Source organism: Neofelis nebulosa, chromosome 8 (genome assembly GCF_028018385.1).
Source record: "Neofelis nebulosa isolate mNeoNeb1 chromosome 8, mNeoNeb1.pri, whole genome shotgun sequence".
In the NCBI taxonomy this organism is placed as follows: domain Eukaryota; kingdom Metazoa; phylum Chordata; class Mammalia; order Carnivora; family Felidae; genus Neofelis; species Neofelis nebulosa.
This window is the reverse complement of record NC_080789.1, coordinates 15,729,154-15,851,049: the sequence shown is the minus strand read 5'-3', so window position 1 is coordinate 15,851,049 and position 121,896 is coordinate 15,729,154. Positions and strand designations below refer to the sequence as shown.

General features: G+C 39.3%; 1 protein-coding gene across 9 annotated transcripts; it reads left to right on the top strand.

The window, feature by feature from the left end:
• The first annotated feature begins 4,231 nt into the window (after positions 1-4,231).
• RIC8B (RIC8 guanine nucleotide exchange factor B) lies at positions 4,232-109,133 on the top strand. Of its 9 annotated transcripts, XR_009265378.1 has the most exons (13): positions 4,237-4,809; positions 13,292-13,339; positions 46,621-47,229; positions 57,292-57,386; positions 68,380-68,608; positions 69,609-69,704; positions 74,937-75,081; positions 85,620-85,764; positions 93,085-93,204; positions 96,408-96,491; positions 100,864-101,002; positions 101,653-101,829; positions 107,716-109,133. XR_009265378.1 is itself a non-coding variant. In XM_058741525.1 (11 exons), the coding sequence occupies exons 1-10, from the start codon at positions 4,726-4,728 to the stop codon at positions 96,445-96,447; spliced, it is 1,611 nt and encodes a 536-aa protein (XP_058597508.1). In that variant the 5' UTR covers positions 4,236-4,725; the 3' UTR covers positions 96,448-96,491; positions 107,716-107,901. The 9 variants fall into 9 exon arrangements, 5 of the variants coding, with proteins under 5 accessions (XP_058597508.1, XP_058597507.1, XP_058597510.1 ...); XR_009265380.1 differs by lacking the exon at positions 93,085-93,204 and having other exon boundaries at positions 4,232-4,809; XR_009265379.1 differs by lacking the exon at positions 96,408-96,491.
• The last annotated feature ends 12,763 nt before the right edge of the window (positions 109,134-121,896 follow it).

The following is a 121,896-nucleotide window of genomic DNA, read 5'->3' as shown; positions in this document are numbered from 1 at the left end:
GCTGCCTATGGAGTCATCATTGATTATGAAATGTCCTTCATATTTAACTTTTACTTATCCCACTGACCAGTTGACCTCTAAGAAATCCCCATTGATGGCTTTCAAGTTCAACCAAGTCAATATTTCTCAATAAGTGTCTCATTAATTTTGTCCTCCTGAACTTCTTTCATGGCATTCCCCCCTACCTGCTGGCCCTCCAAACTGCCTCCACCATTCTTTCTTTATAATTTGCCTTCCCCGAGAAGGCTTTTCTGCTTCCTTGTCTTCCCATCAATGTTCATCTTGCAATTTCCACAGTACTTATGTTCAATTCCTTTCTTCCTATTAAAAAACATTCACTTATTGCCTGGGTGCTTCCTATATCCCCAAAGGACAGGATCAATTGTTTCTACTTATTTTTTTTTATGGTGCCTAAGACAATGCTGTGCTCCAAAAAACCACCAAATAGTTGTTTAAGGAACAAATCATGTTGATTGACTTTGCTACAAAAGGGAGACCTCGTTATTGGTAGAAAATGAAATTAAAATCACTTTCTTCTGCTAGGTTATTCTGAATTCTCAAAGACTAACGAGTCACATGCACATGAATTTGATAGTCTATCAAAAAACTAGGTCAGGGGCACCTGGGTGGCTCAGTAGGTTAAGTGTCTGACTCCTGATTTCAGCTCAGGTCATGATCTTGTAGTTTGTGGGATCGAGCCCTGAGGGCACAGATTCTCTCTGTGATTCTCTCTCCCTCTCTCTCTCTCTCTGCCCCTCCCCTGCTGGCATTCTCTCTCTCTCTCAAAATAAATAAACTAAAAAAAAAAAAAAAAAACCCAACTAGTTTGGTGGTTGATAGTGTATCAAAATATTAGTCCAGTGGTTCTGAACCCTGGCTGCTCATTCAAATCAACTTGGAAGCTTTTAAAATTACCACTACCCAGGCCTCACCACAGATCAACTGAATCAGAATCTTTGCAGGTATGCCCAAGCAATGATTTGCATATGCCATACTGGTATTTGATTTGCACATATTGATTTATACAACCTCACTTTTATGAATAGATTTTTCTAAAGAATGAGCATGGTCAGATATGGTTTTCTTGTTGTTCTTAGAATCACAAAATTTTAGAACTGAGAAAGAACTAAGATAATATCTGGACCAACCCCTTTATTTTACAGCTGAAGACTCTGTGGCTTAAGAGAGTTTGAGTAGCCTGATACAGTGGCGAGATGATTGCTGAGTGACCAGTCATATCCTGAATTAGTGGAATTCTCTGAACTCCACACAAAAAACATTGTGTGTATGTGCGTGCGGGTAAGATTTGGATTTTAAAAGCTGTTAGCACCAGGTACTACTTAAAGACCAATTTGGCACATTCCATCTAGCCCGTTGTCATGGCAGAGGAAATGTCACAGTGGGATATATCAAAGTCCAAAATAAATGACTAGTATATATTTGCAGGCTTTTTCATTGGCCCCAATCCATAACATTTTACGCTATCAGAGCCCAGAGCACTTCTAGCCCTGAACTATACCACTTATTAGCAGATTTACTGCTTATGAGCAAGCTAATCAACACCCTGAACTTCCCTTTTCTCTATAAAAAGGAAGACAGTGCCTGTCCTATTGACCTTGCATTTTTCAGCTATTATAAGGATTAAATCAGATGATCTACGTATGGATGTCTTGAGAATAGTAAGGCACTGTGTATATATCTGTATAGAATTACTATGTTGCTATCTTTCAGAGCAATGACTTGTGAATAAATGTGTTACTTTGATTACCCAGGCTCTAAACCCTAATTCCTTGGTACCATGCCACCCAAGAATCAACAGGAACTGGAGTTAGTGCTGGACTAGAGACTCTAGTCACTGAAAGTACCCCGTAACTAAATATTCAGGGAGGTAAAGTGATGTAGTGACCCAGGATTTAGCTAGTCTAGGCTCTAGTCCCAGAGTCTGCTTTTAACTATTGACTTTGGACAAATCACTTAATTTTTCTGGGACCAGAGTCTCGTCAGTGGTCAAAAGATGACTTGGATTAGAGTCAAAGATCCTTTTGATTTATAAAATCAGAATATTAGTGCTTAATTAAAATTACTAAAGTGCAATTTCCCAAGCCGTTAATTGATGTGGTTTCACATTTTTGAAATCTCTTTTTAGAAGTTCAGGGTTGGAGCCTAAAAACATAAGCCTATTTCTGGTAAATAGACATTTTGAACACATGTGTAAGACCCTTGTTAAAAGCAACATCTCTACTCAGATACTTTATGCTTGTTAGTGTCCTGTCCTGATGCCCTTGCTCCACAAATAAATATATGGTTACCCAAAAGGCATGTAATACACTACTGGACACAGAGTAGGTACCCAAATACTGTTACTTTACAGCTTGCAGTAGGAGTCCTAGCTCTTATTACTTAACTTGTCTGAGCCCGTTTTTGTATTTATAAATGGGAAAACAGTACCTTCTTCAATGATCCACTGAGATAGTGTATATTAAAATGCAGAAAAAAGCGGGGTGCCTAAGTGGCTCAGTTGATTCAGCATCCAGCTCTTGATTTTGGCTCAGGTCATGATCCCAGGGTCATGGGATTGAGCCCCATGTTGGGCTCTGCACTGAGCGTGGAGCCTGTTTGGGATTCTCTCTCTCCCTCTTTCCTTCTGCCCCTCTCCTCCACTCATGCTCTAAAAAATTTTTAAAAAATGTTTTATAAACTGTTAAAAACAATTGCAAGGTATTACTATTACCTAAGGAATGCAGACTGCTCTAAGTGTATTTTTTTAAGAGACAGATTAAAATCTTTCTGCATTAGTTTATCATGGACACAGCACCTACTCCAGTGCCTGGCTCAACAGATATGCTCAATGAGTGTCTGCTGCGTGAAAAGTATAATCCGCAGAAAAATCAAAAGCTCCATGAGCTTAGATTCCATATTTCTTTTTCTCTCCAAATTCCCAGAGCTAACACAGCATCTGACAGATAGAAGAAGACAATAATTATCAGATGAAAAATTGTTACCCCTCTAGTTCCTCTTCAACACAGCTCAAGAGGTAGACGTGGGCAGAAGAGGCACCAAAGACGATTTCCGATACAGGCTGCTTGGAGTGGGGCTGGAAGTTATTTGGAAAATTCACCCACTCTCTAATAGCTTGGGAAAGCAAAAAAGAAGCATAGACTCTTGAGTTCCATCAAGTTCAGTTTCCAAATTGTGCAATCTGGGTAAATTAATCTATTAACCCCACCGAGACTGTTTGCTCCTCTTAAACTGAGAATAGTACCCACCTCATAGAGTTAAGCACTAGAATGGGAGCTCCATAAGGGCAAGGACTTTGAGGCCCACTGCATCTACACTGGACAGTACTGAACTATACTGAACAGTGCCAGACACAGCAGAGGTTCTCAAATACTTGTTGCCTGACGTTGCGAGAAACTGACGGAGAGGACACAGGCACAGTATGTAACAAAATGTTTGCACGTAGTAAACACTCAGCAAACGTGAACCTCTTCCATCTTCACTATCCCCATCACTACCATTACTGGCACATCGGTATTATGTGACTGGCAGTCGGAGAACAGTCACCTTTGGAGAAAGACCCGGATTCAAATCTAATCTAATTCCCCATTTACCAGTTTTGTGACACAGGACATATCACTTAACCTATGCTGGTTCCTTTGGTTCCAGAAAAATCTCCACGTCGTGAGAATCAGAAGCTATATGGCAACGACCTAACGCTGAATCTGGAGCCCTCGCGGCACGCGATACGTGGCAGCAACTATTACTAAGGAAAAAAAAAAAATCCCCTTTTCTCCAGATAACTGCCTGCAATTTCCCACATTACTGTAGCTGAATACGTAACATGACCGCAAACAAGGGGAGGAAGGAAAGAATTTCAAAGAGACCGAAACCGCTAATCAAGAATAAGAGGGAATTAAACCGGTGTTTGACAGTTCCCACCAAGGGGTGCTAGTTTCCCCGACGGTCAACCTGTCCGACCAGCCAAGGCTCGAGCAGGACAACCAGCTCTGATAGGAACAAAAAGGAGGCAGAGCAGACGCTTACACCCTCCCCCTAACGGTCTCTTGGTCGCTAGCCGCTGGCCTCTGGCTGCCGCGGGACTCCCGTTTCCGGCCCTGACCGGACCACAGCTCCCAGCATGCCTTTGGAGGGAAGTCTTTTCCCGCTGGATGACTACTAATCCCGGCATGCCATTCGGTACTCCAGTAAATTAGATGGAAGAGTGGAATGACCCCAATGAGCGCAGGGAATTGTAGTCCATTTAGCTGCTGGCTTTTAGAGGGGCGGGGAAGAGCCGGGTCGCTCTCGTCAGCTGAGGAGAATGATTCATAGAGGAGGGTCAGGAGAGAACAGTTCTGGCTGCGAAAGCCCACTTAAAAGGCTGGACTCTTCCGCGAGGGAGGGAGAGGCAGGAGAGTAAGCGAGGCCTCGGGCCTGACCTCGCCTCAGGCCGCTCGTCAGGCCTCCATCGAGTCCTGGGCCTTGCCGGGGGCGGCCGCGAGGCGCCGGTTGCTGGGGGACCGGTGACGTCGCGGGGTGAAAGTTGAGGGGCGGTGACGTCGGCCCTGCCCGGGCGGAGGCTGGCGGGTTGGAGGCAGGAGGGAGGGAGGGAAGGAGGGAAGGAAGGAAGCTGGGAACGAGCGAGCGAGCGGGGGCGCGAGGCGTTTACCTGGAGGCAGCGGCTTGGGCGCGCTGAGCGGCCGCGGCTCCCCCGCACCTGCGGCCATGGATGAGGAGCGCGCCCTCTACATCGTCCGGGCCGGCGAGGCGGGGGCTATCGAGCGGGTCCTGAGGGATTACAGCGATAAGGTAAAGCGCCCTGGCCCCGGGCGTGCGGTAGAGCACCCCCGGGCCGCCCTCGGGGCTTGCACATCGCATCCCTCCCAACCCCCCTCATTCCGGTGATGCGCGCTGCTCCCCCCCAGAAAACGTTTCCGGCTTGGGCATGCGTGTTTGTGCCCCCAGCCTTTCCCGTGCGTGCATCCTGCATCCCCCTGCCCCCACTCTGGCGCCCACTCCTCTGATTCCGGCCCGGCCGACTGTCCCACGGTTCTCCCCCCCAAGCATGCAAGTCACACCCCCAGAATCCGTAGATGTGCGTCTGTGCCCTGTGTCCCACTCTTGGATGCATGAATGCACGCGAGGCTTCCTCACCTGTATGGCATGAAAATCTGTGTTTCCGTGCTTAAACACGGCTCTTGATTAAGCATAAAACGCATCAGCCACGGTGGCAGTTCTTTCTATACCTATAGCACTATATAGTTTTCAAAGCTTGAGGTCTCATATATGGTCTAACTTGATTCTCAGAGTGTTTACGGGGTAGAGGGTGTCATCCTCCCCATTTTATAGATGAGAAAACCGAGATGCTAAGAACTGAAATCACGCCAAGGTCATGGGCATACTATGTTGTAAGTGGGGGGAGATTCAGACTCCTAGCAATAGCTATTCTTTGTATCGCGGTAACAGCTTTCCCATCCAGTATCTCATTTAATCTTGACAGCAGTCCTGTGAGGTTTCATCTCCTTTTGCAATTGAGATTCTGTATCAGTTAAGTAACTTGCCCAAGGTCATACTTGGGAGCTGGGACTCCAGCCTGGGTCTTCAAACCATTCATTGTTCTTTCCACTTTACAGCTCTGCAGTAAAAAGGTATCTTGTAAATCCCAGCCACTTCTCTGAATGTTTCTCCAGGAACCGTTAGCTCTCCATTACTTTTTCTTGCAGGAATTTTACGTGGTCACTTCAAAAGGTAGCACAGCACACCTTTATTCTTCCATTTAGAAGACTACTTTATAGGGATGACTGACCACTCACTTCTGTGAAAACACACTCAACCCCAAGTCTTACCCGAGAGACAGCACCTTCCTTCCTTTGACTGACTTGTACTCCTAATTTCCGCTTCTGTGTTTGCTGTGTGCCCACCACTGCGCTTTATTACACTTTGTACGATTGACCTGCCAGGGTGCCAGTTCTGCTTTGGGTGGAGAAGGTCCCAAAATAAGATACCTTCATTCCCATTGAACCTTCCCCAACAACCCTGTGAGGAACTGGTGGTATTCCCCACTTCACAAATGACATTTAGGATAATGTTGCCGTTGAGAGATGGGGCTACGATTCGAATCTCGGTTTTCTAATTGCCCTTTCTACAGTACTGTGCTACTTTCTTTGGGAGGATGGATGGATGGATTCAGTTCTGTTCGTATCTTAGCTCCTTCACTTTCTTTTTTTTTTTTTATTTAAAAAAATTTTTTAATGTTTATTTTTGAGACAGAGAGAGACAGAGCATGAACAGGGGAGGGGCAGAGAGAGGGAGACACAGAATCTGAAATGGGCTCCAGGCTCTGAGCTGTCAGCACAGAGCCCGACGCGGGGGTCGAACTCACAGACCGTGAGATCATGACCTGAGCCGAAGTCGTACGCTTAACCGACTGAGCCACCCAGGTGCCCCATCTCCTTCACTTTCTAATATGCTTTATTGTTGCATATCTGCCTAATTTGGGAGAAATTCACTTGATACATGGGTGTTCATATTACGGAGATGATATTCATTTAACTTGATTTAAAAAAAGATCGGAGGCAGCTACAAACTAATGCTCAAAAGAAAGAAATAGTGTTGAATCAACTAGTATTTATTTTGCAGTTACTATATGGCAGATATCTAGCAATCAGTAGGAACTTTCTTCTTTAGGGACGGGAGGAAGAAAAACCTCTAACTGGATCTTACCACCTTCTTCAATATTTCTCCTTCCCTCCAAGACTAAACTGATTAGAACTCCAGATTTGCTTCCTTGAGTCTACCTCTTTCCCTCCTTGATCTCCCTCCAGGTTGCTTTCCGCACACCGCTCCTGGCCAACTGCTATCAGAGCTTAAGTTCTGGACATCTCCAGCTCCCCTTTCACACTGGGAATGTTTTTAGAGTTGTAATGCCCAGTGTATATTATTTAAGATGCTATTCCTGAAGTACTTTTTGGGCCAAGCCTCAGAATGCTCTGACTTGATGCGAACCGGGTCAGTCAGCTCCTTCAGAAAAGAGCTCTCCTGTTTAATGCTGATTATGGTAGGGCTAGCATACCAAGAAAATAGCTGAGGTTCATGTTGTTGGTGGGGCTTTGCTCCTCAAGGCGAGAGAGACCTTGGAGGCAGATGAATAGGAAGGGAAAGTATGATTGCGGTGGTCTGGCAGTAAGAATGGGAAGGTGGAATTAAATTGCCCAGCTCTATGGGATATGGAGTCTGAGATGCTGAAAAAGTAGCTGAACACTGTGCGCTTCATTTTTCTTACCTGGAAAAAATGGATTTGAGAAATGTTTAGAATGAGAGGTGATTGTGGGGCATCGAGGAGTCCAACCAAGAACAGAAATGAATCATGTACAGAGAAAGTGATTGGGTTATTGTTTAGGGGAGGAGGTTCTTTATGCTACTTTATTTCTCTAATAAAGCCGGAATTTGAGACAGTTCTAGAAATATGGTATACACATTTGAATAGGATATGTCAATATCTTGGACCATGTAAGAGGACTTTTTGCTTTCCACTTGGAGGTTGAGTTCTGACTTTTTGAGTTCGTTCCACAGATTTTTGCAGAGGAGCATGTTTAATGGCTCAAGATAGTGGAAAGAAGGTAGAATTTAGAGTCAGATAAATCTTGGTTCAAATCTGCCTTTTATTGGCTTTATGACTATGAATTTGTTATTTTAAGCCTGGGTCATGGCTTTCTTATCTGTAAAATAGGGATAATATTACCTAACTTATTATGCACCTTTAATTAACTGAAGTTTAATGCTGCACACTGAGCACAGGGCACCTAGGAGGCGTTTACTCAGTGAGTTATAGTTCTATTAGATCAAGGTTCTCAAGACGTCTTGTGGCCATAGCACAGGCTCTGGAGCCAGACTGCCTGACTCTGATCTTCAACTTAACCATCCATGTAGCCTCAGACAAGTTAACTTAACTTTGCTGTGCCTCAATTTCCTTACCTGTCAAACAGGGACAATAATAGTACCTACATCATAGATTTGTTGTCAGGATTAAATGAGTTATATGTCTAAAGCCCTTGAAACAGTGCCTGGCACTGAAGAAGAACCCCTAACTTTAGAACAACAAAGGCAGGAATTAAACATGTAGCACTGAGTTGATTTAGCCTGATAAAAATAATTGGGGAGTATACTCCATAACTTCTCATTTTCCTTGACCCTTACATTTTCTAATGGGTAGCAAAATACCTTGTACCATGTTTAGAGCCACAGTTACCTATCTGGCTCCAGGTAACAACATCTGATTTCTGTGTTAAAGAGACTGTAATTTTCGAGCCTTCTTGCTTCATTCACTGACTCTTGTTATCCTGAGGAGAGGGAAGATCTACTATCCCAGGAAAAATTAAACTTGTCTGTTTCTCGAGGGCATAATACAAGTTGACCCAACATAGGAAAGTATTAAAAAACAAATAGGAAGAGTGGTTGATCTTTTCCATTTGTCTCAATTCACCTGTTAACCTTTATTGAGTGCTTGCTATGTACTATGTATTATCTGTCCTAAGCACTTTCACATATCATCACATCTAATCCTCTTATATTAAAACTTACGAGGGAGATAGAAGTATTCTCTTTTGCAAGGGGAATAGGAAATTGAGGTTCATAAAGACAAGGTGACTATGAGCTCAAGGGCACATAGCTAGAAGTGGGTTCATGTTGCCTTTACCCTGTCTATTCTGTGTTTTTGAGCACAGAAGAGCAAAAGGTGTTCAGGACCAGTACATTACTTTCTTTGGTTACTGTTGGGTCCTAATCACTTCCATTCTAGTTATAGAATGAGCTGTTAATTATGGGAGGTATGTATTGTTCTAGTCTAGGCTGTCCAAGCTCCTCCTCCTCCTTCAGGGCCTGCTCTGATACAGATTTAATAGAGAGATTGGTTACCATCATTATGATTATCACAACAAACAGTGATCAAGGGCTCTGAGGTGTACAATATCTTAGTTCCTTGAATCACAAGTTATTTAGACTAGAGGGACTCTCAAAGGTAATTGGATCTATCCCCTTCAGTTAATAGGTGAAGAAACTGAGGCCTAGAGTCATCAACTATAATGATAGCCAGAGAGATGGCTTGATGGCCATAAAAGCCACCTGGGCATATAATTACCTTATAACAAGCTCCAACAGGATTTCGTTTTGGAAATGTGGCAAATTTATGGCCAAATTAAAGGGAAAAGTTATTTCAGATACAATCAGGTCTTCAAGAGTAGTCCTCATAAGAGAGGAAGATAACACTGATAGCAGTGAGGTCTTCATTTATGTGCTAGAAGAACCTGATTGATCGGGACCTAATATTGAGACAGTTCTAGAAATACAGTCTACACATTTGAATAGGGTATGTAAATATACTGGACCATGTAAGAAGACTTTTTGCTTTCCACTTTGAGGTTGAGTTCCGACTCTGAGCTCATTCCACACATTTTTGCAGAGGAGCATGTTTAGTGAGCTGTTCCTTTGTTATACCTTGTTCTTGTTTCCAGATTGAAATTCTGTAACCTCAGTTACTGGTGTTTAGTTCTAGAAGTAACCTCTATTTGTGAAATACAGCACAACATGTACACACACACCACCCCAGTTAGGCTAATTCCCTTATATCAGTACTTTTGAGTGTATCTTCTGAAATATGAAATAACTCCTAGTTCTCTAATAGGTATTTGGCCAGATGCCACATCATAGGCCATGCTATAATAACAATAGTGGCCACTTACTGAACACCTGCTATGTGCAAGGTGCCATACATAAAAGATAAGGAAACTCTGACAGGTAGTAAAGCTGAATAACTTGACCAAGGTCACACTTTTAGTAAGCAGCTGGACTGGACTCAAACCCATTGCTGTCTGCCTCCTGAGCCTGAGCTTTTTAGAGCCTACTCATAGGATATAAAAACCTATGGGGAGGAGTCCTTGTGAGTCTGGTGTGTCACTGAGCTGTTCCTAGTTTACTTGGTCTCTAAATTGAACAACGGTTTTACTCTTTAGTTTATATTTGACTTGTTGCTCCTGTTCATCTGGAAATTAAGCACATAAAGAAGGTGAGGTGGTTGACTGTTGGCTAGCAGTTCTATAAAGGTATTTATAGCCAGAAATGCTAGTTCCCCTTCCCTTCTCTTTCAGCCTTAGAAAGGAGAGAGAGTAAGGGTTAGAAGTACTGAATAGGTTAGGTATGATCTAAGTTGTATAAAAGAAACCAGCCTTAGAGAAGCCAACATCTTTGGATCCAAACAATCTTGGGGGGTTGAGCTTCTGAATAGATTGGCACATTCAAAATTCAATTTGTATTGCCTCATATGCCAGTATATTTTCTAATTAAATTAAGCCCTCATGCTAGTTAGGGCTTTTGAAAGCTTTTCTTTCTTTCTTTCTTTCATTCTTTTTTTCTTTCTTTTCTTTTTTTTTTTTTTTGGTAACGTTGTGGTTTTATGAGAGGATCAGCCTTGCATTTAAAAGCAACAGAAAATTTAGTCCTTGGTACTATTCAAAATTTTCACCATGAAAGATTAATTCTACGTAGAAACTGTTTAAAAGATATTTTTATAACTTAATGAAGATCTTTCCAAAAGATGATTTATTTCTCTATGCCTTTATCATAGATGCCAGAAAAAGTTGAGGAGAACCACTGTATTGGCGACTAGGTTCATTTATGGCAGATAATTTATGGAATTAATATTTCACATATAATGGCAAAAAAGCCATAGGTTTTTTGGTTTCTAAGTGCAATTTATTTTCATTTGTATTGGACTTTTACTAAGCTTCAGTTTACAACCTTAGCCTGATGTCTGTTGTTTCTTTGTCTTTTATCTAGAGTTAGTTTTTACTAAACCTCAGGTCTATAAATTCCCCAGTTATAGCCTTCAGATTTACAACTTGTTCTTCCTTTTTTCTTTCTTTCTTTCCTTGTTCATTCATTGGTTTATCTTTTATTTTTAATATTTCCCTTTTAATTATAAAAATACTGCACCAACAATGATTTTGTCAAAAAAAAAATCACCAGATATTCCACTGAACGGTTGCTTTTATTATTTTTTTTAAGGTTTATTTATTTTGAGAGAGAGAGCACGCATGCGTGTGCATGAGCAGGGGAGAGACAGAGAGAGAAGGAGAGAGGGAATCTGAAGCAGGCTGCGTGCTGTCAGCGAGGAGCCCAATGTAGGACTTGATCTCACTGTGAGATCATGACCTGAGCTGAAATCCAGAGTCAGACGCTTCACTGACTGAGCCGCTCAAGTGCCCCCAGTTGCTTTTATTTTTGCATTTCAACACTCAAGCCTTTAATGCATCCGTATACATATGTAGGTACTGTCATTGTAGACATCTAGCTTGGTGTTTTACTATTTTTCCACTGATGCCATTATAAGTAATTTTCCATGTTGTTAACAGAGATTTTTAGCCATCTTTTTTTTATTGCAATATAATATTTTATCAGGTGGATGCACAGCAGTTTACTTCATCAGTCTCCTGTTGTTAGATATTCAGTTGTCTCTTTCTTCCATAATATTAGATAACACTGCAGTGAATATGCTTACATATATGACTTTACTCTCCTTCTGGATGATTTCATTAAGATAAATTCCTACAAGTAGAAGTTCTGAGTGAAAGGATGTGAATATCTTCATGTTTTCTTGTATGTGTTGCCAAATTACTTTCCCTTTTAAAGTTTATGTCAATTTATACTGCTGCCAGCAATTTTGCACCTGGATTATTGGTGACCATTTCTTAGAAGGCTTTATGTCCTCAGTCTTGCTCTCTCCTTTGATCTGGCCTGAAAGCAACAGCCCAAAATATTCTCCCAGAATACTGTACTGTTCACACCTACCTCTGTCTTCCTTGGTTGCCTATCACCTATCTGCCAGTTTAGGTATAAATTTTTAAATCCAAGCCATCTAACCACCTAACATCATCTATTTTAATTGTTTTGCAAACCATATGTGAAGCAGCCTCTCTTCAGTTTCTTCAAACAACCCTTCTTTCTTACCTCAGTCTTCCCTCTGACCATTTCTTACATTCAGAACCACTTCTCTGTCAGCATTTCTCCATCTCACTTAATTTCAAAAATTGCTTCTTCTGCAAAGCTGACGACACAGAACCACCTGTGATGATGATATCTTTAGTACTTTGTGTACTTAACTCCTGATGAGTTGCTAATAAATGTCAGTGTGACCAATGAGGAAAATACAAAAACAAAAAACAGACAAAACAAAGATGTTCAGTGGAGATTGCTTTTAAAGGAAAACTCAAGATTCATAAGAGCACTAGGTTCCCCTGAATAAAACTTGAGAAAAGAATGAGAAATTTTGTGCTCAATTTTTGGGTCCTATCACTGTTTCTGTGGCTGTGGGCAAGTCAACTTACTCCATCCTCTGTTTAAGCTACAGAGTGGAAAATGTAGTGTTGCCAGTCATCTCAGGAGAGTCATGACACTTTCTTCGCTTCTGGTTATTTTTTTCCTCAATATCATTGGAGTCATAATCATTATAATCCTAATATTTACTGAGTGTTTACTATGTGCCAGGCACTGAGATGGTATATATATATATGCCTTTGCTGTTTTAACCCTAACAGCAGCTCAGAGAACTAGGTATCCCCTCTATTCACATGAGAAATCCATTGATAGAGATTTTGTTACTTGCTCTGCTAGTTAGTGGTAGAGCCATAATTTAAACCTTAATTCTTACAGAATTACTTTTCTGAAATACCAGTCTATCAAATCTCTTCCCTGTCTACAATTCCCTGATCATTTCTTAGTGCATATGAAAAAGAAAGTACAAACTCAGCAACATTGGAAGACCCTTCCAAATTTCTGTCCAGTTTACTTTTCCATTCTCTTCTTTCTCTATTCTCCCATCCCCTCACATGTCCTATATTTCACTCTGGCAGAGCTGTTTATTTCACAAATATATCATACCATTTCACACATCTGAGTCTTTGTTTCTGTCTCTAGAGTGCTTTCCATTTGCCTCCTGGAAAACTCCTATTCATCCCCCAAGGTCCAGTTCAGATGCTCTGTACTCTATGCAAAGCATTCCAGATTTTCCTGGGTAGAGTTAGTGGCTTGGTACTCTATGTTCTTTTGTCTGTTTTTCTGCTGTAGTCTTTCACACTGCTTTATAATTATTTGCTTACATGCCCATCTCTCTTGCTTCAATACGAGTGTTGAAATACGATATGGGAAGGCAAGATTTTTACAAAGATACCTTTTAAATATAGCTGCAACTAAAACTCTGTGTATTTAAAATGACATTGTTTCCCTTTTTTCCCCCCCTCAGCATAGGGCTACTTTCAAATTTGAATCAACAGATGAAGATAAAAGAAAGGTAAGCCTTGGTGTTACCGTGTGTGTGTGTGTGTGTGTGTGTGTGTGTGTGTGTGTGTGTGTGGAGAGGGTATGTGTGTGTTTCATTCATGGACTTTCTAAACAGTGAACTTGTTTTTATCTGATGATTGTTTAGTTTTTGGTTTCCTTTCAGTTTGTTTTTAGGAACTGAGAAAAAGACAAGTACCAAGGTTAGTATGGATTACACACAACTTTCTCCTGTTCCATCTCCACAGGACCATTACGCTTGCGTAAATCAGGGGAATGGGAACAGTTCAAAGGGGACTCTTTCCATATCTTCTCACCTCCAGAGCTTGACTTTATTTGGTAATAGACCTATAGATTGCCCAAAACGTGTTGTTGATGTTGTGAAACTTGGCTTTGGCTTAAGTTTTGGGAAAGCAGCTGTTGATGCTGCTGCCCCTCAACTACACGTTGTTCCTGTACTGGCAGTTATTTGTGTTGTCAGCAATTGTCTCGGTCACTGACTTAACAGGCATAGAGAAAAATGGGAGTCAAGAGACTTGCCAGTAGCTGAGTTATTACAAGAAAGGGTGCATCTGAGATATGGTCATATAATGTTATGTTTGCCGGTTGGGGTTGCCTGTGGTTGCTTTACTTAGCTGATTAGAGCATGATGCTAAAGGAGAAGGCTACCAATTCCCCACGAGCATTTTGCTCAGCCCCATACATCTATCCCTGACCTTACAAATGTCAAGACCCAAGTGAGAGGGCATGATTGAGTGTAAACCTATCACTGCTGCTGAAAAAATAGCTTAAATCCAGTACTTTGTTGGAAGTGGTTTGATAATACCTTGAAATCATCCCTTTATTTACCTCCACCCCTACCTAATGTCTGCATTTTGCACATTTTACCTCTTAAGATTCCTTTAGTACTCTCTCCCCTTAATCCCCGCCCTAATGCAAGCCTTCGTCTGAGTTCTGTACCAGTTTCCTAATCGTTCTTTTTCCAGTTATATGCCCTTTCAGTCCATTGTCCATAATTCTAAAACAATATGATCTTGTCACTTCCATCCTTAAAACTCTTGAGTGACTTCCTTTGCCTAGAGAATAAGGTCAAGTATCTTAACATGGTATACTACATGTGCAGTGATCTGATCTCTGCCCACTTTTGCAGCCTATTGCTTACTATTCTGTTGTATTTTGTGCTTTAGCAATATGCTTCAGCTGTATATACATACACATCCCTTCTGTTTCTTACTTCCTAACTTTGTATATGTTGTTTTCTACCTAGAATGCCCTCTCTTTCTTGTATACCTCTTCCTCTTTTTACCTGGTTAATTCTTACTCAGCTCTAGGAGCACCTCCTTCAGGAAGCCTCCTCTAGCATTCTGTCAGGGCGAAGTACCTCTCCAGTGTTCCCATAAAATTCTATGTATATCTCTAACACTATACTTATATGTTGTCTCTTAATTATGTATTGACATTTCTCATTGTTACACCCTGCAAACTCTAATGATAGATACTGTTATATATCTTTATATCCTTGACATCTAGAGTGCCCAGCACATAATAGGTACTCAGAAAGTATTTATTGAATGAGTGACATGGGGTATAAACTTTGGAGGTTAAACATTTTCTTTTGGATTTGAACAATGTAAACAAGACTAGAGTACATTGTAGAATGGATTCTCAACTAGAGATACGCTGTTTGGAGAGCGTTTTCAAGATAGGCCTACTCAGGCGTGACTCCTTATCTCCTAAGTCAGAATTTGGGAGGTGGAATCCAGGCATGTATATTTTTATAAATGATCTTCAGGAAATAAGTACTCACATTTGGTGGCAGTGCAAAATGGCCACAATTCCTATGGAACAGAAACTGGCACTATCTACCAAAATTATAGATGCATTTTGCCCTTTGACCAAGCAATGTCACTTTTAGAAATCTATTTTGTGGATAGGTAGAACCAGGTAAGCAGAGCTTCACTGAAGCACTATACATAATAGCAAATGATTAGAAGCAAACAGGTCTCCAGAAATCAGGGAGTATTTGAAGAACTAGGGTGCATCTGCATAATGGAATATTATGATGTAGGAAAGAGAGGAAGAAGGGGAGGGGGAGAAGGAGAGAGACAGGTATGTGTTAATGGGACAGAGAGTTAAGTGGGAAAAAAGCAAGGTGTTAACCTATTTTTTTACACACTCATGATAGGTATTCAGGTGAGGGAGGCAGCTACTATTTTGATTTTATTTGAGAGAATCCATACTATATCTGTTGATTCATTGTGTCTTGGGGCTCTTACAGTGGAATCTTTGATAGTACTTTTACTGGTCTAAATAAGTACATTAGGTGGTGCTTGGGTGGCTCAGTCATTAAGCATCCGACTCTTGATTTCAGCTCAGGTTACGATTTCAGGGTCTGTGAGATTGAGCCCCTAGTCAGGCTCTGTGCTGACAGTGTGGAGCCTGCTTGGGATTCTCTCTCTCCCTGTCTCTCAGCCCCTCCCCTTCCTGTGCACATCAAGGGGAGGGGTGTGGGGAACTCTCTCAAAATAAATAAACTTTAAAAATAAATAAGTAAGTAAGTACATTAAGACAGGGATTCCCCCCATTTCATATAAGTTTCAGTTGAGGGAGAATAATTTCCCACTCAGTTGTTAATAAAGCATGTGTATTTTCTGTAAGATAGTAGCAAAACCTAACATTTCAAAGTATTGTCTTTTACTGCCTGCTAGGTCTTTGGAGACAGTAACTCCTATACTCCTGTTATTTGCAGTGATAGTGTGTAGATTTCTGCTTCCTGGGAGGTCTGATAATAAACAAATCCAGGGCCCCCCCCCCCCCCCCCCCCGGTGGCTCAGTCGGTTGGGCATCCGCCTTCAGTTTGGGTCATGATTTTGCAGTGGCGAGATGGATCCCCGTTTAGGCCTCTGTGCTGACAGCTCAGAGCCTGGAGCCTGCTTCAGATTCTGTGTCTCCCTCTCTCTCTCTGCCCCTCCCCCACACATGTGCTCACTCGCTCTTTCTCTCTCAAAAATAAATAAGCATTAAAAAAAAATTTTTTTAATCCAATTAGGGACCTAGCTAGCTATGGCAGAGCGTAGGTAAAGAAAATCATTTTAGTCTCTAAGCGTTAAAATCATTAGTGACTTTTTCATGTCTAAGGCCCTAAAAACTTGAAATGCTCTAAAGGATCCACATCCTAACAGCTTTTTAGGTTCTCAGTGTAGAGAGACATAGACTAGTAGGCATGCCTCCACATTAACCCTGGAGGAACTCAAGTTACTGTCCAGTTTGTTTTGCTGCCCTAGTTCTCTTTTCCTCTTTCCTAAGCATGTCTCTGGAGCCTTCTGCCAACAGCTTTTTGGTAATAGCAGCATGCCTTTCGATAAACTACAGGTGCTGTCTTCCTGAAAAACGCAATACCTTTCGTCTGAAAACTTTTATGACAACTTAGAAGTAAATGTAAGGGAACAGACAGAGCCTCTCAAAAAATAAAACTTGGTTATAGTGACCTTTTTAAGAAATGGTTATATATTAATGATCCTTAGACCTAATTGCTAACACTTATGTAGTGTTTGCATTTTTACAAAGATTTGCTTTGCAACAGTAATGCACTAATGCTGTAAGTATGGTGTGAATATCACCATCCCTATTTTATGGATAAGAAAACTGGGGCTTACATTAATGACACCTTGCTAACACTCCCATGACTAGTAAGTAGTGGATCCTCAAATAGAGAATAGATTTTCTGACTGTATATTTCAGAAGGTTTGAAATTATGACTCAATACCTTGTTTTATCTCTTATTTAATTCTTTGAGACACCATTTAGGCAACTAGACTTAAATTGGAAAGTAGCAAAGAAAATTAGCAAAAAAGGAGTGCTTAAGATTTTCCAGAGAAGTAAAGTCAGATACAACTGTTATATTTTACATATAATGTAAATAGTTCCAGGTGCATGTGGATCATTGTATATTTGGTTATAAGCATCTGTACTTATTGAAGTATTTGCATTCCTTCCTCTACCTCTAGGCTGTGGTTGTTTATTTGCACATAAACAAATATATCAATCATGCAAATAGGTAGGATGGGGGGAAGTATGATGAATAATCTGAAATTACATCAGAGGAAATGAAAGCTCTTATACTGGCTTCTAAAACACAACTGATCTCAAGTCCAATAGAGTGCTAATTACAATAAATGTTGAAAAATACATGTCATAAAATGAGTAAAAGAATTGCAGCTCTTTTACCTGAAAGATAAGAATACAGCTGTATCAAATGTGGAAAACCTCAGTTGTTGTTTGAGATAAATCTTTGTGTATATAGTGATTTTCCTTAAAAGAGTGAAGTTGAAAATAGCCAGATTTCAAGCATTTATGTCATTAGCTTTAAATTCACACAGATAAGCCCATTTTCTATAATGGCAGAGGATAATTGCTGAGTTGAGAACTCTTTGAGAACAAGAACTCTGGCTTAGTTTTGTTTATATTTTCAGCCCCCAACACTGCATGTGGCATAAAATAGGCACCTATAGTAAACACCTGTTAAATAAATGGAGGGAACTTGGAGATTGAGTAGAGGCCAGAATTCCTGTTACTTGTACAATATTGTTTGACTTTGAATTTGATATTCTCCTAATTATACAGCAGAATCTCAATGTAATGTTTAACGTGAAAAAAAATGGATATAAAAGTATTTATACAGGATGATCACAGTCATGCAAAAGTAATAAAAACTGTTCAAAGAAAAATGACTATAAAGAAATTTGCTAAATGGTGGCTATCTGATTTTTCTTTCCCTATTCTGTATTTTAAACTTTTTTCTTGTTTATTGTAGATGACATTTTTCTTTCCCTATTCTGTATTTTAAACTTTTCTATTATAGATTATAATGATTTAATAACATGATAATTATAGGAGCGCCTGAGTGGCTCAGTTGGTTAAGTGTCTGACTTCGTTTCTTGTCATGATCTTGCAGTCTGTGGGTTCAAGCCCTGTGTCAGACTCTTTGCTGACAGCTCAGAGCCTGGAGCCTGCTTCAGATTCTGTGTCTCCCTCTCTCTCTGCCCCTCACCTGCTCACACCCTGTCTCTCTCTCAAAAATAAACAAACATTTAAAAAAATAGATGTTATTAAATATAAATAAAAAATAAAATATAAAATATGTTATAATTATATAACATATGTTATATATCCTTTTATAGTAATGTGATTAGTGGCATAAGCAAAGACCAATAGATACTTTTTTTGAAATCATTTATTTTCTATAAAATTGAGCATTCTTGATTATCTTATATATTCCTTTGGAGGGGAACATAAAAAAATGTTACTGGTTTGGAAATAATATTGCTTGTGGAGCCAGTTTATGGTATGAAATAAATTTATATGAACATGAAAGTTCATTCCATCATTTGAGATTTTCTTCTTTTTACTTCACCCACCCCAGACTTGGATGTACTTGGCATATTAGTAGAGATCTCTGTAGTCTACAAATAATTTTTCAGTAATTCCTGTGTGCCAAGTCCTGTGTTAGACTTTGGTTGCTAAATTGGCTATTTGCCTATGGTGTGTGGTTTGGCACTTTCTCAGCTACAGACGCATAGATTGCCATTGTAGACTCTAGAAAATGAGCAGGTAAATTTCCATATTAGAGTCCCCTAAGGAAAATGTACCAAGATAGAACCGGCAGTTCTATACTGTGAATCCCTGCTTAGGAATAGCTCAAGGTATGGATGCTTGTTCTGAAAGCCCTTTACACTTATTTTAGTTACTTGAAATTGTTAAACTTCCCAGTTTTCACTAAAGCAGAATGAGCTTTGTATGCCCTGTAAATTTGACTCAAATTTTGATGTCTCACCTTAGGGAATACTTTGATACATGATGCAAGCACAGTTCTTATTTAGAAGACAGTAACTTTAAAGATAATCATTTTCAACATCTTGATTTCTTTAAAACTCTCTCACACACACAACCAAAAGCATCCTAAACCTTTTACTTTTCAAAGTTCCTGTCCAGCTGGAATCTGGCATAAAACTTTACTAGAAGGGCTGAATTGTATCATAGACCAGGGTGAATGCCTCATAGTAGTTCAAAATAATTTAAACTTCTTTTCAGACTCCTTTTTTAATTTTAGATGTTTGCCAAGGCATTGAAAGACTAAATGTAGGGAGAAAGAACAAAACAGCTCTTCTGACTTAGCAAGCCATAGATGTGGCAGCCCATACATGATCTTTGGATCATTTTTTGAGATTTATTTCTCAGAATAATAATAATATCTCCAATTTGGACTTAAGAGTTTCAGATTCATTTTCTCTTACCAGAAAAACTCATCCAGAAGTTCCACTTCCAGTGATGACAGTGTGAGGAGTTCTACAGACCTGTTTCCCACTAAAATGGGTGACTATTATTTTTTAAAAAAAACAACCATTTAAAGTCCCTGGAAATAGTCCACAGAGCATACAGTCATTGAAGAAATATTCAAGAAAATTTACTAAAACTTAGTAAGAAAAGTGAAAGTCTGTGGTATTTAAACTGAGACCTGCTCCCTCCCTACCTCCTATTAGCTGAGCAAGATGGAAACTGTCCTCTAAACTGATGCATTCAAGAATATAGAGCTCCCTCTTTCCTCTTTTTTCAGGTAGAAGGCTGTCTTCCCAGTAGAGATGTACGATTAACATTTCTCATCCTGCCCCTGCTACCTGTTGCTGAGACTAAATTCTAGGTGAGGGCAGCTGAGAGGTAGGGTCCCCCCTCCTTTAACCCGGCCCACACTCACGGGACAGAGTCTATACAATGGATATGGCACCACTGAAAATAGAGGCGCCCCATTTGCCCTTGGCCTTGGCTTGTGGGATGTAGATTCTACTCTGGGAGAGGCAAGCTGAGGATATCTGGGGTTGCTGCTCCCCTATCCCCTCAAATCAGCTCCCAAGGAGGTGTCACCCAGGGAAAAGCATGACATTGTCTTTGTCCCGGCATCAGAACCAGGACTCCAAAATTTTACCCAGAGGAACAAGCAGATCTTACAACAGAGATCTCTGAATCTCTCCCCAAAGGAACCAACATCATTTGCAACAGAGTGTGAAGTTCATGCCTAAGGGTGCGGGTTGTGGAGAAAGGAGGAATTGGAGGGAGATTGATAGATTCATTGGACATATAGGCTAGCCAGAAGATGGGCTAGTTTTCTAGAGAGAAAAGGAGAAAGAAACAGCTGGGAGGAACCCTCCTGTGGTTAGAACAAACCTTAAATACTGACCTCAGAGACTGTCCCTTCAAAGGAGCCCTAATAGATTGGTTCAGTTTGTGGAACAATTTATGCCCAGGGCATTGTTGAAGACAGTAGATCAATCAGCTGGTAGTTAGTGGAACTTAGCCAGCTGGGTGTGGTCAGGAAAAAGAAGGTCAAAGAGAGGCCAGCCAAAGCCACTGTCATTTTAGGATGACTGTGGCATAACCAAGGGTGAGCCCCCTGAAGAGGAACATCTGTAGAGAAGGAGGGGAAGAATATACTCAACTAAAGTAATTCATCCAGTCATGGAGTAAATAAGCAAATAGCAATAGCAAGTTTTGGAGGGTATGGGCAGTATCCAGGGTTGCTACTATATATTATATAAAATGTCATTTCCAAGAAAAATATGAGACGTGAAGAAACAGGAAAGAATGACCTACACACTGGGGAAAAAGCAGGTGACAGAAACTGTGAGAATGACCAGTTGTTGAGTTTAATAGACAAAGACTTAAAAGTAGCCATTATATTCAGAGAACTAAAGCAAGCCATGATTTAAAAATGATGCAAGGGTTGATAACAATGTCCCATCAAATGAAGAATATGAGTAGAAAGATAGAAATTGTTAAAAGGAAAAAGAAGAACCAAATGGAAATTTTGGAGTTGAAAGGTACAATAAAATACAATAACTGCAATAAAAATTCGCTAATGGGGCTCTACATTTGAGTGAGACTGTCAGAAGAAAGAATAATTTGGTGATTATATCAATAGAGAGTACACAAGGTAAAGAACAGGGAAAAAAATAGTAAGGAAAAGTAAAGCAAGATTCAGAGAAATATAGGACACCATGAATGTACCAACAGATATATGATGGAAGTACCAGGAGAGGAGAGGAGAGAAGAGAATGAAGAAAAAATGTTAAAAGAAATGATGGCTGAAAACTTCGCAAATTTATTGGAAAACAACCTACACATCCAGGAAGCTTAATAATTCTGAGCAGGATAAAGTTAAAGAGATCCACAAACAGGTACATCATACTAAAAATGCTAAAAGCCAAAGACAAGGAGAAAATCTTGCAAGCAACAAGAGAAAAAGGACTCATCATTTACAAGGGAATCTCTACAAAACCTACAGCTGACTTCTCAAAAACCTGTAGGCCAGAGGCAGTGGGATAACTTATTCAAATAGCTCAAATTAGAAACTCAACCAAGAATTCTATTACCAACAGAGCTTTCTTTTAATAATGCAAGGGAGATAAAGACATTTCCAGATAAATGAAAAACTGAAAGAATTTGTTCCAGACCTACCTTACAAGAATACCAAAAGTGCTTTAGATTGAAAACAGGTGATCCCAAACTGCAATTTGAATTTACAAAAAGCACTGGTAAAGGTAATTATGTAATTGTAAAAGACAATATAAGTGCATATATTTCTCCTTTCTTAACTGATTTTAAAAGCATTTATATAAAAAATATGTGTGTGTATGTATATATGTGTATATATACACATATGATGTATTGTTGAGCCAATAACATACAGAAATGTAACACATTTGCCAAAAAAGCACAAAGGTGGATGAGAACAAAGCTGTATTAGACTAAGGAAATGACTCTAGATAGTAATTCAGATCCTTAAGAACAAATCAAGAGAAGCAGAAATTATAAGTAATAAAGCTAATGTAACAAAAGCTATAAGTATATGCTCGTTTTCCTTTCTCCCCAGAGTGTTTAAGAGACAAGATTATATAAAGTAGTAATAGTTATCTTAACGTATTCTTGGGTTTGCAACATTCATACATATATATATAACAATAATGCCACAAAAAGGGGAAAGGAATAGCATCATATAGAAATAATGTTTCTGTATCTCATTGGAATTAAGTTAATCCGGAGCTGATTCTGATAAGATGTGTATGCTAACTAAGCCCTTGAGAACAACTAAGGAAATTCTGACTCAACTGAGTTTTTAGGAAAACCACAAAGGATTGTTTAAAGAAGTTGAATAAAATCTAAATAAATGAGAAGACATCTCATGCCCATGGATTGGAAGACTGACTTTTGCTAAAATGGCAGTACTTCCCATATTGATCTACAGATTTAATGCATTACCTTTAGAATCCCAGGTAGCTTCTTTGTAGAAATTGACAAGCCAATTCTAAAATTCATATGGAATTGAAAGGGATTCAGAATAGCCAGAATAATCTTGAACAAACTTGGCTTACAATTCCCGATTTCAAAATATACTACCAAGCAACAGTATTCAAGACACTGTAGTACTGGCATGAGGATAGATTAAATATAAATATATGTATATAGAGGTGTATTTTTGACAACGGTGCCAAGATCCTTGTCAAAAAGGGTCTAATTTTTGACAAAGGTGCCAAGACCATTCAGTGAGGAAAGAACAGTCATTTAACAAATGATGCTGTGACAGCTAGTTAGTCCCATATAAAAGAATGTAGTTAAACTTTTGCCTCACACTGTATACAAAAGTTAACTCACTAGAGGTGCCTGGGTGACTCAATTGGTTGAGCCTCCAACTCTTGATTTCTGTTCAGGTCATGATCTCATAGTTGTGAGATTGAGCTCTATGTCGGTCCCAGCACTGGGCGTGGAGCCTGCTTGGGATTCTCTCTCCTCCCCTCTCTCTGTCCCTCCCCTGCTTGCACTTTTTCTCTCTCAAAATAAATACATAAATGTTAAAAAAAGAAAAAAAAAAGAAAGTGAAAAGACAACCTACAGGATGGGAGATAATATTTTCAAATCATATTTCCGGTGCAAGACTTCTATCTAGACTATATAAAGAACTCAATAATAAAAAGACAACCCAATTCATAATGGGCAAAGGATCTAAATACACGTTTTCCCAAAGATATGCAATTGCCAGTAAACACATGAAGTAACTTGACATCATTAATCATCAGGGAAATGCAAATTAAAGCCACAGTGAGATTAAAGTTCACACTCACTGGTATGGCTAGAATAAAAACAGATAATAACAAGTATTGGCAAGGATGTGGAGAAATCAGAATGCTCATACCTTACTGGTGGGAATGTAAAATTGTGCAGCCATTTTGGAAAACAGTCTGGCAGTTCCTCAAAAGGTTGAACTCAGCAATTGTACTCCTAGGTATCTACACTAAAGAAATGAAGATATATGTCTACACAAAAACTCGTATGTGAATGTTTACGGTAGCATTATTCATAATAGCCAAAAGGTATAAACAACTCAAATATTTATCGATTTATGAATGAATAAACAAAACGTGTTAACTATACAATGAAATATTATTCTGCCGAAAATTAAAGAATAAAGAAATTGATAAGTGCTACAACATGGATAAACCTTGAACCCATTACGCTAAGTGAAAGAAGCCAGACACAAAGGCCACATAATATATGATTCCATTTATATGAAATGTCTAAAATAGATCTGAAGAAACAGTAGATTAGTTGTTACCTAGGGGCTAGTGGGAGAGGGGAATGGGGAGTTGCTACTAATGAGTATTGGATTTTTTGGGGGTGGGTAATGAGAATGTTCTAAAATTACACAGTGTGACTATACTAAAAACCAATGAGTATACGCTTTTAACAGGGTGAACTTTATGATACATGAATTATATCTCAGTAAAGCTTGTTAGTAAATACAATAGGTAACATACACTACGTGTCCGTCATCATTCCAAGCAGTGTATGAAATATTAACACGTTTAATCCTCACAACAAGTCTATATAGTAGGTACTGTGGTTTTGCTTTACAGATGAGGAAACTAAGGCATACAGGAAATAACTTTCCTAAACTAGTGAAGTCTAAGGGTATGATTCAAGCCCATGCAGTCTGGCTCCAAACTCCTGTTCACCGTACTGCCATTTATTAATAATTGAATCAACCTGTTGTACAGCTTATGAATTGATTGTATTCAGTTTATGATTTTAGGCATCTAAAGTTTGAGATTTGATGCAGAGCATAAACAAAGCTTTGACACTGAGCTAATTATCAGCATGGACAGTAAACAGAAGAGCATGCTTTGCAGTGTGACTACATAGGATAGCCAGTGAGGATATGTAGTGTCAGCTCTCCATAAGCAGTGCAGTACTTGACCATAGGAGTTAGTTAGGCATGTTGCAGATTTTTTTTTTTTTGATTCCTATGATTATTATGATTATTTATTTTTTGCCAAAAATGTACGGTTTCTTTTTCTCAGCATTTAGCTCTTCCTTACAAAATTTGATCATGTACTAAGGAAAAGGGAGAACATGTATGTATATCTTTGACTAATTAAACTCTTATCTTAGGGACATGGAAGAGTTACTGACTGTACAGACATCTCTAATGTTCCCAACTTCCCCATTTATAGATGAAAAACTGAGAAGTTGACTTGCCCAAAGTCACAATTAATGAATGGAAGAGCTAGGACTCAACCCAGGGCCTCCGTCTCTTTCTCTGCCTTCAGGGATCATATTTGCAGGAAATTCACAGGGAACTCACAGTGTAGTAAAGGGCACCAAGTATCTTCCAGTATAGTGATTCCTTCTAACATATCTTGCACAAAGGGACATCACACTCTGAAATACTTTCAGTAATGGGAAGCTCACAGCAGCCACTCTGTTGTCAGATAGCTTTAATTAGAAAGCTTTTACGTGTATGAACTCCTTTAAGTCGGCTTTGGTTGATCCTCTTACTTTACCCATATCCCTCTCTGCCTCTGCCTTTGTCCACTGTTTTGCTTGTCTTCCTACTTCCTTTCTGCCACTCCATCTCTATCATTTCCTCCCCTCCCCCCCCCCCCTTATTGCCTAACACTCATATTTATCAAAAAGCTTTCTCTGGCTGAATTCTCTGTAGTTTATTTCTTCAGTCTCTTAATATAACTTTAAATTGCTATACACTGAAATACACTTACATTCCTTATTCATTCATTTTACATGTTCAGTCTTCCTAATATTATAAATAACTTGAGTCATGTGCTTTTTAACTCCCCAACCCAAAATAGACTTCTTGTCACTTAGAATTTATTTCTCTTGAATAATTTGCATGTACTTGAATTTTAAGTTGGGAACATTTTGAGTTGTGTGCCTGTATGGGGGCTGAGCACACAAGTGCTAAGTAATGGGTACTATAGATTCCAAGTGAACATCATAGAATTGATAAAATTAATACATAATTGCAATGATATTTTTATAGCATCAGCATTTTCCTTTTTCAAGTGGCTTTGCCATTAAAACACATACAAATAAAAATTTCCTAGCCGTATTGTGCCTATGTAGAGTATGCCTGTTAATGTTTCTTGATCTGTTTGTCCATCTGGCCATCTTTATGATGTAAGATGCATTAGCCTCTACTCTATCCCAAGCTAAAGATTTTTAAATATATAATCTCACTTAATATTTATAAGCCCTAAATGTTATTCCTATTTTTAGAGATGAGGAAATGAGACACAAGTGATTTCAAGAAATTTGCCCAAGATCACATAACCACAAGGGGCAAAGCTAGTGCTTAAAGCCAGGTGCTTTTCTCACTTCAATTGTACAGTCCTCAATAAGTAACATATAAAGTGAATTACATCTTACAATATGTTTTTTTCAGATGCTCTCTATATTAAATAATTAAAATAGCCCTGTGACACAGGTATATTTCTATCTTACATATGAGGAAATTTAGCCTCAGATAGATTAAGAAAATTGCTCCAGATCCAAATTCAGAAAATAGTAGAGCTAGGGACTAGAGGGAATCTAAATAGTCTGTTCTGTGCTTTTCTTGCTGTATCACTAGTGTCTTCTTGTGCCTTTGAGGATCCCTAAAATCTCACAACTGTCTCATTGGGACAACTTAACTTCCCTCTTGTCCCTGTTCTCAGCTATATTATTCTGCTCTGGCTGCTGTTAACAGAATGCCATAGACTGGTGGCTTAATCAGCAAAATTTATTTCTCACAGTTTTAGAGGCTAAGAAGTCCAAGATCAGGATGCCAGCAGATTTCATCCTGAGGCCTTTTCTCTTGCTTGTAAATGGCTGTCATCTCACTGTGTGCTCACATGATCTCTTTGTGCAGAGAGGGGTAGAGGGAAAGTGTGAGTGAGCTAGCTCTCCAGGGTCTCTTCTTTCAAAGGCACTAATCCCATTGGACTAGCACCCCTCCCTAATGACCTCATCTAACCCTAATTACCTCCCCAAAGGCCCATTTCCAAATACCAACATATTGGTGGTTAGAGCTTCAACATCTGAATTTAATGGGGACACAAACATCATGGTAAACATCAGCTTACCATCAGAGCCCCTGACTATCTTCTGTCACCTGGGACATTAGAGCTGGGAACTATATTCAGAGATAGAGTAACTAGTACAGACTGAATAGTTGAGTGTTGTGGGGTAGATGGCATTGGAGACAAAGCAGGGAAATCCTAAAGAGACTATATAGGAAAGACTTGGATAAACTTTTAGGCAAAAAGGCAAAGGAGCTATAGAGATCTGTAGGACCTTGATCTGTATTAGCCACTAAGATACCAGGTATGTGTTGTAATAGTGTCCATCTTCCAGCCTTGTTAGTATACTGCGTGATCAAACTATAGCTTATGTTAAGAATTCACTAAAGATTAATGAGATAATGAGCCCTTCTTTGGTAAATTATAATAAACAACAAATGATACTTTTGTATTTGCTGATATATTAACTTAAAATACTAAACTATATTTTAATAGGAGAAAAAGGCTTTCTGAAAAAAAAAGACTCTTAAATAGTAAGAGAAGCAGAGTTGGCTGGTACTGTATTTGAAGAGAAATAAAAAGTTTTGACATGCCCATTTCTGCCCTTAGTTGAGAAAGGATGGGCAGCGGATATTGTGAGTTTTCATTTGCACCTAAGCAGTCTTTGCTATCCCTTAATGAACTCCTGATGATGCAACATGTCTTTCTCAGGACTGCTAATTAGCAAACAAACTTGAGCCAAACTTACATAATTGTTGTTCGTCTGCACTTTCTCTTCAATATTTTTGGCAAGATTACCATGGTATAGAACATAGCCAGAAGGATTGTCTTACTGAAAAATGTACATGTGGAGTAAGGTAAACTAGAGGTGAAATTTAGGAAGTGAGATAAACCTTATTCACAAGGACAGTATCCATTACATAAAAAGTGAGAACTACCATCACTTCCCATACTACAAGCAGGGAAAAGAAACCCACAAGTGTATAGAAATAATAGTAAGTTAAATATCATATAGACCCAGCTGCATGAGTATTCATTTAGAAAATTTAATCTTTATCTTTTTATAAAGAAATTCTAAATTTGACCTTCAGAATCCTTTCTCCAACCTTTACTAAAAACCCAGGTTAGAATTCTGGCAGTGAGTCAGTGATTGTTTAACATTTTTGTAAAATACAAATTTTTAATAGGTCTATCTTGTAGAACTGACAACATTGTTCTGTTAATTATAGTAAGCTTATTTTAGAATTTAATACCTCTCTGTCTTTCTCTGTCTTGCGTGCGCGCACGCACACACACACACACACACACACACACACATGCTGTACAGAGAGGGCAAAAGTTTAGAACTATCAGATTTAGGTGGCTGACCTTCAAGTCCAGTTATGAACTAAAATTAGATCCCTGTGGAATATATATCTAGTGACATCCATCAGAGGAGAGAGTAGGCACAACCTTGAGAGGCTAGGGAAGTATCATTCAATGGATCCTGCCTTAGCTACAATATTCCTCTTAGATCTTATTTTTTAATCTCAAAAATTCATGTGACTTTTTGTATTGTGAGTTTTAATGTATTTACTTTCATGTAGAAATTCTTCCCCACCCTGCCCCCACTAAATCTTTTAGTAACCAGTGGTTAAAGAGGATGTACTAGGGGCGCCTGGGTGGCGCAGTCGGTTAAGCGTCCGACTTCAGCCAGGTCACGATCTCGCGGTCCGTGAGTTCGAGCCCCGCGTCAGGCTCTGGGCTGATGGCTCAGAGCCTGGAGCCTGTTTCCGATTCTGTGTCTCCCTCTCTCTCTGCCCCTCCCCCGTTCATGCTCTGTCTCTGTCTGTCCCAAAAATAAATAAAAAAAAAAAAACATTAAAAAAAAAAAAAAAAAAAAATTAAAAAAAAAAGAGGATGTACTAGGATTGCCCTGTGACTTTAAGTATCCCTGGCACTGTGCCACATCTCCCAGATGAATGTGCATAGTCTATTTTAAGAGCAGGGTCCTATCCCATCACTATAGGAGCACTGGTTGGAGCAAGAGCATAAATCAAACATGTGGCTAATGTTGTGGACATAATGGACAAAAAGTATGGTGGGCAGGAGTCCATTCTTATTAAAGAGAGAGTAGTAGACTCTGAGGATAGGTATTCAGTTCCGTGAAAATAGAAGAACAGAAACATTAAATAATAATAAAAAAGTGATAATAAGTAGAACCATGTTTAAGGACTTAAGTCTGTTCATTTAAGGAGAAAAAAAAAATCAGTCCTCAGTAATTCCTTTCACAGGCCTAGCTTAACCCTGAATTGCTTTCAAAGTTGGAACACCCATTTTTGCTTTATTTCTTACACATCACCAGATGCCAGTAGAATGAAAAGATAGCACAGAATGCTAGAACGGGAAACTCAGATTCTTACCTGGTAAGAATCTGAGTTTCCCGTTCTAGCATTCTGTGCTATCTTAGGCAAATAATTTAGTCTCCCTGGGAGTCGGTTTTCATGTCTGTAAAATAAAAGAAATACTCCCAAGTCCTGAGTATATTATTAGGTTTGGGGTTTTTTAAAATTTTTTTTTAATCTGTATTTATTTTTGAGACAGAGACAGAGTGTGAGCAGGGGAGGAACAGAGAGAGAGGGAGATACAAAATCCAAAGCAGGCTCCAGGCCCTGAACTGTCAGCACAGAGCCAGATGTGGGGCTTGAACTCATGAACTGTGAGATCATGACCCAAACTGAGGTCGGACGCTTAACTGACTGAGCCACCCAGGTGCCCCTATTAGGTATTATTTTTTAAAAGGATTCTGTGGTCAAACAAATAAAGGAAATAGCAGTTTTAAAAAATTAAACAGGTTTATTTTCCATAGTACATCTGAGAATCTTTAATACTTTAATAAGCTTTATAAGTTTCTCAGACTTACTCTCCCCAATATCTACTTTTTTATAGCACCTTTTGCAACTGCTAGTACTTGTTATTATTAAATAGTCACTATAGGGGCGCCTGGGTGGTGCAGTTGGTTAAGCGTCCGACTTCGGCCAGGTCACGATCTCACGGTCCGTGAGTTTGAGCCCCGCGTCAGGCTCTGGGCTGATGGCTTGGAGCCTGGAGCCTGTTTCCGATTCTGTGTCTCCCTCTCTCTCTGCCCCTCCCCCGTTCATGCTCTGTCTCTCTCTGTCCCAAAAATAAAAATAAATAAATAGTCACTATAGCCCTTTCTAACTCTTAATATTCTGATTCTGTAAATTACACTCATTTTGTTTGGCTCTTCAGCTGTTTTCTGGCCTGTAGTTATCATTGGGTTACTGCCAAGTTGAACTCTGTGCCTGTGCTGTGTGTGTACCCTGCCCCTCTCCAGCTCAAACTGGAAAGTTACTGCATTTTCCTGTTTCTTATAAATAAAACAGACATTCGTGCATGTCTTTGGCAATGTTCACTTTCTCTGTTCACTATTGTTTCATTTTGATTTAATTATTCAATTATCACCCCATTTTTATTCTAAATTAATATATAAATCTTTACTTGAATTTCCCAAATAATAGTAAAGACTTTTAAAAGTCTCAGCTCATTACATCCTTTTGATAGACCCTGATGTTGAAGAGAAAACTAGATGTCAAGCCTACATATAGGCATATTATTTTAATCATAAAAACAAGCCTCCTTCAAGATAGTACTGTTGGCTGAGATCTTTAATTATAGGTCTTGTTCTTGGAAGTGTACAATTTTAGCTCTTACTATGTACCAACATCTTATTTACTAAAACAACACCATAATACGTATTATCCCCATTTTAAACATAATGAAACTAAAGCTCAGAAAAATCAAGTAACTTCCTAGATCTCGCAGGTAAAAAATACAGCAAAGTGAAGACTGACTCTGGAAGTCATATTCTTTATTATAGCATGTAGCCTTTTACTAAAGTATATGGTGATGCATTGTAGTTATGATGTTAAATAACATTTATTGGGTATTTATTTTATCTGAGAACAGCACATGCACACTGTCTCATTTAATTCCCCCAACAACCCTATGAGTAGGTACCATCATACCCACAGATAAGGAAATTTAAAAACATGACCAATTTATTAAAAATCACACAAATAAGTGGCACCTAGGAATTAAGCCCAGAACTTTAATGGCCTATGTGGACATAAAACTCTGTGTTTAGCATATAGTGCTTTGAAGATGTTGCACTTCGTATATATGTTTGTAAGTACATATTCAACATATTTGACAGCATCTTTGTACCTGTGGAAGAAAAAGAAATATATCAGACAAATCCTGCCCACCCAAAACTTATGAAAGAGATAAGAACTCTCCATAAATATAATTCAAGGTCAGAGGTGTTAAGTGCTATAAAAGTGGTAGAGATAGAAGAGGTTATTTCTAAGCTTACAAAGATGACATTTGCCTTGAAGAAACAAATTATTTCGGAAGGTCAGGGTTTAAGAAGACATGCTATGTACAGGAAGTAACATGAGAAAAGGCACATATGTTCACATAGATAGTAGAGAGTAGCTTTCTCAGCCCAGATCAAGGATAATGTGACAGTAAATTGAGTGTGAGTTTTAGAAAGGTGGATATATGTTGGAGGAGGATCTGACCCCTTCCTAGATAATGGGTTTAGATGTATTTTATTTGAGGTGTCCACTGTGGGGCGATTAAAGAGAAATGTCTACCAAGCAATATCATTTTCTTTTTGCTGCCAGCTTTAGAAAATGGGTTCCCTATCTCCTGAATGATTAAGACCTCTGTCAACCAAGTTGTCCAAGTTAGAAATCTGAGACATTCCTTGTCTCTTCTTTCTTCTCCACCCTGATGACCACTCCACCAATCATCCAGTCAGTTCTACTTCCTTAAAATCTCTTAGCTTTCCTTTTTTTTTTTTTTTTTTTTAAGTCGGCTCAATGCCCAATGTGGGGCTTGAACTCATGACCCCAAGATCAGGAGTCACATGCTGTACCAACTGAGCCAGCCAGATGCCCCTCACAGTCTCTTAGCTTTCTACTTCTCTGCTTAGTTCACATAACCATCATTTCTCATCTCATTAACTTTTTCTGGTTCTGTCCCATTTCTTGTGCATTCTCCATGTTACCATCAGAATGATAATTTCTTTTTTTTAATATGAAATTTATTGTCAAATTGGTTTCCATACAACACCCAGTGCTCATCCCAAAAGGTACCCTCCTCAATACCCATCACCCACCCTCCGCTCCCTCCCACCCCCCATCAACCCTCAGTTTGTTCTCAGTTTTTAACAGTCTCTTATTAACCTCTTTTTTTTCTTCCCCTCCCCCATGGACTTCTGTTAAGTTTCTCAGGATCCACATAAGAGTGAAAACATATGGTATCTGTCTTTCTCTGTATGACTTATTTCACTTAGCATAACACTCTCCAGTTCCATCCACGTTGCTACAAAAAGCCATATTTCATTCTTTCTCATTGCCATGTAGTATTCCATTGTGTGTGTAAACCACAATTTCTTTATCCATTCATCAGTTGATGGCCATTTAGGCTCTTTCCATAATTTGGCCATTGTTGAGAGTGCTGCTATAAACATTGGGGTACAAAGCTTCTGCACAGCAAAGGAAACAATCAACAAAACTAAAAGGCAACCAATAGAATGGGAAAAGATATTTGCAAATGACATATCAGACAAAGGGCTAGTATCCAAAATCTATAAAGAGCTCACCAAACTCCACACCCGAAAAACAAATAATCCAGTGAAGAAATGGGCAGAAAACATGAATAGACACTTCTCTAAAGTAGACATCCAGATGGCCAACAGGCACATGAAAAGATGCTCAACATCACTCCTCATCAGAGAAATACAAATCAAAACCACACTCAAGATATCGCCTCACCCCAGTCAGAGTGGCTAAAATGAACAAATCAGGAGACTATAGATGCTGGAGAGGATGTAGAGAAACGGGAATCCTCTTGCACTGTTGGTGGGAATGCAAACTGGTGCAGCCACTCTGGAAAACAGTGTAGAGGTTCCTCAAAAAATTAAAACTAGACCTACCCTATGACCCAGCAATAGCACTGCTAGGAATTTACCCAAGGGATACAGGAGTGCTGATGCATAGGGGCACTTGTACCCCAATGTTTATAGCAGAATGATAATTTCAAAGCACAATCTAATGTCATCCGCCTGCTTAATACCTTGTAATAAGTTCCCCATTTCCTTCTGGATTAATTCCAACTCTTTATTCTCTTCATCATACAGACATGGACTAGTATATCCTCTCTTTAAAAAAAAAAAAAGGAAAAGAAAAATAAACGACCTCTCTTTATCTTATAGTTGCTCTTATTACCATTCAATTTCTGTTTCTTTTTTTTTTTTTAATATATGAAATTTATTGTCAAATTGGTTTCCATACAACACCCAGTGCTCATCCCAAAAGGTGCCCTCCTCAATACCCATCATCCACCCTCCCCTCCCTCCCACCCCCCATCAACCCTCAGTTTGTTCTCAGTTTTTAACAGTCTCTTATGCTTTGGCTCCCTCCCACTCTAACCTCTTTTTTTTTTTTTCCTTCCCCTCCCCCATGGGTTTCTGTTAAGTTTCTCAGGATCCACATAAGAGTGAAACCATATGGTATCGGTCTTTCTCTGTATGGCTTATTTCACTTAGCATCACACTCTCCAGTTCCATCCACATTGCTACAAAAGGCCATATTTCATTCTTTCTCATTGCCACGTAGTATTCCATTGTGTATATAAACCACAATTTCTTTATCCATTCATCAGTTGATGGCCATTTAGGCTCTTTCCATAATTTGGCCATTGTTGAGAGTGCTGCTATAAACATTGGGGTACAAGTGCCCCTATGCATCAGTTCCTGTATCCCTTGGGTAAATTCCTAGCAGTACTACTGCTGGGTCATAGGGTAGGTCTATTTTTAATTTTTTGAGGAACCTCCACACTGCTTTCCAGAGCGGCTGCACCAGTTTGCATTCCCACCAACAGTGCAAGAGGGTTCCCGTTTCTCTACATCCTCTCCAGCATCTATAGTCGCCTGATTTCTTCATTTTGGCCACTCTGAGTGGCGTGAGGTGATATCTGAGTGTGGTTTTGATTTGTATTTCCCTGATATCTCTGTTTCTTTATAGTCACATCTTGAAAGGTATGTACGTCTGTCTGCACATTCTCATTTCCCAAATACTATGTAGAAACTGCTTTTATCAAGGTCACTGGTGATCTAGCATTGCCAAATCCTTATACTACTTGATCTTTCATCAGCATTGGAAACAGTTGACTACTCCCTCTATAAAATATTTTCTTTCCTGTATTGTCTTCCAGAGCACCACACTCCTAAATTTCCTCTTGCTTGCGGCTGTAACTCTTAATCTCTTTTATCAAGTTCTCCTCCTCCCAGCCTCTAAGTGGTGGCATTTTTCATGGCTCTATCATCTTCCTTCTATTTTCTATGGATTTTACTGTAGGCAATCTATTCCTATAGCTCCAAGCACCTTTACTCATAGAGAAGATGTAGCCCTGATGGCTGCTTAGGGCTTCAGCCACATATTCAGCTTTGTACTTGACATCTCTGTGGGCAGTGCAAACTTAATGTGTCTATACATAATTTTCCCGAAAACCTGTTTGTCAAAAATACATATCAAATCCATCTACCTTTCTCTCTCTCTGCTGCTTCCATTCTAGTTGAAGCTGTATTTGTTCCCTTCCAATCCATTTTCCACACAGCAGCCAGTATGGTTTTCTTTTCTTTTTTCTTCTTATGTTTATTTTTGAAAGAGAGAACGAGCTGGGGAGGGGCAGGGAGAGAGGGGGACAGAGGATCCCAAGCAGGCTCGGCGCTGACAGCAGAGAGACCTGATGTGGGGCTCGAACCCTCGACCGGTGAGATCATGACCGGAGCCAAAGTCTGACACCTAACTGACTGAGCCCCCCAGATGCCCCAGGCAGTGTGATTTTCTAAAAAGTTTTAATTGGGTTGTATGTCTCCTTTGCTTAAACTCCTTTAGTGACTTTTCATAGCATTTAAAGTCTAATCTCCTTATCATGGACTGTAAACCTCCACGTGGTCTGGTGCCAGGTTATTCTCCAGTTACATCTCAGAGCACTCTGCCACTAACATCACCCACCCTGGCTTTCAAGACCTTAAACACACCAGACTCTGCCAGCAGTGCTCTTTCTTTGCACATTTAGCACCTTCTCACCATCAGAACTTGGCTTAAATACCACTTTAAAATGGATCCTTTCTCCAGTGATTTTCTATCATACCATCCTGTTCATTTCTCTTATAACACTTTAATTTTTTGTTTGTGTTCCCCATTAGACTGTCATCCCCATAACACATAACAGAATAATGTTTGTTTTGTTCACCACTGTACACCTCTCACATTACACAGTGCCTTGAATATAGTGGGCATTCAAGTACTGTTAAATGATTGAATGGAAATTGAATGTGTACATTTCACATCTCGCCTTAGATGTCACTTCCTTAAGAAATCTTTCCGAAACTGAGCCTGGGTGGCTCAGTCGGTTGAGCGGCCGACTTCGGCTCAGGTCACGATCTCGCGGTCCGTGAGTTCGAGCCCCGCGTCGGGCTCTGTGCTGACAGCTCAGAGCCTGGAGCCTGTTTCAGATTCTGTGTCTCGCTCTCTCTGACCCTCCCCTGTTCATGCTCTGTCTCTGTCTCAAAAATAAATAAACGTTAACAAAAAATAAAAAAGAAAAAAGAAATCTTTCCCTGAGTTGGTCTGTATCCCTCCCATAAGTTGGATTAGGTGCCTTAGATTTGTATTACCATAGTTTTTTACACTTAAATCAGTGATTCTCACTGGGAAGTGATTTTATTCCCCAAGAGACATTTGGCAGTTTCTGGAGACACTTTATATATGTATATATATATGTGTGTGTGTGTATGTGTGTGTGTATATATACATATATATATACATATGTGTGTGTGTGTAGATATATATATATATATATATATATATACATATATATATATATATAATTGTCAAATTGGCTTCCATACAACACCCAATGCTCATCCCAACAAGTGTCCTCCTCATTGCCCATCACCCACTTTCCCCTCTCCCCTATTCCCCATCAACCCTCAGTTTGTTCTCTGTATTTAAGAGTCTTTTATGGTTTGCCTCCCTCCCTCTCTGTTTATAACTTTTCTTTTTCTCCCTTCCCTTCCCCCATGGTCTTCTGTTAAGTTTCTCAAGATCCACATATGAGTGAAAACATATGGTATCTGTCTTTCTCTGCCTGACTTATTTCACTCAGCATAATACCCTCCAGTTCCGTCCACGTTGCTGCAAATGGCAGGATTTCATTCTTTCTCATTGCCAAGTAGTATTCCATTGTATATATAAACCACATCTTCTTTTTTTTTTTTTTAATTTATTTTTGAGACAGAGAGAGACAGAGCATGAACGGGGGAGGGTCAGAGAGAGGGAGACACAGAATCCAAAACAGGCTCCAGGCTGTGAGCTGTCAGCACAGAGCCCAACGTGGGGCTCGAACTCATGGACCGCGAGATCATGACCTGAGCCGAAGTCGGCCGCTTAATCGACTGAGCCACCCAGGTGCCCCAAACCACATCTTCTTTATCCATTCATCAGTTGATGGACATTTAGGCTCTTTCCATATTTTGGCTATTGTTGAAAGCACCGCTATAAACATTGGGGTACAAGTACCCCTATGCATCAGCACTCCTGTATTCCTTGGGTAAATTTCTAGCAGTGCTATTGCTGGGTCATAGGGTAGATCTATTTTTAATTTTTTGAGGAACCTCCACACTGTTTTTCAGAGTGGCTGCACCAGTTTGCATTCCCACCAACAGTGCAAGAGGGTTCCTGTTTCTCCACATCCTTGCCAGCATCTGTAGTCATAGAGACACTTTTGATTGCTGTATTAGGTAGTGGTAGTGAGGGGGTGTTACTGGTATCTAGTGGGTGGGGACCAATGATGCTATTAAATTTCTTATACATATCCTGAGAGAATTATGTAGTCCAAAAGGTCAGTAGTGCTAAGGCTGAAAACTTCTGGCTTAGACCTATCAGAGCACTTATCACACTAATCCATGGCTTGTATTTCTTTGTAAATGCTCCCCCATTCGATTTTATTTTGCTTAGAAGCTTGCTATTGGCTACCCAGTACCAAGGATTTTACCTTGGATTTATTAGATACTTGGTGTCTTCTTGAATGAATGAATGCATGAATGAATGAATAGGTAAACAAATGAATATATAAACCAGCCATAGCACAACTAGGCTAACTTGGACTAACTTTTAGTATTAGTTATAGAGAGTAGTTGCTTCGTCATTTAGGTGAAATATAACTTTTGTTACTTATGGAATGCTGGCATAAGAGGTTCTGTATGAGATATTGATGAGACATTGTATTTCAAAGGTGCATTTTATTTAAATTTAAAGCTAACCTGATGCAACAAAGGGACCCCAAGATAGAAGTGGTTTGAGGAATATTGGTGTTTTATTACCTTTTCAAGTGATAGTTCTGAGGTGATCCGATCTGGTTAGGTAGGTGAATAACTCTGCTCTGTAAATTTATTCAGTTGCCCTGTTTTCCTTCTGAGTTTCCAAGTCATGCTTCACTATCTCAGCATTGTCCTAGCATATACTGGGCTGCCACTTCCAAGTTCTGGGCTACAGAATAGGACAAGAAAGTAGAGAAAGAATGCTCACTGTCTTAAAGACCCAAACCCAGAAATGGCTTGCAACGTGTTCACATACATTCCATTGGCAAGAGCTGAGTCATATGGTCATATGGCCTCAGAGCAGGTGAGGAATGTGTCATAGGTAGGCATTCGTGGGTCTTGCCACACTTCTGTTACTATATCTGAAGGGGAGAATGGATTTTGGTGGACACTGATAATAGTTTTTCAATATAGTGTTCAGCAATTAAACTAAATCTTAGATAAGCATGTTTATGAGACAGTCCCTCATTACCATGGGATCTGAGTTTTACTACTTTCGTTATATAGTTCAAGAAAATTTATACAGTATAAAATGCATTCTCTAGAACAGTGCTCCTTAAATTCCTTATGGTGAAGGGCCAAGGTTTTTGTTTGTTAATTTTTCCCTAATTTGCAGTAGACCAGTGCTTCCATAAAATACAATAAAAATGAAACATTAAAAGAGATAACCACATCCTTTAATAGTCACAGCAAAGTCGGATTACTATAAATGTTTCTAAATGCAAACTCAATTTTTTTATACCTATTTTCAGTTTGTGTACCTATCTTAATGCAGTCCAGTTACAGTTTGTGAACTGGCATCAATCTGTAGACACGTTTGAGTAGCACTTATATGTCGGGTTGCCAGAGTATAGGAAACTATTATGTCTGTATTTTTTTTTTTAATTTTTTAAATGTTTATTTATTCTTGAGAGAGAGAGAGACAGAGTGTGAGTTGGGGAGGGGCAAAGAGAGGAGACAATCCAAAGTGGGCTCCGGGCTCTGAGCTGTCAGCACAGAGCCCAATGTGGGGCTCAAACTCACAAACTGTGAGATCATGACCTGAGCTGAAGTTGGATGCTTAACTGACTGAGCCACTCAGGTACCCCCTATTTTGTCTGTATGTTAAGCAAAGACTCTTTTTTATGTATAAAATTTGACTTTTAATTTCTTAATATTTTTAGAAATCACCTTTTAAAACAGTATATAAATCATGATAGATCATTTGAATGTTCATCTATGCTTTATAGCATGTTCTGCTTACTTCATAGCAAAAGCCAAAGCTGATCTTAGTTTTACAGATTCATAGTGAAGAGTTTATCATCCTGGAGCTGGAAGAAGGTTGCCTTAGGAACTCTTAATGCATGATATAGATGAAGAAAGAGGCCAAATAGAGTGACATACTCAAGATCGTATTTTTAATAAATGAGAGAACGCTGTGGTACAATCATTGACATGAAGTGGAAATCACATTGGAGTCAGATAATCTGGATTAAGTCCTGGCCTTCTACTTCTTAGTTAAGTGTCCTTAGACAATAGTTTAGGTAAGTGTCTAGTGAGCATTTCTTACATTGAAGAACATATATAAGAAGTTTTTTGTACACTTACAAAACCACCCATTATGAAACCACTCCTTTTGATGCTAATAAGTCCACTGCTCTTTCTGGATTCTGCTATATTTCATGGTAGAGGCTTACTGAGAACAGAAGTCATTTAATATAACTGCATCTATTTAAAATTATTTATATAAGGATTCTGTAGCAATGTGGAAAAATGCTAATAATTAAAAATTAAAAAGTCAGGAAACAAAATATATACACGTTATGATTGTAATCTGTGTTAAAGTAATATGCATATGTTACTGATAATCAAGTAGATTGACTAAGAATAAATACTTCTGTCTCCTGCATTATAAAATATACCCGCTAGGGGTGCCTGGGTGGCTCAGTCAGTTAAATGTCCAAGTCTTAATTTCAGCTCAGATCATCATCACACAGTTGTGAGTCCTGCATCGGGCTCCATGCTGGGCATGGCCCCTACCCAGCTTGTGCTCGCTCACTTTCTCAAAAAGAAATTAAAAAATTATACACACACACATTAGCTGGTGTAATTATGACTGTTTTTCTATTTTCTTTAATAGTTTGGTGTGTTTTACATTTTATTTTTCCCCCCCCCTTTTTTTTTTTTAACATTTATTTATTTTTGAGAGACAGAGCATGACCAGGGGAGGAGCAGAGAGAGAGGGAGACACAGAATCCAAAGCAGGCTCCAGGCTCTGAGCTGTCAGCACAGAGCCCGATGTGGGGTTTGAACCCACGAACCATGAGATCATAATCTGAGCTGAAGTTAGACACTTAACCAACTGAGCCATCCAGGCTCCCTGGTGCATTTTACATTTTAAAGAACATATATATTTAAGTTATTTAACCTCTTCAGAAAAAAAGAACTTCATATGAAGACATCTAAGTTCTGCTCATATAAAGAGACATTTTTACCCAATGAGACAAACCATCTTACTAGTCCAATCCACGAATAGCCTTTACTACTTCTCTTTCCTTCTTAGAAAGGAGAAGTGTCCAGATAACATTAATAGACTTCTACTAATCCTTTAGATTTGAAGAACTTAATCTAATCAGTTTATATTTTGGGTCTAACTTGTGTGCTAGTTGCTCTACTGAGGGCTACAAGGATTATGAAGAATATGAATAATAATAATCACCATTTACAGAGTACTTATTATGTCCCAGAGTCTATTTCACAATAGCCCTATGAGATATAGATGATACTATTCCCTTTTTACACATGGGACAGTGAGGCTCAAAGAAGTTAAATAGCATGTCTGAATTACACAGCAGCAAAGCCTAGTAATATACCCAACTCTAATTCAGAAACCACTACAATTTATATTTTCTTCTGTCTTGGAAAAAAAAAAGTGTCCTTTCTGCCATCAGAGAGCTTTTAGTAGTAACAGGAAGAATGTACAGAGCACCAAATGATTGCTATAAGATATGGTTTGGGTATTCCTTGGAGAGAAAGAATGTTGGGAGCTGAAGTGGTTAGGAGAAATTTTATATCAAAAGTGAATATTAGGGGCACCTGGGTGGCTCTGTCAGTTAAGCGTGAATTCTTTATTTCTGCTTCGGTCATGATCTGACAGTTCGGTTCGTGAGATCAAGCCCCAGGGTGGGCTCTGTGCTGACAGTGTGGAGCCTGCTGCTCCGTATTCTTTCCCTCTCTCTCTCTGCCCCTCTCCCTGCTCATGTGTGTGCATGCTCTCTCTCTCTCTCTCTCACTTTCTCTCTCTCTCTCACTCAAAATAAATATTTTTCTTAAAAGTGAATTCTGAGGTTAGCTTTGAAGAATGGTTAAAACTTGAATAGTCAAAGAGGAAGAAGAACTGATGCATGTAGAGGGGAAGCAGTAAGAAAGCAGAAGAGCTCAGTGTGAGATAATTTGGATAGGAATATAGCTAAAGAGGAGGGTTTGATAGAAGCACAGTATGAAAGAGAAGCCTGAAAAAGTAGGTTGGAGATCTTAAATGCTAAACTGAGGACTCTGAGATTTTATTTTATAATAATATATAAACCTATACTGAATACTTACACATTCTAGGCACTATTCTAAGAGCTATACATGTGGGATATCATTTAACTCTTACAGTAAATGAGGCCCAGAGAGGCCAAGTAAGTTGCCACAGTCACACTGTTAGAAGATGGTAGAAGAGCCAAGGTTTGAATACAAGGAGTTTAAATCCAGAACCTTTGCCTTCATCACAGTACTGCTGTGGTTCTAGAGTCCATGGTAAGTTGAACAAGTTTCAAGCCCAGGACCATTGACCTTAAACAAGTAATATATTTCACAAGTGGAGTAGTTTGTTGTTTTTTTTTTTTTTTTATTTTTTTTATTTTTTCAATATATGAAGTTTATTGTCAAATTGGTTTCCATACAACATCCAGTGCTCATCCCAAAAGGTGCCCTCCTCAGTACCCATCACCCATCCTCCCCTCCCTCCCACCCCCCATCAACCCTCAGTTTGTTCTCAGTTTTTTAAGAGTAGTTTTTAATATTTAAGGTAAGAAAGGTAATGTGACCAGACAGGGACACCCTATTCATCTTGAGGATAATCAAAGAGAAGTTAAGGTATTTGTATTAATGGCTTTCAACTCAGCCTACTTTTCTATGCTTATCTGGTCCATTGCTCTCACTTAACCCCAGTCCTGTAACATCCAAGTTGTGTCAGTCCATTGTTAACCATAGTTCAGTGGTTCACAGAGTGTAGCTTCTGAATTGGCAGCAGCAACTAGGAACTTGTTAAAAGTCCCAATTTTGGAACCTCACTCAAGACCAACTGAATCAGAACCTCTGAGGGTGCAGTATAACAATGTATTTTAACAATCCCTTTAGCTGATTATGATCCATGATGAAGTTTGACAACCATTGCTGTAGTAGACTTTGGGATTTCAGTTCAGGAGCAAATTACTAAAATTTTTTGGCGGTACTGATAGTAACATTGGGGAACTATTTGGGATCTTACTCTTGAGTGTCTGCTCCTGCGTCCACAGTGTAACTTTATAGAAATAGCCATGGCTTGCTAAGCTAGTAAGCATTTTAAAAGGGCTTTTTCTCAGACTCTTTGATTCTTAGTAATTATATTTTGTAAGCATACCTCAACTTTGCTTTCTGACTTTCATTCGTTACCGAGAACCCAAACTCTAAGTGAAAGTTGTTAAATCAGAAAATATTGGGGCGCCTGGGTGGCGCAGTCGGTTAGGCGTCCGACTTCAGCCAGGTCACGATCTCGCGGTCCGTGAGTTCGAGCCCCGCGTCGGGCTCTGGGCTGATGGCTCGGAGCCTGCAGCCTGTTTCCGATTCTGTGTCTCCCTCTCTCTCTCTGCCCCTCCCCTGTTCATGCTCTGTCTCTCTCTGTCCCAAAAATAAATAAAAAACGTTGAAAAAAAAAAAATCAGAAAATATTTCCATTAATTTTGATAGAAAAAAAAATGTGTTTTGTAATTATCTAAGGTACCAAAATAATTTGAGATTGAAAAATATATATCAGTTGAACAATGAAAACAATTTTGAAAGTAAATAAAATAGTAAATAAAAATAGTCTATACCTAACCTCTAATATAATGACAGTTTATTGTACCTGCAAAAAGAGGAAGAGAAGACTTAATAGTAAGTGGTGGCTGGTGGAGGAGGAATACAAAGGAGTCATTCTTTGGAAGATGCTGGAGAGTCAGGTAGTAGTAGTTTTAAGGTTAGATATTTGTGGTTATCTTGCACTTAAAAATAGGTATAGCACACCTGATCCAGCCACAGGGCTACAGAAAACATGGCCTATTCTCTAGGAGCCTGGAGAAGGAGTGAGATGCTCCAATAACTTACTCTATACAAAAGCAAAAACTAAGATCTTGTTGGAAGCACAAATATCAAAAGAAGGAGTGACTAGGGAAGCTTATAGACCCCTCAGTCTTCAAACTAAAGCTGAGAAAAAGAGGGGGCTCCTGACTAGAGAGCATGGTAGCATGTCCTTTCATGCCACAGAAGGAACAGCAGGGAAGGAGCTCAAGACAGATGTCAAGGGACTGGGAGTCATTTTGGAGCACTTGAGAAAAAGCGGGGAGTGTCTGTGACAGAGCAGTAGGAAAAGGATCACTAGGCTCATTCCAGATATGTCCTGTGGGCATCAAGGGGCTATAGAAAGTGTTTGAAGAGAGCAGAGCATGTTTTAGGAAGCATAAAATCAACTGAAAAAAAATAGTCACAGCATAGAAAAATACTGTTCGGGCAAAATAAAGGTGAAATACAAGAGCATCTTTGAAACACAGAAGGAGTGCATGCACTCAACAGATGGAGAAAGTGTAAAGAATGCTCCCTCTTCAATTCTCTAGCTTGGTGTACATATGCAAAGAAAATTTTTTTTTCTTTTTTTTTAATGTTTATTTATTTTGAGAGAGAGAGAGAGAGAGCGCGCGCACATGAGTGGGGAAGGGTGGAGAGAGAGAGGGAGACACAAAATCAGAAGCAGGCTTCAGGCTCTGAGCTGTCAGCACAGAGCCCGACGTGGTCTAACTCACAGGCTGAGAGATCATGACCTGAGCCAAAGTCAGATGCTTAACCAACTGAGCCATCCATGTGCCCCCAAAGCAAAATTTTTCTGATTCATCCAAATATACCTGATTTATTAATTTGGTCTTCATAATATTCTCTGAATAGAAATGATTATATTGAGTACAGCAATAGGTGTGTTTATAAAATATCACTTTTGTTGTATTTTGGGTAGGTCTTTGATTTTATTTTTTGAATTATAGTAAAAAAAAGGCAGAGAAGAAAGAGTCATGATCCAAAAAGTGGCTTGATTTTCAAGATACATTATGATTATAATAAAAAGCCACCTAACAGTCATTACGTGAGGCATGTCTATAATGAGAAATGGCATATTTAAGAACAAATATAACCAAAAACTGTGCTTTAAAATTAGAACTCTTGTCTTTGGTTGCCGGTTGATCTCCAGGAAACCTGTAAATGAAGTCTTTTTTTTTTTTTTTTTTTTTTTTTAATGTTTGTTTATTTTTGAAAGAGCATGAACAGGAGAGGAGCAAGGAGAGAGGGTGACAGAGGATTCGAAGAGGGCTCTGCTGACTGCAGAGAGCCTGATGCAGGGCTCAGATTCACAAACCATGAGATCATGAGCTGAGCTGAAGTCAGACTGACTCAGTCAGACTGACTGAGCTACTCAGGTGCCCCAGAAGTAGTTTTTAACTATAAATTTTGTAGGCTTTCTAATTTCTTTCATGTAGCCTTTTTATGTCCCAGTGTTTTAGTCCATTTGATCTATAGCCTTGTCTCTTCCTATTTGTATTCATACTTTGTTCTTTTTCTTTCTTGAGTCTGAGGTAGAGCAAGAAAGGAATCATATTGTCTATAGATTTGGGGGGGATTTTTTTGTTGCTGTTGTTATTTTTGGTTTAGAAGGTTAGGAGGTAAAGATGTCTATTTTACTAGATATGTAGAACTCCAAATTCACATATATAATTTTTTATAATACTTTATTATGTGTTTCTTAAACAGGAATGTAGATGAGTTCTCTCTTGAATAAAGTTATGTGGGTGCAAAGATTATCTGACTTCACCCCCAGAAATATACCACATAGGAAACAGTATGTTGAATTGGTTTTGTTTTGTTTTTTTTGTTTTGTTTTTTATCTTGGATATGAAAGATCAGAAATTAGAGAAAGATTGCCTTGTTTTTTGTATTTTTATAATGGGCACATTACACTTATCCCCACTGCCCAAACTTACGTTCATTTTAAAACAAAATGCTTGGGGGCGCCTGGATGTCTCAGTCCATTGGCTAAGCATCTGACTCTTGGTTTCGGCTCAGATCATGATCTCATGGTTCATAAATTTGAGCCCTACATCAGGCTCTGTGCTGACAGCACAGAGCCTGCTTGGGATTCTTTCTCTCCCTCTCTCTCTGCCCCTCCCCTGCTCGCTCACTCTCTCAAAATAAATAAATAAACTTCAAAAAAAATTTTTAAGTGCTTTAATGATGATAGTAAGACATTAAATGAAAGTCCTTTCTAGTCATCAGGGATGGCAGGTAGAATTGACATTATTATCAAATTTTTTTCAGCTTGTCAAGTTAATTTCCTTCCCACCTCCATCTAGAGAAAATAGTACAGTTGACCCTTGAACAACGTGGGGGTTATGGGTGCCAACCCCCTGCACAGTCAAAAAAAATTGTGTGTATATGGGGCACCTGGGTGGCTCGGTTGGTGAAGCGTCCGAGCTCAGTTCGGGGTCATGATCTCACGGCTTGTGGGTTTGAGCCCCACGTCGGACTTTGTGCTGACAGCTCAGAGCCTAGAGCCTGCTTTGGATTCTGTGTCTCCCTCTCTCTCTGCCCCTCCCTGCTTGTGTTCTGTCTCCCAAAAATAAATAAATGTTAAAAAAAAAAACCTTTTTTTTTTAATTCTGTGTATAATTTCTGACTCTCCAGAAATTTAACTTACTAAGAGCCTACTGTTGACCAGAAGCCTTACAAATAACCTCAACAGTCAATTAACACATATTTTGTATGTTATATATTATTGGATTTATACTTTTACAGTAAAGTAAGCCAGAGAAAAGTGTTAAAATCACAAGGAAGAGAAAATACATTTATAGTACTATACTGTATGTATTGAAAAAGATCCATGTATAAGTGGACCTGTGCAGTTCAGATCCATGTTGTTCAAGGGTCAACTGTACATTTAAAGTTGACATTGCCATAGCTGTACTACTAGGATGTACCTGAGAAGGTACACACAGCTTGGGATTCCTGCCAAGATCATAATGCTTGACCCATGAATAGCCTCTTTTTAAAGAGTTAAAGTCTGATGCTAGGTTGATACAAACTTTGTAAAATCTTACATTAGTCCTAGTTGGTGCTGTTGTTTTTATAAAATGCAACAGGTACAGAAATGGTCAGTAGTAAAATAGTTATACCTACTTGTTCCACATATAAGACATGAGCTTGAGAGACCCAGACCTGCAGTTTATGGAGAAGAAAGCTAGACATTGAATTTTGAGAGATGAACAGTGGTTCTTAAATTTAGCAATGACAGGAATAATTATTTTTCAAAAAATGCAAGATAGATAATATGTACTCTGGGTCCATCAGCTATGATTCAGACTAATTGCCTTCTATCCTGGTATTATATGTAGTCTGATGTTAAAAATCTGTTGAGAACAAAGCTATATAAAACTTGACCGATTCGCTCTGGCCCTGTACAACTAATTCAGTCTCTCTAGCCTTCAATTTCCATATCTGTAAGTGAAAGAAGTGCAACAAATATAAGGTCTCTTTTTTTTTTTTAATTTTTTTTTTTGAATGTTTATTTTTGAGAGAGGGAGAGAGAGACAGAGACAGAGGACAAGTGGGGGAGGGACAGAGAGAGAAGGAGACACAGAATCCGAAGCAGGCTCCAGGCTCTGAGCCATCAGCACAGAGCCCGACGCGGGGCTCGAACTCACCAGCCGTTGAGATCATGACCTGAGCCGAAGCCACCCAGGCGCCCCTAAGGTCTCTTTCACTTCTAACATTCTGTGACTTAAAAAATTAAAAATCGAGGCGCCTGGTGGCTCAGTCAGTTGAGCGTCCGACTTCGGCTCAGGTCATGATCTCAACAGCTGGTGAGTTCGAGCCCCGCGTCGGGCTCTGTGCTGACGGCTCAGAGCCTGGAGCCTGCTTCGGATTCTGTGTCTCCTTCTCTCTCTGCCCCTCCCCCACTTGTGCTCTGTCTCTCTGTCTCTCAAAAATAAATAAATGTAAAAAAAAAAAAATGTTTTTTAAAGTAAAAATCTTTTCTAGCCAGAACCTGACTGCTATTACATACATTGGTAGAGAAGTATTCTGTTTTAAATCATTTAAGCCAAATAATGACTTTTCATACTCATTCCTGTTTTTCAGAAACTCTGTGAAGGTATATTTAAAGTCCTTGTAAAGGACATCCCAACAACATGTCAAGTGTCTTGCCTGGAAGTTCTCCGCATTCTCTCCAGAGACAAAAAAGTTTTAGTTCCTGTAACAACCAAGGAAAATATGCAGATACTGCTGCGACTAGCCAAGCTAAATGAGTCGGATGATTCTTTGGAGAAGGTGTCCGAGTTCCCAGTTATTGTGGAGTCATTAAAATGTCTGTGTAACATAGTGTTCAACAGTCAAATGGCACAGCAGCTCAGCCTGGAACTTAACCTTGCTGCAAAGCTCTGTAACCTCCTGAGAAAGTGCAAGGACCGAAAGTTTATCAGTGACATTAAATGCTTTGACTTGCGCTTGCTCTTCCTCCTGTCACTTTTGCACACCGACATCAGGTCACAATTGCGCTATGAGCTTCAGGGACTAGCGCTGCTAACCCAGATCTTGGAAAGTGCCTTTAGCATCAAGTGGACCGATGAGTATGAATCGGCCATAGACCGTAATGGACCTCCTCTCTCACCTCAGGAGACAGACTGTGCCATCGAGGCCCTCAAAGCTCTCTTCAATGTGACAGTAGACAGTTGGAAGGCACATAAAGAGGTAAGGTTGAGAAGAATATTCTTATCTACCTATTATTTAATTGGTCCGGGGCATCCCTAGAGCTGCCTGTAGGGTTTTAGTTGACATTTGTGTAACACTTACTAGAAAAATAGGATGAAGATGAAAAAACAAATATTTTATTTTACTTGTTTTTTATAGATTTAAAAAAATTTAATTCCAATATAGTTAATATGGATTATTATTTTGTAAGATGCCAAATATAGTTCCTTTTCTGAGTTGTACCATCACATGTCTTTTTTTTAATGCCTTTTTGAGGAATAAGGTTTAAATGATAATATTTGAAGGGAAATAAAACAATGTATTTCATGAAGTTACAGGCATTTATGATGACTGCCATCTTGAAGAAAAGATAATCAGGCCAGTTAAAACTGATCAATCAGAATTGATGTCTGCTCAGTAGAGTAAAAGATGCTGTATCACCTATCATCCCAATCTCCTAGAGTGTTATAGTATTAGAAAGCTATCAGAAATGTAGGACTACAACTAGATATCCAGGCTTGTACACAGTCCTAGAAAACAAATGTAATTACACTAATGTGTGAGAAAGGTTTTTTTCTAGACTAAGATCCTTCTCTGTGGCTTGGACCATACAGCAGCCCAAAAGTGAGGCAGATTTGATAGTTTATATCTAAGTACCCACAAGAACAATATGCTAAACAAGAAAGTTAATTTAAGGAAGAAGACAATTGTAAATGAAGTAGACAAACTTTTTTCCTTGCTTCTAGACTCTCAACATTTCACGTTTACCCTATTTAACCTTAAATAATGAGTGAAATTGAGCACCTGCTTTAAAAAGAAAGAAAAGAAAAGAAGAAAGAAATGCAGTATGTTGGTGCCAGAGCAAATTATCTTTTCTGACGATTGACTTTAGGACCTAGGGCTAACATTTTGCTGTGTCCATTTGAAACAGTTCTCACCATGAATACAGATCTGTTTTTGCCAGCAACCTACTTTGAGAAGATTATCTCAGTGCAGTGCTATAGTGGGAGAATGCAGGCATCTGAGTTTTCAAGTGCAAATAGGTCTATATTTTGAAACCAAATATTTGAAGATCAGTCCTAACAGCTGTTTTAGATGACTGTAGTATGGTCAGTTTTTCCTGAGACTTGGCAGGAAAACATGTGGAAAGCCCACATGCTCCATTTATGCTTTGAAACCAAATATTTGGAAGTATTTAAAATATTATGTCTCTATGCTTATTTGGTACCTTCTATGGTTATTTTTCTTACACTGTTTGTTTTGGTGTTTTTAAGTTCTCCATTTAGTTGCAAGAGCTCTTCTGAGACTGTTGGTTTTTCATTGTTGGGAGGCCCTGTTATTTAAATTGTGCCCGAAATAGTAGTTCACACTGTTGAGATTCCCAACAAAAGGGTGTACAAGTCAATGACTGCTTATCAGTATATGTATGGAATGACATGTGACATGTATCAGTAAATTGAGATTCGCCCTCATGAGTGTGCTTCAGTTAGAAGCAATAGTGGGGCTGGAAGAAGCCTTAGAAGATTTAAAGCAGCAAATACTCATTCTGTAGCATAGAAAGTTTATTTTCCGAAAGATAAATGAGAAAGGATCAGTAGTCCTGAAGCAGGCTTCTCAGCAGCTGAAGGGCTTCTTGTGAGTTGTGGTTCAGTAGATGAAGCCGTTATAAAATGTGCCCAGTTAATGTTAGTCTGGGCTATTACTGAAGTTATCAGAAATTTAAACAGTAGTGAAAGTAGGATCTTGCCAACCCATTTAGGCAGGAGTGTGGGAAAGGTTATTTTCAAACCAGTTGAATCTCTGTGGGTCTCCAAATTCAAATTTTAGCAAACATTTAGTCAATCATTCAGTTAGTCAATAAATATTTGTGGCCAATTACAGGGTATCATGCTGGCATGTGTAATATGTTGGCAAATAATAGACCTAGTCTCTGCCTTCAGTTTTGTTGGTGAGACAGGTAGTAAGTAAACAAATATATAATTCAAATTGTGTTAAGTGCTAGGAGAGAAACAGTGCATTCATGATTGAAAATACTTAGCACAGAGAAGACCATGAAGGTGTCTCCTGAAATAGGAAGACTGAGAATGATAAAGCTGTTTGAAGATTGGGGAGATGGATGTTTCCCTGAAATCAGAACATAGAGCACCTTTTAGGGAGGTACCCACAACTTAGCATAAAAAAAGTCTATAATAAAGTTGCAGAGAAACTTGCCAATAAGAGTCCACTTACTTAGATTTTTTTAAAAGTTTATTTATTTATTTTGAGAGATATGTGGGGGAGGGGCAGAGAGAGAGGAAGAGAGAATCCCAAGCAGACTCTGCACTGTCAGCACAGAGCCTGACACGAGGCTTGATCTGTGAGGTCGTGACCTGAGCCGAGATCAAGAGTTGGACACTTAACCGACTGAGCAACCCAGGTGCCCCCATTTACCTGGATTTTAATAATTACTTGATTGTCAGATGCATGGCATCTTTCTCCAATTGAGCAAGCACCTAAAGAATTGTTAGTACTTTAAATACCAACTGAAATAAAGGGATAATAAAAACTTACTTTTTACAGAAGAATCCAATTTTAAAATACAATGTTAAAAGTAACTAATATTATTTTCTTTTAATCAAAATGCATGCTCATTGCAGTAGATCTAGAGGAAAATTGCATATGAGCAATAAGTACAAATCACCTATAAGCTTACCACTCAAAGATAAGCACTGTTTGTGTTTTAACGTGTATCTTTCTAACTATTCTTCATTGTAGAATATATAAATATAAACATGTATAATTTCTTTTTACAAAAATGCAGTAATTTTATAATCTTTTTTTCCTCAGTAAATGTTCTTGAAGAGTAGTAGTTTTCAAAATGTTCCCTGAAGCCATAAAGTTCCTAGGGGTAGCCTCTGGTGATGAGTGGACAGTGTTCCAGGTTCCCCACCCTCACTTCCAAAAGAGTATCTTTGATTGTTGCTGTTGTTTTTTTCTATTTAAATTTAGGTTGAAGGGCGCCTGGGTGGCACAGTTGGTTGAGCACTCAGGTCATGATCCCAGGGTTATGAGTTCAAGCCCCACGCTCATTGTGGAGCCTGCTTAGGATTCTCTCTCTCTCTCTCTCTCTCTCTCTCTTTCTCTCTCTTTCTCTCTCTCTCTCTCTCTCCCTCCCTCTGCTCCTCTTCCCCACTCGTGCTGTCTCTCTCTCTCTCTCTCTCTCTAAATAAAATGAAAAAAATTAAAAACAATTTTTTAAAATAAATTTAGGTTATAACTAGATATCATTTGGGGATAAAAAGAGTTCTGCAACCAAAAAATAATGTACCAGTTTATTTTCCTGTTAAAGATTGATAAATCCTTATGAAGGAATACCCTTCATAAGTAATTTTATATTTAATAGGTATATTTATATTTGAGTATTCCTTCATAAGGATTTATCAACCTTTAACAAATTCCCTACGTGTAGGCATTTAGATTGTTTGCAGTTGTTTACTATTGTAAATAGTAACACAGTGAATTTTCTTATTGTAAAATTTTGTAGATACATTCCTAAAATTGTTGGGTCAAAGGATTTTTTTTTAAACCCTAACGGTTGTTAATATGTATTGTCAAATTGACCTTCAGAAGATTAGTGCTAGTTAATACCTTTCCAAACCCTGGGGATTGCACCTTTAAAGATCTTTATGACCACAGCTCAACCGTTAGAGAAAATACAGATGTTTGGTTTTGGTTTTAACTGTTTTAGTAGGTATTTCTATCACTGTTCACTTACAATTCATTAAAAACAGAAAATTAATGACTAGGTTTTTCTTGAGGTTTAGCAGATTAGTGCCATTTGTTCATTTTAGGTTCATGTGTTAAATTCCTGCCTGCCTCCCTGCCTGCCGATACCATCAGGAATCTGAAGATTCCTTTCTATTCAGTAGTTGGCCTTATTTCCACACGGTGTCCATCTGTCTTCCTCACTTCCTTCCTCTTTCCCTCCCTTTCTCATTCTCTCCCTTTCCTAAAGATAGTATGTTTAAGAGGTCAAAAGACTCCTTTAGCAGGACCTGAAGTCAGTTCTAGAAAAGTTAAATGAAATGGTCTTGTCTTCCTCCTGCTTTAACACTTTTGCTAAATCTCTTTGTTGGAGGAAAGCATGTTATTCTGGAAATCCCGTACTTAGCACACTTTCCCTCTGCACTGCTTCCCAGGTCATCAGTGCAATGTAATGAGAAAACATAAGGACCAACAAACATGTTAGAGCCAGACACCCAAGTGCAAGCAGGGAAGTAGTACCACTATCTGTGTAGTCAAAGGATGTATTAGAGTGACAGAAAACAGTGAATGTCCATAGAAGTTAATTGGGAATGTCACACTGTCATAGAAGAGGTTAGTTCCATGATTATTTTAGAGACTTTAAAGGAAATATGGGAAAAGGACATAATATTAATTTAAAAAGCTTCAAGCTATGTCATGTTTGTTTGTTTGTTTGTTTGTTTGTTTGTTTTGGGGTTGTTGTTTTTTTTTTTTTGCTGAATCATTTTTGAGTAGACATTGAGTGCCCGGTATGTGCCAAATTCTATGTTGGGTATACAAAGATGCAAGATGAAGAAATCATCACTGCCTTCAAAGAACTAAAAGATTAACAGGAAAATCAGACACATAAACACAGATAAATATACGACTGTTTGTTACATTCTATTCTTCTCTATATTTTCTATATGTTTAAAAACAGGAAAGAATCACCTCAGTAATGCAGAGATGTTTCAAATGCCATAAGTTCTAGATCTTTGAGGGTATGTCTGACCTCCCTGGGATAGTCTTTCTGCTAGCAACATACCCAGTACAGAGTAGACTTTCAGCAAATTTTTGTTTAATGAAAAATAAAATGTGATATACAGAAATACATAGGAGAAAAAGCCCAAAGTTAGCAGGGAGGGAGGAAAAATATATGGTACCTTTTAAATTTTCAAAGCTTTTAGAAAATTCTCTAGAAGTCTAAAACATTTAATAACATTATTTACAGTAGTAATTTCTAGCCTTTTTAGAGTTAACACTATCTATTTTATAACATTTATATCTCCCCTTGCAAATTAATTCAAAAAAGCATTGATTATTTTATGCCCATCACCATATTAGATGCAAAAGATGCAGAGGTAAAATACATAATCTCTACCTGTAAAGAGACAGAGATTTTTAAATATACACAGTTTAGTAGGACAAATAACCATGGTAGAGGTAAGCAAAAGGAATAGGGTAAAACATAGGATAAAATGCTACCTGAGATACAGCTGTATTTCTAGGTAAGCATGCATACATTTATATGTGTGCATGTGTGTATGTGTGTGTCTGTGTCTGAGTGTTTGTTTCGCTTTTTATAGGATTGAAATTAAATTTTCACAGGACAGGTTTCCTAAACCTTCTTGAAGAAAATTAGAACTATCCTGGGGTAACAATACCAGATCAGGACTGGTTGGTGAGCAGTATTCTCCCTTCAGACTTTCTCAGGCATTGTTTACATCAGTTGACACTTTGAATGAAAAGATGTGAGGAAACTGACACCTTTACCAAATAAAAGTGAGATCTTCCACAGTTTGCACAGAAGGAAAAAGCAACAGGACCATAGTAGAATCTGTAATTAAGAAGTGAAGCCTGTATAGAGATCCCAAAGAATTTTCTGAGTTTTTATCTACCTTTTAATTGAGTGTTGTTATCTCATTTTGATTTCCACTATCACAACAAGCCTATTTGCTTTCTCTCTGTTCCTCCTCCCTTTGTCCTTGGTGACTTTTTTCTTCTCAATCTTTGGAGATAATATGATTTCAGAGGAGAGAATATTGATGTCTTAAAGATACCAAAATTAAGATGAAGCAAGTAAATTATAGTTATATAAACTGTATTTGTATAATGTTTTATAAAGAACAGTTATATTTAATCTTTCCAGCATCCTTGTGATACAGCAGCATTAACTACATTTAACACATGGAGACACGAAAGATCAGAGTGTTTAAATTACTTACGGAAAGTCACATAGCAGACTAATAGTATAGTATCCATTCTAACCTTTGTTAAATAAGACTTCTTAATGATAACACTCATTTAACCAATATTTATTGAGACATAGACTAATGGAATAGAATAAAGAGTCTCGAAATAAACCTACACATATATAGTCAACTGATTTATGATACAGGTAACACTGAAGTGCAGTGGGGGGAAAGTGGGCTTTTTAATAAATTGCCCTGGATCAATTGAAAGGCTGTATGGAAGAAAAACGAATTTATTTTATTTTATTTTTAATGTTTATTTATTTTTGAGAGAGACAGAGCATGAGTGGGGGAGGGGCAGAGAGAGAGAGGGAGACAGAATCTGAAGCAGGCTCCAGACTCTGCGCTGTCAGCACAGAGCCTAATGCGGGGCTTGAACTCACAGACTGTGTGATCATGACCTGAGCTGAAGTCGGACGCTTAACCGACTGTGCCACCCAGGCATCCGGAAAAACAAATTTAAGTCCCTACCTTATACCATACATAGAACATTAATTTGAGATGGATAAGGACCTTAATATTAAAAAAGGTAAAATAATAAAGCTTTTAGAAGAAAACAGATTATATTCATGACTTTATCCTAAACAAGTCAAACATTTCTTAAGTAGCAAAGATTTCTAAAATAGGACAAAATAAAAACCAAATCTTAAAGCAAAAGTTGACAAATTGGTCTTCATTAAAATGAACTCATCAAGAGAAGAAAGTAAAAAAAGCAGGCCACCAAATGGGAGAAGATATTTGCAACACATCTATAAATAAAGGATTGTATCCCAAATACATTAAAATCCATACAAATCCATACAAATAAAGTCAGTCAACCCAGTAGGAAAATAGTCAAAAGGCTTGAATAGGCACTTCACAAAAGAGCTATCCAAATGACCAGTAGTTACATGAAAACTCCTTAGTTATCAGGGAAATGCATAATAAAACTATGAGACCACTGCACACCCACAAGAATGACTGAATTTTAAAAGACTGACAATACCAAGTGTTGACACAACTGTAGAACTAGTGAGAGTATAAATTGGTATAAACACTTTGCAACACTATTTGGCAGTATATTCTGAAGTCTGACATATGTATATGACCTGTGATGCAGCAAATGAAATGTAAGAAAGTACATTCACAGCAGTACTCTTCAATGTAGTCCCAAACTGGAAACAATCCAAGTGCCCATCAAGAGTAGGATGGATAAATAAATTGTGATACATTCATTGTATTTAGCAGTGCTTTCTTAACCAAATTGGTGAAGGATCAGATTTTTTGCCCTTGCTTTCAGAATGAAATTCTTGTATAGTGCAATATTACAATGTCAAACTGGAAAAGTTCCTAAATGCTCACACCTTCTGCACTCATGACACTGCAGATCAGTGGCAAACAGGGTGCGGACCAGCAGTGATCCACAGACTACATCTCAAATATTACTGCTCTCGAGTGATGAAAATGAACACACTGCACCTAAATACACATGACAACCTGAATGAATCTCACAACCATACACAAAGGGTCTATATTTTATGATATCATTCAAGTAAAATTCAGTGAAAACAAAAAATCACTAACCTGCAATGTTAGACATTCAGATTACCCTTGAGGATCGGGAGATTGTCATTTGAAGAGGCCAATTCTGGAGTTCTTAATCTTAGTGTTGGATCATTTTTGTGCTGGTTATATGGATGTGCTCATTTTATGAAAATTTATCTGGCTGCCCACTTATGACTGGGACTTTTTTTTTTTGTTTTACTTACCATTTACATTAAAAATTATTGAACATCTATTAAACACATGCACTCTAAACTTGTAAAGGTAATAGAGTACTGGAGAAAACAGTGGATATTGCCAGTATGTAAAGAAATGTGGCATTACAAATTAATGATTTTATGAAAGGAATCATAACAAGATACAGCGATAGAAAATAATGAAAGAAGAAACCTACTTAGATATGGTCTAAGTAGGTCTTTTCTAATGAAATGGTCTTTCTAATGGTCTTTTCTAATGAAATATTTTAGCTGAGACCTGGAATATGAAAAGGAATCAGTGATGCTGAGATTGGAAACAACAATCCAGGGATTTGACAGTTGTTTTGAGTAGAGAAAGGGAATTTAGTGGATTTACAGTAAAAGAGGGCATTGAGGATATAGGTACAACTTGGGAATTGGCGTTATAAAAGTTGGGACAGGAGGAAATGGGATGGAAAGAAGTAGGATTTTGGTTTACAGTTGCAAATAGAAAGACCACAATGGATAGTTTTGCAAGAGGCTTGTCAACATCAGCATGAGAAGAAATGATTGTGATATCTAGAATAAAGGAAAATCTTGTTTGAAAGGAAGTGCATTCCTAGTTAATTTTCAAAACCGAGGAAAATATGATCTTATTAAGAATTAACAAATGGAAGAATTTTACAGGTGTTTCCTGTGCTTCATGTAATTTGGGGTAAGCAAAAGTGTATTTACATATTAGAGAATTTTGATCCAGGCATTTGAAAATGGACAGTGAATGGGACAGCATTCATTTCAACCCTACCAGTCCTAGTGTCTCTGGCATTCTACTGACCCCCCTCCCCTTTTCTCTATTCCTTCCCCAACACATGATTATTTTACTATCACTCATTTCAGCCCTATCAGTCTTACTTACCTTTTGTTTCCTTCTTCCCTCATCCTTTCCACTCACCTTCAAATGTTTCATTCCAAGTACTAAGCACTTCCATGTGTATCATCCTCTTTAATCCTTTTATAACCCTACCAGTCTCATATTTGTGGAGATGTGTGTGGGGAAACTTTGGCTCAGAGAATCTGTAGGACTTGTCTAAGGTCACAGCCTAGACTCCAGACTCCAAGTGAAGTGCTTTTTTACCATCATGCTACTGAGGCCTTCATCTCTTCCAAATGAACATATGATGGTGTTAGGCTTAAAATACTGTCATCTGCATTACGAGTAATGCAATTGTGCTCTATTGTTTGTTAGATCTTATAGGAGACATCATCTCAGAGGGCTGAGTTATATATATGAATATATGTATAATATTTGAGTATATTTCACTTTATATAGACTTGAGATTATATGTAAAACTGAAGTTTTTAGATTTAAAACATTTTTAATAAAGTTTTTAAAATTTTAAATAGTTTTTGAGGTAATCGGAGACTTCCTGAAGTATAGCATATGCAGGATCTCTATTATAATTATCATTTATTTTACATGTCTTCTTAGTTACTAAAAATCTGGAAGCAGAGAGATATGGCCTTGATGCAGGTAATTAAAGAAATTATAATGGCCCAAAATCTCAAGAAGAGGCCCAAAATCTCTAAAAGAAGAGGAGGTAAACTAAGTGATTATTCAAAACTTAGCTTATTTCCTACTGCTTGCCTTCTTCCCTCTGACTCTCTCTGTGTCTTTAATAACAATGAGTAAACATTGGAAAAATAGGAGATTAAACTCAGATCACTTGTTTTTCATCACTTGCTGGTAATTCTGGGGGAACTAGCAAGATTTGGGGGAACTAGGAGATTAAGAAGACTCATTAATGAAGTTGGCAGATTATACCTTTTAATTTATTGCTTTTGAAATAAGAAATGAGGCAGTTAAGTATGTACAGCCCACTGTTAAAATATCTGATAGCATTACATCTGTTTGAACTTTTATAACCACTAGTAAACTCTAACAGTATACTATCAAAAGAATCTATAGACTTTCTGAAAATGGAAAAGATCCTCAGGTGAATTGAGTCTTAAGGTAAAAGAGAGTAGGAAATGCATGACTGTTGATCATGTCTCTCTTTGCCTGACATGCCATAAAGGGAGTGGTTAGATCAGCATCTTCTGGTTTTCAGCCACTTCTGGAGATGGCTGTTCATATAAGACAGTAACTATTAACTTAGTATTGAGAATTTTGTCTACAGTGTCCTGACTTCTATTATTTATGGTATAAGAATGACTGTTTAGGGGGACAAATGGTCCATAAGATGGCTCCCAGGGATGTAGGAATACACCAGACTCCTTCACTAAGGCATTCAATCCCCAATTTTTCCTCTTGTCTTTTTTATTTGCTGTAGAGTGATTCTCATCAGTTCCGTGTCATGGCAGCTGTCCTTCGCCATTGTTTACTAATCGTAGGTCCAACTGAAGACAAAACAGAAGAGCTGCACAGGTAGGTAACTTCTGTGTTGATATCTCAGTAAAGGACATCATCAATTCTCGATGTTTTTATGCTTCTAATTTTAGTTGTTATGAGTACAGGAAAGTGAAAATATTCTGGTAAATCAACTAACCGGTAAGTCAGAAATCACTACCATGCCCTGATGACAAATTTTCATTCTGTCCCCTGTGGAGACAGTTTGGCATTTGTTGCATTCAACAATAAAACCCAAAACAACAGTAATAATAGCACAGTTCAATAGTTATTGAATAATGGGGCGCCTGTGTGGTTCAGTCGGTTAAGTGCCCGTCTTCAGCTCAGGTCATGATCTCATGGTTCATGAGTTCAAGCCCCATGTTGGGCTCTGTGCTGACAGCTTGGAGCCTGCTTCAGATTCTGTGTCTCCCTCCTACCTCTGCCCCTTCCTTGTTCATGCTCTGTCTCTCTCTCTCTCTCTCTCTCTCTCTCTCTCAAAAAAAAAAATAAACATTAAAAAAAATTTTTTAAGTTATTGAATACTATATGTGACATTATGCTAAGTGCTTTGTAAAGATTAACTTCTTTTAATCAGCACACCGGCCTTATCAAGTGGGTACTATTTTTCCCTTTCAATAGATGATGAAATTGGGGCATAGAAAGATTAAGCAATTTCTCTGCGATCACACAGCTCTATTAAGTGACAGAGCTTGTATTTGAACCCTGCTTTTAATTACTACACTCAAACTAATGTTTCCACTAATTTCATTGTAAGAGTATTTACCAAAAAGTGTATCTTAAGCAATATGGATTAATTAAATTTTAAAAACCTATTATAAGAATTGGGTCATAGTCTCAAGTATTAATATATAAAAACTAGTTCAAGTTTTGTGTCTTGCCTGTTGGAGCTATTAATGGACAGCTACTAAAATGTATCATTCTGAGAACTGAGTTAATACATTTTTCTCCTTCTTTTACTTTCTATTCTAGATCAGATTTGTATTAACAACACTTATAATTTTAACATAAGACTGCTTAGGGTGCTTTATTCTTTAAGAATATAAATGGCATTTTAAACAACTCAAATAAATTCAAATCTGCAAACAAATAACTTTGGCGTTAACTCTCTTTTACAAATAAACTTAAAATTGGGTTCTTCATAGCTTTTGAGCATTTACAGTATTCTTTTTTCCAAAATATGGCTTAAGTAAAACTTAATAGAAACACAACCAGAGTGTAAAAATGAAACGTAACCTTGTTATTTTTTAATCAAATTCATATTATTTTAGTTATGATCAGCAATTTATTATTTGATATTATGCTGAGTTTGTTGGTAGGTTATCTTTATGTACCCCACCCTGCAAACCTCAAAAGATTATTTTCTTCACAGTTAAAAAGTGTGATTTTTTTCCTTCAGTTAGAGATCAAAAGTTACTTTAATTTTTTTGAGTCAGTGCCTTTAAAAAATAATCAGATTAGGGCACCTGGGTGGCTCAGTCGGTTGAGCGTCCAACTTCAGCTTAGGTCATGATCTCACGGTTTGTGGGTTCAAGTCCCGCGTCAGGCTGTGTGCTGACAGCTTGGAGCCTGGAGCCTGCTTTGGATTCTGTGTCTCCCTCTCTTTCTGCCCCTCCCCCACTCACACTTTCTCTCTCTCTCTCTCTCTCTCTCTCTCTCTCTCTCTCAAAAATAAAATAAAAACATTTAAAAAAATAATCAGATTAAGTGCAAAAATCATAACCACTAAAAAGATTTTATTAAGCGTTTTTGACTTACTATAATTTTTTTCATAATCAAGAGACACTGTAGATACTAAAAATTAAAAAAAAAAATGGATTTATAGAAAGCCCAGGAGTAAACTGGTGGCTTTTTTTTTTTTTGAAATCAGATATTATAAGTTAAATGGTATTCATACAAGAATGTGAAGAGAGGGGTGCCTGGGTGGCACAGTCAGTTTAGTGGCTGACTCTGATTTCAGCTGAGATCATGATCTCACATTTCATAAGAATGAGCCCTGCTTAGGGCTCTGTGGTGACAGCAAGGGGCCTGCTTAGGATTCTCTCTCTCCCTCTCTCTCTCTGCCCCTTCCTCTCTGTCTCACTCTCAAAATAAATAAACTTAAAGGGAAAAGAATGTGAGGAGAAAGTGGGGAATTGTGACACTAGTTACAAAAACATTGCCAAAGATTTCTCTGATAAATTTAATATATTTTTTTAAATGTTTATTTATTTGTTTTTAGATGTGAGAGCACACATGTGCGTAAGTGGGGGAGGGGCAGAGAAAGAGGAGGAGAGAGAGAATCCCAAGCAGGCTCCACGCTGGCGACACAGAGACTAACTCGGTGCTCCATCCCATGACCATGTGATCAAGAGTTGGACGTTTAACTGACTGAGCCACCCAACTGCCCCTGATAAATTTAATATTTTAACACAGCACCCAGTATTTGTCAAAAGAGAGCAAGAAGAGAAGTTTTAAAAATCAGATTTTTTAAAAAGTAATTAGATTTCTTTATTTTCCTAATGATATTATTTGCTTTAAATATTTATTCTTAAATAAATTTTAAAGATACTTTTCTTTAAATTTGATTTTATCTTAAAAGTTGCTTTGATAAATTTCTATTAGGTACACTGTAAATAAGAAGGGATATCCCTAGAGCCACAAACAGGATATAGGAGTTTCTCAGAGGCTTTCCCAGGAGATTGAGGTTGTGGCTGACTTGACAGTTTATCTGGAAAGGCCCTGCATGTCCCTTTAATCAGAATTAAAGTGATTAGTATCATTGGAGAATAATGACTCTAGGCTAAGCCATTTAAATACAGAGAAAATTGCTTTAACCTCAAAGAGCTATTTTAGGAAACTTACTAGAATTGTAATACCTACTAAATTCTGCTTATTTGTAGTGGCCATGAAAATCGTGTGTGTGTTTAAGGCAAAGTTAAAACAAAAAAATCAGGGGCGCCTGGGTGGCGCAGTCGGTTAAGCGTCCGACTTCAACCAGGTCACTATCTCGCGGTCCGTGAGTTCGAGCCCCGCGTCAGGCTCTGGGCTGATGGCTCGGAGCCTGGAACCTGTTTCCGATTCTGTGTCTCCCTCTCTCTCTGCCCCTCCCCCGTTCATGCTCTGTCTCTCTCTGTCAAAAAAAAAAAAAAAAAAATCAGAATGTTTTTCAAAGTAATATTTTGTTTCAGTTTTTAAGTTATTTTCTAAGTTTGTTTTTTCCTTTTTCTTTTTGACACTTCGATTTAAGGACAAATATGATGAAATAGGTAAATCTGAATAGTATGTGATTATGCATTATCATCAAACTCAAAGAGTTGTAGTAATGATTCAATAAGAAATTAATAAAGAGCTATTGTCCCTGGCACTGAGGAAGCACTTGGCAGGTGGGAAGGCTGCCACTGCCACTTCTGTAACTATTATTGTAATAAGCATACTGGCTTTTAGAACCAATATTTAGTTCCAGATCTCTTCCAACTTTTAAAAGTTGGTTTTTGATTTTGATATTTTGTTTAGGAACTTATTTCTGTGTATATCCTGTGATCATGTAGAGAAATCTATTTTCCAATCATCTAAGCTTTTCTGTCTATCATACATACGTGTCATGAGCCTAGTAGTAGGCTCCTCCAGGAAACGAGTGAGTAAAAAAATACCTTGGCAACAGCTTTTTCTGATGTGCTGTCTCTGTAAGACAGTGCCCTTTTTTTCCCCACCCCCAGAGCAATGAAGAGGACAGGGACATTGAGATAAAATGAGTTAGCTCACACGGACAGCTGACCTTAACCTTTATTTCCACTAATAAGCGTGTGAGATAGCTTTAAAAATCTATTTATTCTATTTCATTTCCTCTTGTCTATACTTAAAGTAACAAGTAAATTGTTGGTTTGAGCCATCTTTTTTGCTACTTTAAAGAACACATCCTAATTCTGTTCTTCTCTGCTATCTTCCTGAACGTATTTTCAGCCCTCTTGTCCATAATCAGCAAGCTTATACTTAAACAGCCAAAAACAGTTGCATGTGGATGTGGTTGTGGTTTCATTTTATTTTAGAAGGGGGAAGATGGGGCTGGCCTAAATGCTGGATAGTTGAGGAGAGGGGAGGGAAGGACCAGATCTGATTTAATTTCTTTTAACCTCTCCATCTAATTTCTTTCAGTTAGCACGCTGGCATCTACAAAATGCTTTCTCTCTCTCTCTTTTTTTTTTTTAACCCAAAGAGCTGGCGTGTTTTTTATTTTCATTTTTTTCAATTTATTGTTATTTTATTGGTGTGAAATATACTATCAGTTCTACCTGTACATTTCAAACAAGCAATTAAACTTTGATCTGTTATTTGTTTTGGTTTTTTTTATAAATATGAAATTTATTGTCAAACTGGTTTCCATACAACACCCAGTGCTCATCCCAAAAGGTGCCCTCCTCAATACCCATCACCCACCACCCCTCCCTCCCACCCCCCATCAACCCTTAGTTTGTTATCAGTTTTTAAGAGTCTCTTATGCTTTGGCTCCCTCCCTCTCTAATCTTTTTTTTTTTTTTTCTTCCCCTCCCCCATGAACTTCTGTTAAGTTTCTCAGGATCCACATAAGAGTGAAAACATATGGTATCTGTCTTTCTCTGTATGACTTATTTCACTTAGCATAACAGTCTCCAGTTCCATCCACGTTGCTACAAAAGGCCATATTCCATTCTTTCTCATTGCCATGTAGTATTCCATGGTGTGTCTTTTAAAAGTAGTGATTACCTCCCTGCTTTTTTTGTTTCTTTGTTTATTTTAAAGTTTATTTATTTATTATGAGAGAGAATGAGCATGAGTGAGGGAGGGGCGGAGAGAGGGAGAGAGAGAATCTCAAGCAGGCTGCACACTGTCAGCACAGAGCCCAACGTGGGACTTGATCTCATGAACAATGAGATGATGACCTGAGTTGAAATCAAGTTGGACGCTTAACTGACTGAGCCACCCAGGTGCCCCATGTTGTTGTTTCTTTGTTTAGACCAATTTATTTTATCTCACATATTGAAGTACCTAATGATATCTTATTACAATGCTAAGCATATGCCTTTTTTTTCCAGCTTTATTGAGCTATAATTGACATATAACATTGTTGAAGGTGCACAGTGGTGTTGCTTTGATACACTTATATTACAAAATGATTACCACCACAGCATTAGCTAGGCATAATGCCTTACCCGTGGCTGACTTTCAATAAATGTTTGAAAACTGAGGGGAGAGAAGATGGGGGAATGGGTAAAATAGGTGAAGGAGATTAAGAGCTACAGACTTCCGGTTATAAAATAAATAAGTCACAGTGATGAAAAGTACAACATAGGGAATATAGTCAATAATATTGTAATAATGTTGTTTAGTGACAGGTGCTAACTACACTTATCCTGGTGAGCACTGAGTAACAGAATTGTTGACTCACTGTTGTATACCTGAAACTAATGTAACATTGTGTTTCAATTATACTTCAATAAAGATTGTTTTTAGAAGTTTGAAAATTGGATTTCATTTTGGCTTATATTTTTTAACTGAGCTCTTACTATATGATAGGCACTATGTTGAACTCCTGGACAACAAAGATGAATACAGTACAATCTGTGTTCTCCAGGGCTTAACCAACTAGGGGTAAAACAGACATGTAAGTAAATAAGTGCAGTTATTTTGATGAGTGCTGCATCAGACACGAGCAAGCTTATGTAGGAATGCAGAAAACAAGAGAGTTTACTTTGGAGAGATCAGGGAAAGGGGGTCTTATTTTATTTTATTTTTTGTTATTAAACCACCTAGCTCTTTAACTTCTTACTGTGAATAACACTTATGTAGGTGAACAGATATTTTCTGAACTATCACTGAGCACCATGCTAGGTGCTTGAAGGTCTCCATAGTGCATACTCTGGAGGAACATAGAGTCTAAATGAGGTGACAAGACATAAATATTAGGAAAAGTTAAATAACAATTCAAGACCATAATAGAAGAGCAATCACAAGATTTTGAGTAGTATTCCAGTGAATTAATTATCCAAATAATAACTGCTAATAGAGTTTAAAGACAAGCTCACTGTGGTCTAGCATGATGAAGAAAGTCTTTCTTACTTATACTGTACCTATTCTCCATCCTCATCCAGACCTCTGGTCTCCTGCTTATTCCTTTTTCTTCTACCTATAAGCCCCCAGAGGCTTACTTTCTTCTCTCTCTATTCTGAAGCATTGGTTCATCATTTCAACCTGTCTGTACACCTTCATTTTCATGTCCTGCCAGTCTTGAAGCACCCAACCCCAGATCTGTCAGACCACCCACCTTCTCCACTTCTAAACTCAGGCTGCTCAGTCTTGTGGAACAGTTTTACTAACCCAGCAGATTGGTCCGTCCTGTCTACTGCATGCAAGAGTTGTTTCTTGAAAAGCAAATCTCTGTTTAGAATCCCCTCAGGGTTCCCCTCTGTCTTTATGTTTCAGAGCAAACTTCTATTATTTTGCATTTATTAATGATCTGTAGCCTTATCAGGGAAATCTGTTTCCCTGGCTTCTGCACCTTCCTCTTTGCCAGAATAACTCCGGTTTAAGGTCACCAGTAACCCATCTGGCCATAACATGCATCTCATGGCAATCCCCTTTATGACACTCCTACCCCACTCCATGCACACATACATGTACTTTTCTGGTTTCATTGCCTATTAAGGCCCCTCCTTTAGAGGCATTATCCTTTGCTTTATACTGTATACTTAGCACCTAGCATAGTAGGCATAGTAAATATTTGTTGAGAATGAAGGGAAGTTTGAGCTAGTCTTAAAGAATGAGAACATTCTAGGCAAGAGAAAACATGGTCAAATACAGAAATGAGTATGTCTCTATGGCACATTTAGAGAACAATGACTAGGTTGCTGTGTGTTAAAAAGATATGCTTTGCAGAGAGCAGCATACAGGGGGGTCTTTCCATCCATATCTTATCCAATGTTTTCTTGATACTTCTCACCCGCTGCTACTCCAGTCTTCTCTTGCTCTTTACAGCAAAACTCCTCCAGTCGTGGACTCTCTGGTTCCTCTACTGTTCTTTCTTGAATTTGGTCAACTCATGCTTTAGTTCCACTGCTCAACTGGAATGGCTCTTAGTGACTTCTGTGGTGCTAATCCAGTGGACGTTTGTCATTTGTCATCTTGCTTGTTTGTCCACATCATTTGACAGGGCGGTTGCTCCATTCTTGCTTATATACTTTCTTCCAGGACACCAAACTATCTTGGTTTTCCTCCTACCTCACTAATTGTAATTTCCTCAACTCAGCCTCAGACAACAGAGTGGCCCAGGTTCAGCCCTCAAAGTCTTTCAGTCCACACTCATTCCCTCACTGATCTGATCCCATCTTTTATCTTTAAACATCCACATGCTAAAACTCCTCACTTTCTATCTCTAATCCAGATCTCCCTCCATGGACTCCAGACTCTTATAGCTAACTTCCTATCAACATCTCCACTTGGAAGTCTAATAGATAAACCAAACTTAACATATCCAAAATTAAACTCTTAATGTTCCCCTAAAAAGCTGCTTCTCCTGCAGCACTTCCCATTTCAGTTTATGGCAACTCTAGCTTTCCACTTGCTAAGGCTAGAACCTTGAATTCTTACCGTTCACAATTCACAAGAAATGCCCTTTAAAATGTATCCAGATGTAGCCACTTCATTGTTATCATCATGTTCAGTCATCTAAATTATTATAGTAACATCCTGATTCTTCTCACCTTTGATGTCCTACCATCTGTTCTCAATGCAATAGTCAGAGTGACCCTTTTAAGGTAAATTAGAGTATATCACCATGCAAAACCCTATAGTGGTTCCTTTTTCACTCCAGAATAAAATTAAGTTATAATAGCCTGCAAGACCTATCTGGCCTCCTATACCTATCTGATCTCCTGTCCTACTCCTTTTCCTTTATACAGTAGTTCAGCGAAACCATCCTTCTTACAGTTCTTCAGTCATGCTGCTGCATGACTTGGGCCTTTGCTCTTGCTTTTCTTTCTGAAATGCTCTTTCCCCACATAGTTACATGGCTCACTTCCTCACTTCCTTTAAGTCTTTGCTTAAATGACACCATTTTAGTGAGGACTACCCTAACCACTCTATTCAAAATTATAACCTACATTTGTCTATCTTACCCTCCTGGTCCCCCACCCCCACCCAGGCCACTTATGAGCTTCTATGTGCCTTCTATTCGTTCATGTTATTTGTTTTGTTTACTTTTTACTGACAGTTTTCTCCATGCTGGAAAATAAGCTCCATTAAGACATGGATTTGTCTTTTTCTTCATAAAACAATGCCTGACACAAGTAATTAATAATTACTGAATTGAACTAGAGTAAAGGTAGGAATTTACATCTGAAAGTCTTTTGGAGATCTTAAGTTTCATTTAAGTAAATTCTGTAGCCATGAAGAAAAGATATGCGAGCCCCAAGTATAAAGAAGATACGTTTGAACCAGGAAAGATTTGTTAATGGTTGTAGGTCTGCATGTACCGTTATCATGCTTCTTGTTGTCATTTTAGTCCAGTGATTGATACAGGACTGGATTTTAGATTGCCTTCCCACTCTCACAGCTAACAAGGCTTTAATCAGGGCATTAAGGAGCTCTAAATAGGCTTTGCTTTTGAATCTGCATATCAGGAGGGGGCTGGGAGCATGAGTGGGAGGATGTCATGTCCCAGTGATTAATGATCTCTAGGAAGCTGAAAAGGGGAGAGTAATATACACAGTATTTCTACCCCCTGGAGTAGGAATGCAAACACCATTGTGCAGATCTGTGCATAGTCACTGACTTCCTGGTAGCTGGAGAATTTCATACACTCTTCTACCACAAATAAAACTGTCAGAGAAGTGACAGAGCTCAAAAAGCTAGCCTTCCTTACTTAAAAAGAATAGCTCAAACACAGTGAGCCAGAAAATTAATTTTGTAGTTGTTTGGAAACCCAGTTGTTTAATAAGAAATGAGAAAATGAGAACTTTTCTTGAAAAGCCTAAAAGCTCCAAATATTTGTTGAATCAAACTCAGCATTTGGTTTCTTAAATTTACTGGATTCCTGGAAACTACTTATTTTAAATGAATTTAAAGGAAAACATTCCTTTGTAATGAAATGCACTGTCTTAAACTTTTCAGTGTGTTCTCTATGGTAGATTTAGAAAATCATCCTATCAATGGACTCCTGTGCCTGTTGCCCTATGTGTCGAAAAAAAATCCTAACATTTCACAATACTTACATGGTTTTAAGAAAGGAATTCTATGGTAGAGTTCTTTTGTTTACTTTCATCCCCAGTGAATCTATGATATTTAATAACAGTTTCCAAATGCTTAAGTCAGAAGGGAAACATTTTTAACTCAAGATAAGGAACTACAGATGTTTGCAAAAATTTTTAAATGAAAGTTTGTGGGAAAGCATTGTATTTCAACCAATTGTGATCATTTACAAATAATCAAAATGAGGGCCTTTATTTAACAGTAGCAGTAGTAATCACAGAAGCAGTGACAGATTTTTAGTGGGGGCTTCCAAGTAACTTGTATTTTACCAAGAACCATTCATTGGTAGGACTTGTTATTTTTGTTCTTGGTTCAGATTTTTTTGATACCGTTTACATCACTACTCATTGTTCTGCATTGTCTAACTTTTAAACTTTGATTTTTTAAATATTTTTTCCGTAATATAAAAAAAAAAAGGAAGGAAATACTCATTCTTGGGGAAATGAGAGCCACACTTCAGAGTAAGGAAAGAAAAAATTTTATATTTCATTTCTGTTTTGTTGGTGTTTACTTTGTTTATTTTTGAGGGTGTCACTATAATCTGAATTAAAATGAACTACTGTGGTCTAAATTAAGGCAGCATCAGATAGAATCAGCCCTGAGTTTGGTTTCCAAGTGGTTAGACTTTTCAATTGCATTTGCAAGAGTTTATTTTTAGTCAGGATGTGGTTATTTTTAGATCTGCTTCTCTGTCACTAGGAAATGTAATGCCTGTCTTTCCATTGTTGTTTATCAGGAAGTTCTAAGGCACAGGCTTATAATATCCAGTTAGCAGAGAACACCGCCTCTCCTTTTAGATGAAAGAATATGAAATAATCCTTGAAGAAAAATCTGTTAATTGAGAACATGTCTAATTTTTTAAATTATTAGTGTCACTTTAATCTCTTACACGCTCAGCAACAGAACAAGATTTTTAGGGAACATCAAAAACACAAGGTTTGGGTTCCCCCTACTGGTATGCATCCCAGGTGCATGTGTTCCTTAGTGAAAAGGCCTAGGGGATTAGAGATTTGAAACGGCTATGTGGACCTCTTTTAAAGAGATCTGGTGATGAGAAAAGGAGAAAAAAAACACCGTTACCTATTTTCTGATAATGTCTTTTAAAAAAATTAGATGATATATATGCTAACTAAGTTGGATGTAAATTAAAAAAAAATAAAATAAATAAACTGAAAAAAATTACAAATAAAAAATAAATAAATAATGAAAACCTCTAAAACTATTTTAAAAATTAGATGATCCAAAAATTGTATTTTTTACATCTAGAAAGAACAAAACTTAATGCCATAATATTTGGTTTTTTAATGTTGTTGCCTCTGTGATAAGCTGCTTATATACAGCTTCTCAAATGCTTTATGTTGTAATCTAAGGAATAATAAAACACCAGTGGCTCCACAAAAGGATTTAAAACCCCAAGGAAAAAAAAAGCTAGCATTGTGTCATAATAAAATTAAAGAGATGGTGTTAAAGCTCACTAATTCCTATTTTAGCATTTCAGAAAGTGACAGGACATCATGTGATTGTGTGTGTCCATTTAACATCTGTTCTTTCTAATTTCTCATATGTGTATTTAAAACTGTTCTCTTTATTTTCTGTCTCTTAGTAAATGCCAAGTAATATTAAAGGCTTGTTTTGAAATAGAAAAATTTTAATTGACTCCTAAAAGTCATTTCTGAACTTCTTATTATGTTTGCATCTTAAAGGACTATTCAATGAAATTAAAATATTGTATTTTTAAATTGCTTTTCAGCAATGCAGTCAACCTTTTAAGCAATGTTCCGGTCTCTTGTTTGGATGTTCTCATTTGTCCATTAACCCATGAAGAAACAGCCCAAGAGGCAACGACTCTAGATGAACTGCCCAATGATAAAACAGCTGAGAAAGAAACTGTTTTGAAAAACAATACCATGGTATACAATGGTATGAATATGGAAGCCATTCATGTTTTACTCAATTTTATGGAGAAGAGAATAGACAAGGTAAGGCTGATAAAATGGAGGCCTTGGGAAGATGTTTCTAAAGAATGTAAATGTGCCATATATACAGACATCACAGGACATGATTTTTAAATTTAATCTTTTTTTTTTATAGCTGACATACTGCATAATTATGCTCTGGAAATCATTTTATTACAATATACGATTAATTGCTAAAACAAGTCAATTTATTTGTTTAAAGACAAAAAGTTTGTTAATGCAACACCAAAACTGTGACTAGTGCCTGCAAGTGAAGGAAAAATTAATGACTTTTCCATGTAGGTATTTTTAAGACCTAGAAGTAAAAATTATCTGCCCACAAAACCATTATGGAAAGTATGGAAATACTTTCCATAATACCTAAAAGCTATCTTTAAAAAAAATCAAGTTTTTTGGGGCGCCTGGGTGGCGCAGTCGGTTGAGCGTCCGACTTCAGCCAGGTCACGATCTCGCGGTCCTTGAGTTCGAGCCCCGCATCAGGCTCTGGGCTGATGGCCCGGAGCCTGGAGCCTGTTTCCAATTCTGTGTCTCCCTCTCTCTCTCTGCCCCTCCCCCGTTCATGCTCTGTCTCTCTCTGTCCCAAAAATAAATAAAAAACGTTGAAAAAAAAAAAAATTAAAAAAAAAAATCAAGTTTTCATTAGTTGTGAGCTGCTTATTTTCTCTTGTCTGTCATTTGCTTTGTCTGGCAGCTATATTAAAAGGCAGCAGGGTAGTATGGGTAGGTTTTCAAAACCTTTGCCTTATTTAAGCCCATTGGTTGAGCCAGTGAGGACCCCACAAAATGTAGGAAAATCCAGGGAGCATAAAAATGGGCATTAATAAAAATGAAGATAACTGGTAGAATGAAAACATGGTTAGGAAAATAATTTCTTAAATAGTTTGTAAAGCTTTGGTAACATAAAATGTCTCCCCCACCAAAAAAGGAGTATTAATATACTCAGTTATATAGAGGAAAGTAACACTGTTAGAAACTAATGTAGTATGTCTGGTTTTCTTTATAGGGAAGCAGCTATAGAGAAGGTCTAACTCCGGTTCTCAGCTTATTAACAGAATGTTCCCGAGCCCATCGAAACATCAGAAAATTTCTCAAAGATCAGGTAACTGCTTAATGCATATTACATCTCATGGTTAATCTTCTTATATGCAGTTTCTAAAAATAGAATTAATGAGTTGCATTCTTTCATAATGGTTTACTTTCATAAAATCAGAAACTCAGAAAAGTTAGTTTTAATCTTTGAAATCTTCCTAAGCCGGGAAAAAATTGATCGTGTGTATTTTTCTGAGTCATTGATTCATTTATTCAACTAATAGTGGAGATCTACTTTGTGCTGTGTTCTAAGCATTGTTCTAACCACCGAAAAACAGATGAAGTCTTTGCCTTGTGGAGTTTACCTTATAGTCGGAGAACAAAAAGTAAATGAATATGTTATAATGGCAAGTTGTGATGTGTTCTAAAGAAAGACAGCAGGGGAAGGGGAGATTTAGGAGAATCAGCAGGGCCTCTCTGAGAAAATAACATTTGAGCGGAAACTTGGATAAATAAGAAAAGGATCTCGGAGAACATCTGGAAGAGGACTATAGAGAGAACATGTTCAGAGTTCCTCAGGTGAGAGGATGCCTTGGTGTGCTTATGGCAGAGCAAGGAGGTTAGACCAAGTTGACAAGGAGAGTGGTAGATGAAGTAAAAAAAGGTAAGCAAGAACCACATAGCCTGAGGTTGTATAGGACTTTTGGTTCTCTTTTAAGTGAGATGGGCAAGCATTGGACCATTTTGAGAAGGGGAGTTGAATGAAGGGTACTTGTTTATATTTTGAAATACTCTGGCTACTATATGTAGGATAGACTAGGGGAATGTGAGTAGATGCAAGGAGGCCAGCTGGAAAGAGAGCTGATGGTGAATGTTTGGAGTAGGATGATAGTAGAGTTGATGATAAGGATTCTTTCTACCACTGTGTTTTCTGTTCATCTGCTTGTGTCATATAACCTTTGTCTCCCCTTCTATCATGAGTGAATTGTCCCTGCTTTCTTCTGTGGCCAGCCTCTTCGCTTGTGTCCTAGATCCCTTTCCTTCTCACCTTCTCAAGAACTTTGCTTTTGCATTTATTTCCTCTCTTATGTTAATCCTTTTTTTTTTTTTTAATGTACTGGGTCATTTCTATCTTCACCCAAACACATCTTTCATCTTAAAAATAAAAAAACCTTCTCTTAATTCCACTTCTCAAGCTGCCTCCCCATTACTCTGTTCTTAATGCAGTTTTCCTCAAAACACTTTTCTGTACTCACCTTCTCTATTCTTTTTACTCTTTAATTCTCTCCTGCACCCGCTGTAATTAGGCTTTCCACCCCACTGCAGAGGCACTCATCAAAAATCTTCAACCCAGTAATGCCAAATCTAATAGTTCTCAAACCTTTTTTCTTTAATTCCCCAGTGCATTTTGATGTGATGGGGTATTCTCTCCTTCTTGAAATACTTTCTTCACTTGGTTTCTAGGACACAATAGGGAACCTTTTTGCAATGTTTGAGTGCCCCGAGGCAATATTGCCTTGGTCTCCATTTCCACTCCCTTGGTGATCTCATTCAGCAGTCATGGTTTTGAAAATCATCTGTACGCTGATGACTCCCAAATTTATGTCTCTGGCCCTGACTTGTCCCCTCCGCTCCAGATTGATATAACAGGCTGCCTACTCATCTCCTCCCCTTAGATGTATAGTAGCTATCTTAAGTTTTAACACATACCCGACTAAGCTCTTGATTCCCATCCCTTCACCCTGTTTCTTTCCTTCTTTCCACATTTCGGTGCATGGTACAACCATTCACTCCACTGCTCATTTTTTGCCATACAGAATTTCCCTTATTAAATGAACCAGCTTCATTTCCCCCCCTTTATGTTTATGATCAAGATTTAGTAAGCACCTTACCATACGTGAAGTACATTAATAGATACTGCTGCTAAGGAGAAATTAGAAAGTAGAGACTATCTTTGAGGAATTTACAGTCTATTGGAAGAAGAGAGTAGTACCCTGAAAGCATGAATAATCATTTTAGCCAAGTAAACTAGTTGATTAATGAATTGAAGTCATTTTCCAAGTTGATTATTTTAAGACATTCTACTGTGACTAGGAGGAGTTGGTGAATAATAAATGAAAAATATTTTAAGTTTTCTATATTTTAGCTTTTTCACATAGGAGATCCAGGTTCAACTGAACTATTTAGAGTTTAGATCTCTGGCCAGAAGAGCCAAAAAAAACCTGTTTGTTAAACAACTTCTCTATGTGAAGCTCTTGAGCCACATATTATGTAGAAACAAAGATTATGAGACCCTCTTTTTGTCCTTAAAGAGGTACTACAGTATAAAGAGATGAGACATGACAAGTAAAGATAACTAAAGATAAAAGACACACACAAAAATCCACTTTCTTCCTGAGAAAGATGCACTCTCCACTATGATGATTAAGAAAGGCAGAACATAAAGTAACAGGTGGTTAGTTTTGGTAATAGTGTAAATGGAATGATGGCTAATTAATTATTATGCCCTATTTCATTATTACCTGATTGAACCCAACACAAGCCTACCCAAAGGAAATTGGTCTTAAGTATTGAGGCAGGTAGAAAGAGAACAGATGGTAGAAAGTACCAACCCAGGTTGGGTTAGTCTGTGGAGAGGTTTACAGAAGAGATGAGGAATCTGTGGATTTGAGAGAAGAGATGGACAAGATTTGTCAAAATAAAAAATTTGTTGGAGGGTAGTATTTGGGAGGAAATAGAATGAGTCTATACAAATGCAGTTTGGGAGTGGTATGTAACAATGAAAGCAATAAACTTATGTTTAAAAAATTTTGTTTTAAGAAACCCAAAACATTGGTAACAAAATTTTGGGGTGATAACCTTTGTTAATAGATTCTTTACTCTGGAACAGTAGGCACATACTACATGAAATCACTTGTTAGATGTCTCATTCTTCTCTACATTCAGTGTATAGAGACCATATAGAACTCAATATGGTTAGCTGAATCAAATAAGGATTTATTGTGCAGTGACTTTGTGCCTATAGAGCACAGAAATCATGGTGCTCTACCCTATCAGAAATACTGAATATGGGTTCTGTAAACACTTTGGTAGATTATTCAGTTTTCTGGGATTTAGTTTCTGTTTGTGTTCACAGCTGTATCTCCAGTGTCTCCAATACCTCCTGATTCAGGATAGGAATTCAGTGTAGAAGGAGAGAAAAGAAGAAAGTCAGTTGAATGGATTAAATAAAATAATATACACATGAAGGGTCCAGCACAGTAAATTATTATTTGACTTTGTTTTTATTGTCATTTACTACCTTAGTGCCTAGCTTATGGAAGGCACTTTTAAAAAGATATTTGAGGAGTGTCTGGCTCAGTCAGTAGAACATGCAACTCTTTTGTAAATTCGAGCCCCATGTTGGGTGTAGAGATTATTTAAAAATAAAATCTTTAAAAAGAAGATCTTTGAATTCATTCATTCTTCCTTCAGTCAGCAAATACTTACGGAACATTGTAATATGCCATGCGCTGAGAGCAGTAAACAAAACAGAAAGAAGTCCCTGCCCCCATGGCACTGACTCTTGTGGAAGAAAGCCAACAGTAAAGAAAAATATACACTGTATCAGGTGGTGATGAGTGCTGTGAGGAAGATTAAAGTGGGGGCGGGGGTGGGGGTGCACAGAAAAGAATGCTCAAGGTTAGTCATATAGGGTGGTCAGGAAATGCCTTCCTGTAAGCAACATTTTAACATAGACCTAAAGTGAAGGGAATGAGCCACACAATTTTCTAGAGAAAGTGTTTCTGGGCAGAGGGAGCAGCAAATGCAAAGACCATGGTGTGTTTTAAGAAGTTCCATGGAGGCCTGTGCAGCTGTAGCAGCATAGGTCAGAAGTGTAGTCAAATTGGAGTTAGAAAAATAGCAGGAAGCTGGATTATGTGAAACCTAAGGGAGTTGTAAGGACATTGTTTTCGCTAGGAGTAAGATGAGAAGCCCTGGAAGCTGGAGGACTGAGACCAGGAATGACATGATCTGACTTTCAAAGGATCCCTAGCTGCTTTGTAGAGAATAAATCATAGAAGGGCAAGGTTTGAAGCAGAGACCACTAGGAGGTTGTGGTAATAACCAGTTCAGGCGAGACATATCAGTAACTTGGATTTGGTAATACTAGAGGGAGTAGTGAGAATTGGTTGAATTATGGATATATTTCAGAGGTAGAAACAATATAATTTGCTGGTGGATTGGATGAGAAGAGGCTGTTTCTAAGGTGTTTGTACTAAACAGTTGGAAGAATAGATTTACCATTTAATGAGATGGAAAACTAAGAAGGAACAGCTTTGGTGGGAGCATCAAGACTTCTGTTTAGGACATGCTAAATTTGAGAAAGCTTTAAAAGTCTGGAAGTCAGTAAAGAAATTAAGATGGAAATATAATTCAAGGAGTTATCACTATGTAGAGACTATATAAAGCCATAAAAACTGGTTGAGATCACCAATAGATTAAGTGAAGAATGTCACCCAAGAACACAACCCTTGAATTTTCCAACACTTAGAAAACAAGAGGAGAAAAGAGAATTGGCAGAAGAGGCTGAGATGAAGCAGCCAGTGAGATAGGAGAACCTGAAGAGGGAGGGGGCTGGGTGGATGGATGGGTGAAGTGAGTGAGCAAGCAAACAAACCAAGCAGGCCATCTGCAGGTCAATTGATAAAATAGGGTGATGGTGATGTTACTGCCTCCTTTGCGAGGTTACTGTAGAGATCAAGTATAGAGAATATATATGTATATCCTCTCTTATAGGAACTAGCATCTTTAAAATATTCAATAATTAGTAGCCATTTTTATTATAAAACAACAAGAAAACATAAGTACAGATTTTTTTAGTAAATACGAAAATGCTGCAGGAATTACAAAAAGGGAAAAATCAATAGGAATGAGAGTATTAAGAAAGGCCCCATGGACGATAGAGAAGATAGATTGACCCTCGCTTTAAAATGGATTTTGATGGAAGCAGGCAAAGGCATTCCAGATGCTAAAATAAATAAAAACCCAGCAATGAATTTGAGTATATCATGGTGGTACAATGAAGAGATGTTTCTCTTCAAATGAAATTTAATTACAAACTTGAAATCATTTGAGGTGGGATTTTTGTTGTTGTTGTTGTTTAGTTTTATTTGAAAGCAAACCTATTTATTTTTAAAAATCTTTTTCCACTCATAGAAAACTGAGCTCATAGACATTCTAAGACTGACCAGTTGCATGGTACCGTCCTCGCTTACTCTAGTACCCACAACTGATGATGGTTTTGCATTTCTGCCATTAGGTTTTACCACCATTGAGGGATGTGACAAATCGTCCTGAAGTTGGCTCAACTGTGAGAAATAAGCTGGTGCGCCTCATGACACATGTTGACCTTGGAGTCAAGCAGATTGCTGCTGAATTCCTTTTTGTCCTTTGCAAAGAGAGAGGTAGGTTAAACTCTCTTTGCTCTCTACATTTTTATTTTTCCGAGGGAACTTAAGAAATCTTTCTGTTAGTAGTGGCCGTCTCATTCCACTCTTTCAGAGCTTACTCCTGTCTGTTCTATTAGAGGGCCTGAGGAGATATTAAAAATTAATAATTTAAAAAATTTTCTGTATGCTTCTGAAGTCATTAAGATGTACAAACACACTCACATTAAACTTTGCCTTCTGTATTCTTAACCCAGACTTCTTAATCTTGATGAGTGAGGACCTGGAGCCATTATGGAAAATCTGCTTAAGTAATTCAGGTGCTACTATTTTGGGGTTTTTTTTTTAGATTTTATTTTTTTAAGTAATATCCTCACCCAACATGGGGCTTGAACTCACAACCCTGAGAGACCAAGAGTCGCATGCTCTACCAACTGAGCCAGGGTGCTACTGTTTGGATAACCAGGCAAAGCCCTGGGTTAGTTCCCTTTTGTAATTCCTCTTGGAATTAAAACTGTTGGAGTCTTGGTTTCTTCCCTAGGTTATTTAATAAATAATTATTCAATGTGAGCTACATATACTATGGAAATATAAAATGGAAGATGGAAAGTACAAAAATGCCTAAGATATACCCCTTACCCTTGAGATAAGGATAAGATAGAGGTAGAGAGAAATTTTAATTTTTTTAATTTTAATTTTTTTATTTTTTAAGTGAGCGAGCAGGAGGAAGGGGGAGAGGAATGGAGAGAATCCCAAGCAGGCTCCAAGCTTAGCACGTAGCCCAACGCAGGGCTTGATCCCACGACACAGGGATCATGACCTGAGCCGAAATCAAGAGTCACTCAACGGACTGAGCCAGCCAGGTGCCCCAGTAGAGAGAAACTTGAAAGGAACTATACTACAATGTAATAAACACCATTTTATAAGCATATATAAAGTGATTGTCTTCTAAGATACATCTAACAATTTTAAATATTTCCTAAAATTATATGGGTTATTTGCCCTGCAAAATCAAGTTCTTCAAACAAGGAACTTTAAGTTATCCAGATATTTTTACCTATTTCTTTCTTCAGCTCCTAGTTTTATATGTATATTGGGGCACCTGGCTGGCTCAGTAGGTATAGCATGAGACTCTTGATCTTAGGATCATGAGTTCAGGCCCCACATTGGGTGTGGAGCCTACTTAAAATAAGAATTTCAAAAAAAATTTTTTTTAATTAAAATTTAAAAATGTAGTAGTATAAAAATTCTATCTAAGCAGATTTTATATTCCAGTTTTTTAAAGTACCTCAGTTTTGTGAAACATAATTTGGAGGTAGAAAACTTCACTCACTTCTCCCAAAATATTAAGTTCAATTCTCTTTTGTTTTTTTCCCAGCTATATTGAGGTATAATTAACAAGTGAAATTGTATATATTTGAAGTATATTATACACCATGATTTGGGGTGTGTGTGTGTGTGTGTGTGTGTGTGTGTGTGTGTGTATTGTGATGTGATTAACACAATTAATTACTTATGTATGTCTGCTGCCTGCATGGTTCCTTTGTGTGTGTGTGGTGAGAATGTTTAAGACTTATTCTTTTAGCAAATTTCAAGTGTACAACACAATACTATTAACTATAGTTAATTTCATTTCCCCTGTCCCTAACCACCATTCTACTCCTTCTAGGAGTTTTATTTTTTTTTCTTTTTTTAAGATTCTACATGTAAGTGAAATCATACGGTATTTGTCTTTCTCTGGCTTATTCACTTAGCATAATGTTCTCTAGGTTCATCCTTGTTGTCACAAATAGCAGGATTTTATTCTTTGTCATGGCGGAAATATATATATTTACATATTTACATGTGTGTGTGTGTGTGTATGTGTGTATACCACCTCTCCCTTATCCATTCATCTGTCATTGGACATTTGGCTTGTTTTTGTATCTTGGCTATTGTGAATAATGCTGCAGTGAACATGGGAGTGTAGACAGCTCTTGGGGATAGTAATTTTGTTTGCTTCTGATATATACCGAAGAGTCAGACTGCTGGATCATAAAAACTGCTGTTTTTAATTTTTTGAGTAAACTCCATACTGTTTTCCTTAGTAGCTGCACCAATTTATATTCCCACCAATGGTGTGCAAGGGTTCCCTTTTTGCCACATCCTTGCCAACATTTATCATCTCTTTTTTTTTTTTTCATCTCTTATCCTTTTGATAAAAGTCATCCTAATAGGTGTGCGGTGATCTCTCGTGGTTTTAATTTGCATCTTCCTAATGATTAGTTAAGTTGAGCATCTTTTCACAAAAAGACCTGTTGGCCATTCATATGACATTTTTCAGGTTTTTTGCCCATTTTTGTTTAAGCAGGATTTATTTTTTAAGTTTATTTTTATTATGAAAGAGATAGAGACAGGGTGCAAGTGGGAGAAGGACAGAGCAAGGGAGAGAGAGAATGCCAAGCAGGCTCCATGCTGTTGGCACAGAGCCCAATACAGGGCTTGATCCCACAGACCATGAGATCATGACCTGAGCCAAAACCAAGAATCAGATGCTTAACTGACTGAGCCACCCAGGGCCCCTTTGCCCATTTTTTAAATAAAATTATTTAGAGATTTTGCTACTGAGTTGTACCCACTGAATTCTTAAACTTTATTTCTAACTGATTCAGCCACTTCAGTTCCTTTTAAGATGGCATATTAGCAACATAATTTTATCAATGTAACAATAATAATAAACAGCTATTATATATTGGGGTATCATGTTCCAAACATCCTAGGCCATAATCTCATTTAATTCTCATAAGGACCCTATAATTTAAATATTATTATTCCAGTATCATAAATGAATTAACCTGGAACTTGAGAGTGTTTCAGTAATTTACTCAAGGTTGTACAGTTGCTAAGGGCTAAAGCCCAAATTTGAGTCCTCTCTTGCCATTCTGCCACATTTCTTTACTTAGAGTAATCATCTTCAGCTGTTATCACAAATGCTCTTTTAAATAATTCAGTTCTTTCATGACTTTGAGAAAAGATTGATACAGCATTTTAGGATTAAGTGACTCGTATAGTGCCTTGCACATGTAAGCTGAATTGAATCAATTTTTCCAAGATAAGAAATGAGCTGTTTTTGTAAAGTATAATTATGTATGTATACATAAATCTAAATCATACCTATGTATCTATCCATCAAAAGAGGTTTATCAAAATACGTACTAACATCTTATCCATTGTTACCTTTGAGTAGTAGGATGGCTGGTGACTTTTTTTAGTTCTGTGTATTTTGTAATTTTTCTACAGTGAGCATGCATTTCTTGTATTTTTTAAAAAAATTTAGGGTGCCTGGGTGGCTCAGTCAGTTAGGCCTCTGACTTCAGCTCAGGTCATGATCTCGCCGTCCATGAGTTCAGGCCCCACGTCAGGCTCTGTGCTGACAGCTTGGAGCCTGGAGCCTATTTCAGATTTTGTGTCTCCCTCTCTCTCTGCCGCTCCCCATCTCATGCTCGCTCTCTCTCTCTCTCTCTCTCTCTCTGAAAAATGAATAAACCTTAAAAAATTTTTTTTTAATTTTAAAGAGGAAAACTAAAGCTTATTTCTTCTGTAATTACAGATCTTCATAAATTATATTACATATCTAAATATAATCACCTTACTAAGAGTTAGTGTCATAGCAAATATGGCATATGCATTTATATATGAATTTGTTCAGTGTTTTTCATTTGAAAGTATTAGCTTTGTTCCCTCTTGAACCCTACATTTGAGGTTTTATAGTCCTAACTTTGAGCCCAAAGCCAACCCATATTAGCAAAAGTATATCAGTTTCACTTGACCTTTAGCAATTCTATGTATGCTCATCTGCTTTTCCTTCCAATCTGATTTTAAGTTTAGTAGATACATTCTTTTGGAATACAACTTTACCCATTTAACCATTTACTCATAATTTTTGAGCTATAGCCAGGGAATGCAGAAGTATAAAGATAAACAAGGTTTCTGTTCTCATATCACTTACTTTCTTATCAAGGGTTACAAACTCACATGCCTTCAAGTGCCAGGCTGGTAATAAAAATGGACTGGACATAAGAAGGTGAATGAAAACTGACACTTAACTCATTGGTGGGAAGATGGTGGGTTGGGAGTAGGGGAACAAGAAGATTGTGTGAGATTGGAGAGAAGATATTGCTGCTACTTAGCTCCAACTGGTTGTTATCATGAAGGAACATATGGCAATGTTACCCAGTCTTCTAGATTTTTCAGGAGAAGCCAGGATTCTGGATTTTTACATAAAATCTCCCAGTTTTTAAATGCTATCAACTAATTATAATTTAAAACCATCTAGGGGCTCCTGGGTGGCTCAGTCGGTTAAGCGTCTGACTTCAGCTCAGGTCATGATCTCACAGTTCATGAGTTTGAGCCCCACATCGGGCTCTATGCTGACAGCTCGGAGCCTGGACCCTGCTTTGGATTCTGTGTCTCCCTCTCTCTCTGCCCTTCCCCCACTCATGCTCTGTCTCTATCTCAAAAATAATTACTATAAATGTTTAAAAAAAATTTTTTTAAACTATCTAGCCAAAAGAAAAAGTTTGTAGTCCACATCCAACTTGTAAGTCATCAGATTTTGGAGTTTGGATTGGGTTTGGATGCAAACTATACTAAAATGAGATAAATTTCAGATAATTCATCAATGTTGAACTTTCCTCTGAAGGACATTCAGCTAAGTTTGAAGTGAAGGTATCATGATGAAGTCTTAAAAGTCAGACCACTAAGTGGAAACAGCAGGCAGCAAATTGGGTTAGGAACACAGAAACTAAATTAAGAAGGAAGATTGAAATGGGACAAGATACAAAGGGCAAAATTTCATGGCAGCCTTGGCACAGAAAGAGTCATCCAAGGGTCATCAATACCCATCTGTGCCAGGCTAAACTATATCCCCAACTGACAGTAGCCCACAGGTTAACTTGTGCTCGTGCCCACCAACTTGTTGAGCCAAATCTAAACTTACGTTACCAGCTCTGGCAATTGTGTACTTTGTCCAGGGGGCCTAAAGAGAGGCCTTATGTGTTTTAATTAAAGAAAACAATTTGTAATACAATCCTCCCCCTGTTAACACATTCATTAATTACCAGTGTGTGCTAGGCACTGTGGTAGGAGCTGAATTACAAAGATAAATAAGGCTTAAACACCCTCAGCACATAGCCTCACAACTGGAAACTTTCGTCTCGTTTGAGTCTCTGAGGAATAGGTAGGTGTCTGTTTAGCTGGTAGCTGAAGTCTCCCTTTTCTGATCTTTTCTCTTCCTGTCTTGTTGCTGTTGTTGTTGTTGTTGTTGTTGTTGTTGTTGTTGTTTTTAACTGTATGTGTTTTCCTCAACCTGTACACATCTCGACATCACGGTCCTTTATATCTTAGCCTCTTGAATGACTAATCTGTTTTTCCTCTTAGTATCCTAACTACCACTCAGGCTTCAACTTGCTGCAAATTAGGCTTTCCACTGCCTTTCCCTACCTTCCAGATTCCTCTGAAAGTGCTCTTAGTAAGCTCACAAGGTAACTAATTTTCAAAAGTAGTGGATATTTCTTAGCCTTCATTTTACTGCATCTATCATTGTAATTGACACTATTGGCCACTCTATCTCTGTGCTACCATACATTCCTAGATTTCCTCTGACCTTTATTTTCAATCACAGTTAACAACTGTCTTTGCCCACATTGAACTGCCAGTGTTCCCTAGAGTTCTCTCCTGAGCCTGTTCTCATTTTACATTGTCCCCTGAGTGATCTTATCCTCTACTTGGCTTCTGCTTCAGCCAATTTGCTGGGGATTCCCAATTCAGTGTATCTCTTAATATAAACTATTAATAAGTCATATCCCTCCTTTCTGGTCAGGTTTTCTTCAGTCTGTCTTCCATGTAGTTAGCAAAAAGATTCTTCTAAAATACAAATATAATCTCATCACTACCACCTTGTAAAACTTTCAGTGACTCCCTGTCACCTGGTAAAATCCAAATTTTCTTAGATGCCTCCATGGCCTGCCTTTTGTGCTTCTAAGTTCTAAATTTACTACTAATTATAAATTTACTACTACTTTATACTTTTTGCTTACTCATGCTATATTTTTTGTTCTCGCCTGATCATACTGTACCATTTCTTGGCATTATCTCCATGACTTGGCAAATGCTGTTCCTTTTACATGCAATGTCTTCATTTGCATGGCAAGCTTTATTTATCCTTGAAGATCAGCTTAAGTATCATCTCTGTGAAGACTTGTCTGATCATGGAGGCAGAGTTAATCATTGTCTTCCTTGTACCATTTTTACTTACACTCATTTTTAGTACTTTTGACATCTGCTATATTCTAACTCTTAATTTGTTGAACTTGCATTCTAGCCATTGAGTTTCTTTAGGTCAGAGATCATTTGTCTTCATTTTTGGATCTCCAATTTTAACAAAGTACCTTAGAGATAATAATAAAAGAGCAAACATTTCTGCTATCTGAATGTAGTGTAGTGAATATACAATCTTATGGATTTCTTCATGTAAAGGAATAATTTCAGTATACTATAAGAGAGGAATGTGCCCGGTACTGTGGCAGCCTGAAAAAGGGAATGATTGGTTATGTGAAGATGGTCAGAGAAAGTCTTTGCAGAGAAATGGGAAACAGCCTTGGTATGTATAGGAAAGAGACTAGTTCAAGATGTGAAGAATCCATGATGTGCAGGAATAATAGATGAGTTTGGGAAAAGAAGGCAGGGGCCAGAAAATGAAGCAGATCTTAGAGGTTTTATACAGGAAGGTGATAACAAATTTTTGTTTTACACAGATCTATGAGGCAGCTGTATGGAACAAGGAATTAGAGGGACATGAGATTGAAAATAGGGAGACTAGTTAGAGGAAGCTATTAGTATAAGATTTCTAAAAGTTGCAGAATTTGGAAGGAAAAGGATTATAAAGCCTTCTCTGTATAACAGAGAAAGGGGATTGGTCTCTAGGTAGAATCTGGCTCTGCCATTCTTTCTCCTTGGTAAAGAGCAAAACCTTTTTGTTTTCATGACAGAGTGTGATAAAACCCACGTTTGCGTAAGCTGCAATACCATTACCACCAGTGCAGTTCTGACTGCAGTATGCTACTGTGGTTGCTTTCCTCTGTTCATAGTACCTCTAGCATCTTGATAAAATAGTGGTGAAATATTTTTTGCAACTTTCTGACTGTTGATTTGTCCCATTTCTGCAGCAGTTTTACCCAACTGCATGGTTGATTACTAGGACAAAAAAAACAAGTATTTTTTTTTTAATGTTTATTTTTTTTTAATTTTTTTTTTTTTTTTTTAACATTTATTGATCTTTGAGAGACAGAGCATGAGCGGAGAAGGGGTAGAGAGAGGGAGACACAGAATCCAAAGCAGGCTCCAGGCTCTGAGCTGTCAGCACAGAGCCCAACGCAGGGCTTGAACTCACGAACTGCGAGATCATGACCTAAGCCGAAGTCAGACGCTCAACCGACTGAGCCACCCAGGTGCACCGTTTGTTTGTTTATTTTGAGAGAGAGACAGACAGACAAGGTACGAGTGGGGCAGGGGCAGAGAGAGAGGCAGAGAGAGAATCCCAAGCAGGCTCCACACTGTCAGCACAGAGCCCAACTCAGGGATTAAATTTATGAACCATGAGATCATGACCTGAGCTGAAATCAAGAGTCAGACGCTCAACCGACAAAGCCACCCAGATACCCCTAAATAAATTTTTATGTTGTTTCTTTCTTTTTTTTTTTTTTTATTTAAGGCCCACCCAGAAAACCTTTTCTTTGCCTTAGCAGCTCACTTTATTTTTTAAAATGTTTATTTTTGAGAGCCAGAGTGCAAGCAGGGAAGGGACAGAGAGAGAGGGAGACATAGGACGTGAAGCTGGCTCTGCTCTGATAGCAGAGAGTCCAATGCAGGGCTCGAACTCATGAACTGAACTGTGAAATCAGATTGACCTGAGCCAAAGTCAAGAACCAGTTGCTTAACCAACTGAGCCACCCAGGTGCTCCACAGCTCACTTTAACATCCAAGTTCAGTGTGTTTTCTTTTTACTACTTTCCCAGTATTGAATAGGATATTTTACAGTGTTATTTGAAAATAGCTAAAAAGTAGTTATAAAACATTCCATGAAATGATGTCAATCAGAACTTCACAAAGAAAATATTTCTCACTGTGAAAATTTTGTAGTCCATTTGTCATCTCCCTTCCCCAACCCCTATTTTTTAAATATTTTATCCTATTAACAAAAGTTCATTTGATTCTGAAACTATTGGCTATAGCCTTATCTGTTTTAAAGGCAAAGCAAGTCTTTAAATAGCCTTTGTAACCCAAACTGTCACAGAGTTGATACATGTTTGTTCCAGTGAATGAATAGTAAGCATTATTTTCATAAAAGTGCTAGGGATTTCTTACTATTAACTAACTTCCAGGAAGATTTTCTGCTTAAGATAGCAGATTATTTAGTGTTCAGGTTACTTTTTAACCTATTTTGGCTTTTCATAAACTCTGCATTCTTAAACTATTTTAATGTTTAGCCATTGTAGGTGGTTACCTACATTTTATGTCTTTTTTATTGTTATTTTTTTAAATTATATTCATTTCTCAATTTAGACTTCCACAATTTCAGTCAGTATTTTTTCTGGAACTACCAAACACCTTTATTGGTTAAAAAGTAAGGCTTATCAAAAACACAATGAGAGTATCAGTGCCATGTGGATTCAGATATATGATTCTTCGCCTCTCTGACTTTGTGTCTGACCCTGTCATTAATGTCTGACCTCTGTGAATATTAAGAACACCTGTATACATCCCTAAAAGTCCATTAAGAATTCATTAATTTATCCAAACCATTCCAGTCTTGCAGAGGCCCTGTCAGCAAAGGGAGCATATTCAGATTTATTCCAAGGGCTTTCATATTAAACCACCGTGATCCCTCACTGAATTCCAATATGATTCTATCTAGCACCCATTGAGAATTATTACCAAGGAGACAATAGTTACCAATAGGTTTTAAGGTAGAAAATGGTTGAAAGAGAATCATGCAAACTTTAATCTACTTATATTATTAATCCATGTCTCCTTTCACACAAATTTCACCAGTTTGCTGTATCCTTTGAATGTAGGACTTCCTTTTATTTGTCCCCAGACTGCCTATTTTCAGTGTCAAGAAAGGTACCCTCTAGTTCAAGTATTTGAAAAGTTAATGAACAACTCTACCCTGGATTATTCATCCTATCCATGCCTTTAATGATTTCATCTCTGATCATATATGTCCCCTTTCCTTACCCACCTTTTTGCCTATCCACTGCCCCTTTCAGGTCCCAAAGTCATTTTAATTGCCCTCTGAATCTTCTCAGCTTTATTTTGTCTTTTTTGAGTAAGTGGTCTGAATTATAATAGTATTTTAGATGTAGGTTTCACTAAAGCCTTATACATGAATAAGATAGTGTTTGGTTTGTTTCCTACAGTTGTCTTTAGAATGACATTTTATTGAGAGCCTTAAATAAAATTTTTATTTTTAGACTGATAGATTGAATATTTTGGTGCTTACCTTGAAACTATACCTGATGAAAGGAAAGTACTCTTCAATAAAGCTGCTAATGATTGCTTAGTTTCCAAGAAAAAAAAAAAAAATCCTACAGTTCAGGGTTCCCCTGCAAAAGTTTTATGTGTCTGCTTGTCTTAGAGATATCACCTTGCACTGATAACAGGGTAATACTGCCCTGCATCAGATGGTTCACTGAGCTGTTGCTGCTGTTGTTGTTGTTGACTAAGATAAGTCTAAAATTCTCGTTTTACCTAATATTCCCACGGAAAAAGAAAGAGCATTTACTTTGTGCCAGATACTTTTCTAAGCACTTTGCATGTATTAACCTGAAGTAGATATTATTCCAATTCTTGAGATTAGAAGAAGTGGGATACAGAGCTGTAAAATAACTTACCCAAGTCAACCAACTAGTAAGTGGTAGAGCCATTACTAAAATCCAGCCAGTCTAACTCCTAGGCCTACCTTCTTGGTGGGTCTCATGTGCTTATGTATTATTGCTGACTTTTTTGAAAAAGCAGTAACTTAGCCTATCCTATTTGCAAATATCCCTAAGTTTCATTATTGCCGACGATTCCTATAAAGGGTATAAGAAAGATTTTAGATAATGACCGAATTGGTAAAATTCCAATCTGGGTTTCATTAACTCCAGTTTCTAGTCATCGTTTCTCCAAAACCGGATTAAAAAAAAAAAAAGATGTAAGATTTGTGACCAGAAAATTAAAACACCACTCTTGCCAATGGCCCTGTGGTCACAGAGGCCCCACTCCTGCCACAAAGTATACTCCAAACAGCTCCACTTGAATTTCTGATACCTGAAAAAAGACTTTTGGTCCTCAGAGCATGCAAGAGAATTTATGGGTAGTTTAGTATAACCACTAACACACTTTGAAAATCTCTCAATTTTAAGATTTACTGCCATATAGATCTCCAACTTCCTTGTACTGGTAAATAGTCAGTAATGACAGTGAGCACCCAAGACCCAAGGATTCCTGTCTAAAAACCTGTTCTGTTTTTGCAGTGGATAGCCTGCTGAAATACACTGGCTATGGGAATGCTGCAGGACTGTTGGCGGCCAGGGGCCTCTTGGCTGGAGGAAGAGGAGATAATTGGTACTCAGAGGACGAGGACACAGACACTGAAGAATACAAAAATGCAAAACCAAAGTATAGTATCAAGTTTCTTTTCACCTATGCCTGTGCCTTTGATTTGGTTATTTACCTTTCACTTCCTTTGTCTTTCATTTTCCAAGTGTTTCCTTTCTTTTGTGGATTTGGAAGCTTTCCATTTAATAGTGTTTTTAGGGACAATTTCATAGCTAGTAGCTTAGAGAGTGACTTCAAATGATTAAGGAAAGATAATATTGCAAGAAATGTTCTGCTGCATGCTCATTGTCCTCTCCTAAGAATTTGGAGAGATGGCATTTTTAGACATTTACCATCATATACTTAAAAAGTATTATTGGCTACTTTTTGCTTTCCTTTCCGTAGGTTGAGATTGTATAAGGTACAACCAAGACCAAGGATTTAAGCTGGTTATTTGATGGTTCAGTCTTTCTCAGAAATCTAAACATAGGTTTCATAAATTCTGATCTTCCCTCTTGCAAAAAAGCCATTATGAATCAATAAAATGGTACATTACTAACAAAAGGAAGGAAGTATAGCTCCACAGTAAAGTTTTATCAAACATTTAATCATCTTTTAACAGATGTATTATTGCTTTGAACAGGCAAACCAGAGACTATCATGTCTTTCCTGAATCAGTGCTTAGAAATCAAAGACACTAATTCTCTTATCCCAAAACAAACCACCTCTACTTCCTTCTGTTTCCTCCGCATCCTTTTTTTCCCCCATTTAACCCCATCCCAGGTAAATTTCTTAGTTCCACTTATTAGGACTTACTTGAGCTCAATTTTCTGGTTTCCATTAATGAATATTAAAAGGGTATATCCATCCCTTTTGGCATTATCGATGATGTTGACATGTTAGGTTTCCTACTGATGGTTTCTAGAGTGTAATGGGGATCATGTGGTAGTTGATAAAGGATAGAAAATCATTACCTGCAAAATTAGGCTTTTTTTTTTTTTTAAAGGATAGACTGTGCCCTGTTAACATGAAAGTAGCAGGTTATCAGAAGGTAACGGCAAAGATCATTTCCTAATCAGACAAGACATATATGGCCTATATTCCTTGGCAAATCAGGCCTGAGTAGGAAGCATTATTACTTTTAATATTTCTAGTGCTTTCAGTCTCAGCAGCAGGATCTTGTAGAGTATATCCTAGAAAGAAAAGGCTTCAGGGAAAATAAAACTAGCAGTGACTCTAACCAATACATTCTTAAGACTGCTACAATTTAGATGCTATAAATTGGGCACCTCTATCAAGTAACTGAAGCTTAGATAGAGGAATTCTACTTTAATCTTTTCCTAATCACAGAAGTCATCATTCTAAATTAGTCTTGCTAGCTAGCTCTTGATTTTTCCATTCCATAAACTATACTTCCATATCAGTTTTTTTCTCTCTCTTCATTTGAGACATTAAATATACCACTTAAGTCTCATATTTTTAAACAAAGGTAGAAATTACATTAGGCATTCATTGTGTCCCAAGTTATGCAGACAAGTCAACTAAGATAGAAACTCTTGGAATACTCATGGATGAATGATGTCATTATATCAATGTGTATTGTTGATTTTGTTTGGTGAATGACTCTATTATAGTAATGATCACATATCTCACAAGCACCAGAACACTACTATAACAAGAAATTGGAAGAAACACAAGAACACTGGGTCTAATAGCATGGGAAATAGAAATGTGTTAGATTGTGAAAGTGATGTTAGATTTCAGGAGAGCACCTTTTCTTTAAATCAAAGACCATGATGTTTGGTATTGTTACTGTTTTGGCTTGGAAGAGTCCATACTTAGGCCTGCATACTTAGTTAGAATCTTCTTCAGCCTTTGGACCTGGCCTGTAGGGTGCATAGGAATGGTGTGTTATTGTGGTCAGAATAGTCACCATTGTGAAATCTTGTTGTGTTTCTTAAACATTGGTCATTACAAGTATATATTTCTAGCAAGCATTACATCTTTCCCCTTCAGATAGATTTGCATCTGTTTTTTTCTTACATCTTCCCTCTTTCAGATAAAACACTATAGTGGGATGTTTGTTAGTTAATTTAAAATATTTATTCAAATGGTCCTTGTGGAAGCGGTGGTGAACAAAATACTTTGCAAGCAAGACAACTCCTTGTGCTCTGGGGAGTGATCTACAGAACTGAAAGAACTTTTTCCCAAAAAATCATGAAAACTTTTTACCAATCTAGTCAGGCTTATGAAGTCTGCACCTGAAAGGATTGCTTTCCCTGCTACCATCTGATTACCCTTCACCAAGATCACAGTATGCTTTTCTTATGATGCATTTATTCACAACAGTTGCTAGTTTGGGCAGAAGCAGAGAAATTACCCTTTATCCACTTGGCCCTAGTCCCGTTGTCAAAAATGTAAGTGGATTCTGATTGATGCACCAAGGTAACCTGTAATCCTTTAGTGGAATCTGAAACCAATAATTGTGTGGAGCTTACATTTAGGCTATAGGAGACAGTTAATTTCACAACAGTCTTTTTTGTGTCAAAATAAGTGTATTTAATGGACTGGAAATGGCTTTCTGCAATTAGCAGAAATATAGTCAGAGAATCAAGTTACATGCCACACACACTGTGTTGTAAGTCTAGCCATGTTTGTTAAAAGTTTTCAGATAAACTTTGGTCCTGAATCAAAGAGAAAAATTTCCAAATTCTAACTTATATACCTACCTGTTTCTTTTATGCCTCAGAGCATGGAGGCCCCTTGACCATACAGGTGGTATAAGTGACTAATGTGGTTTGTACATCATTCCAGACATCAATTGAAAGATGTGTACCTGATGACATTTGGCTCACTTTAGACCAGCGGCCTTCAAGATGGTTATATAAGAGCCTAGGGGTCCAAAGAGGTATCTTTAAAGGGCTGCTAGATGGAGGGCAAAAGGAGGGGGTGACCAAAGTGGGCAGAACTCTAGGATAACTCCTTATACTCTTAATACCCTACACTAGTTCATAATCACACCCAGAAGCTTAAAATCATTGTACTAAGCAACTCAGGGGTGTTTCCTTCTTGACTATATTTCTCTCAGCAGTAGCTGTGGCAGCAGCTGTGTAATTTCTTCAGAATGAGACAAGAGACTTTTATTCTTTGTCAAGATTTTGTTTTGTTGCTTTAAGTCCCATTGTAATTGTCACCATATATTGAGACTATACAGAAGACTATTGTTTTGCGGGGGCAGGTACTCTGGGGAGTTTTTCCTGGAAAGATATTTCTAGCCTTATTTGCACTTAACCTCTTCTTTCCTGCTCTGAGCTCACAAAAGCCTTTTCCTATTAACCCTTATCCCTTTCCTGGAGGTTGCAAATTGTCCACTCATAGACTAGATTCAGCCCACAAGTAAGTTCTGCTTGGCTTACCTGATGTTGCATTCATTGGTTTAGTTTTGTGGTTTCATTTTCTGTTTTACATAATATTTTGCCGACATTTAGAATTCAGATATTTCAGATGGAAATTTGGATTTTGAACTTTTTTTTAATAAGTTCTAATAACATTAAGCCTGCATTTTCACGTGGCAACTGGCTGATGGAGTGGAGGGTCTGTGGTGCCCACCATACCAGGCATGAGCTCCTCTGGTTTAACAATATATCCTTGTAGGGGCGCCTGGGTGGCGCAGTCGGTTAAGCGTCCGACTTCAGCCAGGTCACGATCTCGCGGTCCGTGAGTTCGAGCCCCGCGTCAGGCTCTGGGCTGATGGCTCGGAGCCTGGAGCCTGTTTCTGATTCTGTGTCTCCCTCTCTCTCTGCCCCTCCCCCGTTCATGCTCTGTCTCTCTCTGTCCCAAAAATAAATAAAAAACGTTGAAAAAAAAATTTAAAAAAAAAAAAAACAATATATCCTTGTCATTTACCTTACCTGCCTAGCCCCTGTAGGAATTTGCCTTTATAGCCCCTTCTTTAACCAGAATGCTTTGAGTGAAATTTAATCTACACTTCTTAGGAGATTGAAGTTAATTTTCATATAGCTCATGGAAATTTTAATGGCTCTTTTTTGTAAAGTGACCTAGTACTGTTGATGTTGACCAAATGTAGCAACAACTCGAAAAGCAAAAGTTCTGAAATATATTTCAGCTTTTATGTATATATTCATTTGCTCATACCTTTTTATGTCTTAATCCCTTCATCTCCAGGCCCATAACTGCAGTCAGTTCATAGATGGTAGCCTTATATAATACGAAATGCTCGATGATGCTTTATATAGGTATTTAAATAATTCTTGTCACCTAACTGAAAGACATATACAATCATAGAATTGGAGGGCTGGGAAGATGGGGAAGGGGAACGAAGGCAAGGTGGGACAACATCGTACCATAAAATTACCCAATACAATATCTACCACAATTAGTGTACTTAAAGCATCTTAAGATTCAGTCTTAGAACAAGAGAAAACTACCCTCAGAATTTCACTGTTAAGATCCTAAAACCTAGAAAGTTAAGTCTTAGACTATACTATTTGAGGTTGTAGTGATTGTTCAACTGAAAATAATCCACTTTATGAAATCTCACATCATTGTTGTTATGGTGACTGTTTTCCTCTCTTGGTAAGGAAACCACAGGAGGCTGGTTTGATGTGGGGAGCAGGAGGGGCGGCAGTGTCCCCAGCACATTGGCATTTTTCCCGTAAAACAGTGGCACAGTTCAGTGCCCCGACTTGTGTTTGCTGTGGCACCGGGTACATTCTTCTACATATTGGGGGTGGGGTATTACATGAGTAAAAGATGATAAATCCTTACTCTGTAAGTGAATCTCTGGCTACTGCTTTTATACTCAGTGAGCAAAGATTTTGTGACGTTAGTAGCTAATTTCAGAGCAAGCTATTAAATCATTTTAGCAGCAAAGGGCTTGAGGTCAGCTTATTAAAAGCGGACATCACTTGTACTAAAACCTTAAAAGAACCAAGAAAAGAATCAAATGTACCCTGATTCAGGAATTCATGTTCTGGCCTTATAGTGTGGCTACCACAGAGCTTACCAGTGTATCCTCTTGACACATTTTCCCCTGAGGCACGTGATGGCTTATCTTAATGTCATTATATTCCAAAACAGTCTGTGGTTGTCATTTCTTATTCACCCCTCCATTGAACTTGAGGAGAAGAGCCTTCTTTCAAGAGACAAATCGAACATATTCCACATAGTTAGTACATCTACCTTTCCTTGTACTTTTTTCTAAGGCCTGATTTCCTTTGTCTGCTTGGGAAGTGGTATACACCTCTAATAAGTACCTTTACTAATTTATTTATAAGACTAGTTGTTTTTCTAATTTAGCAGGTGGCAGAAAAGGAACTGTGAAAACATGTGCTGTTGCTATATGCCCAGGGAAATAATTGATGGATGGTAGAATTACATTTTTGTATGCATCTGGATTCATCTTTAAAATGCTATAGTTCTTAGAAGCCTTGTCTGGGCTCCCCTTGTTCTTGACTTTTGGGAACTATGATGACCGCATTCAATGTTTTTCTTAATGGCCACTAACTAGAGGCCTTTTTCTCTCCTATTATAGCACCTGGCGGAATAAAAAAAAAAAAAAAAAGGGAGGGAATAGTAGCACACAATGAGTGTCTGAAGTAGGCGCTCTAGCCCTGTGGTTCTTTAACCTCATTGTGTATCAGAACCACCAGGAAAATAAAATATATAGATTTAGTTGGTCTCAGGTGAGGCCTAAGCCTTTTCTTTAAAGTTTACCGAGTGATTCTAATGCGCAGCCAAAGCTAAGAATCACTGACAAGCCTATGAGTTTTCAGGCTGTTTCCTTCGAGTTCCTAAAAGTGCCTCAGGGGCTACCTTAAAAGGAAGCAAGTAAGTACAGACCAACAGAAGGGGCTTTAGGCCTCCACTCTGCTTGGTCACCCATCCCCTCTTCTGCCAGAGAGGTTCCACTTTGTCTGTTTTATATGTGGGCTTTCTGTGTAGATTTCATTTGTTTAAAAAAAGGCAGGGGGAGGTTGGTGGTCCGTCCACCGCTTTGAATGAAAAAAAGTTTTTTAATCATGGCTACAGCCTTCGGTCTTATGCAAGAATGACAAAACAGAGGTTTTAGATATGTTTGTTGAGAATGCTGAGCACTGAGTCCTTCCACAAGAATCTGAATATCATGTAGCCTCCAAGGAATGTAGAAAAAGAGAAGGAGATCTTTTAGTAATGAATAGTAGTACCTAGTGACTAGCCCTTTTACTACTCCAAATGAGAAATCCCTGATTGGTACAGAAAGTTAAACTGCCCAAGTCAAAGTCTAAAGCACAGCTTGCAAGCTAGCCCCCAGAGGACCCAATTGATCACAGTCTTCGTTTTGGCCCATAGGATTCTACCTCCTGCCACCTTTAGACAGGTACTGTTCTCAAGTTTACCCCAGTCCCCAACACTCCACATTATTTATACTTGACCAGTTCACTCATTTGCTTATCCTGAAGGCCTGGCCACTGAAAGTATTTGTGTTTATAGACCCTAGAAAACAATTAACAGTTTGCTATGTTTTTAATGATCAAATGAAATATCCCTGCAAACTATCTATATACTTGGCTCAAACAAAATGCCATAACCTCTTGTCTGCTTTTCCAGAAACATGTTTAGGTTATAGATATTTAGCAGCCATTGAAAGAATTTTCTTTCATCTCAAAAAAAAAAAAAAAAATAGTGTGGCTTTCAGTTAAGAGGATAGCTTGTGTGGTATTACAACTTTGTACAAACTTTATGGAACATATTCATTTTAAGTACTTTATTAAATTATTTCCAGAAAGCCAGATGGTATACCTGTCTCTTGGTAGGCTAGATTTCTTTTTTTAATCCAGGTCAGATCAAATCTAATTTCAATTGTTCTTCTGCTTTATCTTTTATTATTTAAACACTCATTGCCTTCTGTGGTCTCACTAATGGACTAATTTCCTGAGATTATAAATCGGCATGCTTTCATTTTCAGATTTCAGCCTCTCTGTCATCATTTTTCCAGTTTTTTTGACATATATTTGTTTTATGCTGTATCACAAAATGGATTCTCCTACTCAGAAATCATTTTTTCTTTAAATTAATAAACTATGCATCCAAGGATATTTATCCTAACGGCACCAATCAAATTTCATATTTTTAAAAAGCAGCCAGGCGTTAAAAAAACAAAGTTGGCAAGTTAGCTATTGTTTTTTTAAAAGAGTAAAACTCTCACCCATTTCCCAAAGCAAATTAGTAGAAAAAGTAAATTTTTTTTAATTCCTATAGCAGTTCCATACTATAAAATTGCTATTATTGCCCATTTTTGGCTATTATACTCTTTCTTATTATAACTTACAACTTGGACCAGAGAGTATAGAAAGAGCATAATTTTAAAACATACAGCATAACTTCTTTTTCTTTTTGTAGCATTAATCTTATCACTGGTCATTTAGAGGAACCAATGCCAAACCCCATAGATGAAATGACAGAAGAACAAAAAGAATATGAAGCCATGAAACTTGTCAACATGCTTGATAAACTCTCCAGGTATTGTATTCCCATCCATTTTCTGCTTGGTTTCTAAAAATGTTCTATTTCTTTGTCTCTCTTACTGAGAGTTACCATGGAACAGCAACTCTGGAAATCCATGTGAATTGGAACAGGGTGGCCCGGGCAGCAGTAGTTCAGACCTCTCTCGGCTACCATGGTTTTTCTACGTGTGCCGCTTCTGGATGTGCATTCTAAACATTTAAACTCTCAAAGCTAGGGTAGGAACTACTAGATCACTGTGGTATTTAACCAACTAACCTCCCTGTCTTCAAAAAGATGCTGTGAGTTAGGTTCAATGATTTTGCTGCTTCTTGTATTTTTGTTTTAGTCTGTTTTGGTTCTTGTTCCAAATCATTATGCTTTTTTTTTTTTTTTTTCCATTTTTGATGTGCAAGCTGGCAATTTCTGTCTTTTTGGGTTGCTCCTGAAACCAAGAATTCTAAAATGCCATGCACCCAACAGGAAAAAGTGAAAAGGAATAGCTCAAATTAAGGGTTTTCTGAAAGCAAGTGCTTGTATTAATTAGGGATTCTAAAGACAATCTCCCCTTCCCTTCTTGCTTCATACCACCTTCCCTTCCAAAAATAGCCAGTTTTGAAAATAATTAAGTCAAATATGTACTAATCAGCAACTAGTCATCTTGGAGGAGTTATTAGAAAATATTAATTCCTTTCACACTTGCCTGAATTGCTCTATTTTCTAGTCATACATTGAGTCACTGTCTCCTTTAAGCCATCTTGAATGAGTGCTTCTGTGTGTTGGTGGCAGCTACCACTTAAAGGTGTATTTCTTCTGATCATTTTCATTTTCACAGCAACTATGTAAAAAAGGCTAGTATCCCTCAGTCAGGAGAAGTAGCAACTGGAATGGGAAAGCCGGAAAGCCAGCCACTGTAGGAAAAGGTGTAACAGAGAAACAAGTAGAGGCTAAAAGCATAGCAGGAGGCTGTCGGACTTCAGACTTAGGGAGTGTGACAAGTATGGGTAGACACTGCAGAGTCTGAGCTTTTTGCAAATGATGCTGGCGATGTGGTAGAAGCTATACAAAAATAGCTTCATCATCTGCAAAACTAATAGGACTAGAACTTAGTAACTTCCAGATAGTCCTTTTAAGTTTTCATCCTTTCCTAAAGAGGGTAGAATCTACAGCTAACTAACTATGCACACAATCTTCAAATGACCTTTGTTTGCAAATGACATTCTCCATACCTTTATATAGAATTGACATGTTCCTTTACTGAAAGAATTATAATCAAAGAGAAGACACTTATAGGCAAACCTATAGGAAACAGAATAACAAGGTGTGAATGAAATCAGAAACATAAGATTTGTGCTTGGCTACTTCCAAAAGGATCGAACGTAGCTAATGAAACTGTGGTTTAAGTACAGAAGTTAGGATGAGAACTAACAGAGTCCATCTAGTAGAAGCTGGAGAGGAAAATGTTAATAAGGACCTATGTGGAGCATATCCGTGTGTTAGAGCAATAAACAAATTTCATAAATTTTGCTGAATATGAATTCTTAAAATATAACACAGATGCTGTTCAACTGGCCTATATACCCTAGATGAGTAAACTCCAAGCTAGGAAAGTGGGAGATGGGGAAAGGACTGCCTAAAATACTCCAGTATAATCCAGGTATTTGACTTACTGAAAGAGATAAGACCATTCCATAAGGCATCCCTATGCAAGGGACAGAAAATGGTGCTAGGTCCTTCTCCTTTTAATCCCAGGGGAATCCACATTTCTAGAAGCTGCCAACAAATAAATAGCCTGAAGCTATGTCAAGTCTGAAATTGCCAAGCTTCTTCCACTTGATTTAAACTATGCCTCAAAGAAGATGCATACTCACCCAGAATCACCCAGCAGATACCCAACTCAATCTGAAGGTGATACTCCTTTTTGCATGTATAAAGCAAAGCAAATATGTCTTGTGTTGGTTTTGATGGTACCGATTCTGCCATTAAAATTGAAGTTAAAGGCAACTTTAAAAACAGTTCTAAACCACAGACTTTTTGCATGACGTGTGGTGGGTTTTTTACATTGTCTGCCTTTGTGTGTGTGCTTCCTAACATTTGCTCTTACTAATGATCAGTGAGAAAATTGTATGGAGATCAGCAGTGGGCATTCCTAAGCAGGAATGCAAAGAATGAAGCCATTCTTTATGCATCTTACATGTTTGTCTTAAGTTTCTGCTCTCTTTTCACTGTTGATTTTGGGGTTTTGGTTTTTTTGAGGTAGAAGAGATGGCATAAAGCCAAAGTAGACTAAGTTCAGTACAATTCAGGGAACATTTATTAAGCAGCTACTCTGTGCAAGGCACTGTGCTAGGAAGATGAGGGAGATTCAGAGAACATGACAGACTCTGGAAAACGCACATTCTAGTGAAGGAAATGGCTATGATATTCTAAAATACAAGGCAGATGGACATAATGACAAAATAAGGTCTATATTGAACTGTAAATACCCAGGAAAAGGAGCAGTTCATTCTGTTTGGATGAATCAGGGACTGTTTCACAGGGAACATCTAGCATTTTTGCTGATTCTTGAGATTTAAAAGGTATTTATTTAATAGATAAGTGGAGAAATGACCATTCATTCCAGGTAGAGGGACATTTACTCTTGTCAATAAGATAAACCTTTGGTATTCACATACTACATCTTTCTTCCAAAAGACTCAGGGTGTTTTATCATTATTTAATTATCAGAAATCTATTATCAGATTTATAATTGGGGAGGAAGTGAGGCTCAAAGAAATTACCCCTGAATATATCTAAGCTAATGACAGGATGATACATTTCCTTTAACAGTTTACAAAACACTTTCACATACCTTCTCTTTGTAGCTTCATAACAAAGTGAGATTAGGAACTTCGTTTTCCAGAACTCAAGACCTTTGCTCTGTCCACTGTGCTACTGTGTCTGTCTGTTAGAGTTGGTGTTTGCCCGAACACTTCCTAATCATCCTCTTCAGCATTGCGCTGCTGGTCAGTTCCCTCAACCGTCACTCTGAGGATGTTCTGCATCCCACCAAGTCTTCATTGTGCTAAGAGTGTACTGTAGCTTTGTCTAATTAACTTTCCTTCTCAAAAATGAATCATTTTCTCCTGGGCCTGAAGTAAAAGGCATGTGAGTAAAGGATAGGGTTGGAGGTGACGTGGCCAAGGAATGGACACTAGACACTTCCTTTTTTCCGTCCATAGGAGAGCAGATGTGAAGGACCCGCACCAGGATGGTGGTTAGCAACAGTGGCCCGTGCCAAAGCACTTACCAAAGTGATGATTAAGGTTGGTCATGCCAAGTACTGTTACTGAGCCTGGTGTAGGGTGTAGATGTCATCTAGTACTACCAAAACTGTAAAACCACCGATTCAAAAATTAAAGTCACATTTCCATTTTGCCTCCATGCTGGACATAGTGACTGCCACAAGGAGCTCACCACCTTGGCAGCTTTATCACAGCTACATTTCCAAGGACACTGGAGAGATTCGTGTTCCAACACTTTCTTCCCGTTGAATACCAGCTGACTTAGTAATATTTCTAGTGATTTTGTGTGTGTGTGTGAGGATTGTATTTGTGACAGATGTAGGTAAGGGGATTGGCAGTGGACCTGGAGGTCTTAAGAGTTTGAAAATAATCTGAACCCTGTAAATCCCATCATGTCTAGCTAGTACAGTGCCTTGTACCCTGTGGTTTCCCTAGTGTGTGATGAGGAAATAATGAACACAGCCGATCCCCAAATCTGTTGGGCAGCTTTTGGCTCTATAAAATACCCTATATGGTTTAAGACTTTAAACTTTACCTTTGTCCGTTCCATTTCTTGGCCAGATATAATGACTAATTTGAATCTTGGGGTACATAATTTCTTTAAAATAATCATTGTAATATGTAGCAAACAAACATAAGCATTAAGGCCTGAGGCAGGAGATTAAAAATGTCAAATGAAGCTTTCTATAATGTGAGAGCAGAGCTGAAAAAGGGAATGAAATTTGCCTTCCTCTCCACCTGCTCTTTCCTTCTTTGAATTGGAAAAAAAAATAAGCCCCCACAACTTAAGTGGGGGATTAGAATGGGGACTGTGTGTGTATACGCAAGTCCACTGTGGCTAATACAATTGCGTCCACCTTAGCTACAGCACACAGCTCGTGTGTAATAATGACGCCTCCTCCAGAAGAAGGGAGAGAGGATTGACTGGCTTAAGCGTAAACTAACCAAAGGAAATAATATTTCAAGTTTCAGTTTTGTTTTGATTTTCTAATCCCCTTTAGTTTCTTAATTGGAATCAGGCACTGATTAGTCTTCTACCCCACCCTTACCCGGTCACATTTAACAACATTTAACAATGTACATTGATTGCTTTTTTGCTTATATATTTTATCCAAATCTAAAATTTACATTTAAATAATTTTCCCATTTCTTATCTATTCCATATCATATATATATATTTTTTACAGCCATTGTGTAGTATTTGAGACATGGCTTTCTTAATTAATGCAGGTTCCAAATATGGGATTCTGTTTAGACTTACTAAAGCTGGGACGAGCAATCAATGACTGAAAAGCAATACGTAACTTTATTCCTTATGAATAAGTTACTCTACTCACATAAAAAAAAAACCTGTGATCACATCCACCTTTATGATAAGTTAGTCAAGGACGTGCTTTTCAGGTATGGTTCAGAAACATGTTGCAGTTTTTAAAGTGTTTTGAGATCTACTGTAGGTTCAAAAGTGTAAAGATTGTAATTGTTTATTTCGGAAAATCTTTTAGATCTGTGCTGTCCAATACGGTAACCACCAGCCATATACTACTGAGAGCTTGAAGTGTGGTTAATCTGAATTGGGATGTCCTATAAGGGTTAAATACTCAGACTTGCAAAAACTCAGTATAAAAAGAGAAATGTAAAATATCTCAATTGTTTAATATGGATTTTATGTTGAAATATTTTTTATATACTGGGTTAACAAAATATATTAAAGTCAAAGTCAGTTTTACTTATCTTTTTCAGTGTGGTTACTAGAATATTTTAAGATTCCATATATGGCTTATGTTATATTCACATATGGCAACACTATTCTGATATCATTAAAATACACTGTAAGGTTGCCTGGAAGTTCAATTAAGGGAACTTGGATCAAGTTAATATGCCCTTAAAGTGGCAAGGGAGGATTAATTTGAGAAAGTTAGTATTGTGTATCTTTAGGTTATAGAGGGCCTTCACTGGCTAGACACCTCTGAGTAGGATGTCATGCTCCCTTTGTATTGCCTGTTGGTAGTCACTGTCCTTTAAGCTCTGTAGAAGGAATGATTACTTAGAGCTCTTAATTTAAGCACTAGCTGAAATGGCTTCTAATAGAGAAACCTCAAATAAGAATAATGTCCCCTGGCTGTTTGTGCTGTTAACTACCCTCCTTCAACTTTTAAGTCTTTCTGATTGGGGACAGCATGTAAGAATTTCAATTTCTGCTGCTATATTCAACAGTGTCAGTTGGCACGCTGACCTCTTATTTATTTTACTAATTTGGACAACAGGATAGAAAACTCCTGTGGAGAAATTACCAAGAAATAAGAATGCCTTCACTTAAGGATAAAACTGAATTTGATTCTTGGGGCGCCTGGGTGGCGCAGTCGGTTAAGCGTCCGACTTCAGCCAGGTCACGATCTCGCGGTCCGTGAGTTCGAGCCCCGCGTCAGGCTCTGGGCTGATGGCTCGGAGCCTGGAGCCTGTTTCTGATTCTGTGTCTCCCTCTCTCTCTGCCCCTCCCCCGTTCATGCTCTGTCTCTCTCTGTCCCAAAAATAAATAAAAAACGTTGAAAAAAAAATTTTAAAAAAAAACAAAAAACTGAATTTGATTCTTTAGCACTGTCCCTAACCTCTTTCTCCATAATTTTTTTAACCATGCTGTTTAATGTGAGGTAGGTAACAAATTTTTAGAAGCTTTGTATGATTTTCTAACAGAAATGAGAATAGTAAAAGACTAATATTTATATAGTCTTTAAAGTTTAAAGAGTGTTTCCATTTATATTATCTCCACTGATCATTAAAGCATCCCTGTGAATTATTAGGGCAAGTAGTGTTTGACTGAAGAACAAACAGAACCAATGATTAGGAGACTGACCCAAGATCAGGCATCTGGTTGATGACATAGCCAGGACTCGATTCTCAGTCTTAACACTCCAGATCTTATGTCATTTTGAAAAATGACCAACAGCTCTCAAAAATGTGTCCATCTGATTTTAAATAAGATGTCCTAAATTTTAAAAAAATGCAAAGTGCAAAGATTGTAAGCATATTTACCTGAGAATTAAGATTTGGAAGACCCACATTCCTGCTCTTTCATTCTGTAGTTGAGATCTTCTCGAAGATCAAGTGAGGTGCTAAAGTAAATAGTTTATATCAAACACACACACACACACACACACACACACCTTTATAAGAAGGAAACCAGTGAAACTGCTATGACTCTTTGTTAATAGAAGTTTTTTTATTTTAAAAAGAGAATGATTATAGGTATTCTAACAAATTCTTATATTTAATGCAACCACATTAAGAAAATCTAACTTTTGAAAGGCTTCCCAATGGGACTGTTTAGGCAACTCCCAATTACCTTTACAAACAGAAAGAAATCCAAAATAGATGATATGCTGTGTCCATTTGTCATGGAAATGATATTTTTTATGCTACATATTCACCTTCCTAATTGTACCCAGTCCCAAAGCACAATGGTGAGGTCTCAGGGAAGATCCCAGAATTGTTTTAAAAGATACAGCCTGAAGACTTTGAGTTTGCTGTGGAAAAGCCACCATACCCCTCCAAAAATCCTGGGGTAGCAGCTTAGTGAAAAATCAGTGTACCCAGTCAGGACTAGGAAATCATTAGATGAAAGACCATGAAAGATGAAGGATCAGGGTCCAAGCCCAAAGGACATTTTTTCCCAGTATGTAACTGAACATGTTAAGCAATGGCCAAGGTTATAATATTATTCCTATGAGAAAAAGGGGTTATAAACACTTGTAAGCATATCAACAAGTTACTAGGCAGTCCGTTGAACTTTGGTGGAGTATGGACCATTGCAGTGATGCTGAAATCTTGAAATAAGATGCACTCTCAGACTTGGGATTAGAGCACAGATCACAGAGCTGCTTTCTCCCAGCTAGCACAGGCTCCACACTAGCAGGCATCTCTTGAAAAGCTCTGTGTTCATTAAAAATGTTTTATGTATTTACCAGTTTCTCACCCTTTCAAATGTGAAAAGGAATTAAATATGAAATGGCTAATTTAAAAAGTCAGCGTTCTTTTTTTCCAAGCAAACCTTACATTAAGAGCAGGAATCCCTGTGCCAAAGAAATGGTTCCCAATTATCCCGTCTTGGGTTTTGTTATACATTGTACAGAAGTCAACAAAACGAGTATGTAACAGAACCTGCCTAAATAGCAGCCACCCTCATTAGAAACAGGGAATTAATCAGAGGGCGATTGAAGGAAGCAGTGCCTCACAGGTTTCCCCCTTTTCTTCTTTTCTAATCATAGAACAAAATATATGACATAAAAGGATCGGAACTATTATGCAGTACTCAATTAGAGGGAGGTGAATAGGTCTCTAACATGCTGTTTTATCAAAAGAGCAGACTGGTGTTTGCATGACTGTTGTTTCATTACAGACCCTGTCATTAATTCCATGTGTCAATACTGCCCTGTAGTACACAGAGCAGACAAGAAAGAAGAGCCCTTGAAAACAAGGGAATGATTTTTGAGTCGTTATCAAGCTAAGTGGCAAGCGGGAAGCTGAAACTCGTATAGGTAAATTCGAAGGGACTCTTGGGAGATCTGCAAGTGGGAAACAAGAATGCATTTTACCAACTGCTTAATTATGTCCTGTTTTTCAACAAGTACACTTGAATTGAATGCTTTGTTTGTATTGCACAAAAACATGTGCTGTGGGCAAGAGTATTCTCTTGCTTCCAGGTCAAGTAAGGTGTTTTATACACATATACATCTGGCCTATTCTATAATGTGCGATTGGGTATGTTAGTGTCTGAGCCCCAATTTTGCACTGTCATTTCTGGGGGAAAGTCTTACATAGGAACCAGAAGCCCTAAAAAGTAGAACCTTGTCTAAGGTTCTGAGAAGTTACAGAAACCCAGGCATCCCAGAGGACCATCCTTACAGGGAAATGGTGGCTCAGGAAAATGTTAAAATATATCTGGGGGAAAAAAAAAACAGACCAGAAATTTTTAAATATGGTATAAATCCCATAATCTCCCACCCCTAAATCTTTAAGAAAGTATTTTTTGGTTTCCATTAGCAGTTCCAAGGGTTAGGCTGGGGCAAAGTAGGGTTTCTTTTCTTGGACCTGCTTTATCTATGTCCTTGTGCCTGGCCAAGCCCTTATAGATTATGGTTCCTTATCGTTTAGTAAGATCAAATTTCTAAATGATGTTTCGTTCCAGTTGAACATTCTTGGAGGCTTATCTCTTCCCTGGCCAGATGCCTGATCAGATGAGAAGCCCGCCATGATACTGTCACAGTGCCTAGAATGGGCTCTTTATCCAGTAGACATCACTGTACTTTTTGATGATAACGAGGGCAGTCTTAACTTATGTTAAGGCCTGTGTATAGCATTGAAGGTAAGTATGAAGGAGTTGTTGCTATGTGAATATCTTAATCCTGATGCACATTTCAATATACAGTATCTCCGTTTAACCATAATGTACATATATCTGACACCTAGCCATTCCTTTTAGATGTGACCTTCATATTTAGTGCCAGTAACTCTTCATGGCCTGTTTATTGAGGGCCATGACTGAATTTAGATCCTCCCTTGTTAACATTTGCCATTGCTGTGATTTACTTTTGTAATCATTCTAATCATCTGCCAGTGGTTTCGCAGGAAGGATTTCTGTTCTTGATGTAGGTCAATTATAGGTAGGATGCCGTGTTTGACTCTCAGGCTTAGAATATCTTGATTAGAAACAAAGGTTTAACAGCATTGAGTTTTAGTGTCTTAAAAACCTTGCAGCTTTTTAAATAGATCAAGATTATTTAGTAGCCTAATATTGAGACTCTTAGAATAGAATCTTGGGGATCATCTTGTCCAACCCCTTCATTTTATAGATGGGGAGACTCAAGCCCAGAGAAGGAAATGACTTGCCCAAGGACACCCAGCAAGTTAGAGGAATATCTGAGACTAGAATGTAGACCTCTCACTGCCCCATATATAAGAAGCTGCGTCTACACCAATCAGTAGTTCAGTTTCCAGGCTGTACGATACAAAGAGGGCCTGACTTTTGCACGGTCAGAATGTCTAGTGACATTGATGCAAGAAAATAATAAAAATAGTTAAAATAATGAGAAGGATTCTTAATAAATGGTTCTCTACTGTTCTTCATTTATGCCATGACCCATGCATTATACCCTTTTAATAAGCATTTACTGAGCACTTACTGTGTGCCCCCAGCCTATACTAGATACTACAAATCGCAGCTAGATAAGACATGGACTCTGCCCTCAAGTTGCTCACCGTCTAGCAGAAAACAAGAAATCCCTGGAAAGCATTTTGCAGAATTTCCTGTAGAATTCTAATGCCTTTCCTAACTCTGTAAATGATGATGAAAATGAGTCTTCTGTGCAGAGATCTAGCTTTTCTCTTGATCATGATTCTTTTATTAGGAGTCCCATAAGACACTATACCTTTTCTTTCTGTGAAAGTGCAAGATAATATCAATTACAACTAAATTTAGTGCATAAACACTTACTGAGGACCTGCTGTTGGCAAGGCACTGTGCTAGACACATAGGGATATGAAAATTGAATAATTAGAGCATAGAACATTTTCCTTTTAAATGTCAGGGCAATACCGTTTCATAGCTCTCAAACTTTGTAACGAGAATTATTTTTTTTTAATATTCTTAGATGTAGGGCCCTTGACATCGAAGACAAAAATACCTTTGTACCATCATCCAGACTTGTCAACCTAGGATTCCAGTCTCCATTCAGATCCTCCTTTGTATCCCATATCTGTTTTGAGCTTTCTTTTTCCTTTACCTCAGCCAAACCAGCCTGCTTGCCAATCTCTGCACACAACTAACTCTTGCTTCTGTGCCTTTGCTTGACTAATTCTTCTGCTCCTAGGATGGCTTTATCCCCATCAATCTATGTCCATCGCTGCCATCACAGCCTGGCCCTGAGTCCATCTCCTGCGAGGCGCCTGTGATCAGGCCCCATCTCCTTCTGTGTCCTTCCCACACATACATAGCCCAGTTGACGGTGGAACAACATTTCTGTGGCATTCATTAATGCTTCCCATTCTCCATCCACATCTTGCTGATCTAGATATAACATCTTACAAAATGAAACAGTCTAGTATATAACCAGATCATTCATCAGACCTTTTAGGAGTGAGTCTCTATATCAAAGATTTCATCTGGGTATTTGTGGGCTGTTAGTTGTAGGACAGAGATCAGAAACGTTGAGATGGGAGTTTGATAAGTAAGCTTGGAGTCCAGCAGAAAAAAAAGTCCCATATCTGTGAGAGATCCTCTCTCCTTTCACTCCCAGGTAGGACAAGAAATTTCCTTTAAACACATTTCAGTTACAATAGGGGGGGAATTGATGAACTGTCAAGCTAGGGAAAGCAGGGCTCTGCCTGTTAATCATCTCAAGCTTGTTGATCTGCTGTTCTGTAATTCTTTTAATATTGTTTAATGTGTGTGTGTTTTATCTTCTGAACTGACTAAAAGCTTCTTGAGGACAGGGACCATGTCTTTTATTTGCTTCTGCATATTCAGCCCCCACTTATTCCCAGAGCCCCCTAACAAGCTTGGGGAAGTCTCCAATAAGCACAGAAAGACAGGAAAATCAACTTGCAGTTCCAACCACATTCCAAGCCATCACACTACAGTTTATACATACAGTGACCTTTTGCCTTCAGAACAACTCAGTGAGGTGGGTATTTCTATCCCAGTTCTACAGATAAGGAAATTGAAGAGAGTTCAAGGTCTTATTGCTAGTGACTGGTGGACTCAGGATTAGAACCTAGGTCTGTCCACCGTCAAAACCCGTATGTACCTTTCACTCTACCACAGTCATAACAACTAATATGTAGGACATCTTTGCAGCTCACAGAACTCTTTGATCTACACCCTTGTTATTGCTCCCCCTACTAGTTCTGTTACGGTTACTTCTTACATCATTGCTGGCAAGGAGGTAGAACTAGTATTATCATTATCCCCATTTCACAGATGGGGAAACTGAGACTCAGACTTACCCAAGATCACACAACTGGTAAGTGGAAGAGCCAGGCCTTCAAACAGAATTCCAGACCCCAGATGTTTTTGTTTTTTCACACTGTATCACATTGCTGCCTTAATTCATTTGCACAAATGCATGACTGTGTGGCCAGTTAATCACAGACACCTCTCCTACAGAGGTGTCTAGAAGTCCAAGCATCAAACGGAACCCTCAGAGGAGTTTTCATGTTATTGGAGGGGTGATACAAAGGACCCAAAAAATAAATGTTTGAGAAGAATAGTTCATAAGTGAGAATTAAAATATGAGGCCCTTTATCCCACAGACAAGTTCCTATAATTTGGCCATGAGACATTTGGATTGTTCTTTATTACTTCCATCGTAAAATTGGAATAGGGATGAAACAGATGAAAATATTCCTCCTAGGTTTGGACAAGCTGGTAGCTAGCCCAGCATCATCCTGCTGTCACAGAAGTGGAGTCGTGTTGGTAGTGGTTTAGGGGCGGGGGTGTATCCACCCAGCGTCCCATTGCGATCTCTCCAGAATTCCTCTAGGCCCATCCAGGGTCCTGCTTCCGCCTACCCCAGCCCTTCACTCCCTACCCCTTACTGTACCCTCTTCCACAAGCCCCTTTAGACCTTTGAACTTTATCTCTCAGTGTTTTATTCCCAGCAGGCTGTCCCCTTGTCCTTTTACGTCATTAGTAAATAGTGTCCAATATCACAAAATCCTTTAGCACAATCACTTAGAACTAGGGAGCTATGTTGTAAAAATGTAGATATGTGTGTGGTGTATATTAGTGCCAGAGAGAAGTTTTCACGGAAACAGGTTGTTTTTCTAGCTTTCCAGTAAACATTTCTACCTGGTTGTCACGCAAGGGCCTCAAGCTCTTCATGTCCTAGAAGAGGTCAGCATCTCCCCACCAAAATCTACTTCATCTGTGGTGTTCTTGCTCCAGTGGATTGTATCCCCATCCTCTCGGTCATCTGAGCTGGAAGCCACAGGGATACTCCACTTCCTAGTCTTTCTTCACCAGCCTTCAGCCCTTCCAGTGGGTCACAGCCCGAGTCCAGTGTCCTGTGTCCTGTCACATACACTGGACAGTGACATCCTAATGACTGGTCTCTCTGCCACCAGGTTCCCCCTGGTCCGGTGTGCCTTTCACACTGCTGCCAGAAACACTGCCCTATAAAACAGAGGTGACATCCCTTACAGACAAACCTGAGCCTCTTGGCATTGAAGACACTTAACCACTAGACCCCAGACTGCCCTTGCAGCCTTACCTCCGGCCACCTCTTCATCAAACCTCACCACTTTCCAAACACTGGGCCCTTCTGCAGCTTCATGAGAGCACATAGAGAAGAAATTGACACAATCCAAAAAGGTACACAAAACACACAAGTAGACGGGACCCTACCGAGCCCTGTACACCGTCTCCTTTGCCTCTAAGGCCCTGTGACTTCTTTGCCCAGCATTGGATACCTGTACCTGATTTGTACTGCCGTCCCTCCCTTTCCCGGGCAGTGTGGTCTCCGCTTCATCTCAGGAGCTGCCAGTTCTTTGTTCGTGATCCTCTGACAGCATTTACCCCATTACCTTCTAAGTTATTTTTCATACATGTTTCACCCACTCCTCAAGGACTGTTGTGCCCAGTCTTCCTTTCCCTGCCTGGTGTATGACCTAGCTCCTGGCGTGTAGGTATTGAACGGACATTGAGCAGCTGAACTCAGTGTGCTCCTGTAATGCAGTTAGAGCAGTTAATCCAGATGTGGTGCCCTGCAAAGAGCACAGGAGCCCTAGGTCCCAGGTCCAACTTGGCCCTAGATGTGTGACCTTGGGTAAGTCACTCAGTCTCATTTAGCAAACAAGGGTGTTGGACTAAATGATCTCTGAGGCCCCTTCAACTTTAAGTTCTATGATTCTGACCCCATTTCTTGAACCAGGAACTGCATTTCCTCCCTTTTAACTCAGGAGCCTCAACATAGCCAGGCAGCCATCCCCATTACTCAAGTGGATTTTCAGACTCTCAGAAGTAGTCTGTGGTACTAGCCAGAGCTGCTTGCTCCGGCTCCTGTTGGCTTATCCAGGGACCACTGGGCTGTTCTCCCCCCTCTCCTGGAGTTTCACTGCACCTCCAACACCTCACACTGCTGTGTGGCTGACCTTCCCCAGGCGGGAACCCTTCTCTGTGCCGGCCTAAGGGCCAACAGCAAGGAGGCAGAGGGAAAGCAGGTTTTACTGTTTCCCTTTACTCCAGATCCCACCAACATTAAGCTGCTGCCATGTGGGTTCTTGGTTGTTATATATATGTTTTCAGGGGGTGATGCCCATTTCCTTGAGAAATAAATTTGAAGCAGCTCATGTGCCTCTTCAAGGCTACTTGTAAAGTCTGACATTTTGGGGGCAGGAGGAGGGCTAGAGTTAGCAACTCAACAGGTACATTTGCCATAATCTCCATGTAATAAATAAGAGCCTATGAAGAGATTAAATAAATCTTTCCTAATGCTTTTTGATTGACTTAATCAATAATTAATCATCTTTAGATGAGGCTGTAACTCGTGGAGTAGATATAATTGGATTAGCTGAAAAGAGGCAGTTGGGGAGCTTTGAAGAGATTAAAATGGCTGTCAATCCCATAATTAAACTGCCACAAACAAAAGCAATGGTGTTTAAAAAAAAAAAAAAAAAAAAAAAGGAGGAGGAGGAAAGAGAGAGAGAAGAAAATAAGAGGGAGGGAGAAGGGTGGGGAAGGCCAGCTGACTTGGATTGGATTGAGAAGTACTTATGTATTGCTGTAGATTGGAGAGGCAGAATCAAATCTGACCGATTTATTCCACTGAATGAAATCCATACATATCAAGTCAGCCACTTGATCGTATGCCTGGCCCACTGGGACCCATGAAATTTTGGCAGCTTCAACTTCACTAAAACAACGAATCCACAAAAGGAAAAAAAAAAAAAAAAAGTTAATTATTAAAAACAGAAGAGACCTGCTCCTTGTCCTGAGCCCATTTAGACCTTGACTTTTCATACTTTTAATTGGCTTAGTAGGTTTGGCCTGTGTGAATGAAGTCTTTGATCTCCCTCTTTTTCTTTCCATGCCCCTTTCATCTTTCCTGTTACAAACACACAGAGAGCTTGAGGAAAAATACTTTGGTTTTTAAAGACTTTTCTTTTTAAAAGGATGTGGATTTGGGCGGGGGGAGGGGTGTGTGTGTGATGCTGGTGAATACTTTTTTTTTCTCTCTTTTATCTCTTTTTCCAGAGAGGAGTTGCTTAAACCAATGGGACTAAAACCTGATGGGACAATAACGCCTTTGGAGGAAGCACTCAACCAGTACTCTGTCATCGAAGAGACCAGCTCTGACACAGACTAAAAGCGTCACCTGCCCAACTCTCAATATTGCTTTTATCAGCATCTTTTCTCTGTAGCTCCAGGGGAGTCTTTTCTCTAAAACATTTATGCCCTTGCTTTGGCTAGAAACACATTAACTGGTTTACTCATTGAGAATCCAGCATATTTAAGAGGTGATCCTGTGTTTTTGCGATACCGAGGCATTCGTACAGAGCTGCAGTTAGATGGAGTTGCAGGGGCTAAAAACACAGAGAAAGAGTAATTCCATTTCATCGGGATGGAACTGAAAGGACTTCGTTCTGCAAAGCAGCCCTGGTTGAATCTGGCCGTTCTGTTTGCCAAGGTTCTTAGAAGATAGAGTCGCGTCCTTCCTCTCACCGGTGAAAGCTGCCCTCCTGAATCTCTCCAGCAGACAGCAGCACGTGAGAAGCAGAACGAGCTGCTAATAAACAAGGGCTGAGGCAAGCGACTTCTTAGATCAGGACTGACCACGTGGAAGCCAAGCAGCTGCTCCATAAACCTAGCCCCACTCTTCATTTCAATTTTGTATAAAGATGTGGAAGTGCACACACAAACACGCACACGCACAGCCCCAGACTTGCAAACTGATTACATTCTGAAAGTCTGTATGTCGCTTATCTAGAACTTCAGAATACATTTCTCCCCATAAAGGGTTATAAATGATGGTTTAGTTCTGAGGCAGCTACAAATGCCTATTTATTCCCTTATGTACCTTAACACTAGACCCATAGAACTGAACCCCGCCCCCCCCCCCGCCCCGTCTGTATCACTGCATGGGAGTGTGCATTCTGAGCTCTGACCCAGGGTGCCAGGAACACACATCCTCCGATCCAGCAGAGGGGATGGGGACTCCCCGAGTCCTGGGGGTTCTTGTGTGGCCTCTGCCGGGGGTAGAGGGAGTCAGCGGCACCCATCTGTACATACAGGTCATTCATATGTCACAGGTTTTTAATTGGGGACTGTGTGTGTGCCTGTGTGTGTGTTCAGCCTTTCTACCCTAGGTGATCAGTTTAATGGTAACTTTATTTATTTAAAAAAAGAGAAAGAAACACAAGTAGTTACTGTTAAACTGATTAAAGCTGTTTATTTTTACTTCTAGAATTGGTCATAGGAGGAAGTAGAAAATGGATCCTGCAGTAGACAGCGGGCCTAGTCAGTCAGTGGCTAAAGCCTAAAGGGGTCGGTTTCCTTTTATATGTGTATGTATGTAGATAACACACACATACATACATATATACACATAGATGATGTGCTTAACCACTGCCTTTTAAAACTTTAAATTAAATAAAACATTGGGGTTGATTCAATGTAGCCATCTCTGTGTGTTTCTTTATAGATACCTGGGGTAAACAATATCCCAGAATTTGTGCTTCTCTGAAGTGCTTTCACATCCATTATCTCACCTACCACAAGAGCCTTTTTAAGGATAGGTAAAGTACACAGAGTATTAGTGAAAGATGTCATTTAGCCAGAAGTGTCTTCTCTGGCAAAACAACAGTTCAAGGATGGAATTTTAAAAGGCCTTTGAGCTACCAAAAGAGGTCACTAGAGTTTCTTGCAATTTACTCATAGGAGAGATCCTCAAGAATCTTTTTATTTACTAAAATCTGCATACATTTATAACAGGTTTAGTTCTCTGGCTTTCAAGCCCATAAAAAGTGGCAAAGGAGGCCGACAGATGGAAGACAGGTCTACCGCAAGCCACCGAAGGTCAACAGAAAACTGGACAGGAAGGCGGAGAGAAGGAGGAACACCACTCCAGGCATCACCAGTCTGGGACAGTCTGTTTCCCAAAGGACAGTCTGGTTGACCCAGAAAGATCTGTACAAACAGTACAGCCCATAGACAAGTTCGCATAGAGATGACCCAGAGTTTATTTTTAAAAACTGAGTAAATCCAGAATAAAAGGCTAGGAAGAATACAACCCACTTCACGATTTTCATCCCGATGGTTAGAGAAGTGGTGGGTAACCCTCGTTTTGACAGTAAATGAAATGAAACTCGGTAATTCATAAGATTATGTGGGAAAGGTTTAGAAAAAAGTACTTTTGTTATTTCATTCTACAAATGCATTTTTAGAGTATTTTTATAATTTCTACAATCAAATAGCTTTGGCCTGAAGACGTGTCTCCTGAACTAGCATCTTGCCAGCTTATGCAGAGGGTCCCAATGGTCCTGTGTAAGTAGCTGTGCTCCTGTGCTTTCAAGGAGTTTGGGTTCTCTCTGAGGTTCCCCACGCCAGGCACTAAGCTCCGTTTTTGAAGAGAGCGTTTGCAGGGGGAGACGAGGGACCTCATTTTGCTCACAGAAAGAGAACGAACATCTGCAGAGTGCTTACTATGGGCTGGGTTTTTTGTGTCTCTTCTCACATGTAACCTCATTGCATCTCATGTGGGAGACCATCTCTGGAAGGCCTCAGTTTCCCAGTGTCACAGCAATAGGAGTCCGAGTCTGGCCAGCCCGACTCCCGGCACCTCCTGCACCTCCCCACCCTGACCACCCAAGTCCTCGCTCTGCCTCCTAGGGCTCTGGAATGCTGGACAGAGGGCATTCTCAGGCCACTTTAAGCAATAACCATTTCAGCAGAACAGTTTAAGGAACTAAGCAGGGAGGGGACCTGGAGTTGAACTGTGAGCGGGAAACTTGCTCAGGACTGGATTTCAAACAAGGGCCTGGAATCTTTTGGGTTAGAGACGTGGGCTGCCAGCTTTCCCCAGACAGATGCTCGCCACGGTGGCCCACAGTGGGGATGGTGAGAACACGCTGGCCACCCGCACTCTATGGTCTGAGTGCCCACAGCCCTCCTGACTTTCGACATGGTAAGGAAGTGTGTGTCCTGAAGTAAGGCACTCGAGCCATTGCTTTGGAGTAGCAACCCATCGGCGCGTAGGGCCCTTTCACTCACCCAGTGGTCCTGGGAGGTGGACAGACAGGGGTTCTTCTCCCTCCTTTATAAATGGAGACACTGCCTGAGGCAGTGCAAGTACTGAGTATCCCTTTATCACATCAGTCTGGCCGCCTCCCAGTACTAGGTGTCAGGTGTCCCTTGTATGGGCTTCTCCCCACCCTGCCCCACCATTGTAAAGGCAATATAGAGGTTCATTGGTGAAAGTTTGGAAAATGCAGAAAATTAAATAAAGTTAATCCACCCAAACCCCACCACTGAGATAATCACCTGTTAATGTGTTAGTGTATGTCTGTCCTGTATTTTTTCTATGCGTATATAATTCATTTTATTACAAGATTGGGACCATACTGTATTTGCAGATGTGTACCCTGCTTTAACATACTGTGATATTGTGAGCATTTTCCTACGTCAATAAATATTCTTCGAAAAGTAATGACTAGATGATACTCCATTCTATGAATTGTGGTAGACACTGCTAATTGCCTACCTAATATTATTCTTCCTTGCTAACACAGAAGACGTCATGGCCCTGTCCCCCAAAAAAGGTACCGGTGCCTTCTCCCATACTGGGAGGCAGCAGGAGCCTTGCCAGCGCTGAAGAGCAGCTGGAAATAGAAACGGCTCCAGGAAGAGGAAATGTGCTCCACCATACAGCACCAGCCCCGCAAAAGCCTTAGCAGCACAAATCACGGCCCACTTAGATTAATGCCCAGATCATTCTACAGCTTTAGTCAAGGAGAGGCATTTAGCAGCAGCAAGGTATCCAGATGGCTCTTAGAAGTCTGCACGTGAAGTGTCAGCGTTTACTGCTGTATAGTCCAGATACGGGCATGCGTTTTCTTGGTGAGGTGCTTCATAGCAATCCAAGAGGAGAGGGAGCGCACAAGGACCGGGACGCGCGCGACTGTTCTTTCAAGAAAAGAGGATACCTGTCAGAACCACGGAGTATGTGTCGAGCACAATATGGAGTAGGAACAAATGAATGGTGTTCTGGGAACAAATCACACGGGCGAGGGAGGGAAAGATTTCAGCTGTCAATAGAAGGCTGGAGAAAATGAGAACGTTTCCAGGGAGGATCGGCAGCACTATGCTGAGCCCTGCACCAGGTCTTCTAGAAGCACCAGAGCAGCTTTCCTTAAAGGGGGAGGGTGTGGGGAGAGGACCAAGCCTCGGTGCCCTGAAGCAAGTACTGCACCGTGAGCTCTCCCGCGCATCTAGAATGGGCCTAGTTAGGTAGCATCCTCAGGGGAGAAAAAAGAGATTCTGGTCATTTTGTGCGCTCTGTGGTTCACGTGAACCATGGTTGAAAAAGGCTATCTGAAAGAAAAGATTATTTCCAAGCTTCTGGAGTCAGATGTAGGTTTTCTTTTAATGCAACGCCGTGAAGATCCGGGACAAAAGACTCCAGCTATATCCTGGTCTCACAGACTTTTATCTTTTCTACATTGAACATGATTTCAGCTGTGTATATTTATGTACTGAGCAATCACTGTGCCAGATACCGTGCTAAGCACTTTACATACACTTTCTAATTTCACCGCCATAACAATCTTATGAAAAAACTATTATAATAACCATTCAGATGAGAAAACCAAGGCATAGAGAGATCGATTACTTGTGTACAAACACACAGTCATTAAGTAGCAAAATTTGAACTCAAGCCTGTCTGATGTCCATGTAAATGCTAGGTTATGTGTTGCTTTTACAATCATAGATGAAATAAAGTATTATTTGGGAGAAAAAGTGTCAAAGGAGAATTAAATGGAAAAAAAAAACAGAATTGGGAAAATAATTTTAACATGTTTTTCTCATTCCACTTCCATAGCTCTACAATAAAATACATTGGATCCCATTCAGGAGCTAGTCTCCAAGGGACCTGTACTCATAAGCATACCAATCCACATCAACTTGTTCAGTAAATATTTACTGGGAACCTACTATGTACCAGGCACTGTCTCAGGTACTTGGATATACAAACGTTACTAACTGTTCCTCTCCCCACCGTGTGAGAAGTCCATCACCAAAGCCTGCACCCCAGTGCTTATAGGACGCCAGGTAAAGTGTGGCTGTCACTGGCCAGGAGGATTGTGGGGGTTGACAAAATCTCATAGGCGACGTCCGAGTGGAGTTTGAGCTTGCCATGCATAGGAGAAAGACTGTTCTAGCCAAAAGAACTGGTTCAAACAAAAGCTCATAGACAAAAGGCCCAGGATGTGTTTGCAGAACACTAGCAGTTAAGTAGGACTGAAACAAAGGTATCCTAGCTCTCATGACAGGACACAGGAGTAGTGACATTTCAGGCAAGGAAAGGACACAGTGAGAAAAGTCTACAGTACAGAGAACAGAGTGAGGAGGAACAGACAGTAGGAAAAGAGACCAGACAGGTGTCACATCAGTGCCTGTGAGGGCAAGCGGGGCCTGGACCAGAGCAGTGGCCGTAGGTACAGAAGACGGGTGAAGTCAGGAGGCACTTAGAAGCTGGAATAAATACACTCTGGTGCCTGAGAAAGACAAGAGAGAAGAGCTCATTTCAACTCCAATGAGAAGGACTTTGGGGAGAAGGTCGCTAAGGCAGTGGCTGCCAGCAAGTGAACGAAGTATCTTTGGGTCTGGGAATAGGAGGGTGGAGCTGCTAGTTATTTATCAAGGAATCTGCCAATTTGTATGGTCCCCCCAGGCATCATCTCCACGCGGAGTAAGCAAGGTCTTGGACAGACAGGGAGTCCTATTTTGCAGACACTGTACGTACACATGTTGATGTGACGAATAAAAGTTCACTCGTAAACATTACTGAATTCATTGTATCCTTGCGCCCATCTGTCTTGGCTATATTTTCTCAATCAAAATAATGCTAATAATGAACCGCTATCGCGTGGAATGGAGATCCACATTAAAAAAAAAAAAAAATTCTCAAAACTGGAAAGACTTAGGCCTCTTAGCGACAAGTAACAGAAACTCAAAATAAACTAGCTTAGTAGTGAAAGAACACGGGGCTATTTTTCCACAAAGGAGGGAGGACGTGAACAACCAAGCTGTGGAAAGAACAGAGGTGTCAGTGGGGTCTCAGTTACAACTGAAATCCGAGTCCTGTTACAGTGCAGGAGGAGAAAGGAATTTATAAAATCCTTTTTTCACGGTAAGTGACTTTTAAGCCTATTATTTTGTCTTCAAAGTGAAAAAAAAAAACAAAAAACCTAAACACGAATTTTTTTCTTTCCTGCTGTAACAATTCTAATTCCCTTCTCCTCCACCCTCTACCTCACCATAGAGAAGCTCACTGGGAATAAAGTGAAACTCCGGAAAGAAAAATTCTGTACATATTGATAGATTTTAAAAACCACTACCTCTGAGTGGTTCAGTCAGTTAAGCATCTGACTCTCTACCTCGGCTCAGGTCTTGGTCTCAAGGTCCTGAGTTCAGGCCCCACGTTGGGCTTCATGCTGGGCGTGGAACCTACTTAAACACCGCTACCTCATGTTACCCAAAAACTTGAAACTAAAAACTGACTATGGTTTAATGTCTGATTTCTAGGTGGTTAAAAGAGTTACTTCCATAGTGTTAAAACCATTTGCACACCAAAAGCACATTAGGCAAAGGAAATTTATGAAGTAAATTTCATACTAAACATTTATGTGACCCATACAAGGTTACCAACTGATCAACAGTTAACAAAAAAGATAATCCATGTAAGCCAAAGAATAAAAAAGTATTTTTTAAAAGTATATTTTTAACCATGTATGTGCAATAAGTGAAAAGTGATTCTAATTGCAAACAATTCTGGTTAAAAAAGCACATTGAACGCATGCATTTCCCTTGACCGGCTTAGGGAAACGGATTAAAATGGCAGTACGTGGCCGTTTTCAGGAAGGGTTATTTATGCACAATAGGACGATGAGAATGAAGTCAAGAAGACGATAAGCAGAAAAGCACTATTGACAAAATTTTGGAGACTGGAAATTAGATGAACTAGGGAAAACTGACATAGAAAAAAGATACAAGGTATCAAAAAAATTAAAGCCGGCAAGGGAATCCAAAAGCAAAAGGACATGTGTGAGAACCAGCTTACAGCAGCTCATGAGAGCCGGTTGTCAAATGTTTAGGAAATTTACAAGCTGGTAAAAAACCATTATGAAAAATTAAATTATGTACATTTCAATCATATTTAATAAAACAAAGGTAATAACTGTTCAAAATTCTTCACTTCCTAATTATGTTTCTAGGTTTTACTGTTAACTATGCTCTTAGAGTCATTCACGTCTGTTGTGTCTGGAAGGTGGAAAACTGGGGGTCCTACTAGAGCATTTCTTCTCAAGTCTGTGTTCGGCGACATCGTGACGACAGAGACAGCGGAGTTCAGCTACGGCGGGAGGATTTACACCATGGGAACGAGCCGCCAACACCACATCAGGGCTTTTCTCCCTGGCCAGCCAATTAAACTTTACCAGCACATCACTGGGATAAATCTTGCAGCACCCCAGAGTGGCTTAGGGCACTTCTGAGAATAAAGGTGTGGGTGGGTTTGAAACCTGCTGCCCATCTCCTCTCCCCCACCTGCTCCTACTGTATATGAGCAAGCGATTCCTATTCCGCTTCCCAGGAGAAGCCAGGGATCTGGCTCAGAAGAGGTTAATTCAAAGGGCTCAGGCACAGAAGACAGGGGTACTTTGCTATAAACAGGGGGATCAGATAAGAGACCTTCTCCCAATCAACTCCAAGAACACTGGCAGTTCAGACTCCTGGGGTTGAGAAAACTAACCCAAAAGAAGGATCTAAAGAGACTGGAGTTGGGGCGCCTGGGTGGCGCAGTCGGTTAAGCGTCCGACTTCAGCCAGGTCACGATCTCGCGGTCCGTGAGTTCGAGCCCCGCGTCAGGCTCTGGGGTGATGGCTCAGAGCCTGGAGCCTGTTTCCGATTCTGTGTCTCCCTCTCTCTCTGCCCCTCCCCCGTTCATGCTCTGTCTCTCTCTGTCCCAAAAATAAAAAAAAAAAAAAAAAAAAAAAAAAAAAACGTTGGAAAAAAAAAAGAGACTGGAGTTTAAGGATCTTCCAACGAAATGGCCCAATCCTGGCTCTTTCACGCCCAGTGAGGCCACCACTCACTCACTCCTTCCTCAAGCACACATTTAAGCACATTAGTGAACAAAATAAAGATCCTGACCGACCTCATGGCACTGTGACTCTGCTGGATAAAAACAGACAACAAACAAACATGGCATAATGGTAAACCTAACATAGCATGCCACACGTGATGCCATGTCACATGACCCTAAGGCCTATGGAAACTAAAGCAGAGGTAGGCCCAGGTAGAATTTTATAAAGGGCATCAGGGGGAGGCCTTGGTGGTAAAGAGTTATTTGAGCAGAAACCTGAAAAAGGTGAAATAAGCCAAGAGAACATCCAGGGGCTATGCTCTCAGGCTGTGGGAATGGCAAGGGCAAAGGCCCTGAGGCAACAATAAACCTGATCTGCCTGCGAACTGAAGTTCAGTGTGGCTGGAGGGAGTAGCGGGTGGGAGGTCGGCCTTACAGGCTATGTGATAAGTGCACACAGGGCTTACAGGTGGGTGGTCATGGACTCCCTCGATATGAAGGGATAATCAAGGGTCAACAGACATTTGAGGAAACCCTCACATAAGAAACACTGACCAAAACAAACAGAAAAGCAGGGAGCCAAAGAAAATTGCTACAAAACTATGAGTTATAATTACAGTCTTCAACTCCAACAGCAGAAGAGAGTAGCAAAAACCAGAAATAAGTAAGTCTAGAGCTGAACAATAAGGAAGAATCTGATAAGCAGTAAGCTCGGTAGGGTGATGCTTTGTTTTGAAGTATATGTACTTCAGTTACTCAAAACCGATGACATGCTGGTCCTCAGCCCGGGGTATAAAGATTGCAAATATTGCAGGAAATAGAGCTGGGAGCAAGCCAGCTGCAGAGGGTTGGAAAACTGAAGCCCTCGCGTTTCAGGCTTCTCAGCTTCCTGTGTTTGTTTCCACGTTGTTTCCCCGGTTTTTCCATAGGTGGTAAGTTCTCACCAGGCTTAACTGTACTTAGGAGAACTAAGGAAGGGGGTGGGGGTGTCTGAAGCTTGTGCAAACCTAGCTCTCCTCCTGCGAATCCCCTTTACTCACAGCACTGCCACACACCCACAGCACTCCTGCGGCCCTTTCCCCACAGCAAGTAATTCTCTGCAACCAGCGGGACGCCCTAAGGCTCAACTCAGCCACCATCTACCGGGGGTGGAGACAGCTGGCAGGCCCCACAGGAGGAGGGCTCGGTCCGCAGACTGCCCCTCCCCGACTTCCGTCACCACGCTGGGCTGTCACCTGTGCCTCTGACCTACCGATCTGCTATGCGTGAGACTTTCCAAAGACCCCCCCCCACCCTTGGGTGTCACGAAGTTCCTATAGCAGCTCACAGAACGGAGAGAAACATTTTACCTGTTAGTCCACCGGCCCTGCTGGAAGAGGATATAAGTCACCAACAGCCAGGAAAGGGAGTGGAGCTCCCGAGGGCACCACTCTCCCTGAACTGAGACACGCTCACCATCCGGAAGCTCTCCTTGTGGGGTTTAATGGAGGCTTCAGGACACAGGCTCAATTGATTAAAATCATCGCCAGTTAGGGATTGATTCAACCTGAGCCTCCTCCCTGGAGGTCAGGGAGGTGGGTCTGAAAGTTCCCACCTTCTAATCACCTGCCGGATTCCGCAACCAGCCCCCACCCTTAGGTGTGGCCCCCTACTCGCCTCATTAACATAACAAAAGACACCCCTAGCTCTCATCACTTGGGAAATTCCAAGGGTTTTTCTTTTTTTTTTTTATTTTAATTAAATCTAAGTTAATATATAATGTAATAATGGTTTCAGGAGAATTTAGTGATTCATCACTTACATATAACACACAGTGCTCATCCCAACAGGTGACCTCCTTAGTGCCCATACCCATCTAGCACATCCTCCCACTCACCTCTCCTCTAGCAAGCCTCAGTTTGTTCTCTGTATTTAAGAGTCTCTTGGGGTACCCAGGTGGCTCAATTGGTTAAGCATCCAACTTCAGCCGGGTCATGATCTCGCGGGTTCCTGAGTTCAAGCCCTTCATCTGGCTCTCAGCTGTCAGCACAGAGCCTAATTCAGATCCTCTCTCCTCTCCCTCCCTCTGCCCCTCCCCTGCTTGTGCTGGCTCTCTCCCTCTCTCAAAAAAAAAAAAAAAAAGTTAAAAGTCTCTTATGGTTTGCCTCTGTTTTTATCTTATTTTTCTTTCCCTTCTCCTATGTTCATCTGTTATTTTTCTTAAATTCCACATGAGTGAAATCATATATTTGTCTTTCTCTGACTTATTTCACTTAGCATAATACACTCTAGTTCCATCCACATTGTTGCAAATGGTAAGATTTCATTCTTTTTAATCAAGTAATATTCCGTTGTATATATATACCACATCTTCTTTATCCATTCATCAGTCGATGGATATTTGGGCTCTTTCCATAACTTGGTTATTGTTGATAGTGTGGCTATAAACATTGGGGTGCATGTGCCCCTTCGAATCAGCAGTTTTGTATCTTTTGGATGAATTCCTAGCAGTGCTACTGCTGGGTCATAGGGTAGGTCTATTTTTAACTTTTTGAGGAACCTCCATACTGTTTTCCAGAGTGGCTGCACCAGCTTGCATTCCCACCAACAATGCAGAAGTGTTCCCATTTCTCCGCATCCTCTCCACATGTTGTTTCCTGAACTGTTAAATTTAGCCGTTCTGACAGGTGTGAGGTGGTAGCTCATTGTGGTTTTGATTTGTAAGGAAATTCCAAGGGTTTTAGGAGCTGTGAGCCAGGCAGTGGAGAAAGACCAAATATATGTTTATTATAAATTATAATATCACAGCTTGCTCTTATCATCATCCTCATCATCAAGCAAAGTGATAGCAGTAGGAGCCGGATTTTGAGAACGACGGTAAAGGTCAAACTCGCACAGCGTTACAAGGTCTTTAGCAGTAACTCGCTCCCCTGGAAATTCTCCCCCAGTTAAACCGAGGTCCTCATCTGTATTTTATTTCATTCCACACTTCTCTTTTACTACCCCCGCAACCATGTTGGTATCCTATTATATTGTACACTGTTACTTTCTCCAGTATGAAACTCAAGGTAGGAAGACTCCCAGGAAGGAAGATAGAAGTATTACACACATTACCACACTCAATACATCAGGTAAGGATCTGTACACCTTTTAACTGATGAGAAAACCAGAGGCTCAGAAAGATAATGTGCCCAATGTCACCAAGCTGGAATTGGCAGAGCAGGGAATCGGAGTCTATCTGTATGACCCCCAAATAGTGTTTTACATTACTATACCACACAAACGAACTGATTTACGGTTGATTCCTAAACCTGCCTTCAACAATGGCTCTCTTCCCTGTATCTGGGAGTCCAGGAAGGAAGGAAAGAGAGGGAAGGCAAACCATCATTTACCAGCCTCCATTTCCCACCTCTAAATTCTCAAGAGTCATTAGACTAAGTATGGTTAAGTACTCACTCCATGACACTAAGGGCTTTGTAGGATTATGTAAACCAACCAAAGGAGAATTTGTCCACCCTTTGTGCAACAAGCCAATAAAAACTGACACGTAGCTTTTGCAGCAAAGATGAGCTATTTATTGGTTTGGCACCACCCAGGAGAACCGGGAGCTAATGCTCACAAGTCCCCACCGCCCCAATGGCTTGCAAGTGAGGGTTTTTAAGGGCAAAATTGGGGGCAGGGGTCTCCTGAGAAGGTGTTTGCAGTTGATTGGACGAACATGAGGTTATGCTAGCAGGTGCTCTGGTGACCCTTGGTCTGGTCCCTCCAGAAGTCTTTTCCATCTCAAGAGAGTTGGAATCTGAAACAGATCTTTCCTTGCAAACTAGTGGGGCTGCATTCCTTACAGGTTCCTGGGTTGGTCCAGCGGGTCTGCGGCAGATATGAGGCCCAGTGTGTCCATTCCTTCATCCGAATTGACAAGATGGCTTCAATCAATCTCGTTGCGGTCCTCACAACCTTAAGCCATAGTCACTGTTATTATTCCCAACTTACAGACAGGGAATGGGGGTCAAAAATTAGTTACTGAGCTAGCTGGCAGCGGAGCTAGCTGGCTCAAAGGCACTCGGGCAGCATGCCCCCCAACCCATCAAAGGGAGCGGCCTCTTCTTCATTTATCTCACCCAGGGAGGCTTTCTGAGCATCGCTTGACACCATCTCTAGTTTGGAGTCTGAATGTCTTGGGAAACTTTTGTCCAGTCGTCAAGTGGCCCAGATACCCTCCCGGGGCCCGCCTCCTGGTTCGGGGTCAGTTCCGGGAACCGCTCCCTGGCGGTGAGCCCCGGCCTAGGAGCTCCCTCGCCGCCTCCCACGCCCCCACCCCGCGACGCCGCCGGGTGGCGGGTTTTGCCCCACGCCCGGTTGGGGTGGTTCGCGCCGCCGCACAGCCCCGTCCTCCCCGCTCCCGGCGCCCTGGGGTCCCCGCCGCGGCTCGGGGCTCGGGGCCCGGCCCTCTCGCCCAGCCCTCCTCCCTGCGCCGGGTGCGCGCGGGCACGGCCGCCGGCGGTCCTCCGTCTCGTCCTGAGCCGCCGCGGCCCCAACCGCCCGGCCAGCAGGGGCGCGCCTCCGAGGAACACCTGCGCCGCCCGGCCGCGCCCCTGCACGCGCCTCCCTGGCCGGACGCAACCCTGCGGGCTCACGCCTTTGCGGGTCCTGGGCGAACACAGCGAGGAGTTCCTCTCCGCCGGGGCTGGGAAAGTCGCCGCATCCCGAGGCACCGGCCCACAGGCCCCCTGATCGTGATACTGCCTGGAACAAGAGCAATAAGTGAAAAGGCGCTCGTGGCCTGCAGGCCGCCATTCCTGCCGGGCAAACATTTCCAAGCTCCCCACTCACTGTGAGGAGAGGAGGGCGATGCAGGTGGGGGCGTCGGTCGGTGAGAGACACCCTCCCTCCCGCCCGCCCCGTTTTCCCGAGTGTCAGGTCACATAATTTAAAAGGCAACGGGGAAAGAAACCTGCAAATCTGTGTGACTGTTTCAGGTTTTGAACTTCTCCCATCCTTCGGGGCTGATTCTGGCCAAGTGACCCATATTTAAAAAGCATTCAGAATAAAATGATGCACTTTCTATGTGCCATCAGCTTCCCTGATAAAAAGCAAAAATGTTTGAAAATTGTCCCTTTTTGTCGGCGGTAACGGCCGCGCTGCATTTCAGCTCGCCCCCACCCCCACCCCCTTGTGGGCACAGAGAGGGCGGGGTAATCAAGGGCACAGCTGTGGACACTTTATGGCGGCCTTGGGGGGAGGGGAGGGGAAGCGAGAAACAGATTGACTGTGTGTCAACAATCGCCGCTGGGAAAGAGAAAGCTCTTGGAGACCATTCCAACGTGAAGTCCAAGATAAATGATGTTCCTGTTTGGAAAGGAAACAAAATGGAGGTGAAATTCAATAAAGCCTGGCTGAAAAGAGAAGGGTTCCAAAAGCCTTTCTCTGCAGCTAGGCAGCTCCCAGAGAAATGAGCAAAAGTGGCCAGAGGAGGAGGCTGTGCCGCCAGAGACAACAAAGGCCCATGCGGCCCCCGCGGCACTAGTCCTGGTCTGGCAGAGCTGGGCTCAAGGGAGCCCACCCCCACCGGGGCAGGGGTCTAGTTGAGAGAAATGCCCCAGGAAACTCTGACATTCTGCCCCAATCCTCCTTCAGGGCCCATTTAGGCCTTGCATTTGGGGAAGAGGCAGAAAAAAAGGAGATGCTGAGTCATGTTAGGATAAAGAAAACATTGCACTGGGGGGTCAGAAGACCTTCTCCCAGCTCTGGCACAGCTGGCTAAATTTAGTGAGGGGTTAGGTCCTGCGGCCCGCAGTCCGCAGCCCTTGATTGCTGAGGACAACTTTCCCTTCTATTATCTCCTTGGAGCCTCACAGACACCCCCCGAGGCACGCTGGGATTCTTAGCCCCCAATTTACAGACAAGAAAACTAAGGTGAAGCACTTGCCCAGGGTCCTGCTCTAACAGGTGGGAGAGGCAGGATTCACCTCCAGGAGCGCCTGCCTCTGGAGCTCATGTTCTTCCTCTTATTTCCTATCACTCCTGGGAAGCAGTTTGCCCCAGTGGCTGGAGACAGATTTCCCTCCCTGGAAGCCCATAGGGAAAACTTCTGG

Excerpts from the sequence above, each read along its gene's own strand:
- RIC8B (XM_058741523.1), top strand. The coding sequence starts at position 4,726 with ATGGATGAGGAGCGCGCCCTCTACATCGTCCGGGCCGGCGAGGCGGGG. Across the intron at positions 69,705-74,936 it reads GAAAATTTCTCAAAGATCAG|GTTTTACCACCATTGAGGGA; the intron begins GTAACTGCTTAA and ends TTCTGCCATTAG. Across the intron at positions 85,765-93,084 it reads TACAAAAATGCAAAACCAAA|CATTAATCTTATCACTGGTC; the intron begins GTATAGTATCAA and ends TTCTTTTTGTAG.